Source organism: Scyliorhinus torazame, chromosome 13 (assembly GCF_047496885.1).
Source record: "Scyliorhinus torazame isolate Kashiwa2021f chromosome 13, sScyTor2.1, whole genome shotgun sequence".
In the NCBI taxonomy this organism is placed as follows: domain Eukaryota; kingdom Metazoa; phylum Chordata; class Chondrichthyes; order Carcharhiniformes; family Scyliorhinidae; genus Scyliorhinus; species Scyliorhinus torazame.
In genome coordinates this window covers 218402760-218546938 of record NC_092719.1, presented here as the reverse complement: position 1 = coordinate 218546938, position 144179 = coordinate 218402760, and the positions used below count along the sequence as shown (strand labels likewise).

At 47.0% G+C, this 144179-nt stretch overlaps 1 protein-coding gene across 2 annotated transcripts; it reads right to left on the bottom strand.

The window, feature by feature from the left end:
• Positions 1–28353: 28353 nt before the first annotated feature.
• LOC140388620 (host cell factor 1-like) lies at positions 28354–142756 on the bottom strand. 2 transcript variants are annotated; one of them, XM_072473065.1, is made up of 26 exons: positions 142557–142756; positions 113213–113361; positions 110711–110871; positions 107798–108003; positions 106510–106594; positions 106284–106390; positions 105326–105505; positions 99914–100276; positions 97310–97485; positions 92782–92979; positions 91223–91450; positions 83636–83737; positions 82009–82228; positions 78506–78642; positions 77015–77162; positions 72869–73077; positions 69168–69426; positions 67036–67196; positions 62000–62402; positions 57245–57547; positions 54049–54167; positions 49734–49877; positions 47533–47721; positions 45084–45381; positions 33880–33937; positions 28354–32156 (listed from the first exon to the last, which is right to left on the bottom strand). In XM_072473065.1, exons 1-26 carry the CDS (start codon positions 142714–142716, stop codon positions 32111–32113), a joined length of 4809 nt encoding a protein of 1602 aa, XP_072329166.1. In that variant the 5' UTR covers positions 142717–142756; the 3' UTR covers positions 28354–32110. The 2 variants fall into 2 exon arrangements, with proteins under 2 accessions (XP_072329166.1, XP_072329167.1); XM_072473066.1 differs by lacking the exon at positions 142557–142756 and adding an exon at positions 116478–116598.
• Positions 142757–144179: the final 1423 nt, after the last annotated feature.

The following is a 144179-nucleotide window of genomic DNA, read 5'->3' as shown; positions in this document are numbered from 1 at the left end:
TGGCAACTGAAAGTAACCAACTGTAGATAATCAGGTGTAACCAATCAGGAACAAACAGCTAATTGAAAGAGAGAGAAGTGCAAGGAGGAACTCTGTTGAAATCTGCATGACTATTGATGAAGGGAGCAAGAGAGTCATGTGTGTGCAATCTATGAGTCATTCAACCTTGGGGATACCAGTCACTGATTAATATCATTGGGTCTTGTGATGGGTGTCTGTGCGGCAGGAGGTGAAATAGTTTCCTCAATTCATCTGGAGACAGTTGATTGGCTAATGTTATTGATACCCCATTGCCAGGCTGGAATGACCCTGTGAGGTGGAGGTCAAGGGCATCCCTGCCCTGACAGTGCAGTGTGCAGGTGGAGAAGGGCTATCATTGGTTTGTGACACACGCTGGAACTTATTGATTACTTTTTTTGAAAGCTTCCAGGACGCCTCCAACGGGTGACATATGTATATCTTTGCTGGTATGTTCTGAGGCAGATGCCATGTGACGAGCATGGCACCTCCCCAACCTGCCATGTGCAGGAGACAAAATCCCAAAGGTGGATGCTAAAGCAATGCAGAGGGAGCTTTACTCTGTATCTCACCCCGTGCTGTACCTGTCCTGGGAGTGTTTGATGGGGACAGTGTCGAGGGAGCTTTACTCTGTATCTAATCCCGTGCTGTACCTGTCCTGGGAGTGCTTGATGGGGACAGTGTAGAGGGAGCTTTACTCTGTATCTAACCCCGTGCTGTACCTGTCCTGGGAGTGTTTGATGGGGACAGTGTAGAGGGAGCTTTACTCTGTATCTAACCCCGTGCTGTACCTGTCCTGGGAGTGTTTGACGGGGACAGTGCAGAGGGAGCTTTACTCTGTATCTAACCCCGTGCTGTACCTGTCCTGGGAGTGTTTGACGGGGACAGTGTAGTGGGAGATTTACTCTGTATCTAACCCCGTGCTGTACCTGTCCTGGGAGTGTTTGATGGGGACAGTGTAGAGGGAGCTTTACTCTGTATCTAACCCCGTGCTGTACCTGTCCTGGGAGTGTTTGATGGGGACAGTGCAGAGGGAGCTTTACTCTGTCTCTAACCCCGTGCTGTACCTGTCCTGGGAGTGTTTGATGGGGACAGTGTAGAGGGAGCTTTACTCTGTATCTAACCCTGTGCTGTACCTGTCCTGGGAGTGTTTGATGGGGACAGTGTAGAGGGAGCTTTACTCTGTATCTAACCCCGTGCTGTACCTGCCCTGGGAGTGTTTGATGGGGACAGTGTAGAGGGAGCTTTACTCTGTATCTAACCCCGTGCTGTACCTGTCCTGGGAGTGTTTGACGGGGACAGTGCAGAGGGAGCTTTACTCTGTATCTAACCCCGTGCTGTACCTGTCCTGGGAGTGTTTGACGGGGACAGTGTAGTGGGAGATTTACTCTGTATCTAACCCTGTGCTGTACCTGTCCTGGGAGTGTTTGATGGGGACAGTGCAGAGGGAGCTTTACTCTGTATCTAACCCCGTGCTGTACCTGTCCTGGGAGTGTTTGACGGGGACAGTGTAGTGGGAGATTTACTCCGTATCTAACCCCGTGCTGTACCTGTCCTGGGAGTGTTTGATGGGTCAGTGTAGAGGGAGCTTTACTCTGTATCTAACCCCGTGCTGTACCTGTCCTGGGAGTGTTTGATGGGGACAGTGTTGAGGGAGCTTTACTCTGTATCTAATCCCGTGCTGTACCTGTCCTGGGAGTGTTTATGAATGAAAATGTGCCGCTGGTCTTGAAGAGTGATAGATTTCTCAGAATAATTTAATTGCTTTCTTATTTTGTTACAATGACTGATTGGAAAGTCAGTAAGATGGTGTCTGTGCGGCTGCGGTTAGTGAGATACTCAGACTGTGTTGGGACTCGTACACGGATGTTCCAGGTTCAATCCTGGTTTCTCCTGAATCAGGTGATCTCAGCCAGTGAAATGCAGGAGAATCAGATCGGGGAACCTTGCACCGTGAACCTTTTTGTCATTTAATCTCCTCCACCTTCCATTCTATCACATCCCCACCCACCCCACCCCCCACTTTATTTCTCCAGCTCCGATGAAAGGTCACGCAAACATTAACTTTATTCGCAGACACGTTGAGCATTCTCAGCATTTTCTATTTTTATTTCAGATTTCCATCATCTCCAGTATTGTGCCTCTGAGTCCGTCAGGATTCCTGACGGGGAAAGCCCACAGGCCCGGATCTCACCAGGAAGAAAACGTAACATTTCTCCAGCTCCTTGGACAGCCTCAGGTCCCAAACCCTGAACCGCCAGCGAAGCAATTCGGAAGTTCATTGACTTGTTGCAATGTCGGAAAGGTGACAGCCAATTGCTGCACAGCAAGATCCCACAAGCAGCCATGAAATAACTGTTTTTTTTGGCCAGATTCTGGTGCGAGGAGCTGACGTTGGGTCAGGATGGACCTGCTGTTCTTAGATTTACCGACTATTTGGTTGTCAGACCACATTCCACCAGATGGTTCAGCTTTGTACAACTCGTGAAAATTAAGTAACTTCCTTCTGTGTTCAGGGCATCATTACATCATTATGTTTGCTGCTTCCTCATATTCCCCTGCTTTGGTTCTTTGTAGTTTTCGCTCATCCTGGAGGAGCTTTGCCTCTAACCTGCTGATGCTAACTTTTGGTTGGCTCTTAAATGTTGCCCGTTGTATCTTTGCTGAATTTGCTCTGTTTCTATTTTTTTTTTATTCCCCTGGGATCAGAGTGAAATTCCCCCGGGATCAGAGTGAAGTTTTCCCAGGATCTGAGTGAATTTCCCCCGGGATCAGAGTGAAATTCCCCCGGGTTCTGAGTGAATTTCTCCTGGGATCGGAGTGAAATTCCCCCGGGATCAGAGTGAAGTTTTCCCAGGATCTGAGTGAATTTCCCCCGGGATCAGAGTGAAATTCCCCCGGGTTCTGAGTGAATTTCTCCTGGGATCGGAGTGAAATTCTTGTCAAAACCAGAGAGAAATCTCCCTTGGGATCTGAGTGAAATTCCCCCGGGGTCAGAGTGAAATTCTCCCAGGATGAGAGTGAAATTCCCCCGGCATCAGAGTGAAATTTCCCCGGGATCAGAGTGAATCCCCCCTCCCACCCCACCCCACCCCCCGGGCTCAGTGAGAATTTCCCCCGGGATCAGAGTGAATCCCCACCACCAACCCCACCACACCCCACCCCCCGGGCTCAGTGAGAATTTCCCCCGGGATCAGAGTGAATTCCACCCCCCCCCGGCTCAGTGTGAAATTCCCCCAGGATCAGAGTAAATTCCCCCCCCCCCCCCAACTCCTCCTAGGCTCAAGGTGAAATTCCCCCAGGATCAGAGTGAATCCCCCCACCCCCCAACAGGCACAGGGTGAAATTATTCCCCCCGGCTCAGTGTGAATTTCCCCCCGGCTCAGTGTGAATTTCCCCCGGGATCAGAGTGAATCCCCCCCCCCCCAACAGGCACAGGGTGAAATTATTCCCCCGGGACCAGAGTGAATTTCCCCCGTGGTCAGAGTGAATCCCCCCCGGCTCAGTGTGAATTTCCCCCGGGGTCAGAGTGAATCCCCCCCCGGCTCAGTGTGAATTTCCCCCGGGATCAGAGTGAAATTCCCCCGTGGTCAGAGTGAATCCCCCCCCGGCTCAGTGTGAATTTCCCCCGGGGTCAGAGTGAATCCCCCCCCGGCTCAGTGTGAATTTCCCCCGGGATCAGAGTGAAATTCCCCCGGGATCAGAGTGAATCCCCCCCCCCCCCCCCGGCTCAGTGTGAATTTCCTCCGGGGTCAGAGTGAATCCCCCCCCGGCTCTGTGTGAATTTCCCCCGGGGTCAGAGTGAATCCCCCCCCGGCTCAGTGTGAATTTCCCCCGGGATCAGAGTGAATCCCCCCCCGGCTCAGTGTGAATTTCCCCCGGGGTCAGAGTGAATCCCCCCCCGGCTCAGTGTGAATTTCCCCCGGGATCAGAGTGAATCCCCCCCCGGCTCAGTGTGAATTTCCCCCGGGATCAGAGTGAAATTCCCCCGGGATCAGAGTGAATCCCCCCCCCCGCAGGCACAGGGTGAAATTCCCCCGGGATCAGAGTGAAATTCCCCCGGGATCAGAGTGAAATCCCCCCCCCACCCTCCCCCAGCCACAGAGTGAAATTCCCCTGGGATCAGAGTGAAATTCCCCCGGGATCTGAGTGAAATTCCCCTAGGATCAGAGTTAGTCCCCCCCCGCCCCCCAGGCTCATGGTGAAATTCCCCCGGGATCAGAGTGAAATTCCCCCGGGATCAGAGTGAAATTTCCCCGGATCTGAGTGGAAATTCCCCTAGGATCAGAGTGAATCCCACCCCCCCTCCCCCCAGGCTCATGGTGAAATTCCCCTGAGATCAGAGTGAAATTCCCCTGGGATCCGGGTGAAATTCCCCCGGGTTCTGAGTGAATTCCCCCCCCCCCCCCCGCTCAAGTTGAAATTCCCCCGGGATCAGGGGCGAGATTCTCCGACCCCCCGCCGGGTCGGAGAATCGCCATGGGCTCGCGCGAATCCCGCCCCCGCCGGTTGCCGAATTCTCCACCACCGGATATTCGGCGGGGGCGGGAATCGCGCTGCGCCGGTTGGCGGGCCCCCCTCCGTGATTCTCCGGCCCGGATGGGCCGAAGTCCCGCCGCCAAAATGCCTGTCCCGCTGGCGTAGATTAAACCACCTACCTTACCGGAGGGACAAGGCGGCGTGGGCGGGCTCCGGGTCCTGGGGGGGGCACGGGGCGATCTGGCCCCGGGGGGTGCCCCCACGGTGGCCTGGCCCGCGATCGGGGCCCACCGATCCGCGGGCGAGCCTGTGCCGTGGGGGCACTCTTTCCCTTCCGCCTTTGCCACAATCTCCACCATGGCGGAGGCGGAAGAGCGAATTTGCTCTGTTTCTAAACCTTTGCTCTCGAGTCGCCAGGTATCTTTATGAAACCGCCACGAGGTTCAAGTTCAAGTACTGATCAATAACTCAACACACCAATTAGTAAGATTCAAATCAAAACACATTTATTATTCACAGTAAACCACTACTCATGCATAAACTCTACTTTCTAGACTATTCTCTATCACTAAAAGGCCTATACTTAGCTTCGTAACTGGCCCACCAGGTCAGGGGAACAAATGGCCTTTCGTTCGATTCTGAGCCTGCAGGATTCAAAAGCTGGTATGGACTGGTAGCTAGGAGCGCCTATCTCGTAGCATGCGTTGACTGGAGACTTACTTGGTTGATGCGGCAGCTTTGGCAGGTCACTGTCAAGGGTTATTTCGAGCTGCTGGAGACCCTGCCAAGAAGGACGAATTGAACTTGGGGACTCTATTTTATAGTCCCCAGGGGCTTCCCGCCCCTTTGGGCGGACCCCGTACCTGGTTCCAAATGATTGGACTGCCTTCCGATCACTTGGATCGATTTCTCCAATACTGGAGTTGTTCCCTGATCACTGGGCGGTCCCTGAGTGTCCGTTGGCCTTCCTTTGTCTTGGCTCCTGCTGGCGCCGAGGAGTCTGGCTTGGCCTTATTCACCTTTAAATGTTTCCATTGTACCCGGGGATCGCTCATTAGTATGCAGATGGCTGTGAGTTTCAGTGCTGTCTGGGCTTCTGCAAGTTCTAATACACAGGAGACTTTGTACTTGCTAGTTTTTCCTGGCTTGGCTGAATTTCCCTGTAGTCTTTGCGGATCTCCATTTTAAGTCGGGAAGTGGCCAACCCAGGTGGCTACACTGCTAACCTCTGGTTTCATTAAGGGTGCGGTGTTTATAGAGCCTCCTCGACCCCTTTGTTGCTTAATTGCCCATCACCATTTGAATGAGATGTGTCAGGGTCCTTCCTGCCAATTCCCTTATTTCCCCACTGTTTATTTTTGTTATCATTTTTTATCCATGGATGCTTAATGGAAAAGTATCTTTAAGCCAAGCAGCAGAGAGAATTAGGAATTCAAAAGTTACAACAGACAACACTCTGCTAACTTTGAACAGTAAATCTCAAAACTTTTCGGCACCCAAGAGATGGGGTGGGACCTGGTTTGATTGATTGTCTGGTAGCCAATGAATTGGCCAAAAGGCTGTATTCTGCCCGGAAACAGACGGCCTCCGTCTGCGCTGCAAGAATTCTTAATCTCAGGATGTCCCAACGTTCTCCAGAGTGTAGTAAGAAATTCACCAATATGGAAATGCTTTGTAAAAACTGAGCTCTATAAATCTAGGACACACTAATGGGCTGCAAACGATGATGAAGCTTCACTCCACCTACCCAATCTGTGCACACCGTATTTCATCCCTAAGCTGTACCGAGCTGTGCAATCTGCAATACGCACCCTGGATAAGACAGAGAAAAATCAGGCACGTACTTCCTCCTGAGGGGAAGGGTTGTGAGCCCCATCGGGTGAGGACAGATCAGGCTCCGCTGTCTAATACTGACTGACTGGACTTACCTTACAACCGCTCGTCTCCACCCTCCATTCATTTAAACTCTGCCACTCACACCTGTTAGACATTTTAGTTGCTATGATATGAAGAGTCTAAAGTTCTGTTCCTTTTTCACAAACACACATTTATTTCCTTCCAACAGCCTTTGCACAAAACTCTCACTACACATCACCTGACAGAGGCCACCTGAAGCCCTTTTACATCAGTGTCAATTAATGAATACGTAACATAAATGAGACAACTAATTGCAATGTCTCTTAACCCATTACTTAACAGTCTCCCCTTCCTTGGAGAAAGAAAAAAATTAGGTGAAAACAAAATTTCAAGAAACTCAAAAACACACACATGATTTCCCCCTATTTTTGTTTTGTTTGCACGAGAAAGAAAAAACGAAAACAGTCACAGAAACAAGCGCCCTTCATAAACAATATCCAAAAGTTTCTGTGAACTCGCCCCTCTTTTCGTAAAACAGTCTGACAGTTTATAGCTCCTGTCGACCCATTTAATGTTTGTTATTTCCCCTCTGTCCAAAATCTGCTTCAAACTTGCGATGTCTATCCGTAACCTCTTTTCATTGACACTTTTTGTAGAGTGCACATTTTCCCACAGGGATTTATTGTCAATGTGACAGTCAATAGGTATATTACCCAAATCCCCTAATCCCAAAATTTCTGTCAATATCATACTTATATAAAAGGCCATATCCACCGCCTCTACAAGCCTTAACGTCTCAGCAGCCAAAGTGCTTTTTTCCATTCTCCTTATTTTCTTTGTTTCCCACACAAGCGGGCAACATTTACCATTGTTCCCCAAAAGGAAAATTATAAAACCTCCTGCGCTTGAAACCCCATCACATAAATTTGCGTAGGACGCATCACTATAAACTATGAGTTTCAAGTGCCTAAGGTCACCTAAAACCGGGAACTTCAAAACACACTCCTGCATTTTTAGTTTGGCCAACGCTTTATTTGCTCTTATTATGTCTTCCACTTTGGGATCATTCATTTTTGTACTCAACTCTAAGACATCAAAACTCACGTCCGGTCTAATCTGTCTCCCGAGCCAGTTCAGTTGCCCAATTAAACTTCGCAGTTGCTCTTTTTCTATCTTTGAAACCATTGCGTCTTTTTATGAAACTCGGCCACGACTAATTCCGATTGGGCTGATGCTTTCCAAATAAGATTGCTGACGTAAAGTTGCCCCTAACTTAGTCTGTCCAATTTCCAGTCCAATATATTTAAATGCACCGGAAGCCTGACTTCCAACCCTGAATTCTTTCCTCAAACCAGAGATTACAATAGCTTCAAAATCACTAGTCCCACCCCACAAAAAATCATCGACATGCATCATAAAAATGCCAGAAAGATTTCCTTTATAGTGCCAGTAAAACATTGCAGGATCTGCTTTCAACTGGCAACAGCGTAACTTTAACAAAACTGACCTTACCGAAAAATACCAGACTCTAGATGCATCATTTAATCCATATACACATTTGTTCAACTTCCAGAGTACCCCTTCTGTGTTAGCTGCTTCTTTAGGAGGACGGAGAAAAATATCTCTCTGGAGCTGATGCCCCTGCAAAAGGGCAGCTTTTATATCTATAGATTTGCATTCCCATGCCTTTGAGGCTAATAGAGCCAAGAAGATCTTTAAAATAACCTTTCCTGGTGTAGGTGAATCTACCCTTAAATCCTGATCTTCTAAGTTTCCTTCAAATCCCCTTGCCACAAGCCTGGCCTTTGCCTTATAAGTTCCATCCGGAAGAACCTTTTCCATGCAAATCCATCTGTGGGATAGAGCTCTTTGTCCCCTCTCCGATACTTCCGTGTATATCCCAAATTCACTCCAACTATGCAATTCTTGCTGTTTAGCTTCTTTGATAACTTTTTCATCTAATTTATTTGAAGCCACCAAAATCTCACGAGCATGTGGGCTTCTACTCCTATTAGTATTCGTAGTCTTACTCATGTTCCGAGATCTTGATAAACTACGTCCCCTCTCCCACCTGGTATCTTGTTCTGTACTCCTACTGCTTGATCTTTCCCTTCTGCTGTGGGATGTCCTTTCAATAGTTCTCGACCTTTTCCTGCGGACCTGTTCACTATCCGATGTACTATCTGAAATGGCATTGCGTTTCTGTGCCCTCCATTTTTGAACTTCGTTTTCCCAATCCATTGTCTTGACTCCTTCCCCTGAATGCTGTACATTCAATCAATGTTTATACTTTCCAGTGGCCTTCCCTTCTCTTCTAATAACAGTTGCATCCTTCCATTGACTAGACCCTTCAGGCAAGTATGTCACTTTTGTACCAACTTTTGGCAGTTGCCCTTTTGGAAAAATGGCCTGTTCTAATTCATCAGAAGTGTTGTGTTCCTCCACAGAAACCCTGTCTATATCAGTTAATTGGTCCTCATAGTTCTATAACACATGCGTACCAGATGACTCTGGTTCCTCGTCATGTCTGTCTGCTCTGTCTAAATTTGAAAATTTGTAATCTGTACCCATTATCCTTGATGAATGTACCCTAACAGTTTGATTACCATATAATTGTTTTGCCATCTAAGCCTATGATCTTCCCTGGGCCTTTCCATTCATTAGAATGGTCTCTCTTATAGTATACCATGCCTCCTTGCTGAAAAACGGCATCTGATGGCCGTACGTTATGTCTTCATAGAATTTACAGTGCAGAAGGAGGCCATTCGGCCCATCGAGTCTGCACCGGCTCTTGGAAAGAGCACCCCACCCAAGGTCGACACCTCCACCCTATCCCCATAACCCAGTAACCCCACCCAACACTAAGGGTAATTTTGGACACTAAGGGCAATTTATCATGCCCAATCCACCTAACCTGCACATCTTTGGACTGTGGGAGGAACCCGGAGGAAACCCACGCACACACGGGGAGGATGTGCAGACTCCGCACAGACAGTGACCCAAGCCGGAATCGAACCTGGGACCCTGGAGCTGTGAAGCAATTGTGCTATCCACAATGCTACCGTGCTGCCGGTAAAGCTCTGCGAATTCTTTCAGAGACTTCTGCTTCCAAAAAAGCTTTTCTACTGCTATGTAATGCATTTAAATGTTCAGCAAAACCAGAGATAATTGTAGTCCCCTCCCAAGCTGAAGGCTGGTCATCCAAAATGGACGGAATTTTAGGATTTCTACCAAACACTAATTGATAAGGACTATAGTCCCCAACCATCTGCAATGAATTCTTTGCATGTACTGCCCATGGTAAAGTTGAATTTAGCCTGCAATTTGGTCGATCTGCCAAAATCTTCCGCAGCATGTCATCGATGACAGCATGATTTCTTTCACAGACACCATTACTAAATGGGCTTTCTGCAGCCGTATTCATAACTCTGATATTCACATTTTCACACATATCCCTAAACTCATCATTAGCAAATTCTCCCCCATTGTCCGTAAGGAATTTTGCCGGTGGACCCATTCCTGTCCCTATCCATTTTTCCACGATTTGATCCAGAATTACTCTCTTTTCTTTACTTCGTACAATCGTTGATTGACTAAATCTGGTTGCTAAATCTACAAAATGCAAAATAAATATATTATTTGCTTTATCCCAGATCTTAAGGTCCATGGCCACAATGTTGTTAAAATCCCTGGCCAAAGGTAGGGTTACTATCGATCGTGCTGGTGTCCTTCTGTACTTCCTACAAACTTCACAGCGGTCACTAACCTGTTCTATCAGTTTAGTTTGGTCGTCATCCCATACCCCTGCATCCTTTAATACATTTTTCAGCCTCCGAGGAGACGGATGTGCAAATTGCCCATGCAGTTTTAATACCACAAGCTTTTTTATCAGCTAAAGTCCCATTTTCAACTGTCATTAACACATCCTTAACCACTCAACTTGAAATATTATTTGTCAGTAATGTCAGTAATTTACAATAGTGTCCCGACTGCGTAAATTGTAAGTCCACCGTCTTTCTAAAAACTGTTGCCTTATCCTGTTCCATATCCAGTTTCATGTGTGCTTTCTTCATCGATGGTCTGCTCAGAAGCAAAGGTATCTCACTTGATACAACATCCGTGCTAATGAAATGATTCACTCCGGCAATATTGCAAGGGATCACCACTCTTTTCAGCGACTTCAGAGTATTATCATCCCCAAACCTGAAACTTGTGGAACTTTCAAATTCCTTAACCTTGTTACGATTTTCAGCATTCAAAGAGTCCAGGTAACATTTTAACCAGTCAATTCCACACACAGTAGATGTGCAGCCACTGTCCAATACAGCACAGTTGAAGGATTCTGCAACCAACATCCTCATTACCGGCGTAAAACTGCTTGTCAATAGGACAATGCCTTCTTTCTGGTCACTATCTTTTTCCTCTTCTGACTCTTCCGTGTCATGTGTCGCTTCAAACACTCTATCATAACGAGTTGGACAGTTGAAAGCATAATGGTATTGAGAGTCACATCGAAAACATCGATTTATCATGCCCCGTGCATTTCTGGGGTTCATCTTCCTATTGTAGGTTCTAACTGGGTTTCTGTCTTCATAATTTCCTTGTCTCGGTCTCCTTCTATAGTCTTGAACCCTGTTCGTAGCCATACGATTTCACCATCCTGTTAGTAGTGTATCTTCCATATTCTGCCTTATTGCAGGCTGACCTATTTGGGTCATCAGAGCCATCGGAATCGAATGTTTCCCCAGAAACTTTTGGAAAGCTTTTGTCATCTGTTCGAATAAGGTATCCTTATCAGTAAACTGAACTCCTGTCAAAACCAGGAGCCTATCCATGTTGCTCACTCTAGCACAGTCAATTAATTTAAAGGCCAACATAGACTGTGGAAATTCCAGGTTGTGTTTCTGCAGCCTTTTATATAGTCTGCCAAATTCCATTATATAGTCTTCCATGGAGATATCCTCCATTTTCCAGAATTTATCATAATCTGACCATGCTTCATATGCACTTAACAAGTCATCTTTCTTATAAATCTTATCCATATAATGTAATAAAGTCTCCAGACCTTCTTCAGAGGCTAACTCTTCCAATTCCAGCTCAGAAAGCACTTTGTTTCGGATTTTACTGCCATATGGTAGAGAAAGAGCCAATGCCATACCTTGTTTTCTCTTTCCCAAAGCAGTTACCTTAGTCCACATAACTACTGCACTTCTCCATTGGTCGTACGATTCCCTTTCAGAAAATAAGGGAGGATAGTCATATCCAGCCATCTTTATCCTCGGTTCAGCCATATATCCCTTTCTTTTTTTCTTTTCTTGATCTGGAAAGTTGTATCTTTCAACCTTCACATTTACACAGCAACCATCCTCTGCTACCAATTGTTAGACGTTTTAGTTGCTGTGACATGAAGAGTCTAAAGTTCTGTTTTTCACCAACACACATTTATTTCCTTCCAACAGCCTTTGCACAAAACTCTAACTACACATCACCTGACACAGGCCACCTGAAGCCCCTTTACATATGCTGGCCGGTGAAGTCCTTTCGGCCCCGGCTGGCGGGGCGCCAAAGGCCTTCCACACCAGCCGGTGGAGCGGAAACCACTCCGGCGCGGGCTTAGCCCCTCACGGTGAGGGCTTGGCCCCTAAAAGTGCGGAGAAATCCGCACCTTTGGGGCGGCCCGATGCCGGAGTGGTTCCCGCCAGTCCGTCCCACCGGGACCCCCCGCCCCGCCGGGTAGGGGAGAATCCCGGCCCATTTCTCTGCAAAGCTCGGTATGTGCAGTAGCTTAACAGGGCCAACTTGATCCCGGCCAGCACAGGGATTGTCGGGTAGCTGCAGAGAAAAGGGAACATTGCGTACAGCCCTCCCGGGTAGCGATGCTCCTTAAATTCAAAAACAAAGAAAATACGCAAGAACCCCAGTTCTAACTGGAAGTTGCATGTATTCCACTCAGCACAACTTAATGCCAGTCTCAAGCCCAGTGTGGAACATATAGCATTCCAGACATTTGTCCAGAGAGGACCGGCAACAACATGTTCGGATTATGATCATCGCCTCCAGCAAAACAGAGGAAAAAGAGCTCAAGCTACCAGAAGTAAACTAGAGGCGAACAAAAGATCAGGTTCCATATTTCCCTGGCGCAATGCCAAGCACCCAGAAATGAGGAACAGGACAAGTTGCTCATTGAACTAAGAAAGCGTCCCACTCCCCCCACCCCCAATAACCCCACAGGGGGGGGTGCAACAGGATGTGAACCAAAATACAGGAATCAGCTCAGCCCCAGGCCCCGGTGCAGTGAAGAAGCGATACCTAACCTCTCAGGACACCCCGAGGAAGCGACTGCAAGAAGGGACATCCCAGGCTCTGGGATTCCAGCCTAGCACCTCCCAACATACAGGAATCAGTAACCCCCAGGACCTCCAGTACACGCCGACACCCACATCCCAGCCGGCCCAGTACCACTCCGCCCACACCCAGGGCACAGCCTCCATTTTTACTGAAGAAAAAGAATGGTCCTGCCAGCCCCAGCCCCAGAGACCCCATCACCGAACAGAAGAAGAATCATCGAAACATCCAACAATTGGGAACCCGGGGGCGGGGCAAAGGGGGCCGAAGGAAGAATGCTCAAACTAATCTAAAAATATCACCCACCACCCCGACCCCAGCACCATCCCCCCCAGCACCCTGCCCCCCCCCAGCACCCTCCCCCCAGCACCCTCCCCCAGCACCCTTCCCCCAGCACCCTCCCCCAGCACCCTCTCCCCCAGCACCCTCTCCTCAGCACCCTCTCCCCCAGCACCCTCCCCCCCAGCACCCCCACCCAGCAGCCTCTCCCCCAGCACCCTCCCCCCCAGCACCCTCCCCCCCAGCACCCTCCCCCCCAGCACCCTCTCCCCCAGCACCCTCACCCAGCAGCCTCTCCCAGCACCCTGTCCCCCAGCACCCTCCCCCCAGCACCCTCCCCCCAGCACCCTCCCCCCAGCACCCTCCCCCCCAGCACCCTCCCCCCCAGCACCCTCTCCCCCAGCACCCTGTCCCCCAGCACCCTGTCCCCCAGCACCCTCACCTCAGCACCCTCACCCAGCAGCCTCTCCCAGCACCCTCTCCCCCAGCACCCTCACCCAGCACCCTCTCCCAGTACCCTCTCCCCCAGCACCCTCCCCCCCAGCACCCTCACCCAGCACCCTCTCCCAGCACCCTCTCCCCCAGCACCCTCCCCCCAGCACCCTCCCCCCAGCACCCTCTCCCCCAGCACCCTCACCCAGCAGCCTCTCCCAGCACCCTACCCCCAGCACCCTCTCCCCCAGCACCCTCTCCCCCAGCACCCTCCCCCCAGCACCCTCCCCCCCAGCACCCTCCCCCCAGCACCCTCCCCCCCAGCACCCTCTCCCCCAGCACCCTCTCCCCCAGCACCTTCTCCCCCAGCACCCTGTCCCCCAGCACCCTGTCCCCCAGCACCCTCACCTCAGCACCCTCACCCAGCAGCCTCTCCCAGCACCCTCTCCCCCAGCACCCTCTCCCCCAGCACCCTCACCCAGCACCCTCTCCCAGCACCCTCTCCCCCAGCACCCTCCCCCCCAGCACCCTCCCCCCCAGCACCCTCTCCCAGCACCCTCTCCCCCAGCACCCTCTCCCCCAGCACCCTCCCCCCCAGCACCCTCCCCCCCAGCACCCTCCCCCCCAGCACCCTCCCTCCAGCACCCTCTCCCCCAGCACCCTCACCCAGCAGCCTCTCCCAGCACCCTACCCCCAGCACCCTCTCCCCCAGCACCCTCCCCCCAGCACCCTCCCCCCCAGCACCCTCCCCCCCAGCACCCTCCCCCCAGCACCCTCCCCCCCAGCACCCTCCCCCCCAGCACCCTCCCCCCCAGCACCCTCACCCAGCAGCCTCTCCCAGCACCCTACCCCCAGCACCCTCTCCCCCAGCACCCTCTCCCCCAGCACCCTGTCCCCCAGCACCCTGTCCCCCAGCACCCTGTCCCCCAGCACCCTCTCCCCCAGCACCCTGTCCCCCAGCACCCTGTCCCCCAGCACCCTCCCCGCCAGCACCACCTCCCCGCCAGCACCACCTCCCCCAGCACAGCCCCCCCACGCCTTGCCCTGTCCCAACCTCCCGAACCTCTCAGGATAGACAACACGCCATACAGCAGGATGTGTAACCTCTCGAAGACAGGCCTTTATCAGGGAAAATGCTGTTCCAAATGCGAGAACTCTCTCCTGCGCCTCCACCATTCTCCCAAGGATATCTCGCAAATCTTCATAGTGAGCCCTGAACACGTGCACCAGAGAGCTGAGATCTTCAACCAGAACAACATTCTCAATGGTGGCCATCATCTGGGCAAACACAACTCCAAGGCAAAAGCCCAATGTCACCGCAAGCTGGGCCCCGGCCCACTCCCACCGGCACGGTCAAACAAGGATTTTCTGGCAATTTATCTCGGCTCCTCTTCGCCAAACACCATTCAGGATCCTCCAGTAACATAGAGCAAGATGTGTATCCCAGAAAAAGACAAATGTGAGATGTGCATCAGGATAGAATAAAGGATTAGAGCCAAGCCAGAACTGGCGAAAATGCAGCCACCCCCACATCACGGGATTTGGGTGTCGTTGACTCGGCCAGCATTTGTTGCCATCTCTAATTGAAATGAAATGAATGAAAATCGCTTATTGTCACAAGTAGGCTTCAATGAAGTTACTGTGAAAAGCCCCTAGTCGCCACATTCCGGTGCCTGTTCGGGGAGGCTGGTACGGGAATTGAACCGCGCTGCTGGCTTGCCTTGGTCTGCTTTCAAAGCCAGCGATTTAGCCCAGCCCTTGAGGAGGCGGTGGTGAGATACCTTCTTGAACCGCTGCAGTCCATATGGTGTGGGTACACCCACAGTGCTGTTAGGCAGGGGGTTCCAGGAATTTGACCCAGCGACGGTGAAGAAATGGCGATATATTTCCAAGTCAGGATGGTGAGTGATTTATGGATGCCGCAGTGTGGTGCAGTGGCTAGCACTGCTGCCTCATGGTGCCAAGGACCTCGGTTCGATCCCAGCCCTGGATCACGGTCTGTGTGGAGTTTGCACATTCTCCCCATGTCTGCATGGGTCTCACCCCCACAACACAGGGTACGTGGATTGGCCGCGCTAAATCAGGGATGCACAGTGGTTAGCACTGTTGCTTCAGAGTAGCAGGGTCCCAGGTTCGATTCCCGGCTGGGTCACTGTCTGTGTGGAGTCTGCACGTTCTCCCCGTGTCTGCGTGGGTTTCCTCCGGGTGCTCCGGTTTCCTCCCACAAGTCCCGAAAGACGTGGGGCGGGATTCTCCGCAGCCCCGTGCCAGAATCGCGTTCGGCGCAGGGGCAGAGAATCCACTTTCATGCCGAAATCAGGCCCGGCGCTGGCCCAGTGATTCTCCGGGACCCGAGAATCGGCGTGATCGCGGAGTATGCCGCGCGGCTGGGGGCCCATTGACAGAGGCCCGCCCAACAATCGATCCTCCGCTCCCGACCGGCCGAGTTCCCGACGGCGTGGAACTCACCACCTATTGCCGGCCGTGAATACAGGAATCAGCCCAACCCCAGCCCCCAATGCAGTGAAGAGGCAATACCCAACCCTGGTGGGGGATGGGGGGAATCGGACACCGGGGGGGGGGGTGGGGGCCTTATAGGCGGCCGGTGAATGCTTGTGCACGGTTAGATGCTCGGGTGCGCGGCAAGGGGTGGGGGGTGTTCTAATTTTTGCATCTGGTCCTGCGGTCCGAGTCCACCATGGAGCTCGGCACAGCCACTGGAGGCCGCCGCCATGCTCATGCACGGACTCCAAACCGGAAGCGTGGGGCCCGTATCCGCAGCGAAAACTGCGAGATTTACTCTGGGTCCCTGCGAGCCCCCTGCAGGGCTGAGAATTAGCTGCACTTTTTTACAGGAATCTCTGGTGTAAACTCCAGCATTATTTTTTTTGAAAATATATTTATTCAGATTTTGCAACAAATTTTCAACAAACCCCCCCCCCCCCCAAGAAAAAGAAACAAAAACACAACAAGCAGAAATTATACATAGGATTTCCCCCACATACAATAACCCCCCATATAACGGTAGAAAACACAAATAGGGAAAAAACCCCACCTTAACCCAAACGCCACCCCAAAAGAAACCCCCCTCCCCGCCCCTGGGCTGCTGCTGCTGCTGACCTCCTCCTAACGCTCCGCGAGATAGTCTAGGGACGGTTGCCACCGCCTGAGGAACCCTTGCACAGACCCTCGCTAGGCAAACTTTATCCTCTCCAGCTTGATGAACCCTGCCATGTCATTGATCCAAGCTTCCACACTCGGGGGCTTCGCATCTTTCCACAGTAACAAAATCCTCCGCCAGGCTACCAGGGACGCAAAGGCCAGAATACCGGCCTCTTTCGCCTCCTGCACTCCCGGCTCATCCGATACCCCAAATAATGCTAATCCCCCAGCTCGGCTTGACCCGGGCGTTCACCACCTTGGACATAGTCCTCGCAAAACCCCTCCAAAACCCATCCACTGCCGGGCACGACCAGAACATATGGGCGTGATTTGCTGGGCTCCCCGAGCACCTCCCACATCTGTCCTCCACCCCAAAGAACCTACTCAGCCTCACCCCTGTCATATGCTCTCTGTGAATAACTTTAAACTGTATTAGGCTGAGCCTGACGCAAGAGGCGGAAGAATTAACCCTACTCAGGGCATCAGCCCACAGACCCTCATCTATCTCCTCCCGAAGCTCCTCCTCCCACTTGCCCTTTAACTCCTCCACCGAGGCCTCCTCCTCTTCCTGCAGCCTGCCCTCAGGCTCGTGCCCATACAGGACGCCATCTCTAACCTCTTCCACGCCGCCCCCTCTCCCTCCATTACCCACTTACAGATCATCGCCACATTGGCTGCCCAATAATAGCCACATAGATTCGGCAGTGTCAGCCCCCCCTGTACCTGCTACGCTCCAGAAACACTCTCTTCACCCTCAGGGTCTTATTCGCACACACAAATCCCATGATGCTCCTGCTTACCCGTTTGAAAAAGGCCTTGGGGGATCAAAATGGGAAGGCACTGGAACACAAAGAGAAACCTCGGAAGGACCGCCATTTTGATCGACTGTACCCTACCCGCTAGTGAGAGTGGCAGCATATCCCATCTTTTAAAATCCTCCTCCATCTGCTCCACCAACCGCGTCAAATTGAGCTTGTGCAGGGCCCCCAACTCCTAACTACCTGGATCCCCAGGTACCGAAAGCTCCTTTCCGCCCTCTTCAGCGGTAACTCGTCTATCCCCCTTCCCTGGTCCCCTGAATGCACCACAAAGAGCTCACTCTTCCCTACGTTGAGTTTATACCCCAAAGTCCCCAAACTCCCTAAGGATCCGCATGACCTCCGCCATCCCCTCCACTGGGTCTGCAACATACATCAACAGGTCGTCGGCATACAACGACACCCGGTGTTCCTCCTCCACCCCCCCCCGCCCCCCCCCCCCCCCCTGAACACCAATCCCCTCCATTTCCTGGACTCCCTCAGTGCCATGGCCAGCGGCTCAATTGCCAGTGCAAACAACAAGGGGGAGAAGGGACACCCCTGCCTCGTACCCCGGTACAGCCAAAAGTACTCCGACCTCCGCCGGTGCGTAGCCACACTCGCCACTGGGGCTCTATATAGCAGCCTGACCCACCTGATGAACCCCTCCCCGAACCCAAACCTCAGCAACACTTCCCAAAGATACTCCCACTCCACCCAATCAAAGGCCTTCTCCGCGTCCATAGCTGCCACTACCTCCACTTCCCCCTCTACCGAGGGCATCATAATCACATTGAGGTGCCTCCACACATTAGTATTCAGCTGCCTACCCTTCACAAATTCCGTCTGGTCCTCATCAATCACCCCCGGGACACAGTCCTCAATTCTCGTAGCCAGCGCCTTCGCCAGCAACTTAGGAGCGAGGGCAGCACAGTGGCGCAGTGGTTAGCCTGCTGCCTCACGGCGCCGAGGTTCCAGGTTCGATCCCGGTCCTGGGTCACTGTCCGTGTGAAGTTTGCACATTCTCCCCGTGTTTGCGTGGGTTTCGCCCCCACAACCCAAAGATGTGCAGGGGTAGGTGGATTGGCTGTGTTAAATTGCCTCTTAATTGGAAAAAAATGAATTGGGCACTCTAAATTTTAAAAAAATCTTTGAGGAGCGAGATCGGTCTATACGACCCACATTGCAATGGATCCTTGTCCCGCTTCAAAATAAAAGAAATCAGTGCCCTGGGCATTGTCGTGGGCAAGGTCCCCTCCTCCCGCGCCTCATTAAAAGTCCTCACTAGCAACAGGCCCAGCAGGTCCACGTATTTCCTGTAAAATTCAACCGGGAACCCACCCGGCCGCGGGGCCTTCCCCACCTGCATGCTCCCCAATCCTTTAACCAGCTAGAACGGTCCAGTGCTGGGTCCAGCACCGTGTTGAAGTCCCCCCCCCCGCATTATCAAGCTTCCTACCTCCAGATCCGGAATCCGACCCAGCATGCATTTCATAAATCCGGCATCATCCCAATTCGGGGCATATACGTTCACCAGTACCACCCGCACCCCCTGCAGCCTACCGCTCACCATCACGTATCGACATCCATTATCCGCCACAATATTCAGCGCCTCGAACGACACCCGCTTCCCCACCAGTATTGCAACCCCTCTGTTCTTCGCATCCAGCCCCGAATGAAAGACCTGCCCTACCCATCCCTTTCTCAGCCTAACCTGATCTGCCACCTTCAGGTGTGTCTCCCGGAGCATAACCACGTCTGCCTTCAGTCCCTTTAAGTGTGTGAACACCCAGGCCCTCTTGACCGGCCCGTTCAGGCCCCTCACATTCCAAGTTATCAGCCGGATCAGAGGGTTACTCCCCCCCTCCCCCCTGCTGACTAGCCATCCCCTTTTCTAGGCCAGCCACGTGCCCTCGCCTCCCGCACCGTCCAGTCCCCCATGCAGCGGATCCCTGCCCTGACTACCTCTCCTACTTCCAGCTCCCCTTTGGCCAATGCAGCAGCCATCCAGTCCCCCCCCCCCCCACCCGCGCTAGATCCTCATCTCGCCATTTTGCTCCCCCCATGACACTCCCGTAAGTCAGCTGACTCCTGCTGACCCCGGCCTCTCCCGCCATTCCATCGACCCCCCAGTGTGAGAATCCCCCCACCACTTGGCAATCAGTGTGCGCTCCTCTCCAGCACCGCCCTTCCCCCCCCGGCCCCGCCCCCATCCTTCCCTAACGCGGGAAAAAAAACGCGCTTTCCATCTGAGCCGGCCCCGCCCCCTCTGGCGCAGCTCCTTGTTTGCGGCCCTACCCCAACTCCCCATCCCCGGGCCTCCACCCCCCCTGTTCCTCCGTGGGGCCCCGCCCCTCCAACACCGACGCACACACTCTCCCATACCCCCCACATCAAATCCATTCACCCATCCCCACCCAGCACCCAAACAAAAAGAACATCCCAAATGCAGTAAACACCGTAAACACCCCCCGCGACAAACCCTCAGTTCAAGTCCAACTTTTCAGACTGGTTAAAGTTCCACATCTCATCAGGCGTCCCAAAATAGTGGTGCCGATCTTGGAAGGTGACCCACAATCGCGCTGGCTGCAGCATCCCGAACTTCACCCCCCCTTCCGATGGCGAACCGCCTTAGCCCGTTTGAAACCAGCCCTCTTCTTAGCCACCTCCGCACTCCAGTCCTGGTAGATTCGGATCTCCGTGTTCTCCCACCTTTTTTGGCCCATCTCAGGACGCACTTTCTGTCCATAAAGCGGTGGAACCTCACCACTACAGCCCTTGGTGGCTCGTTGGCTTTGGGTCTCCTTGCCAGGACCCGATATGCCCCACCCAGCTCCAGGGGCCTTGGGAAAGCTCCCGCGCCCATCAGCGAATTGAGCAGCGTGCCCACATATGCCCCGGCATCGGGCCCCTCCACTCCTTCAGGGAGACCCAGAATCCGAAGATTCTTCCTCCTCGACCTATTCTCCAGGTCCTCAAATTTTTCCTGCCACCTCTTGTGCAGCACCTCCACCTTCACCGCCAGGCCCAAGATCTCGTTCTCGTTCTCTGAGGCTTTTTGCCACACCACCCGGATCGCCGCCCCTTGGGCCTTCTGGGTCTCCACAAGGTTCTCAATCGACGCCTTCATTGGTGCCAGCATTTCTGCCTTCAGCTCCACAAAGCAGCGTTTGAGAAACTCCTGTGACCACTGCGCCCACGCTGCTTGGTCTCCACCCGCCGCTATCTTGCTTCTCCTCCCTCGCACTTTCCGCTGCACCAAAATCACTTCCTTAACCGCTCCACTCCTGGTCCAATCCATAGTGCCGGGGGAACCTTGTTGTCACCTTCCCACACTGGGAGCCGTCGAACAATTGCCGTTGGGGCCCCTCTAAAGAGCCCAAAAGTCCGTTCCTGGCGGGAGCTGCCGAACGTGCAACCTACCTCGGCATAGCCGCAACCGGAAGTCCAGCAAAACTCCAGCATTTTTACATCGACATGGGGACATAGTCCCATTTAGGAAGAATCCAGCCCGTGCTGTTAGGTGAATTGGACATTCTGAATACTCCCTCCGTGTACCTGAACAGGCGCCGAGAGTGTGGCGACCAGAGGCTTTTCACAGTAACTTCATTGCAGTGTTAATGTAAGCCTACTTGTGAGAATAAATTATTTTATTAAGAAAAAAAAGATGGGGAGTCATTTGAAGGGGATCCTCCAGGTGGTGGTGTTTCCAGATATCTGGGAACGGTCGCAGGAGTTGGTGAGTTGCTGCAGTGCGTCTTGTAGATGGTGCACACACAGCTGCCACTGTTTGTCGGTGGTGGAGGGAGTGAATGTTTGTGGATGGGGTGTGAATCAAGCGGGCTGCTTTGTCCTGGATGGTGTTGAGCTTCTTGAGTGTTATTGGAGCTGCGCTTATCCAGGCAAGTCGAGAGTATTCCATTACACTGACGAGTACATTGGCGAGACCATGCAGAAGCTGCGACAACGAATGAACGGACATTGCACGACAATCACCAGGCAGGAATGTTCCCTTCCAGTCGGGGAACACTTCAGCAGTCAAGGGCATTCAGCCTCTGATCTCCGGGTAAGCGTTCTCCAAGGCGGCCTTCAGGACGCGCGACAACGCAGAATCGCCGAGCAGAAACTTATAGCCAAGTTCCGCACGCGTGAGTGCGGCCTCAACCGGGACCTGGGATTCATGTCACATTACATTCATCCCCCACCATCTGGCCTGCGAAATCCTACCAACTGTCCTGGCTTGAGACAATTCACACCTCTTTAACCTGGGGTTACCCCATCTCTGGATCTGTAAAGATTTAATCACCTGCTAATGGTCGCATTCCAAGCATTGTCTGGCATCTTTGAATCTGTCTATATATATGTTTCTGGAACAGACCTCTTCATTCACCTGAGGAAGGAGAGGCGCTCCGAAAGCTAGTGTTTGAAACAACCTGTTGGACTTTAACCTGGTGTTGTAAGGCTTCTTACTGTGCTCACCCCAGTCCAACGCCAGCATCTCCACATCATCGTAGATGGTGGGCAGGCTTTGGAGAGTCGGGAGTAGAGTTACTCACCGCAGACTAAGTTTCTGGTCAATGGTGACCTGCAGAATGATGTTTTTTTTTAAAAAACATTTTTTATTGAGAAAAATTTCCATCAGTAAATTTCCACTGTAAAACCGCAACACATAACAAATACAAATCCAAACTTATCCACCCTCTCAGCACCCCCGCCCAAAAACAAACCAGAACCACCACCCCAACCCTTGGCGGTGACGGGCTCTCTGCAGGATGATGTTGCTGAGGGTTTAGCACGATAATGATAGTCAATATTAATTAAGAGGTGGTTAGATTCCCTCTTATTGGCGAAGATCCTTGCTCAGCCTTTGTGCATTGCAAATTTGGCTAACCGCTTGTAACCCCGAGTGCGAGAGCTATTTTTAAAAAATAATAATTTTTATTAAGGTTTTCATAAAATATCAGTAACAAAATGAAAAAGGAACCCAACAGGGTTAAGTACAAAACACAGTCCAAAAAAGCAACCCTCCATACCCCCCTCCCCCCTGAACATAAATAATAAATTAACACCTCGACTTAACACAAAGCAAACACAGCAAATATATACACCCCCTCAGTGTAAATAAACAAAACAAAAATAAAGTAACCCCCCCCCCCCCCCCCCCCCGAGTTGCTGCTGCCATTGACAAATGTCTACCGTTCTGCCAGGAAGTCTAAGAACGGTTGCCACCGCCTAAAAACCCGTGTACCGACCCTCTCAAGGTGAATTTCACCCTCTCCAACTTAATAAATCCGGCCATATCGTTGACGAGAGCTATTTTAACCAACATTTAATCCATTAGCTCAAGGATTCTTTACCTTTCTGCTTCTGATGTTCCTGCCAGTGTTATAAAAATTTTACGTAGCCAGTGTGTGACAAGAATTTTTTCAGTATAAAAACAAGTTCTACAATTAGACAGACATGCTTCTTATTTTTCTGTTACTTACTTAATGTGTCAAGGTTGATTGCACAATCCTGGAACTTTCTAACAGCACCGTGGGTGTACCTACACCACATGGACTGCAGTGGCTCAAAAAGGCAGCTCACCACCACCGTCTCAGTTAATTAGGGATGGGCAATATATGCTGGCCCAGTCAGCAATGCCCATATTCCGTGAAGGAATTGAAAATCTCCGGTGGGGTATTGAAGGAGCCCCACATTGGGAGAGATCGGAAACTAGAAGTGAGAAATGAATGATGTGTAATCAGATTGAAGGACTTCCTTACAATGCACAATGGAGCACGCTGGTGTTAGAGATGTTGCTCCTTCCAGATTCTAAGTTTGGTGGACAGCACATGGGGTCTAATTAATGAAAGGCAGCATAATGCACTAGCTGTGAGACATTCTTTCAGCAATGTGAAAACATTCATTTAAAAAAATAAATTTAGAGTACCCAATTCATTTTTTCCAATTAAGGGGCAATTTAGCGTGGCCAATCCACCTACTCTGCACACCTTTGGGTGGTGGGGGCGAAACCCACGCAGTCATGGGGAGAATGTGCAAACTCCACACGGACAGTGACCCAGAGCCGGGATCGAAACTGGGACCTCGGCGCCGTGAGGCAGCAGGGCTAACCACTGCACCACCTTGCTGCCCGTGTGAAAATATTCATGATATGTTTGATACTTATTACTGTTTTGATTAAGCACACTTACACAAATCATTTAAAATCCACTTAACCCTTTAATCAATATCTGGAAATGACCTAGTCAGAGGCGAGCTGACCATAGGGTGTGAGCTGGCTGAATAATTCCTCAAAACCCATCCCTGGCACCCACTGGGGAGAGTGCATGTAAAACAGAATCTGTCCTCTGGTGACATTATTACTGAGGGATATTTATTATTTACAGACCGCTGATCCTTATTGATGCTTCTCCCCGAATGTATTCCCTATTGGCTTAGTCCTGGTATATACCTCTCCCTGCATTGGATCACCCTGTTCCATCATGTCAGACAGTGATGCCCTTCCCACCCCAGCCCAAAACAACCGCACAAATGTGAGATTTCGGCAATAATAATAATAATCGTTTATTGTCACAAGTAGGCTTCAATGAAGTTACTGTGAAAAGCCCCTAGTCGCCACATTCCGGCGCCTGTTCGGGGAGGCTGGTACGGGAATTGAACCCGCGCTGCTGGCCTTGTTCTGCATTACAAGGCAGCTGTTTAGCCCACTGTGCTAGACCAGCTCCTTTTAATTATTGGTCAGGACAATTATTGGTCAGGAAAGCAGCAGATCCTTGAAACCCCTTGGGGACCCTAGGCAGTTGATCACGTTGTTATTTGTGAGATCCTGCTCTAAGCATAATGACTGCACCATTTATTCACCTCGGCTGCAGAAAAATATTTTTCACTGTACATCGGTTCATGTGACAATAAATCAAATCAACTCTCAGTGAACTGGGAAGTAACCGATTGATAAATAGATGAATAAATGCAGCTCTTTACTTTGAACGGGAGTGAAGTTTTCACACTTGTGATGAAACTATCCAGCTTTATAGACATGGGTAGAGTTCTTGGTTGTGTGCCAGAAATAACTGAGGGGGTTGGCATAACTGTACGAAACAGGAACTGAAATTCTCATCCCACTTTGCTTTGAAACACTTTACTCAAGTATTGCTTAAGTTTTTCATAATATTCATGCCACACAGGTGCCAGGCAATGACCATCCCCCAACAACAGAAAAACTAACTATTGCCCCATAACATTCAATGACATTACCATCGCCGAATTCCCCATTATCAACATCCTGGGGATTACCATTGACCAGAAACTGAACTGGACCAGCCGTATGTCAGATACCATGAACTCAACATGACAGAAAGCCGAGGAGAATGAAAAGAGGGGTGAAATCAAAAAGGAAATGAGGAAAGCAAAGGGAGAGCAAGGAAGAATATTGAGCAGCACATTCAAGGAGAACCCAAAGATGTTTTATCAATACATTAAGTGTAAGAAGATAAGGAACCCATAAAAGAGCAAAAAGGTAACCTGTGTGTGGAGGTGGAAAATGTAGAATGGTTCTTAATGAATATTTTGGTCCGTCTTTGTAAAAGAGTGGGAATTGCATAGATTGTAATTAAGGGGGAGAAGTGTGAAATATTGGGTGTGATAAGCATAGGGAGAGAGGAAGTGTTATGGGGATTAACATCCTTAAAAGTGAATAAATAACCAGGGCCAGATGAAATGTACCTCAGGCGAGTAAAAGAAGCCATGGACGAAATTCTGAAAAAAAAGATATGCTGTCAAAAGCTCTTGCACTCTCAGGGCAGCTTGCAAGAAACATTAACAGCAAAAGGGAACCACAATTTATACGGAATGAAGAGTGCGGACCTGTTGGCAAGTGGACTCTGATTGATAGAGGCATTGTCATGGAGAATGCATCGGAGAACAATTAACTGCCAAACTTTTGTCCAAATTTAAACCAGGCAGGTCAACTCGGATTGGTCATGGTATTGCCGTTCTGCAGAAGGATCATTTAGATCCGAAACATTAATAGTGTTTCTCTCTCCACAGATGCTGCCAGACCTGCTGAGTTTATCCAGCATTTTCATTTGTTGCAAAGCACTTTGGGATGTCCAGAAATCGTGAAATAAGACCAGAATTAGGCCATTCGGCCCATCGAGTCTGCTCTGCCATTCAATCATGGCTGATATATTTTTCATCTCCATAACCCCGGATCCCCTTATTAATCAATAACCTATCTATCTCGGACTTGAAGACACGCAGTGATTTGGCTTCCACAGATTCACCACCCTCTGGCTGAAGAAATTCCTTCTCATCTCGGTTTTACAGAATCTGAGATGGTGTCATCTGGTTCTAGTTTTTCTTACTAGTGGAAACATCCTCTCCACATCCACTCTATCCAGGCCTTGCAGTATCCTGTAAGTTTCAATAAGATCCCCCCTCATCCTTCTAAACTCCGAGTACAGACCCAGAGTCCTCAACCGTTCCTCAACGACAAGCTCTTCATTCCAGGGATCATTCTTGTGAACCTCCTCTGGACCCTTTCCAGGGCCAGCACATCCTTCCTTAGATACGGGGCCCAAAACTGCTCACAATACTCTAAATGAGGTGTCCAGAGCCTTATACAGCCTCAGAAGTACACCCATGTCTTGTATTCCAGCCCTCTCAACATGAATGCTAACATTGCATTTGCCTTCTTCACTGCCGACTGAACCTGCACATTAACCTGAAGAGAATCTTGAACAAGGACTCTCAAGTCCCTTTGTGCTTCTGATTTCCTAAACCTTTCCCCATTTAGAAAGGTCTATGCCTCCTTTCAAAGTGCATAACCTCACACTTTTCCACATTGTATTCCATCTGCCACTTCTTTGCCCACTCTCCCACCCTGTCCAAGTCCTCTGCAGCTCCCCTGCTTCCTCATCTGTTCCTCTGCATATCTTTGTATTCGAGTTGTTCGACTTGTCAAGAAACAGCCTGATATAATCATACTCATGTAATCATACTGTCCAATGTTTCAGATACCGTTACCATCCTTGGATACGTCCTGTACCACCGGCAGGGCAGACCAAGCAGAGTTGGAAGCACAGCAAGCCCCGAAAGACGTGCTTGTTAGGTAAATTGGACATTCTGAATTCTCAACCAGCTCTAGTCGACACTGATGCAGACAGGGCTGTGTATGACACTTCGCTTCCTGAAATCAATGACCAGCTCCTTAGTTTTGCTGACCGTGAGGTATTGTTGTCGGTGCACCATGCCACTCGGTTCTATCTTCCTCCTGTACGGACTCATCGTTGTTTTGAGTCCAGCCCACTACGGTCGTGTCATCAGCAAACTTGTAGATGGAGTTGGAGCTGAATTTTGCCACGCAGTCGTGTGCGTGTATAGGGAGTAAAGTAGGGGGCTAAGTACGCAGCCTTGTGGGGCCCGGGTATTGAGGACTATTGTGGAGGATGTAAGAACTAGTAGCAGGAGTAGGCAATTCAGCTCGAGCCTGCTCCACCATTCAATATAATCATGGCTGATCTCCCCTTGGCCTCAACTCCACTTTCCTGCCCATTCTCCATAAGCCTTCAACCCATTTCCAATTTAAAAATCTGTCTATCTCCTCCTCAAATGTACTCAATGTCCTGGCCTCCACTGTACTCTGGGGTAGTGAATTTCACAGTTTCACAACCCTTTGAGGAGTAATTTTTTCTCATCTGAGTTTTAAATCTGCTCAATAAAGAAAACGTCAGGTTAGCATCCTAGTCTCATGCATATCATCTCTGGAGAATGCAGTTTATTCCTAGTGTTCAATCCCATCCCCCTCTGAATATATGGCGTAAATTCAATTACTTGGTCAATCAGTATGCATGAGTTTAGAACATTATTTCCTATAATTTGTCTTTGCCTTGTGCAACCTGTTTCTTGCACGGTTTGGTGCCTTTAAGATTTCAACAGATACGCTTGTGCATAATGCATTCCAGATTGCTGTTTGCAGCGTAGAAGGATCATTTATCTAGACTCAGCCTCGGTGAACTGATCAGCTGTGCGAGGCATCACCACAACCCAGCCCGAGATCTCTTCTCTCGCACACGTTGAAATGGTTCAAGTAATGTACAAGTTCCTCTGGTTGAATTATCTGTTAACCAGAGCCCATTCAACTACTGTCCACCCGGTCACAATGACATCCCCATGCCCAACAACCCTGCATTCCTCCCAATTCTGGCCTCCTGCACATCCTCAATTTTAATTGTTTCACCCTATTGCTGGCCATGTCTTCAGACCCTGTGCTAGCCCTAAGCTCTGGAATTTTTTCTCTGTAACACAGCTGCCATGTATGCTGCACCAAAGCCTACTTCTTCGATCAAGCTTTCAGCCACAAAGTCACTGAATTGTTGCAGTGCAAAACCTGTCCTGGTATCTCATGTATTGTGGTGTTAATTTTGTCCGATTTACATTCCTGCAAAGTACCTTGGGGCGGATTACATGGTAGCACAGTGGTTAGCACTGTTGCTTCACAGCGCCAGGGTCCCAGGTTCGATTTTGGTTTGGGTCACTGTCTGCGCGGAGTCTGCACATTCTCCCCGCGTCTGCTTGGGTTTCCTCCGGGTGCTCCGGTTTCCCCGACAAGTCCCGAAAGACGTGCTGTTAGGTGAATTGGACATTCTGAATTCTCCCTGTGTACCTGAACAGGCGCCGGAATTTGGCGACTAGGGAATTTTCACAGTAACTTCATTGCAGTGTTAATGTAAGACTACTTGTGACATAATAAAGATTATGTTAAAGGCACTATATAAATGCAAGTAGTTGCTGCTGAAGTGAACTTTTGACCTGACCGTCTACACAGCTTTAGCCATCTCAAGGTACATTTCACCAGATGGCCATTTGGGAAACAGCTTTGGGGATACGAGGGGGAATAAAAGGGGGAGGAAAACTAGACAACGGAAAATAAAAATGCAAGAAAAAGCAAGAGAATTAAGTTTAACATTTCAGGGAAACCATGTTTATTCCAAAAAGGTTTTATTCAAAAAAAGCACAAAAAAAGGTAGCAAAATGATTTATAATTTGACTTTTCTACAATGGACAATGTTTTTTTGTGTTTTCCTTTAAATCCCAAAAAATATAAATTCATTACAACTGGTGAAAGCAGCAGAGAAGTACATATAAATGTTACCAACTTCACAGCATGGGGAAACAGCTACATACAGAAGTCAGGGTGGGAGAAAGAGGGAAATATCTTCTTCTGGAGAGCAAATTCTAAACTACCCGTATTTCCCACCACCTCTCTCCCGCCCAGTTTAAACATGTAAAAACTATACAAAACCCTTTTCTTTAAAAAAAAAAAGAACACATTAACACACTTCCTATCTGAGCTGTACACAATATTACAAAATGACTCGGGCCAAACTTGGGCCTTTTTTTTGCATCATTTAAAGACATACCCTGTACAGAGAGAATAGCTGTCCTCAGATAACTAAAACCCTTCCAATTTCACCACTGGCCTGCCTGTCCAAAGAAAGCTTAAGCAAAAAGGCTTCTGGTGTATGACATGGGAGATGTCCTTTGAACTTGAGACAGCTAAGGAGAAGTGATCCAGGAAGGAATGAAAAAAATAAAGTTTATATACAGATTGCTAAGTTATGAAATCCAGATAGATACATCGCGTATATATATATCTCTTTGTGGAAAAAGGGATTAAAAGAAAGTGGGAGAGAACATCAGTATTTTTCCTTCTCCCAGATCTCCGAATAACTATATATATTTAAAAAGACACAGACTACCAATTATAGTACTCAGAAAAAAATCTTTGTGCGCTGACAAATAAAATCAGGGCGATTATGCTGTTTGCATTCGGGATGTTGCTCGAAACATCTGGCTGAACAAAACAAGCGTGGCTTACGAGAGACTGAGACTAGGATTATAATGCTCCCTCGACCCATACACCTGCAGTAACACAGAGGTTTCTGACAGGCTGAGTTCTGTTGCAGGAGTTTAATTTGACAAAAAGGTAAAAATGATTTTGCCCCATGACAAATATTTGCTTCCAGAACAGATGGGTCATATTTTCACAGGGAACAAGCGTAGATTTTTTGTATTAAATTCACAAATATAAGTGTATGTATTTTAAAAATGCTGTTTCGACCAGAAGTCAAATTTATCTTATGAATAAATTGCAAGATGCCCAGGATGGTACAGAGTAACAAATGGTATGTGACATTTTCATACTCTGAAAAGTCATCTGGTTCAAATCATAAATATTGTTCTTCCAATATGTGGGCCCATAGAACACAAGGCATTGGGGGAATTATGGGGCGGGAATGAGTACAAGTCGGTCACTGTATAATACTGGGGTACAGTACTGGTGTGCACAGGCTCATCAATGCAGGTGGCAACAACTTGAGGGGATAAAGACCATCACACAAATGTACTAGCACATTAATGCAGAACATATTTTGGTATATGATGGTACCAAAACGACAAAGAAATCCTAAGGAAAACAGTGCAAGGCATTAATAAAGGAAGAATCGGTGCACCTAATACTTAAAATGATTTATGAAAAATAAATAGTCGTCAGTGCCCCGGACCTCAGTAAGGAGTGTAGAGCCGAAGTGCATACAAGGTTCAGCACATTTGGCTGTTGAAAGTTGGAGAAGAAAATTAGCTTTAAAAGAACCCCCCCCGCATAATTCCCCCAATGCCTCACTGACATGTCCTCAGATATCAGCAGCCACCAGCGGCTATTTTCACCCGGGTCTAGATGATGAGGATTGGTAGGCTACGCTATCAAGGCATCATAGTAGAATCCAAAGTAATTCCTACCCAACCCAGCATACCACTCTCCAGGAGTTTTGTTGGGTGATCACCAAGGCCAGGTGAGGTTCTTCAGAGACACTGACTTATAGTTGCGCAATCTCTCCTACCTACTAGTGCCAAGTAAATTTCACTCACCTCATCAGAGGATGGTCCGTTGAACACAACCTACTGTCTTCTTGCCTGACTCAGTGCTGCACAGGCTGTGCAATGACTCATCCATCTATAGACTCTGGGAACTTTCCTAGCTATTGCCCCACCCAACTTTGTGCATGCTACACATTCAAACTAAAAGAGGTTTCTGAAGCAGGCACGTGATCATGGAGCGGTGCGCTTGGACCACAGCCCTACCTGTCAAAAAGGTTGGCCATTAATCAGACATGGAAACACCCACACAGCCCTGCTATAGAGTGACTTAGCCACACACCGATCTAGCTGTGGTACTGATCCAGTTGCAATCCACTTTTTTTTGTTGCACGGTTGAACTGAAAAGCAGAGAAGTTGCTTCTCTCTGTTTGGGGAGATTCCCACCCCACTCAATCTTCTCCCTTTCACAACGCAATCCAGTTGGAGCAGGGGCGGGGGCAGGGCAGAAACTCAATATCCTGATAAAGAGGGGTAGTTCTAGTCACATACACAAACACATGCTATTCCTGTCTGTGGAACTTTGGGATGGGGGAAATTATTCTATTTATAATCATATTTAGAGTTATAAATTGTTGCCTCCTCTCACGCTAATTGTGCACTCACCCCCCAGACACACAGGACAGACAAGAAACCTTTGTTGGGGGGGGGGGGGGAAATCAGATTTGCTACCACTCCTACTGCATTTGGGCAAATCTTCAAGGGGCTTGTTTCTAGTTCCGATCAATTACATCTCGCGAGTTTATGCAGACCAATACAACCCAGCAGCTGATCACACAAGTAGTTATCATCCCACCACTCAATATACAGCTACACAGCTGTCTCAGACACGTAAAAGTACAGGTTAGAAATTTGGATTCAAAGCTGTTTTGCGTCCTCCCCCATTCCCAGTCTAATAGAAAACCTGGACTCATTCTAAAACATGGATCACCGTTCCTGACCAGCAGCAAACACTGCAGTTTTTCTTTTGTGCAAACCTGTGACAAAATGGCACAATATTAGTGTACACGAAGCCTGTGCTGAGGCAGTGTCAAACTGTAACACTTTATATTCACAATTCCCTCCAATAAGAATCATAATAGGATAGTACACACTGAAACGTTACAGGTGAAGATGTTTGTACAGAAAAAAGTTTTCGTTGACCATTTAAGGGTATTAATACACCCAATTAATTACATGTGGAGGTTTTGAAGTGGGGAAGTAGAGAGAGGGAGAGAGAGAGAACAATGAGACAACCTAGTTCCTCAGAGAAGGAAAAAAAGCTGGTTAAACCTTCAATCAAGTTCATTGTAAGGAGGTTATTTGCAGTTCCAAGTGATGAATCCTTATTAAAGGCTGTAACATGGTTGATAGCACAGGCTCTGCACGCTGGTCTCACGATTTGCAGGTTTCCAAAGCGAAGAGTTTGCATCAGTTGTGTGATATGCAGAAAGAAACAAGTGCTGCTTCGAAAACAGCTGCTAGAGGAGGGAGGAGAAAAAACTAGAGAGGAAAGATTTTAAAATTTACCTACTCTGATGAGACATATCAGTAAATGTGTTTTGGCGATTTGGATCATTTGGCAGGTAAATGCACTTCAATACATCAGGGTGCCTTTCCTTCAAATAATACCACCAGTTCACTGCAGGTACTTTCAAATGAAATTCTTGTCTTCTTCAATGGACAGCAATAAAAGTAGGGACTTTGTTCTCTGAAGCAAAATCCTGCTGCTGGGCGGTGTGCCGATATACCAAGTAGATTCTGCATCTAGTTGAGTTCTTAGTTATTTAAAATAAAAAGGCGAAAGTTCACAACGCACGTGGGATTTAGGATGCATCTCCCTTAGACTTCTTGTTCACACTTACTAGCTTGCTGTTTCCGTAAAGAGAGAGAGAGAGAGAGAGAGATTACAAAATGAACATTACATTTGTGCCCCCTAATAAACAGCAGCAAATGAGCTACTGGGTGAGGTTAAATCCCTCATACGACAGGTCAGAATAAAGACACTTGGGTCCATTTGAACTTTTTCTTTCCAGAGTAACATCCAACAAATCTCCGCATGGCATCAGCTCTTCATCTCCTCGATCAACATAAATGAAAATGAAATGAATGAAAATCGCTTATTGTCACAAGTCGGCTTCAAATGAAGTTACTGTGAAAAGCCCCTAGTCGCCACATTCCAGCGCCTGTTCGGGGAGGCTGGTACGGGAATTGAACCGTGCTGCTGGCCTGCCTTGGTCTGCTTTAAAAACCAGCGATTTAGCTCACTGTGCTAAACCTATTCTGGTTTCTGCAAATTTTTAAAAAATAAATGCAGAGCACCAAATTTTTTTTCCCATTAAGGGGCAATGTAGCATGGCCGATCCACTTAGCCTGCACATCTTTGGGTTGTGGGGGAGAGACCCACGCAGACAAGGGGAGAATGTGCAAATTCTTCATGGACAGTGACCCGGGGCCGGGTTCAAACCTGGGTTCTCAGCGCCGTGAGTAAGCAGTGCGAACCACTGATGGTTTCTGCAATTGTTGCTGATAACCGGCTGGCAAGATTGATTTGAAGCAAGTATGTGCTGCCAAGCTGCACAGATCACAAATCTTCCTGGTCTAGGCCAAGTTAGCTGATCTCAGGCATGGCAGCAGTACAGGCATTACGACCCACCATGGTGGGGAAAGAGGCAAAATAAATACCCCACCATTGACCACTCCCTTTTAAAAAATAAATTTAGAGTACCCAATTCATTTTTCCAATTAAGGGGCAATTTAGCATGGCCAAGCCACCTATCCTGCACATCTTTGGGTTGTGTTGGCGAAACCCACACAAACACGGGGAGAATGTGCAAACTCCACACAAACAGTGACCCAGAACCGGGATCGAACCTGGGACCTCGGCGCCGTGAGGCAGCAGGGCTATCCCACTGCGCCACTGTGCTGCCCTACCATTGTCCACTCCTGATGTGGCTATGCAGGATCAGGCTTGACTGGGATTTGTTCCACAGCTAATTAGCCTGTTGATACCCAGCGCCATGAATCAGAGAAAGAACAATTTAAGTGACAGAATTAAACCAGCATTTATTCTTTCAAGTAGGAAGCTGGAATGTTGCAAGGAGTTAGTATGTTATCCTTGGTAACTGAGCCTGGATTTGATTCCAGCCCCAAACAGGAGTAGGATGTATTAGTTCATTGAGCCATTTTGTTAGTTCAGGCAGGTGCAAGACGGGGTTAGATACAGAATAAAGTTCCTCTATACTGTCCCCATCAAACACTCCCAGGACAGGTACAGCACGTTGTTAGATACAGAGTAAAGCTCCCTCTAACTGTCCCCATCAAACACTCCCAGGACAGGTACAGCATGGGGTTAGATACAGAGTAAAGCTCCCTCTCGTGTCTCAATTTCCATTAGCCCCATCCTAAGAACACTATGTATATATTCTATATATTTTCTCAACGCCCATTGCTTTTAAATGATCTGCCAACACCGCACGCGACTGATTCAATGGCATGTGGGCAAATATATTCTCAGTTCATTGTGCGAGGAGACATGAAATGAGCCTTAATTCAGTTCTTAATGGAAGGTGCTCCCTCAACACAAAATACTTACTCATCGTTGGATGCAACAGAACGCTTGGTTGCAGGCCTTGCCCCATCCTTGCTGGCATCTAGAAAATAAAATAGAAACTTGTTAGAACTAATTTTTCCCAATACTCATCTCCCCAAGCTAACTTTAGGTGCCAGCTCAGTAGGCAGCTCGGACACCCTATTGAGAAAAGTGTGGGTAAAATTACACTAGAGGTTTAAGGACAGAATCCAGGCTGACACTCAGTGGTACACCGAGGAGTGCTACATTGGTGGCGGGACCGGTACCATCTCTTAGATGAGAGGTTATACCAAGGTCTTGTCTGTCCTCTTGCGTGGATGCAAAATATCCACTGCATTATTTTCAAGAGTGGTGGAGGAATTCTTAGCAGTGTCCGAGACAATATCTATTCCTCAATAACCATCAGTAAAACAGATTGCCTGGTTATTTTCTCATCTCTGCACAAGAATAGGCTGCCATGTTTCCTCCATTACAACAACAGTATTTGCTGTAAAACTCTTTTCGATGGTTTGAGGTTGCGATCCAAATGTGATTGTGTGTTTTACCAGCCAACTCAATAAGATGCCTCCTGGGAGGCGCAGTGGTTAGCACTGCTGGCTCACGCGCCGAGGTCCCAGGATCGATCACGGCTCTGGGTCACTGTCCGCGTGGAGTTTGCACATTCTCCCCGTGTTTGCGTGGGTTTCGCCCCCACAACCCAAAAGATGTGCAGGGTCGGTGGATTGGTCACGCTAAATTGCCTCTTAATTGGAAAAATGGATTGGGTACCCTTCAATTTAAAAAGAAAATAAGATGCCTCCTTTGGTAATCAGTGAGGAACAGGGGACATTAGCCATGCATTCAAATTGCAGGAGATCCTAAAACCAGCTGTCAGACTGTAAATAAAACGTATCTCTCTGTCATCCTCCTCCTGGAGAACTGTCACAGGGAGAATAACTTCAAACACACACAAATATTTGATATTGGACAAAAGAGGCAATGAAATCCTCAAAAAACTCGACAGCCTGATACAAGACGAGATAGGGAATTAGAGCCCGCAAAATTAGCTTTATACATTTAAAGTATCAAAGTTGGACAATTAAGATTCGCAGAGTATCTTTTTAAAAATAAATTTAGAGTATCTAATTTTTTTTTTTCCCAATTGGGCAATTTAGTGTGGCCAATCCATCTAATCTGCACATCTCTACGTTGTGGGGTGAAACCCACACAGACACGGGGAGAATGTGCAAACTCCACACGGACAGTGACCCAGGGCCGGGATTCAAGCCCGGGTCCTCAGCGCCGTAGTCCCAGTGCTAACGACTGCCGCCCTGAGAGTCGCAGAGTATCTGATCTAAATTTGAAAATTAATGAGACAGATAAAATGCACTTCTCTCAATAAACCAGAGATCCACACAATGGTATCAGCATCAGAAAATCTTGTGAAAATTCAGACTGAGTTATAGAGAAAAGAAACAAAAAAGTGAAATGCATGGAACACAGCAGTGACAGAATAACGGTTCCAGTGTGGACACTTTCTCATTTCTAACGAAGATTCTGATCAAAAAACAATTTATATTTCTCCAGTAATCAAACAGCCCAAGGTACTTGCTTCACTGAGGTTTTAGAAAACCAGATTTGACAAGTCACGCAAGAACACAACCAAATGCTTAGTTAAAGGACATCATCATCCTAACTTCAAAATATATATCGCCGTTCCTTCATTGTTGGTGGGTCAAAATCCTGGAACATTCTCCCGAGCAGCACTGTGGGTGTACCTACACCACATGGACTGCAGCGATTCAAAAAGCTAGCTCCACCATCTTCTCAAGGGAAATTAGAAATGGTCAATAAATGCTGGCCTAGCCAGTTAGCACAGTGGTTAGCACTGTTGCTTCACAGGGTCCCATGTTCGATTCCCGGCTTGGGTCACTGTCTGTGTGGAGTCTGCACGTTCCACCTGTGTCTGCGTGGGTTTCCTCCGTGTGCTCCGGTTTCCTCCCACAAGTCCCGAAAGACATGCTTGTTAGGTAATTTGGCCATTCTGAATTCTCCCTTTGTACCCGAACAGGCGCCGGAGTGTGGCGACTAGGGGCTTTTCACAGTAACTTCATTGCCGTGTAAATGTAAGCCTACTTGTGACAATAAAGATTTGTTATATTATTACATCCTGTAAAAATGAATTAAAAAAGGTAGGTTTTAAGGAGTGTCTTAAAAAATGGAGAATGTGGTGGAGGGGTTTAAAGAAGGAATTACAAAGCTTAGAGCCCAGGCAGCTGAAGACATTGAAAACATGGCCACCAACTCTGGAGGGACAAAAAACATGGTGCTCAAAAGACCAGAGTTAGAGAAGTGTGGATGTCTCTGAGGGATGTGGGGCTGGAGGAAATGATAAAGATAAGGAGGGGCAAGGCAAGGAGAGGATTTATAATCAAGGATGAGAATTCTTTAAAAAGCCAAAGGGGGGGGGGGCGCGACAGTGCAGTGGGTTACCACTGCTGCCTCATGGCGACGAGGACCTGGCTCAGATCCTGGCCCCGGCTCACTGTCCATGTGGAGTTTGCACATTCTCCCTGTGACTGCGTGGGTCTCAACCCCACAACACAAAATGATGTGCAGGGTAGGTGGATTGGCCACGCTAAATTGTACCTTAATTGGAAAAACAATAATTGGGTACTCTAAAATGCTCATCTTGGGGTAAAATATGACAATGGAAGAGGGGTGGAGTTGGTGGCTAAGGGGCAGAGTTTGCGACAGGGAAAAAAGATAATGGCTTCAGTCATCCCAATACTCATTTGATGAATTTTTTGCTCATTCAGTACTGGATGTCTCACAAGCAGACTGACAATTTAGGGGCTGAAAGGGAGTCGGTGGGAGGTGAATCTGCTGTCAACATACACGTGGAAACTGTCACTGTTCTTTGGATTATGTCACCGAAGAGCATGTAGATGAGAAATAGGAGGGGTCCAATAATAGATCCTTGGGGGGGAGGGGGGCAGCAAGGTAACGATGTGGAAGCAGAAAGAGAAGCCATTACAGTTGCAGCTGGTTCTCTGACTATGAATAGATAACTAATGGAGCTGGGTGAGTGTAGTCCCACTCAGGCAGTGGAGAGGTGATGGTGTGCCCAACTGTGTCAAAGGCCGTAAACAGTTAAAGGAGGACAAAGAGGGATAATTTGCCTTTGCGACAGTCATGTAGGATGTCATCCGTGAAACTGATGAGAGCTACTTTGGTGGGGCAGAAACCTGAACAGAAGGAGTTCCAGGAAAGATGGGAACAGATTTGAGGGAGGCACGCACACCTTCAAAGACTTTGGAGGAAGTAAGGGAGGTTGGAGATGGAGGAGTAGTTTGAAAGGACAGAGGGACCGAGAGTTGTTTTTTGAGAAGCGTGGTGACTGCAAATTTGAAGAGAAGGACAGACGCCGAGGAGAGAACGCTGTTAATATTGGCTAACATAGGAGTCAGGAAGGGAAATTGGGTGGTCAGGGGTTTAATGGGATTAGGGTCGAGAGAACAGGAGATCAGTCACATGGACAAGATGAAATCAGAGGGGCCAGGAGGGAAGATAGAGAGAAAATTGAAACCTGGCTTCTCTGTAGATGTACTGACAGACCTGTGTCACAGAGCCAGTATTCTGTACAAATAGTTAGAATGATAAATGTACGTTTCCCATTTAACCCAAAATAAATTACTCTAACACGAAGGGAGTTTGAATTAAACACAGAACCAAATGACATGGTTTTCAGCTGCCTCAGAGTCACCAAGATAATAAAGGGTGAAGAATGACAATTCAACTGGACCCCAACACAAATCAATATTTTCTGAAGGGAGGAGGGGAAAATAAAACAAGAGGCCATTCTGCCCCTCGAGCCGGTTCCATTAATACTAGATGATCTTTATCCCAATTCCACTTGCCTATTCGTTCCCCATATCTCTGGATTCCCTTATCCAGAAAAACTCCATCTATCTTAAACTTGAGTGAGAATATCCACGATTTGAAAACAGCGCGGGAGCTGAGTGAGCCGGGACTCTGAAAACAGCGCGGGAGGTGAGTGAGCCGGGACTCTGAAAACAGCGCGGGAGCTGAGTGAGCCGGGACAGTGAAAACAGTGCGAGAGCTGAGTGAGCCGGGACATTGAAAACAGCGCGGGAGCTGAGTGAGCCGGGATTCTGAAAACAGCGCGGGAGGTGAGTGAGCTGGGACAGTGAAAACAGCGCGAGCGATGAGTGAGCCGGGACAGTGAAAACAGCGCGAGAGGAGAGAGAGCTGGGACAGTGAAAACAGCACGGGAGGCGAGTGAGTCGGGACAGTGAAAACAGCGCGAGCGATGAGTGAGCCGGGACAGTGAAAACAGCGTGAGAGGAGAGAGAGCCGGGACAGTGAAAACAGCACGGGAGGCGAGTGAGCCGGGACAGTGAAAACAGCGCGGGAGCTGAGTGAGCTGGGACTCTGAAAACAGCGCGGGAGGTGAGTGAGCCGGGACTCTGAAAACAGCACGGGAGGTGAGTGAGCCGGGACTCTGAAAACAGCACGGGAGGTGAGTGAGCCGGGACACTGAAAACAGCGCGGGAGCTGAGTGAGCCGGGACTCTGAAAACAGCGCGAGAGGTGAGTGAGCCGGGACTCTGAAAACAGCGCGGGAGCTGAGTGAGCCGGTACTCTGAAAACAGCGCGGGAGGTGAGTGAGCCGGGACTCTGAAAACAGCGCAGGAGCTGAGTGAGCCGGGACTTTTAAACAGCGCGGGAGGTGAGTGAGCCGGGACATTGAAAACAGCGCGGGAGGCGAGTGAGCCGGGACTCTGAAAACAGCGTGAGAGGTGAGTGAGCCGGGACAGTGAAAACAGCGTGGGAGCTGAGTGAGCCGGGACAGTGAAAACAGTGCGAGAGCTGAGTGAGCCGGGACATTGAAAACAGCGCGGGAGCTGAGTGAGCCGGGACAGTGAAAACAGTGCGAGAGCTGAGTGAGCCGGGACATTGAAAACAGCGCGGGAGCTGAGTGAGCCGGGATTCTGAAAACAGCGCGGGAGGTGAGTGAGCCGGGACAGTGAAAACAGCGCGAGCGATGAGTGAGCCGGGACAGTGAAAACAGCGCGAGAGGAGAGAGAGCTGGGACAGTGAAAACAGCACGGGAGGAGAGTGAGCCGGGACAGTGAAAACAACGCGAGCGATGAGTGACCCGGGACAGTGAAAACAGCGTAAGAGGAGAGAGAGCCGGGACAGTGAAAACAGCACGGGAGGCGAGTGAGCCGGGACAGTGAAAACAGCGCGGGAGCTGAGTGAGCTGGGACTCTGAAAACAGCGCGGGAGGTGAGTGAGCCGGGACTCTGAAAACAGCACGGGAGGTGAGTGAGCCGGGACACTGAAAACAGCGCGGGAGCTGAGTGAGCCGGGACTCTGAAAACAGCGCGGGAGCTGAGTGAGCCGGGACTCTGAAAACAGCGCGAGAGGTGAGTGAGCCAGGACTCTGAAAACAGCGCGGGAGCTGAGTGAGCCGGTACTCTGAAAACAGCGCGGGAGGTGAGTGAGCCGGGACTCTGAAAACAGCGCAGGAGCTGAGTGAGCCGGGACTTTGAAAACAGCGCGGGAGGTGAGTGAGCCGGGACATTGAAAACAGCGCGGGAGGTGAGTGAGCCGGGACTCTGAAAACAGCGCGGGAGGTGAGTGAGCCGGGACAGTGAAAACAGCGCGGGAGGTGAGTGAGCCGGGACTCTGAAAACAGCGCGGGAGCTGAGTGAGCCGGGACAGTGAAAACAGCGCGGGAGCTGAGTGAGCCGGGACTTTGAAAACAGCGCGGGAGGTGAGTGAGCCGGGACATTGAAAACAGCGCGGGAGGTGAGTGAGCCGGGACTCTGAAAACAGCGCGGGAGGTGAGTGAGCCGGGACTCTGAAAACAGCGCGGGAGCTGAGTGAGCCGGGACAGTGAAAACAGCGCGAGAGGTGAGTGAGCCGGGACAGTGAAAACAGCGCGGGAGCTGAGTGAGCCGGGACTCTGAAAACAGCGCGGGAGGTGAGTGAGCCGGGACAGTGAAAACAGCGCGGGAGGTGAGTGAGCCGGGACAGTGAAAACAGCGTGGGAGATGAGTGAGCCGGGACTCTGAAAACAGCGCGGGAGCTGAGTGAGCCGGGACAGTGAAAACAGCGCGGGAGCTGAGTGAGCCGGGACTCTGAAAACAGCGCGGAAACAGCGCGGGAGGTGAGTGAGCCGGGACAGTGAAAACAGCGCGAGAGGTGAGTGAGCCGGGACAGTGAAAACAGCGTGGGAGATGAGTGAGCCGGGACTCTGAAAACAGCGCGGGAGCTGAGTGAGCCGGGACAGTGAAAACAGCGCGGGAGCTGAGTGAGCCGGGACTCTGAAAACAGCGCGGAAACAGCGCGGGAGGTGAGTGAGCCGGGACAGTGAAAACAGCGCGAGAGGTGAGTGAGCCGGGACAGTGAAAACAGCGCGGGAGCTGAGTGAGCTGGGACTCTGAAAACAGCGCGGGAGCCGAGTGAGCCGGGACAGTGAAAACAGCGCGGGTGATTTAAAAAGCGCGGGAGCTGCGAGTTGGAGCGGAGATTTTAAAAGATCGCGGCCTAGTTTCGGGAGCCGTTCGGAGGAGGAGGAGCAGTCTCTGTCAGGGAGAGAACCTGAGAACATCTAAGACACTCCGAGGGTAAGAAGGTAAGTAAGTGATTTTTACTCATTTTTACTTTTATACCTTTTTCAAATTGTGTGTCGGGGGGGAAACTGAAGTGACATCACAGAAAAGCTGTGGCCTTAGTGGCTGGTTGGGAATCTACACTAAATTAAAAAAATTAAACATTGGTAACTAATTAAACATAATTACTTAATTATAATTTAGAGGGATATCTAAGCCAGAGATCGGAGAGTACTATATTTAGCTTTCGCATTTCTATTAGAAATCTAGTGCTAGGAAACAGATAGTTAACAGTAACTTTGAAAATTAAAAAAATATATATATTAAATTTTAATTTTAATTAATTGACGCAATGTCAGTTAGAGGGGTGCAGTGCTCTGACTGTGAGATGTGGCAGGTCCGGGAGGCTTCCAGCGTCCCGGATGGCTTCATCTGCAGAAAGTGCACCCAACTGGAGCTCCTCGCAGACCGCATGGTTCGGTTGGAGCAGCAATTGGATGCACTTAGGAGCATGCAGGTGGCGGAAAGCGTCATAGATCGCAGTTATGTAAATGTAGTCACACCCAAGGTGCAGGCAGAGAAATGGGTGACCACCAGAAAGTGCAGGAATCCCCTGTGGTTGTCCCCCTCTCGAACAGGTATACCCCTTTGGATACTGTCGGGGGGGATAGCCTATCAGGGGAAAACAGCAGCAGCTAGAGCAGTGGCACCACGGCTGGCTCTGATATTCAGAAGGGAGCGTCAAAGCGCAGAAGAGTAATAGTAATAGGGGACTCTATAGTCAGGGGCACAGATAGGCGCTTCTGTGGACGTGAAAGAGACTCCAGGATGGTATGTTGTCTCCCTGGTGCCAGTGTCCAGGATATCTCCGAACGGGTAGAGGGCATCCTGAAAGGGGAGGGCAAACAGGCAGAGGTCGTTGTACATATTGGTACCAACGACATAGGCAGGAAGGGGCATGAGGTCCTGCAGCAGGAGTTCAGGGAGTTAGGCAGAAAGTTAAAAGACAGGACCTCGAGGATTGTAATCTCGGGATTACTCCCTGTGCCACGTGCCAGTGAGGCTAGAAATAGGAAGATAGAGCAGCTGAACACGTGGCTAAACAGCTGGTGTAGGAGGGAGGGTTTCCGTTATCTGGACCACTGGGAGCTCTTCCGGGGCAGGTGTGACCTATATAAGGACGGGTTGCATCTAAACCGGAGAGGCATAAATATCCTGGCCGCGAGGTTTGCTAGTGTCACACGGGAGGGTTTAAACTAGTATGGCAGGGGGGTGGGCACGGGAGCAATAGGTCAGAAGGTGAGAGCATTGAAGGAGAACTAGGGAATAGGAACAGTGGGGCTCTGAGGCAGAGCAGACAGGGAGAAGTTGATGAACACAGCGGGTCTGGTGGCCTGAAGTGCATATGTTTTAATGTAAGAAGTATTACGGGTAAGGCAGATGAACTTAGAGCTTGGATTAGTACTTGGAACTATGATGCTGTTGCCATTACAGAGACCTGGTTGAGGGAAGGGCAGGATTGGCAGCTAAGCGTTCCAGGATTTAGATGTTTCAGGCGGGATAGAGGGGGATGTAAAAGGGGAGGCGGAGTTGCGCTACTGGTTCGGGAGAATATCACAGCTGTACTACGAGAGGACACCTCCGAGGGCAGTGAGGCTATATGGGTAGAGATCAGGAATAAGAAGGGTGCAGTCACAATGTTGGGGGTTTACTACAGGCCTCCCAACAGCCAGCGGGAGATAGAGGAGCAGATAGGTAGACAGATTTTGGAAAAGAGTAAAAACAACAGGGTTGTGGTGATGGGAGACTTCAACTTCCCCAATATTGACTGGGACTCACTTAGTGCCAGGGGCTTAAACAGGGCGGAGTTTGTAAGGAGCATTCAGGATTGCTTCTTAAAACAATATGTAGACAGTCCAACTAGGGAAGGGACGGTACTGGACCTGGTATTGGGGAATGAGCCCGGCCAGGTGGTAGATGTTTCAGTAGGGGAACATTTCGGTAACAGTGACCACAATTCAGTAAGTTTTAAAGTACTGGTGGACAAGGATAAGAGTGGTCCTAGGATAAATGTGCTAAATTGGGGGAAGGCTAATTATAACAATATTAGGTGGGAACTGAAGAACATAGATTGGGGGCGGATGTTTGAGGGCAAATCAACATCTGACATGTGGGAGGTTTTCAAGTGGCAGTTGAAAGGAATTCAGGACCGGCATGTTCCTGTGAGGAAGAAGGATAAATACGGCAATTTTCGGGAACCTTGGATAACGAGAGATATTGTAGGCCTCGTCAAAAAGAAAAAGGAGGCATTTGTCAGGGCTAAAAGGCTGGGAACAGACGAAGCCTGCGTGGAATATAAGGAAAGTAGGAAGGAACTTAAGCAAGGAGTCAGGAGGGCTAGAAGGGGTCACGAAAAGTCATTGGCAAATAGGGTCAAGGAAAATCCCAAGGCTTTTTACACGTACATAAAAAGCAAGAAGGTAGCCAGGGAAAGGGTTGGCCCACTGAAGGATAGGCAAGGGAATCTATGTGTGGAGCCAGAGGAAATGGGCGAGGTACTAAATGAATACTTTGCATCAGTATTCACCAAAGAGAAGAAATTGGTAGATGTTGAGTCTGGAGAAGGGTGTGTAGATAGCCTGGGTCACATTGAGATCCAAAAAGACGAGGAGTTGGGTGTCTTAAAAAATATTAAGGTAGATAAGTCCCCAGGGCCTGATGGGATCTACCCCAGAATACTGAAGGAGGCTGGAGAGGAAATTGCTGAGGCCTTGACAGAAATCTTTGGATCCTCACTGTCTTCAGGGGATGTCCCGGAGGACTGGAGAATAGCCAATGTTGTTCCTCTGTTTAAGAAGGGTAGCAAGGATAATCCCGGGACCTACAGGCCGGTGAGCCTTACTTCAGTGGTAGGGAAATTACTGGAGAGAATTCTTCGAGACAGGATCTACTCCCATTTGGAAGCAAATGGACGTATTAGTGAGAGGCAGCACGGTTTTGTGAAGGGAAAGTCGTGTCTCACTAACTTGATAGAGTTTTTCTCGAGGAGGTCACTAAGATGATTGATGCAGGTAGGGCAGTGGATGTTGTCTATATGGACTTCAGTAAGGCCTTTGACAAGGTCCCTCATGGTAGACTAGTACTGCACTGTAAATTCTATGAATCTATGAAAAGGTGAAGTCACACGGGATCAGGGGTGAGCTGGCAAGGTGGATACAGAACTGGCTAGGTCATAGAAGGCAGAGAGTAGCAATGGAAGGATGCTTTTCTAATTGGAGGGCTGTGACCAGTGGTGTTCCACAGGGATCAGTGCTGGGACCTTTGCTCTTTGTAGTATATATAAATGATTTGGAGGAAAATGTAACTGGTCTGATTACTAAGTTTGCAGACGACACAAAGGTTGGTGGAATTGCGGATAGCGATGAGGACTGTCAGAGGATACAGCAGGATTTAGATTGTTTGGAGACTTGGGCGGAGAGATGGCAGATGGAGTTTAATCCGGACAAATGAGAGGTAATGCATTTTGGAAGGTCTAATGCAGGTAGGGAATATACAGTGAATGGGAGAACCCTCAAGAGTATTGAAAGTCAAAGAGATCTAGGATTACAGGTCCACAGGTCATTGAAAGGGGCAACACAGGTGGAGAAGGTAGTCAAGAAGGCATACGGCATGCTTGCCTTCATTGGCCAGGGCATTGAGTATAAGAATTGGCAAGTCATGTTGCAGCTGTATAGAACCTTAGTTAGGCCACACTTGGAGTATCGTGTTCAATTCTGGTCGCCACACTACCAGAAGGATGTGGAGGCTTTAGAGAGGGTGCAGAAGAGATTTACCAGAATGTTGCCTGGTATGGAGGGCATTAGCTATGAGGAGCGGTTGAATAAACTCAGTTTGTTCTCACTGGAACGAAGGAGGTTGAGGGGAGACCTGATAGAGGTCTACAAAATTATGAGGGGCATAGACAGAGTGGATAGTCAGAGGCTTTTCCCCAGGGTAGAGGGCTCAATTACTAGGGGGCATAGGTTTAAGGTGAGAGGGGCAAGGTTTAGAGTAGATGTACGAGGCAAGTTTTTTTACGCAGAGGGTAGTGTGTGCCTGGAACTCGCTACCGGAGGAGTTGGTGGAAGCAGGGACGATAGTGACATTTAAGGGGCATCTTGACAAATACATGAATAGGATGGGAATAGAGGGATACGGACCCAGGAAGTGTAGAAGATTGTAGCTTAGTCGGGCAGCATGGTCGGCACGGGCTTGGAGGGCCGAAGGGCCTGTTCCTGTGCTGTACATTTCTTTGTTCTTTGTTTGTTCTTTGGCCTGGGCCCTGAACTCTGGAATCTTTCCTAAACCTCTTCTCAAGATATGTATGAGAACTTATCTCTTTTGAGTAACTTTTTGGTCACCTGTCCTATTATCATGGGCGTGTCCTGACATCGAATACTACTCAAGGGTGCTCCCGTTAAGTGCCTTGAAACAGTTTCCTATTTTTAAAGTAAAATGCAAGATGTTGCTATAATCGCAGAGTCTTTCATGTTTATACAGATCCTTCCTCATTCCAGGTACAAGAAAATGAACCATCCCAGCTCACCTTGTAACCACCTGACCTGGGTGGCAGGCCCGTAGCCCTTCTCATTCTTGGCTGCTATCCTGAAGATTATAGCAGGTTTTGTGGTTGTATCAATGTGTGCATTTGCTAGGTTGGATGAAGACACCAGGCAGCTGGGAACAGGCCCACAGTAAACACGGACAAAGAGCAGATGGGATGTCCCTGCAGGTTTGGGATCTGTTGCCTGTGACCCTGGAAGTGCCAAATATACGGAGTATTCAATTATGCTTCCAGAAGTGACAGCAGGAGGCTCCCAGGAGAGTTGTGCACCTTCAGCAACCTGCAAAATAAAACATATCCAAATTTCTCAATCCCATTCGATTAAATTCTGAAACATTTTCTAAACCGTCCAATACAACACAAAACACCGCAGTATAATCTGGTTACAAGGATCGATTTGGCTCAGAGTCTAAAGGCTCCTTTTATCAACTATCAGTACGCCTGATCCACCATATCCACAATACCGTTAACCAATGATTTAAAACAGTCATTAATAACAGTTCAATCTCTCACTGACTGCTAAGAATGCGACTGCTGTCACACTCATGGTGCAAGCAGTGATCAAAGGAAGTCAGTGGCGTCACTTCATCTCGGGAGTCAGATCCTTTAAATTTATTCATTTATTGGATGAAAGCGTTGCTGACGAGACCAACATTTATTGTCCATCCCTAATTGCCCTCAGGGAGGGGATGGCGAGCTGCCTTGACAACTGAGGGGCTTAAATGTCTTGAACAAGGTCTAACAATGGATAACCACATTGTTGTGGGGGGTCAGGAGTCACAGATAGGGCAAACTGGATCAATAATCCCAGTGCAATATCGATACAGTTTACGGTCGTGGAGTCTATCAGATGGGTCATTAAGTCTAGACTTTGTCTTCCATTGAGGTGGCACTATTCAAGATTAGAGGATTTCTTTCAGTCACTGCCCCTATCCATGCACCCTCCCCAAATAGTTAAACTGGTCATTTATTTTTGTATTGCTAGTGGAAACTTATAGAATTTACAGTGCAGGAGGCTATTTGGCCCATCGAGTCTGCACCGGCCCTTGGAAAGAGCACCTTACTGAAGCCCACACCTCCACCCGATCCCTGTAACCCCATCTAACCTTTGGACACTAAGGGGCAATTTAGCCCTAATCTGCACATTTTGGACTCCCACACACACGGGAGAAAGTGCAAACTCCACACAGTCAACCAAGACCGGAATGGAACCCGGGTTCCTGGAGCTGTGAAGCAGCAGTGCTAACCGCTGTGCCACCGTGTGCTGCCCCTTATTCTGTATCAATTGGTTGTTGCATTTATGTAGTTATTAATTGCAGGCCAAGTAAAAAATGCTTTAGAATGCCCAGAACGTGAAGGATGATATGTAAAATGCAGTTCCTTTTTCTTTTAGTCGATCAAATGTTTGAAGTATCAGCTTCTTCTGGTTTCAAACTGTTCACTGGATCACATAATCTTAACAAAACTGAATAGATGATAGGGGGCCTGAAAATAATAACTCTTTTGTAAAGCAGGGAGTACAGCTTATATTCGGTTTATTGACTGTTCTTGATCAAATCACTCCTGGTTTATCAAATGCTCAGCAGCAACAGGATCATGGTCTTGTTTGAGCATATCTTACAAGAAACAAACACGGTATTAGTAGATATCAGTCAGATGGTAGCTGCAACATGGCTGGATGCCTCTGGGTGCGATTGGGGGGGGGGGGAGAAGCAGTCGAGGGAGAAATCAGTCAGGGCTCCAGTTTATGACCCATCATCCTTTGCTAAAATGCACACATCAACATCACAGGTGGACAAGATTGAATACTGGTGCAATTTCTTCTGCAGTCAAACAGCCCACTGAGAAATAGCTACAGGATTATATGTCCCAATGGGCCAGTATCATAGGAACAGGAGGAGGCCATTCAGTTCTTCAAACCCGTTTCACCATTCAATTAAATCAAGACTGACATGGATCTCAACTCCATCTACTGCTCTAGATTCTGTAATCCTTAACGCCTTATCTAACAAATGTTATCAACTGTAGTTAAGATGGAAGCATTTTGGGGAGGATACAGATGATGAAAGGGTAAAAGGCCAGACCAGGGTTAGCATCAGTAGTGTTTGCTAACAGCAACAGAAATAGGGTGATAGTACGTCAGAAAACAGATGAAAGTAAAGAGATATAGAATTCAGCTACAGATGTACATCGGCAAAATCTCAGGAATCTGAAAGACCGAGGTCTGAGGGTACCTGCGCCCTACAGTGAAGTTCCCCCTCTGGAAAGACCTCTAGCATGGCTGGTAACTCAAAAGAACAAACAGAAGTAGCATCCGAGAGAAACCAAGTGCTAGGCCACTAAAACAGACAACAAGGAGTTATTCAAAGACCATTCCAGTTAGAGGTTGAGGTTTACATACACAAATTGGTTTAAAATGATCGTCATTCACCTTGCTGATCTTGATGGCAGATGGTGCACCTGGGAATCCAGGCATGCAGGTTTTGAAGGCGGATATTTCACTAAATGGACCCCGCCCGCAAGCGTTAATACCGGCCACTCGAAATTTATAGGCAGTGCCCGACTGCAGTTTGACAGTCTTCAAATTGCTGTGATCTGGGATGTTATCTCCACTTCCATCCTGTGGGAAAATATCACACTGGTAGAATCTAAATTGATTTCACTTTCCCTTACAAAGGTTCAATACACACAAATCACTGCTCATAAAAGATCCTGAGTTACAGCACAAAATAGGCCATTCAGCCTAACTGGTCTCTGCTAGTATTGAAGCTCCAAGTGAGCCTCCACATTAACACTACCAGCATATTCTCCTGTTCCTTTCTCTCCTTCAGCTTGTTTCCCCCGAAGTTTCTATGCAATTTGCCTCAACTATTCATTGCATCATGTTCCACTTTCCAACCACAATGAGCAAAAGAGCGTTACTTGAATTTCTTAGTGAGAATCTCATATTTATGATGTTTAGTTTTGGATCTGTAGGTGTCTTTGCTACTCCGTGCCAAGGGCAGAATGTTGGCCAGAATGTCTCAATTCTTCAGTAAGTGCCAAATGAATTATTTATTCCACCCAAGCAGGGAGGTAAATCCATGTTATGCTGTACATTCACCCCTGGTAAAGCAGCATTCCCTCAATACCGCACTGAAGTAGTCAGCCTAGAGTAAATGCTCAAGTTTGCAGCAGGGATCAAACCCATCATTTTCTGACATGAGAAGCAAGAGGGTTTTCAACTCACTTGTGGCTGTTAAGTTCTTTATGTGACACACCCTAAATAAATAAAAAGCTCTCCTTTAAAATGCCATGAAGCAGAAGAATTCACTGCCTGATTAATAATATATGCAAAATATTGCACTTCTGAACCACTGCTTCAATAACCATTAGGATGGAGAATGAATAGAATTCCCCCACCTATCACATTTAATCAGCTACAACAAAGGAATATAGGGTGCAAAAACATCACAAATGTCTTTTTGGATGATACTAGAACTAACAGGCTGTACTCATCAGCAAAGGCTGAACAGGCTAGGGTTTGTTTCTCAAGACGTATGACTGAAGGAGTGACCTAATAGAAGTCTTTAAAGCCTGAAGTGGTTTGATAGGGATTATGGTGTGTGTGAGTGTGAGTGTGAGTGTGAGTGTGTGTGTGAGTGTGAGTGTGTGTGTGAGTGTGTGTGTGTGAGTGTGTGTGTGTGAGTGTGTGTGTGTGTGTGTGAGAGAGTGTGTGAGAGTGTGTGTGTGTGTGTATGTGAGAGAGTGTGTGAGAGAGTGTGTGTGTTGGAACATAAATACTGACATAGACCAGTTCAGCCAAGTGGCCTGTTTCTGTGCTGTAAAACTCAACATAGTACGGAGCAATGACATTACTCAAAGGGAGGTTTGTTCATTATATAATAGGAAGCAAAACAATGGCATTGATTAGGTTGTGGAAGAACTGTATTTTTTTCCTAAAAAGTTGGCTGAAATTCAATAAGCTAGAGTAACTGGGCATCGCCTCCAAAAATCAATAAAACTACTTATTTCAGTACAATATGCAACACATTCATCTGAAAATTGCTTATTGTCACAAGTAGGCATCAAATGAAGTTACTGTGAAAAGCCCCAAGTCGCCACATTCCGGTGCCTGTTCGGGGAGGCTGGTACAGGAATTGAACCCACACTGCTGGCCTTGTTCTGCTTTACAAGCCAGCTATTTGGCCCACTGTGCTAAACCAGCCCCTATCCGTCCTTGTCCCAGATAGCTGAGAGCGGATATATGCCCATGTGATGCTGTGTAGTACAGAGTTGGAGAGAACAGGCGGGTTGCAACTTTCATTCCTCATGGGTCGGAGTAAATTGGGACACTGCCAAGCCGAGAGCTCCGAATCCCATCCAGTTTCTCCTCCCACCCACAATAGGGCAGTCCTGCTCACGCACTATGTCAGAGCTCACAAATGCCAAACTGCCACTCAGTCGCGGTGCTGGGGAGCAGAATAGGTAATGGAGGGACGCTGGTGCCCGTTGAAACATATCCCTTGCACAGTCTGTGCCTTTGGGAAACCAGCAAGGGGTACAAAACGTACTGAAATATTTTACAGTTCAGAGAGAGGGCTGACTGTATTTAATACAAGGTTGTGGTCAGTAGTTACACACGCATCTTACCTCTTCTCCTTGGGAGCCCTCTGCAGGCAGGAAATAGGACAGCACCACTGTGCTAGTAGTTTTAAACACACCAACGTCATACCATTGATTGGGTTCCTTCCTGGCTGCTGGCTTCGGCTGGGTATGAGTAGATGCATCATGTTTCTGAGGAATCATATTGAAAACATTGGTTACCGGAAAAAGTTCTTGGCTTTAGATTTCCATGGAAGAGTTAGAGAATAAAATAGAGCAAACCAGCAGTGATCAGAAAGAAAATTCTGCAGATTAATTCAAAAATGTTTCCAATTAAGGGGCAATTTAGCATGGCCAATCCACCTTCCCTGCACATCTTTGGGTTGTGGGGGTGAGACTCACGCAGACACGGGGAGAATGTGCAAACTTCACACTGATTGAACCCGGGTCCTCGGCGCCGTGAGGCAGCAATGTGCCACCGTGCCACCCCCTCTGCAGATTCATTCTTTTTTTTAAATAAATAAACATTTTATTGAGGTATTTTTGGTATTGTAACAACAACAAAATAAACAATGTACATGAAACTATAAACATAGTGCAAAAGCCGTCTCCCTTCCTTACAGGTCCCACCTTTATTAACCCCCTACTCTAAGCTAAGCTAACCCACCCCTTCTGCTGACGATTAATTTTCCGCGAAGAAGTTGACGAACGGTTGCCACCTCCGGGCGAACCCTAACATTGACCCTCTCAAGGCAAACTTGATTTTCTCCAAACAGAGAAAGCTAGTCATGTCCGATAGACATCGGGGGCTTTGAGTCCCTCCAAGCTAATAGTATCCGGGCTACCAGGGAAGCAAAGGCTAGAGCGTCTGCCTCTTTCTCCTCCTGGATCTGCAGATTAATTCTGACAAGGGGTGTACATTCGAAATGTTGACCGTATACAGGTACAATACTCAAAATCTGGCTGTCTGAAAACTAGAATTGACTGAAAACTGGACATTTTCTCTGCGGAAACCTGGGCTCCCAGAACAAAAATCGCCGGGGGCTGGCGTAAATCCTGCACCCGCCGTGTCCCAAAGTCGCCACCACCAGAGATTTGGCGGGGGCAGGAATCGTGCCGCGCCGGTCAGCAGGCCCACCCCCGCCGATTCTCCGGCCTGCGATGGGCCAAAGTTCTGCTGCTGGAATGCCTGTCCCACCAGCGTGGATTAAACCACCTTTTGAACGGCGGGACAAGGCGGCGCCAGCTGGCTCCAGGGTCCTTGGGGGGGGGGGGGGGCGCGCAGGCCGATCTGGCCCTGGGGGGTGCCCCCCCACCCCACCGGTGGCCTGGCCCGCCCACCGATCCGCAGGCGGGCCTGTGCCGTGGGGGCACTCTTTTTCTTCCGCCTTCGCCATAGTCTTCACTATGGCAGAGGCGGAAGAGACCCCCTTCCCTGCGCATGCGCGGGGATGACGTCAGCAGCCGCTAACGCTCCTGCGCATGCGTGGAACCACGTCGCCCGCCGAAGACCTTTCGGCCCCGGCTGGCGTGGCGCCAAAGGCCTTTCCCGCCAGCCGGTGGAGCAGAAACCGCTCCGGCGCGGGCCTAGCTCCTCAAGGGGAGGGCTTGGCCCCTAAAGGTGCGGAGACGTCCGCACTTTTGGGGCGGCCCGACGCCGGAGTGGTTCCTGCCACTCCATCACGTCGGTACCCCCCGCCCCACCGGGTAGGGGAGAATCCCGCCCAAGGTAAGTGGAAGAATGAAGATGGCATTTATCAGGCCAATCCCAGACGACAGAATGAGCTAAAGTTGTTCACAGACAGGTCCTGTGTAATTGTAACATTGAAAGCTGTTGAGGCCAAAACATTGCAAGTTTTCAAGAAGGAATTAGATATAGTTCTTAGGATCAAAAGAAATGGTGGGGTTTGGTTTTGGATATCAGCCATGATCATAACGAATGAGGGAAGCAGGCACGAATGGCTGAATGACCTTCTCTTGCTTCTATTTTCTATGCTTTAGGATTGGTTTCCTGCACCTCCCTATTCTCTGACACAAAGCTGCCTGCTCCACTGATGGGATAGAGTTAGCGATCCTCTCTGCTCTTCTGATTGCAACATCCCCAGCCACAGGGGAGCGGACCAGTAATCAGTGGTTTCTCTCTTTCCCCATGAAGCCTGCATGAAGGAGTTGGTCTGCAATTCAAAATCCAGAAAAACCAAAAATCCGGCAAATCCAGCATGGTGTTCAGTCAGGAAAGTGCAGGAATTTGGACAAAGAACTTGCAATTTTAAGGATGCTGGTAGATCTGCTGTCCATTTCCAGAAATTTCTGTTTTAAAAAGATACGAGGGTCACAAGTAAAAGTTGCAAGTTTATCTCCTATGGCAACAATTTGAATATGTTTTGCACTTAAAAAATTGTTTTTAGTGTACCCAATTCTTTTTTTCCAATTAAGGGGCAATTTAGCGTGGCCAATCCACCTACCCTGCACATCTTTGGGTTGTGAGGGTGAAACCCACGCAGACGCGGGGCGAATGCCCGTCCACACGGACAGTGACCCAAAGCCGGGATTCGAACCCGGGTCCTCAGCGCTGTCGTCCCAGTGCTAACCACTGCACCTTTTATTTTGCACTTTTAACTCTAAACAATACCATACGGCCGTATATATCTTCTCTGGAGTTTTCTGAACAATGCACACTGTACTTTCTGGACTCCATACTACGATTATACCAGCCAGGATGTTACCTGCGCACTCCATCGTATTACCTAGTCACGTTTCATTTGTTTTATTGATCTATTCCAGGTAACTTTCCAGGTAAGAACAATACAAAGACATTTGAGTCACTCTCGGGTAACTTGGTAGTGGTTGCCTTGGGATACAATTCTATTCCAATTGCTGTCAAAGCTCAGACAGGCAGAAACATTATATTGTATTCTATCTTATGCTCTGTGGTTTCTGGCACAGAGATCAAACCTGGGCAGAATATTTCAATTGTGATCGTGACTGTCAATATGTGGTCAGCCCTCAGTTCTCTAAATTCTGTTTTGCGAAATAAAAGTTGGGATGAATTTCGAGCCTCACCATACAGAGGTGCTACTCGAATGGTGAAATAAACTATCTATTGCCATAAATCATCCTTAGTGTATTAGCCACACAGTATCTTTAACAAGTGAAATTATGCGCCCATTTATTTAGGAAAATATGCCAACATTATCTCCAGTAACATGACATAAAGGAAGATATAGAGCTGGCTCAGTATGTCATAGTGTGGCTGAGGGACAGCGTTGTAAATCAGTCACCAGAACTGCTTGTTCTTTGAGTGGTCAAAGGACTTGATCCACTGGAGCAGGTGAACAGTCAGGATTCTAGTTTACCCAGAGGACGGGTTAAAAACAAAATCTCCTTGTCCAAAGCAGAAATTACGTACTGTTCCACACACAATGACTGCTGCAATTCAATAGCAATTCTTTGTGTGAACCACTTCAGGCTGCATCCGGTTTAAAATCTCTCCATCAATCAACATCACTGGTCAATCAATCCTAGGGGGCTGTGGGATCTTGCTATGCACACACGGACGTCCAGATCTGCCTTTAAGTTACTCAGTCTATTTCAAAGTATTTTGTAGCACGTTAAGTGTTTATCATTTGTTTGGGGGGTGAGGGAGAACAAGGGGAAAGGAATTTGATAAGCTACTACTTAACAGCAAGTCTTAATTAAATCACATTGATACAAACAGCCCAACCTCAAATTTATTCTAGTTTTAAAATCTCTCCATCAATCAACATCACTGGTCAGTGGATCCTAGTAGAGTCAGCGTGGATCTTGCAATGCACACATGGACTTCCACATCTGCCTTTTTGTACCCAACTTCAAGGAAATCTTTTCAAACTCATTTTTCTCTTTTGTACAATACTAGTTTTAGGTAGACTTTGGATTTTTCATTTACATGGCAGCTTTTCTGCAAGGAGCAAATTTACTCTGCTGCAGCTCATCTACGTTGCATTCCATGCAATACCAATAGGCCACTGATTAGGAGGATTTCAGTATAACGTGGAATTTGAGTTGGCTTTCTATTGCAGACCCCACAGGTATTGGATGGAGACTGAAGTACCATTTGAAGGAGATGTTCATCCCATCAATCTGTTCTTGGTCTGAGAGTCTATGTCCCAGAGACAAAGAGCCAATCTCTTATTCAGGATTCCTAACAACATTAATGGCGTGAAGTTCTGAGATGTTTTCAATGTATTAAGGCACTACATTATTTGTGAAAATAATTCTGCTTTCATTTGCTCATCTTGAAATGTCCAAGATTGCTGTAAAAAACAACCAATAATTGACAAGCGAGGCAACAAAATCAAACTGCCTGCCCTTACAGACTTACCGATACAGGGAGGCCAATTCCATTGGCCACTTGGGCTAAAGCAGTGGCTGCCTGCAGTTTCATTGGGCTAGAGGTTTGGTTAGTTGATGATGTCAAGAGGGAAGTGTATGGTGCCAAACCTGTTATAAAAGAAAAGAAATGGTCAGTTTTGCCTTGAAATTTCCCTCACATACAGTTTGTAATTCCAATCCCCTACATTTGGGTGTCCTTTTAGCATTCTCGCGCTACAATCGAATGGAAATTCAGCTCCGATTTCAAGAAAACATTTGTTTCTCATGGAGTCTGCATACATTATGCTAACTTGTCACATTTCTACCAAGTGGAGTAAGTTGAAGACAGGAGCGGAGGAGTAAGTCAAGCACTGGTAATTAGGCGATGTCCGAGCTATAAACTGGAGAGGAGGGCGGGGAATAAATAAGTTACCTTCAGGAAAAGGATCACAGCAGCCAAGGAGGGTTGGACAGTGGTCCTCTCTGGGGACTGCCATTAGCATTCTTTCCCCTTGGTTTCTGTGGTCATTAGCACCCGGTTTCCCTGAGTTTCTGTGGCTATGACTCATCTTTCATTCTCACTCCACAGTATAAATATTTCCCACTTTCTCTGTCTGTTAGCTTTGACAAAGAGTCATCGGACTCGAAACGTTCGCTCTTTTCTCTCCCCACAGATGCTGCTAGACCTGCTGAGATTTTCCAGCATTTTCTCTTTCGTTTCAGATTCAGATGTTACTGGACATCCGCAGTAATTTGCTTTTATCCAGTGCATATCACCTTTGAGAACGAAAATTCCCACCTCGCACATATAGGCTGCATGGTGGGCAATAGCAACAAAGGGCGGTATCTATTGGTCACGTTGCGCCAGAAAAATAGCAAGGCACGGCGCAACACGACCGGTAGATGCCGTGAAATCCCACTTCCGGGATCTACCCGACTTGCCATGTCTCACGAGATCTAATGTGATCTTGTGAGACGTTGCAATGTGAATCCGGCCCATTTTGGGACGGATTGCTTTTTGGCAAAACTGCATATTAGAGAGACAGCTAGTCTCATTCTAATATATGTTCCCGAGATCTAACAAAGGCGTGGGACCAAACTCCCTCGCCTTGGAGACCTTGGGCGAGTGCTCGTTCAGTACTGGTCTCCTACAAACTGGGACCAGATAGAACGGCACTCGTGGAGGTCTCCCAGGTGACTGGAGGCTTCCAGATGCATGCCACCTGGCACTGCTAGTGCCACATAGGCACCCTGGCAGTGCCACCTTGGTGCCAGCCTGGCACTACCAGTGGCAGGGGCACTGCCAGAGTGCCAGGCTGGCAATTTTTGCACGCCGCGATTGAGTCAGGTCATGTCCAGTGCAGGTGTGGGGGGTGGGGAACCTCCTTATGGTGAGTTGGGGCTTGGAAGGGGGGGTCCAGGGGTAACATCAGGGGCTCAAGAGATCGGGGAAAATGGTGTCCTGATCTCTTGCTGTTCTCAGAGTTCCGGTGAGCCAAGCTCCTCAGTGTAGGAAATGGGCCAAGTCCGGCTTCGTCAGGCGGTTCCCCGCTGAGGCCCCCGATCTATCCGGATGGGCACGAGATAGCGAGCAGTTTCTCGGTGCTCCGAGTGCCTGGAAACACCTGGTTAATCTTGTGTGCTACAGGACTCTGTCCCCTTTCAGGTAGACTGTGCCCAAATTGCTTGTTTTACTCAGTACTGGATACTCCTAGGGGTTGCTAATCCAAAATGCTGACAACCTCATGGACTCGTGCTGTGTTTTTAACATGTGTCACAGGTCACGTGCAGCAGCTCCGTCTCCATATTCGGTGTCAGCTGTAAAGTTAATAACGGATTCGGAGGTCTCAAAAACAGTTCTCTAGTTCAATGCCTGTGTTAGCTGATGGGGGCAGCGAGAAGAAATTAATGTCAGGCGAACTTTGGGGAAACTGCAATGCTTTTTACACCCACCCTTGACCACCAGCGGATCACAACCTGCTCTAATGGGAAGAGGATACAAGACTTGATGAATCTCTCTAACAAGTACAATCTGTTTTGTTGTCTGTGGGATATTATTGGTATAGAAAGGCTTTTTCATTGCACTCCAAAAACTAAAAGCACTTTTGAGGCATTTCAACAATCATATTGGGAAAATGTAAGAATTTAATTTAGTGTACCTTGGAAATAATGCAACTCTGGTGCAGCATAAAAGGTTTTTATTTATTTATTGTACTGATGCACATACGAGTCACCCTTGTATTTTGACTAAACTACAGGTTAAAATATCTGTAGTCAGTAATGTGTATGCAGTCAATATCTCACTTGTTGTTTCTTGCAAAAGAAAATGTGGTACTTATCTGTGAGTTAATACACTACTTTGGAATGCACGGCTATCCAATCAATGGGCGTTTCCTATCCACTGCTGTTAATGCTGCAGTATCAGATACTGGACTAACAATCGAAAAGTCGCAAGGTCACATTGCACCATGGCATTTTGTGAAACTGCATTGCCAGCTGACACTGGGTGGAAAGAAGTGACCGTGGAAGCTACTAGATTGTTATAATAACCCAACTAGTTCACCGGTGTGCAGCTGGGAAGCTGCCATCTCTGCCTAGTCTGGCCGATATTGGACTCCTGATTCACATTACGTGGCCAGATCAAAGCTCTAGCAAGCCATTTGGTGAAACAACAGCTACAAAATGTCACTGTGCCTTTCTTGTGAAGGTGCACTGCCATCACTCACATCCTCTAAACAACTGGTTTAAACAATTGGCATTCATCACGATAAAATGTCCCAAGGCATAGCACAGAAGTCAAAAACTCGCAGAATTTGACAACTGAGCTATGTGAGGAGGTATTAGAACAGATCACCAAAAGCTTGGTCAAAGAGGTTTAAACAAGTATATTAAAGGTAGAGAGGGAGTTGGCGTCACAAGTGAATTTCATCACTTAGATTCTAAATGATTCAAGGCATGGCCATCAACGGTGAAGCAATGAAAGAAATCGGGGACTCTGAAAAGACAAGGGTTGTTGGGTTGGGGGAGATTTCAAAGTTGGATGAAGGTGGGAGGCCATGAAGGGATTTGAAAAGATGAACAAGAATTTTAAAACTGGACTAGAGCCAATGAAATCAGTGAACACAGTTGGCAAGTTAAAATACAAACAGCAGAGCTTTGGAAGAAAATTAGAAGAGGAAGAACTAAAGCTATTTAGCCATACATACCTGCGGTCTTCTGAATAGGCACCTGGACATTTGTGACCGTACTGGGCATTTCCTGTGGTCCATTGGTCTCAGAGGTAGAATCATTGAGACTATCTGCTGGCGCTAGAGCCTCTGCTGGCCGGGAGGGCTGGTTGTTCTCTGCAGCTTGTTGCTGGCGTGCTCTTTCTATGTCTTGCTGCGCAAGTTCAGCCAACGGTACGATAGACTGCAGGGACACCAGTGTCTGCAGTGCCTGTTGCGACAGCTGTGCTGGCTGCAATGTTGCTAAATCTACTGACGAGGTATCCATGGCCTCTTCTCTTGCTGCAATTTACAGAGAGAAAAAATGGTTTAAAGCTACTGCAGTGTTAACAGTTATTAGCTCGAAGATTTTTCAACAGAAGGACAAAGATCAGCTTTTTTTTAAATTTAAAAAAGGCTGTAGATTGTATGTTAGTATAATGGTTTGGTACATTTGTGTAATACATGGGCATCATGGTGGCACAGTGATTAGCACCGTTGCCTCACAGCTCCAGGGTCCCGGGTTCGATTCCCGGTTTGGGTCACTGTCTGTGTGGAGCCTGCACGTTCTCCCCGTGTCTGCGGGGGTTTCCTCCGGGTGCTCCGGTTTCCTCCCACAAGTCCCGAAAGGGGTGCTCGTCAGGTTAATTGGACATTCTGTGGTGCAGTCGGTAACACTGCTGCCTCACGGCACCAAGGTCCCAGGTTCGATCCTGGCTCTGGGTCACTGTCCGTGTGGAGTTTGCACATTCTCCCAGTGTTTGCGTGGGTTTCGCCCCCACAACTCAAAGATGTGCAGGGTAGGTGGATTGGCCATGCTAAATTGCCCCTTAATTGGAAAAAAAAAGAATTTGGTACTCTAAATTTATTTTTGAAATTTTTTTTAAAATTGGACATTCTGAATTCTCCCTCAGTGTACCCGAACAGCTGCCGGAATGTGGCGACTAGGGGCTTTTCAAAGTAACTTTATTGCAGTGTTAATGTAAGCCCACTTGTGATAATAATAAAGATTATTATTAATGATTAAGCACTATACTGGTCACCTAGAGCAATGTTTTTCAAACTTTTTTTCCAGGGACCCATTTTTACCAACCGGCCAACCTTCACGACCCACGCCGGTCGACCTTCACGATCCACGCCGGTTGACCTGCGCGACCCACCATTTTCTCTTACGTTGTTTGTTGCTGACAAAAAAGGAGGAAATGGTTTTGGGACCCTTCGGCCCAATGGTCCCTTTGGCCCCCCGAACTTCGACAGAAAAAGGCTGCGACCGTATAAAAAAAAAAAAAAAAATGCGGTCGCATTGCGCATGCATGCCCGATCATCGGTGCGCATGCGCATAGTGCGGCCAAATTTTTTAAAATATGTTTGTGGTCATTTTGAAGGCCGCTTGCAGCCGGCATAGTTAAAAGCTGGCTGCTGTGGCTGTTGCGCGTGGATTTGAGCGTCGTGACGGACGGGCTCTGTAGCCATCTGGGGTGGCCACTCCCGATTACAAAATGGACACCCGCAAAGAATGCAGGGAAAATTGGACAATGCTAAGAAACAAGCAGGTGCGAGCTCTGTCTGTTGATTAGAACCTTAAACTCTCAGACAGGACAGAAACTACCAAACGATTTACATACTAATGAGCCATCTCCAGAACAAAAGGGAAACATTTAGATAAACAATGTTAGGACAGACTCCCCGGCGCCAGAAGAAGCTAAGACAAAGCAGACTGACAGTCACCAGGACACGCCCAGCGATCAGGGAACCACCCCTCTATTGGAGGAAAATCAATACAACTGATTAAGAAAGACCCAATTAGTTGAGGCCAAGTTCAAGGCCCGCCCAAAAGAGCGCAAAGCCCTTTGCAGTATAAGAGGTATCACCCAAGGGAGAATCTTCCACCTTTGGCTTTGGCTCTCACTGAAGAGAGAGACCTGCCTAGCAGCTGCATCAGACCAAGTAAGTCCCAAGTCAACGCACGCTACGAGATAAGACGCTCCTAGTTGCTACCCTGTAACCAGCTCAACCCAGCAGCCTCAGAACCGAGCAACGGCCATTATTCCTCTGACTGAGTGGGCCCCCAAAGCTAAGTATAGGCTTTAGTAATAGTGGTAGTTTAGTTTGTAGAGTTTATGCACGAGTAGATTTGACCGTGTGTAAATAAATGAGCATTGCTTTTGAATTTACTAACTGGTGTATCGAGTCATTGATCAGTATTCGGTTCTGAACCTTGTGGCGGTGTCGAAAGATACCTGGCGACTCTTGAGCAAACGTGATTAAATAGAGCCAAATTAAGAACCAACCAAAAGTTAGCAACAGCTCTGCGACCCTCCTGACACCCACCCGCGGGTCGCGCCCCTGAGTTTGACAATGCCTGACCTAGAGGCCTTATGACTGATCCAGGCACCCACCACAAAAGCTAGAGAATTTAAATTCACCTGTTAATTAAATCGGTAATAAAAAGCTAGTATTAGTAATGGTGACAATTAAATTAAAAATCCATGTGGTTCATTAATGTGCATTCAGGTAGGAAATCTGTTGTCCTCACCCAGTCTGGCCTGTATGCAACTCCAAACCTACATCAATTTAGCTGACTCTGAAATGGCCTAACAAGCCACTCAGCTGTATTCAAAAGGGAGGTTCACTATCAGCTACAAAGAGATTTAGGGACGGGGCAAAACCACATGGACAGTGACCCGGGGGCTGGGATCGAACCGGATCCTCAGCGCTGTGAGGCAGCAGTGCTAACCACTGTGCCACCCAATAGCGACAAGTTAATGTTTCAGGTGCTCACCCTTCATAAGAACAAACAAAGGGGTCACCACCACACTTCCCTATTCTGCAATGCAGAATTGGAGACTTGGAAGGATAGAGGATACCTGCAATGACCAGCTACAGGGCTCCTGCCTCTCCCTACAGCTGGTGTCACTTGCAAGAGTACAGCACAAATGTGGAGCTGAGCAAAGAGTTCATACTTTATTGTGGCGGAGACAAAAGTGTGTTCTCACACTGGGCGCGATTCTCCGACCCCCACCGGGTCGGAGAATTGCCGGGGGGTGGCGTGAATCCCGCCCCTGCCGTGTCCCGAATTCTCCGCCACCAGAGATTCGGCGGGGGCGGGAATCGCACCGTGCCGGTCGGCGGAAATCGCGCCAGTCAGCGGGCTCACCCCCGGCGATTCTCCGGTCCGCGATGGGTACCCCCACGGTGGCCTGGCCCGCGATCGGGGCCCACCGATCCGCGGGAGGGCCTGTGCCGTGGGGGCACTCTTTTCCTTCCGCCTTCGCCATGGTCTTCACCATGGCGGAGGCGGAAGAGACCACCTCCACTGCGCATGCGCGGGGATGCCGTGAGCGGCCGCTGACGCTCCCGCGCATGCGTCGCACGGCAAAGTCATTTCCGCGCCGGCTGGCGGGACGCCAAAGGCCTTTCCCGCCAGCCGGCGGGGTGCCAAAGGCCTTTCCCGCCAGCTGGCGGGGTGCCAAAGGCCTTTCCCGCCAGCCGGCGGGGCGGAAATCACTCCGGCGCGGGCCTAGCCCCTCAAGGTGAGGGCTTGGCCCCTCAAGATGCGGAGAATTCCGCACCTTTGGGGCGGCGCGATGCCGGACTGATTTGCGCAGTTTTTGGCGCCGGTCGGCGGACATCGCGCCGATTGAGGAGAATCCCGCCCCCTATCTCACAATATTCAGACGGTGAAAGGTGCATTGCTGTAGCTTAGCACCACTAACCTCATCCTGCTTGCCTGAAGCAGTGACAGGTCTCAGAGAATGAATACTGTTCAGTGGGATTTGCGCTTGCTGAAGCATGCATCATCTGCAGAGTCTGTTTGAAATCTGATTAAGAACAAACATAATTATATATTTTTTTCTGCCGTTTGCCAATTTGGGTCTCATCTTTCCCTTTCTGGTGCACAGTTCCATGGGCAGCATGTGCTCTCCGTAACCTTGTTTAAGTGGACACACTTCACATGGTCCAAAGTAACAAAATTGGGCTCAAACCCCAGCTGGAGTTTTGGGCACCACAGCACCAAATGACATGCTGGCTGCGGTGAGGGTGCAGTGCAGAGTCATCAGAATTTATAGCAGGTTAAAGGGCTAAATTACAAAGACAGATTTGCAGGGGGTCGAAAATGTTAAAGTAGTAACTATATTAGTTACAGAGAAACTATTTCCTCTGGTGGATAATTATTCTTAAAGGAGCTAGACTTTTTAAAGAGGGATATCATGTAGCATGTTCACACAAAGAGTAGTGGAAACCTGGAACGTTCCCCCCCCACTGATCCCCTAAAAGGCTGTGAACATTGTGGGTCTAGTTTTCACCACAAAGATCAATAGATGAACTGGAAAAAAGTCATATTGGACTCGAAACATTAACGGTTTCGCCCTCCACAGATGCTGCCAGACCTGAGACTTTCCAGCATTTATATTTGTATTTCAGATTTCCAGCATTTGACAGCTGCTTGTTGGGCAAGGGTATCAAGGGGAAGAGGGGGATAATGGGAGTAAACGGGAGATAATGTAGAAATGAGTCATGATCTAATTGAATGGTGCAGAGAGTACTGAAGAACCGTAATGGCCTCCCATTTTTATGCTGATCGGCTATTGAACTGTCAAGGCAATCACAATCCTGCCCAACCCTGTGTATTTACTTAGTCCCCAAAACATCCATGCAATATTTTTGCCTCTAGTTTAGATTGCAGTCGCTTTTAACCATGTGCCGCACTTACTACCCTTGCAGTTGGGAACCCAAACCTGCACATACACCTACCTGCAGTTGCAGCCCCTTTAGATACCAGAGACACCTGTGCCGCTGTTGCCGTCCTAGCTGCATCGAGCGCTGCCGACCTTGCTGCCTCTTCAGCGGCAGCCGCCACAGCCAACTCCTCGGGGGACAGACCCAATTCAGCGAGGGTCTCGGGTCGGCTGTCAGCCAGCAGCTCTCGAGGAGGGAGGAGCTGGTCTTGCTGCAGGCTGACAGTAGGTTGAGGTTGCAACACCTGTGCCAAGGGGGCCACTGTTGTTCCTCTGTTTGTGCTGCTGGAGACCCGAACTGCCAATGTGGTAGGGACACCTGAAGAGCTGGTAGGCAGACTCTGTCCAGCAGTCTGCCCCAATACAGGCACAGAACCTTGCTCAACATTATTAGACTGTGCTTCAGTTGATAAAGCCGCCTGCAGGGAGAGAAAAATAGTATATCAGCTCAATGATTTGTCCTTAATCACTATATAGGATACACATGACATGGATGTAATTTACATTATAATTAAGTTAGGATGCCAGCTTGTGGCAGCCCCAATAGCTGGACAGAACAATTACTGATCTGAGTCACCTGAGGAATTAACCCAAAATCTCAAGCGTCTATTCTCTTGCTCTCTATTAACGTTAGTCAGAAATTCAAGCAAGGATTTACACAGCTCAGGCATCCTCATCATGGAGAAGAGCAATATGGCATAAATCAACTTTATCGTGCAAACCCCCTCACCCCCAGTCTAAAAAGAGTCTCTAAGCCAAGGAAGTACAGCGTTTGTTCAACATAGTAAGAAGTCTTACAGCACCAGATTAAAGTCCAACAGGATTGTTTTGAATCACTAGCTTTCGGAGGACTGCTCCTTCCTCAGGTGAAGCAGTGGAACAGTGCTCCGAAAGCTAGTGATTCGAAACAAACCAGTTGGGCTTTAACCTGATGTTGTAAGACTTCTTACTGTGCTCACCCCAGTCCAGCGCGGCAGGAAACAAAGTACTGTACACACCCCTATCAGCATCAACGGGGCCGAGGTGGAGATGGTTAGCAGTTTCAAATTCCTAGGAGTGCACATCTCCAAAAATCTGTCCTGGTCCGCCCACGTCGACGCTACCACCAAGAAAGCACAACAGCGCCTATACTTCCTCAGGAAACTAAGGAAATTCGGCATGTCCACATTGACTCTTACCAACTTTTACAGATGCACCATAGAAAGCATCCTATCAGGCTGCATCACAGCCTGGTATGGCAACTGCTCGGCCCAGGACCGCAAGAAGAGAGTCGTGAACACCGCCCAGTCCATCACACGAACCTGCCTCCCATCCATTGACTCCATCTACACCTCCCGCTGCCTGGGGAAAGCGGGCAGTATAATCAAAGATCCCTCCCACCTGGCTTACTCACTCTTCCAACTTCTTCCATCGGGCAGGATACAGAAGTCTGGGTACAAGCACGAACAGACTCAAAAACAGCTTCTTCCCCACTGTCACCAGACTCCTAAATGACCCTCTTATGGACTGATTTCATTAACACTACACCCTGTATGCTTCATCCGATGCCAGTGCTTATGTAGTTACATTGTACATGTTGTGTTGCCCTATTATGTATTTTCTTTTCTTCCCATGTATTTAATGATCTGTTGAGCTGCTCGCAGAAAAATACTTTTCACTGTACCTCGGTACACGTGACAATAAACAAATCCAATCCAATCCATCTCCACATCATTGTTCAACATGGAGTACAGAAACTCTCCTTGTGGGACACGACTCACTTACCAAATATAGATGCAACAAAAAAAGAAAGGCTTAGGGACCCCACAAGTGGGGAAAACTAGGCAGTCTACAAAATACAGCACCACTTAACTTCCCACTGCTGCTCTAACAAGGACAACTAAGATTATACGGCTCAAACACAGAAAAACAAATACTGGACAATCTCAGTAGGTCTGACAGTATCTGTAGAGAGAGAACAGAGCTAATGTTGCCAGTCTGGATGACTTTTTGTCAAAGTTAGAGAGAACTGGAAAAAGCATCAGATTTATACTGCTGGGGGTGGGGTGGCAGGGGTGGGGTGGCAGGGGCAGGATGGAGGGCTAGCATTGGGGCAATTTGACAAAGATGTTGTGGACAAAATGACAAAGGGAACGTAAATGGTGATCAAGGTAGGAAGGGTGCTGAGTGGCACATTATGTGATCAGAATGTGTTAATGGCAGAATAGCAGTGTGCCAAAGGACAACTTGGACCGGGGGGACAAATGGCTCAAGGAACAATGGTGAGGGAAACTCGTGAAGGTAGAGGAGAGAGTTCACTGTTTGAAGTTGTTGAACTAAGTCCAGAAGACTGTAACGTGCCTCCATGACAGTCATGGTCAGTGCAGGCTTCGAGGGCCGGAGGGCCTGTTCCTGTGCTGTAATTTTCTTTGTTCTTTGCACTCCATCCCCATTCCACAATCCCTATCCGTACATTGACGACTGTTTCGGTGTCGTTTCAGGTTCCCGACTGGACCTGGAAAAATGTATTCATTTTGCTTCCAATTTCCACCCCTCAATCACCTTCACGTGGGCCGTCTTGGACACTTCCCTTCCTCGATCTCTGGCAGACTGCCCACTAGCATCCATTACAAGCCCACTGACTCCCAAAGCTACCATGACTATTGCTCTTCACACTCCAAATCCTGGAAGGGTCCCATCCCATTCTCCCGGTTCCTTTGCCTCTGTCGCATATGCTCCGATGATGACACTTTCCAACATGATGCTGCTGACCCGACTTCATTCTTCCTTAATCGTGGTTTCCCACCCACTGTGGTTGACAGGGCTCTCAACCGTGTCCAAAGATGTTCAGGTTAGGTGGGGTGATAGGAATAGGGTGGGGGAGTGGGCCTTGGTAATGTGCTCTTTCAGAGGGTTGGTGCAGGCTCGATGGGCCAAATGGCCTCCTTCTGCTCTAAGTATTCTATGGTTCTAAAGGAATTAAGAGCATGCCCAAACAATCAGCATGAAATACAAAGAGCCCGTCCACAATGCCATAAAACGGATTAAACAGCGCACGACTTGTGCTATTTAACAAAGGAGTCCGCATCTCCCAGTTTGCCAAAAGGTAATCTTTTTCCCCCCCGAATGTCACTCGAAGACGAGCTGGATAGACCATCCCGAACTGGACTCCATTCTTGTGTAGGATGCATTTCACTCCATTAAAAGTGGCTCTTTTTTTAAAGCTGGATCCACACTCTCCTGGTACAGCCTTTCCCCTTGTGACCATGATGCTCCATTGCCCATCGAAGAACCTGCTCGTTTTCTTTAAAACTGTGGAATCCTGCGATCACCATACCAAGCGGATCTCCAGGTCGAGGCTTAGGTCAAGGTCTATGCACCAGAGCAAAGTCTGATGCAGCTGCCAAGAGCTGTGCACGAATCCAAACAGCCCATACGCAACAGGTCATTTCAAGCAATATGAATGATCATCTGGTATACCAAAATAAAACATATAAATGAGGGGCAACACGGTGGCACAGTGGTTAGCACTGCTGCCTCACAGCACCGAGGACCCAGGTTTGATCCCAGCTCTGGGTCACTGTCCGTGTGGAGTTTGCACATTCTCCCCGTGTCTGCGTGAGTCTGACCCCCCCAAACAAGGATGTGCAGGGTAGGTCGATTGGCCACGCTAAATTGCCTCTTAAGAAAAATAGAAACATATGAGGTGATTGACAACAAGAAAATGACAATGATGTGCACAATGAGATGAAGAGCAGTGAACACATGCTTTACACATCAATCGCATGGAAAACATAGATGCCCCTTTCTCACTCACTCTTTTCCTGTTTAAATATCTGTATAAACTCTTGCTATCTGAAACTTTAACTCCTTTTCTCTCTCCACGGATGCTGTTAGACCTGCTGAGCAGTTCCAGCACTTAGTTTTTAAATACGCCATAAATTTGAGCTCATCCAAAATGTATGTTATTACATACCACATCAGACTCATCGTGTTCACTGATGGTACGCAGGTACCTAGTCTCTTAACTTCAGATTTAAAAAGCTTGCCTTCAAGTTCATCATCTCATTCCTTTAAACTCTGTAGTCTACTCCAGCCCTACATTCTGTCCTCTTATGTATTCCCAACTTCGTTTTACCCCGCCATTGATGCCCATGTCTTCGGCTATCTAGACCCAATGTTCTGGGATTCCTTTTCATACCCCTCTGCCTTCCTTTCCTATTCCAAGATCTCCCTGACTAAACTTTCACCTCAGAAGCTGTTTTGGTCTGATTACACTTCTGTGGAGCATCTGGGATCATTTCTCTATGTTGTAAATGTAAGTTATTCCAGTTGTTTTATTATGTCAATAAATGCAGTGTCGGTCTCTGCACAGCAAGATTCCAGAAAATGGAATGAAAGAAATTACACTTTGATCAGCTTTTATGGTGCTGTTGGTAGAAGCAGGAATATAGATTAAGGCAACGAGACATGCCACGCTGTTTGAATGGTACCACGGAACTTTACCCACACTTGGTTTTAATGCCTGAAGGATGGCTCCTCCAACAATGTAGCATCCCAATGAACAACTTTTCAGTGACAGTCTAGCTTTTGGACCAGAGGAAACTATTTGGAATCTTCACATTATCCAATAGCATCTAATTAGTGCATTGGCACACATCTGGGTTCACGCCCGGTAGCACAGTGGTTAGCACAGTTGCTTCACAGCTCCAGGGTCCCAAGTTCTATTCCCGGCTTGGGTCAGTCTGTGCTGAGTCTGCACATTCTCCCCGTGTCTGCGCGGGTTTCCTCCGGGTGCTCCAGTTTCCTCCAACAGTCCAAAGATGTGCAGGTTAGGTGGATTGGCCATGATAAATTGCCCTTAGTGTCCAAAATTGCCCTTAGTGTTGGGTGGGGTTACTGGGTTATGGGGATAGGGTGGAGGTGTTGACCTTGGGTAGGGTGCTCTTTCCAAGAGCCGGTGCAGACTCGATGGGCCGAATGGCCTCCTTCTGCACTGTAAATTCTATGCTAATATGAAGCCCACCTTCCTGCACCAGTGTTATATCCCTATGTATCTCTTCCTTGTCCTACCTGCGTGGAGGGTCCAGGTGCAGGTGTGGACTGTGTTACCATGGTAACCGCCCCACTCTGAGCTGTCGATGCCGTGGTTGCAGTGTTTGTTGTTCCTGCTGTTGCTGTTTCACCGTGCACACTTTCAGGGATACCTTGCGTATTCAAAGCAGGTGGCTGGACTGTAGAGATGGAGGGCGAGAGAAAAAAAATTGCACAAGACAACAGATTTCATTAGTCTTTGCCTGTGATAAATTCATCTCCACAGTTAAAACAAAAGACGTTTAATGACATAACATCTTTCACAACCTCAGGACATCCCATGGCACGTTACAGCCAATTTGTACACAACAATCTATATAAATGGCAAGCAGGGACAGAGTGTAACATAACAAAATTTGCCGATTATACTAAAATAGGTTGGAAAGTAGGCAGTGAAGAGGAGATTCAGATTTTACAGACGGATATAGATAACCTAGGAGATCGGGCCAAAATTTGGCAGATGGAGTTTAATGTGGATAAGTGTGAGATTCATTTTGGACAAAAACAATTGTCAGTCATAGACTGTTTTTTTTTTGACAGTGCAGAAGGAGGCCATTCAGCCCATTGAGTCTGCACTGGCTCTCTTAGAAAGAGCACTCAACCCAAGCCCACACGTCCACCCTACCCCATTACCCAGTAACCCCACCTATCCCCATTACCCAGTAACCCCACCCAACACTAAGGGCAATTTTGGACACCAAGGACAATTTAGCATGGCCAATCCACTTAACCCGCACATCTTTGGACAGTGGGAGGAAACCGGAGCACCCGGAGGAAACCCACGCACACACGGGGAGGATGTGCAGACTCCGCACAGACAGTTACCGAAGCCGGGAATCGAACCTGGGACCCTGGAGCTGTGAAGCAATTGTGCTAACCACAATGCTACCGTGCTGCCCCTTTATTATCCAAATTATCTAAATGGAAAGCAGATTCAAAATGCGTCTGGGCAGAGAGATCTGGGTGTCTTTGTTCATGAATCGCAGAAAGTCAGTATAAAAGGTACAAAATATAATTAAAAAGGCAAATGGAATGTTAGCGTTTATTGCAAAAGGTCTGTAGAGAAGTGTTGTTGCAATTGTATAGGGTGTTGGTGAGACCACATCTGGAGTATTGAGTCCAGTTTTGGCCTCCTTACTTGAGGAAGGATGTGGTGGCGTTGGAGGCAGTTCAGAGGAGGGTCACCAGATTGATTCCGGGGATGAAAGGATTGACATACCAGGTGAGGTGTACAAAATAATAAAAGGGATTGATAAAGTAAATGTAGACCAAATGGTCCCCCTTGTGGGGCAATCTAGAACAAGAGGTCACAGATATAGGTTGGGAGGCGGTAGGTTTAGAACTGAGATGAGGAGGAACTACTTCTCACAGAGGGTGCTGAATTTGTGGAACTCGCTGCCCCATAGTGCGGTGGAGTCCGAATCATTAAATGGCTTCAAGAGGGAGATAGATATATTTCTGATTAAAAAAACAGGTTAAAGGGATATGGGGAACAGGCAGGAAGGTGGATTTGAGACCAGGGAGAGATCATCCATAATCTGATTGAATGGAGGAGCAAAATCAAAGGGTTGAATTGCCGACTTCTGCTCCTAATTCTTATGTTCCTGTGTAACAAGGTCCCACAAGCAGCAATGTGATAATGACCAGAATAATCTGCTTTTGTTATGTTGATTGAGGGTTAAATATTGACCAGACACCAAAGAGAACTTTGCCTGCTCTGAAATACTGCCATGGACTCTTTTACATTCACCTGAGAGAGCAGATGAGGCCTCATTCGAAAGATAGTACCTCCAGCAGTGAAGCACTCCCCAAGCACTGGGAACGTCAGTCTAGAATTGTGCAGTCAGGCCCATAATCTTAGTCAGAGGCAAGACTGAGCCACAGCTGCAATCTGATATTACTCAGTTACGTTCCAAGTAGTTAACTCATTTGTCAGTTACGCAAATTCACAACAAATCATTAAAAACTGACATACAATGAAATGAGCATTTGGGGGAGGCTCCTTGAGCCTCTTGCACCTTTCACGTGTGTTACAAAGTGGTTACAAAGAGGTGATTGAAAAAAAAGAGAACAAACTATTCCCAACGTTCTCATCCCTGCTGTACACTTGCCTTGGTTTGCCGTAATGTTTGCTGTGGTGGTTGTAGATGTGTTGGTGGTGTTGGTTTCTGACGTCTCGTGGGGAGGATTTGAACACCTGACTGGCATTTCTACAAACTCAAGTTTGTGGGTCTGAGTTTCTGAATTTGCGGTAGTGACTCGAGGTGCAGCAACCAAAGTTGCTCCTGAATTTACGAGCTGTTGTGCTTGCTGCGTCACCATGCCACTGGGGGAGGCGACGATTGTAACCCGGTTTGGCTCAGACACAGGCTGAAATGAATTCACAGACATAGATAAGAGATTCAAAAAGGAGAGACCATGCCAACCGTTCATTGTTCCTCACCCATTTTAAACTATTAATGGAAGGTGCATAGCGACATAGTAAAAGCAATGGCATCAAAAAGCGGATGCTTTGTTTTGGGGTATTTTGACAGATCAGCATGATGGATCAGTTAAGTAATAATAATAATCTTTATTAGTGTCACAAGTAGGCTTACATTAACACTGCAATGAAGTTACTGTGAAAATCCCCTAGACGCCACACTCCAGCACCTGTTCGGGTACACGGAGACAGAATTCAGAATGTCCAATTCACCTAACAAGCACGTCTTTCAGTACTTGTGGGAGGAAACTGGAGCACCCGGAGGAAACCCACGCAGACACGGGGAGAACTTGCAGACTCCGCACAAACAGTGACCCAAGCTGGGAATCGAACCCGGGTCCCTGGTGCTGTGAAACAACAGTGCTAACCACTGTGCTACCATGCCACCCAATACAAACACAATACAAACTAAAATATAAACACACTGTCTGAACAGAGCTATCTTAGTCAGGGAGGAGGATGTGATAGCTGGCCATGAATGAGCCTTTCCAAAACCAGTTTCCGTTATTTGGAGGTCCAGGTTGCCCTTAATTGGACCTCACTTCATAAATTAAAATTTTTTTTTAAAGAGTGCCCAATTATTTTTTTTCCCAATTAAGGGGCAATTTAGTGTGGCCAATCCACCTAACCTGCACATCTTTGGGTTATGGGGGTGAAACCCATGCAGATACTGGGAGAATGTGCAAACTCCATACGGACAGTGACCCAGTTCCAGAATTCGAACCCGGGTCCTCAACGCCGTACTCCCAGTGCGAACCACTGTACCACCTTGCTGCCCTCTCACTTCATAAATTAAACTCCTCAAGCCTGATCAATGATGTCAGAGTGGATCTACAGAGGTGGAACAACCTCCCTCTTTCTCTGGCGGGTAGGATCAAACCATTAAATTAATGCATCTCCTCGGTTTTTCTTTTTTTTTCAATGCATCCCTATTTTATTGGCCAAATCCTTTATGAAGGTTAACAACTTGATTTCTACTTTCATTTGTGCGGGTAAGAGTCTCAGAAACCGCAGTGTTCTGCCCCAGAGAGACCTGTGGACGGGAGGCTTGGATCTCCCAAACCTTCTGTTTTACTATTGGGCTGCTAACACCCAAATATTTTGGTAGTGCCCCGACTCGATTTCGGGCAAACCGGATGCTCGCTTGTGCACTACCTCTATTCTGCTTGCCATAATTACTGCACCACTGCCCTTCTCTCCTGCAAGAATTTCCTCAAATCCAGTGGTGGTCCCTCAGGATTTGGAAACAGTTTCGGAAGCACTTTAAGCTTTTTCCTCTATCTTCTTTAGCCCCTATTTGTAATAATCGCTTCTTCTTGTCTTCTGGTTTTGACCCGTCATTTCATCTTGGAAGGCAAAGGGATCATAACATATAGATCCCTAAAATGTGGTTATGGGGAGATTTGTCAGTTTTAGAGAGCTGGCTGACGGTTGACAATTCTAGCCTCTTCTGTTAATTTCAGATTTGTGACTTTTCCTGTGACGGTTTTCCTTCCTTTCATTTGGCCCCGCCCTCCTCCTTGTTGAAGTAGGTTTTATTCTTGGCTCAACCTGGCGAGGGGTGTGTTTTGGACTAATACGAGTATAATCTCATAGAATTTACAGTGCAGAAGGAGGCCATTCGGCCCATTGAGTCTGCACCGGCCCTTGCAAAGAGCACCCTACCTAAGCCCACACCTCCACCCTATCCCTGTAACCCAGTAATCCCACCCAACCTTTTTGGATACTAACGGCAATTTAGCATGGCCAATCCCCCTAACCTGCACATCCTTGGACTGTGGGAGGAAACCGGAGCATCCAGAGGAAACCCATGCAGACACGGGAGAACATGCAGACTCCGCACAGACAGTGACCCAAACCGGGAATCGAACCTGCGGCCTTGTAGCTGTGAAGCAACTGTGCCGCCCCACTCGTCAGATCCTGCCTCATTGGATGGGATGAGGGCGAGATGGGAGGGGGAGCAGCTGGTTCCTGTGCTTACCGATTAGGCTCGGAGGGAAGCCACCTACAGGGTCAACTTCAGGTCCTCTAGTGCCCGGTTGAGTTTAATGCAGTTCCAAGTATTGCACAGGATGCGCTTAACCAGGGCAAGGATGATGTTTTTTTTCCCTAAACGTGGAGGACAAGTGTGATTGTTGTTTGTTTGCCCCAGTTAACCACACACACATATTTTGGTCTTGCCCCAAACTTGCCAGTTTTTGGTTTCATTTGTTGGACACTATAGCGGAGAACTTCGGGTGGTCCTAGAGCCATGTCCAAGGCTAGCCATATTTGGGGTCTTAGACTCACCGGCGTTTCAATCTGGGGTAGGGGTGGATGTTGTCACCTTTGCCTCACTGATAGCCTGGAGGCAAATATTGCTTAGTTGGAGGTCTCCAATCCCATCCAGCGCTTGACATTCCTGCACTTATAAAAAATTAAATATACCATCATGGGGTCGGTGGGGAAGTTCTACCTTAGGTGGCAACCATTTACTTCCTTTAAGGATCTAGACACCATCGGCGTTTAGGGGGTTAGTCATAGTGTTTAGGTCTTAGTTTGTGTTTGTGAGTGAGGATTTATTGGTAACTTTTTGACATTGCACTCTTACATCTTTGTCGCTTGATTGTTTGTAATTATTGCTAGTGTTATATAAAACTTCAATAAATATACTTTAAAAAATATATATACTGCTGGCACTGCAATCTTAAAACAGAATTCAAATTAAAACATTTTCATAAATGCAGCTGGTGTGCCTCATCTGTTCTGGTGTAACTTCACACATTCCAGTGACTGCAGGAGTACTGCATCAACCCCTGGTGTAATCACCACTCATCTCAGCACATCAAATACCAAAGTTCTCTCTGCCAGGTCTTGAGCTACTTCCATCTACCTTAGGGGTACCAAAATTGTGGGTTGTGAGCCTCGGGGGAGGGGGGTGCTTTTGGGGATGGCTATTAGATTTGGACTGAGTTTTGACTGGCGCTAGGATCCTTAAAACATTCCTTTATTTTCTGTCAGTGAATGTGGCTTAACTATTTGCTTGCGAAGGCCCAACTGCTGCTATAACCACAGCCTGCAAGAAGGGAGGTATTTCACATTTTTAAGAGCAGACCCAGCAGTTTTAACCGCCCCACCTCTCCCTCAACAACTCCAAACCCTTCCCCTCCCAACTAATTTCCTCTCTGGGGTCACACAGGAAAAAGTTTGCCAAGCGTTGATTTACCTTGCTAAAGTCACAACATTCCCACTGAAATGGATCAAGAACAATTTTCAAGGTTTGGGGGTTTCCATAATTTCAGGGATGCAAAGTGTTGTGGGTATACGGTTCTGTTTCAATTGAGTTCCTACCTGAATGGTGATGATGGGAGCTGTGGAAGTGGTTCCAGTTACAGCAGTAAGTTTCTGAGTGGTGTTGGGGGATGCACTGATTATCTGGCCAGTCAGGTTGGCGATGGTACCAAGGGTGGCAATGGGCGTGTTGGGCGCGTGTGAAACCGTGGACACTCCTGTAAGTGTGGTGCCCATCGTGCCTGCTATCGTCCCCAATGTACTTGCACCTAATAAAACAGGTTTTTTTAAAAATCAAAACGTCAAAGAGACATTGAACGACAGTTTACAATCAATTCCAAACTCCAAAGCCAAAAATTATATTGAACCATGAACCAAACTGTCAGTTTTTCCAGCATTTCCTGTTTTGTGTCAGTGACTTTTATTGCTTCATGAGGAAATTTGTAGACTCGTTTAAATTTTAATTTTTAGGAAAGCTCACCCGTTTGTATTTATATTGTCTATTCTTTGCCCATCAGGCTTGACACCTGAAGAAGTTCCAAGAACAGGCAAGAACACCTTTCTGGAGGCTTGCTACAAGGGCAATATAGTGATCATGAGCACAAAGTCTTGCTACTTTTTCTCCAATCTCTAGTCCATGTATTTTAGAGTCAATTATAGTTAACATACTGGCTGTGATTGGGTAACTCAGTAGAAAATGGCGAAACAAAAGCAAGATCTTCCTGATCTCTATGGGATAATGCAGTACCGGCTGCAGTACTTGTCCCATCTTGGCAGGTATCCTGATAACTTAGTCCATACTGTCCTCAAAAACGATGTTTCCCATGTGAGCAAGATTCTCATCATCCACAACCTCCTCCTAGATGAGGCTTTTAGCCTCTCCTTACCCCTCTGCTCAAAAAAACCCTGGACAAAGAACAAAGAAATGTACAGCACAGGAACAGGCCCTTCGGCCCTCCAAGCCCGTGCCGACCATACTGCCCGACTAAACTACAATCTTCTACACTTCCTGGGTCCGTATCCTTCTATTCCCATCCTATTCATATATTTGTCAAGATGCCCCTTAAATGTCCCTATCGTCCCTGCTTCCACTACCTCCTCCGGTAGCGAGTTCCAGGCACCCACTACCCTCTGCGTAAAAAACTTGCCTCGTACATCTACTCTAAACCTTGCCCCTCTCACCTTAAACCTATGCCCCCTAGTAATTGACCCCTCTACCCTGGGGAAAAGCCTCTGACTATCCACTCTGTCTATGCCCCTCATAATTTTGTATACCTCTATCAGGTCGCCCCTCAACCTCCTTCGTTCCAGTGAGAACAAACCGAGTTTATTCAATCGCTCCTCATAGCTTATGCCCTCCATACCAGGCAACATTCTGGTAAATCTCTTCTGCACCCTCTCTAAAGCCTCCACATCCTTCTGGTAGTGTGGCGACCAGAATTGAACACTATACTCCAAGTGTGGCCTAACTAAGGTTCTATACAGCTGCAACATGACTTGCCAATTCTTATACTCAATGCCCCGGCCAATGAAGGCAAGCATGCCGTATGCCTTCTTGACTACCTTCTCCACCTGTGTTGCCGCTTTCAATGACCTGTGGGCCTGTACTCCTAGATCTCTTTGACTTTCAATACTCTTGAGGGTTCTACCATTCACTGTATATTCCCTACCTGCATTAGCCCTTCCAAAATGTATTACCTCACATTTGTCCGGATTAAACTCCATCTGCCATCTCTCCGCCCAAGTCTCCAGACAATCTAAATCCTGCTGTATCCTCAGACAGTCCTCATCGCTATCCGCAATTCCACCAACCTTTGTGTCGTCTGCAAACTTACTAATCAGACCAGTTACATTTTCCTCCAAATCATTTATATATACTACAAACAGCAAAGGTCCCAACACTGATCCCTGTGGAACACCACTGGTCACAGCCCTCCAATTAGAAAAGCATCCCTCCATTGCTACTCTCTGCCTTCTATGGCCTAGCCAGTTCTGTATCCACCTTGCCAGTTCACCCCTGATCCCGTGTGACTTCACCTTTTGTACTAGTCTACCATGAGGGACCTTGTCAAAGGCCTTACTGAAGTCCATATAGACAACATCTACTGCCCTACCTGCATCAATCATCTTAGTGACCTCCTCGAAAAACTCTATCAAGTTAGTGAGACACGACCTCCCCTTCACAAAACCGTGCTGCCTCTCACTAATACGTCCATTTGCTTCCAAATGGGAGTAGATCCTGTCTCGAAGAATTCTCTCCAGTAATTTCCCTACCACTGAAGGAAGGCTCACCGGCCTGTAGTTCCCGGGATTATCCTTGCTACCCTTCTTAAACAGAGGAACAACATTGGCTATTCTCCAGTCCTCCGGGACATCCCCTGAAGACAGCAAGGATCCAAAGATTTCTGTCAAGGCCTCAGCAATTTCCTCTCCAGCCTCCTTCAGTATTCTGGGGTAGATCCCATCAGGCCCTGGGGACTTATCTACCTTAATATTTTTTAAGACACCCAACACCTCGTCTTTTTGGATCACAATGTGACCCAGGCTATCTACACCCCCTTCTCCAGACTCAACATCTACCAATTCCTTCTCTTTGGTGAATACTGATGCAAAGTATTCATTTAGTACCTCGCCCATTTCCTCTGGCTCCGCACATAGATTCCCTTGCCTATCCTTCAGTGGGCCAACCCTTTCCCTGGCTACCCTCTTGCTTTTTATGTACGTGTAAAAAGCCTCAAAGGGACCTCAAACCTCCCTTTCCTCTCCAAAGTCCTTCGATGTATTGTCATCTCCCAAATCCATTTCCAGCTTTTGCAGGAACACCTTGTTCGAATTCCCCCAATCAGATTTCCTCCCCTGCCACAGAAGTGAAAAAGCTCTTGTCAAAGTCACAAAGAACATTGTATGTCACTGTGACAAAGATAAATATTCCCTTCTCATCCCTCTCCACCCATTTGACATGCTTGACCATACCATCTCCTCCAATACTTCACCAGCTGGGTAGGACTTCTGTCATGCGGTTCCAGTCTCATCTATCCAATCATAGTCTGAGAATAACTTGCAATGGCTTTTCTTTCTACTCCTGCTCTGTTATTCTGATATCACCTCAGGATCTATCCTTGGTCACCGCCTATTTCTCATCTACATGCTACCCCTTTGCAAAATCACCCGAAGGCACGGTGCTAGTTTTCACACGAATGCTGATGACACCCAGCTCCTCTCCCCTACACCATCATTTGTCTCCCCAACCACAGCAAGATCAAGTTTTCCACAAGATCCACCATTAATCTTCTCCCATTCCAACATATTATCCCATAATCACATCGCTTCAGTTCAATGTTTATCAGCACGCAATGCCTCAATTTACTCAGAATGTGAGTGAACATGCTGTCATATCCTAGTGACATACACCATGCCCACACCTTTTGCCACTCCCTTTCAGAACACTTCCTGTTCTTTTCAAAGTGTTAGGACCGACTTCCTCAAGGTCCCAAAAGCCATTCTTTCAGTTTCGCCATGATACCTTATCTATTCTTATCCTCCTCACCCTCTGTGGTTTATCACTCTACAAACCTTCACTGTCATTCCTCTGTATTACTGTCATTACTTGGTTCCACATCTTTCCACCTCAATGTAGCGAGCACAACTTAATCGATGACGTCCCAGCCAAATTACTATGAAAACAGTCTGCTTTCACCTCTGCAACATTGTCTGATGATACTCTCAGTCAGCTCTCAACTTTTCTTCAATAATCTCTGCTATCCTCCTTAATCCCACACTGTAAATTTAACCATCCCACTTAATTGCCATTTTCACTAATTATTAATTCATAATCCATTAATTCAGACATAATTCCTTCGACAGCCTCACTCCTCCCTCATTTGCAATCTCCTCCAGTCCTAAATACCAGTGCACATTCTTATTCCCCAACTCTAGCTTTTCCTCAGTTCTTCCTAACCCTTAGCTGGCTGGGCCCTACTTTACAACGCTCTCCTTAAACCCTTTTGCCCTGCCCCTCACTATATTTTAAAAGGTTCAAAACGTATCTCTTTGACTATGACTGTGCTCAATTTCCCCAATTCTTGACCCATCACTGCTTGAAATGTTTTAGAACATTTTATAACATTTAGGAAAGATTACATACACAAGTCGATGGTGTCAGTAGCTAGTTTAACAAAAACTATCCACATGTGGCATAGTTGGTACCTGTGGTCCCTTTTACTACCAAAGTTGTAAGTGCTGGTTTGGTGGCAGAGACGGTCACTGGGGTGATCAGCCTGACTCCACTAACTGGTGTCCCCGAGATTGTTCGCAGGATTGTGCCAGGCTGTCCTGCAGCACCTTTCAGCAATACCTGGCGAGGGAGTGGGGTGGTGGGGAAGAGAACAAAGGTATTTTAAGAAGTTAGGCTTAATTATGTAAGCAGACAGGAGCAAATACAATGCAAATCAGTTTCCATGCTCAAAATAGTTATAACAATTAAGGTGAACCTCTTTCTGATTCTTAAACCTATTCACCAACAGTGTTAGCAGTTTTGTAATGGAGCAGGTTCCCTGAAGCCAGCCAGAGTTAATACCCCCAGGGAAGAAAGTGAGACATTTTCCTTCCACATGCACGGTCTCTGTTGGACTTGTAAAGAATAAAGCACTTAACAGTTGGCTGTCAAGGGGTGAACAACATCAGAAACAACTTCTAACCTTCTGTATGATAGATACTTAAAGATTCAGGAAAATTTCCAACCCATGTATCTCCTTCCAACATCTCCACTGCCCAACAGTGTTGTTTCCCAGTGCTCAGGACTTTGCTTCTCTCCCCCTCCCACATCAAGTTTCTTTAGATTCTTAATAAGTATTTCTCCAGATGCCCTGCAGTAATTAGACTATTCCTCTACCTCGGCAAAGTTCTACCCTACAGCCTTCCTTCTACAATTGGGCTTCTTGACAAAAGAGTATTGTGCACGGCATATTTAAATGTGTCAGACCCAACAGGTTACTTGTGATTGTTATCAATTATACTTTCTCTTTTGAGGGATGGAGGAAAGGAAGGAAATTTAAATCAAAACAAAAAAGATTACATAAAACATAAGAACTAGGAACAGGAGTAGGCCATCTGGCCCCTCGAGCCTGCACCGCCATTTAATGAGATCATGGCTGATCTTTGTGGACTCAGCTCCTCTCCGGCCCGTACACCATATCCCCGAATCCCTTTATACTTTAGAAAGGTATCTATCTTTTTCTTAAAAACGTTTAAAGAAGGAGCCTCAACTGCTTCACTGGGCAAGGAATTCCAGAGATTCACAACCCTTTGGGTGAAGACGTTCCTCCTACACTCCGTCCTAAATCTACTTCCCCTTATTTTGACGCTATGCCCCCTAGTTCTGCTTTCCCCGACCAGTGGAAACAACCTGCCCGCATCTATCCTATCTATTCCCTTCATAATTTTATATGTCTCAATAAGATCCCCCCGCATCCTTCCAAAGTCCAATGAGTACAGTCCCAGTCTACTCAACCTCTCGTCATAATCTAATCCCCTCAACTCTGGGATCAACCTAGTGAATCTCCTCTGCACTCCCTCCAGTGCCAATATGTCCTTTCTCAGGTAAGGAGACAAACTGAACACAATACTCCAGATGCGGCCTCACCAACACCCTATACAATTGCAGCATAAGATTGACAACACTGTGTATCCTGTACTAACCTGGGTGAGTCCCTGTTGCCCTGTCTGCAGTTTAGGCACAGCAGTGATGAATTTTGTTGGTGTTCCTGTTCCTGAAGTCATTACTTTTGTAGTGATGATGGTAATTGGGGATTTCATACCAGGACTTCCTGTGACACCTGAAATGGCAGACAAAGAAGCCATGGTGAAACTCAAGTCACTCACCCCATTCAGAGATGAATTTCTATTACATTACATGACAATTAGATTGGTCTAGCTCAACTGGTCGATGAACAGATAGAACTGAATTTCTATAGCACCTTGCACAGCTTCAGCATGTCCCAAAGTGCTTCAGAGCCAATAAATTACTTTGAAGCGCAGTCACTTGTTGCAGTGTAGGGAATACGGTAGCCAATTTGCACACAGCAAAAGCCCACAAAATACAAAGTGGTAATGTCAAGATAATTTATCCGAACACCTATTGCCAGCAAAACACTGAACAAGCCCAGTGATGGTAGCGACCCTGAGAACTTGGAACCAGATGAGGCAACACTTTGGTTAGACTGAAATGTCCATCTTGGCCCCCATATGCTGCAACCATAGGTGTGCACCAGCCAAACTCAATACCACCTTCAAGGAGGTGGAGACAGTACCGGGGGGGGGGGGGCACTGACAGTTAGGGACTTTTACACAGGTGACAGACTTGTGACCTTAAGAGGAGCTGACGGAAGGATTGGACCTACCAAACAGGAATGAGCTCCGACATCTACAGATCAAATACTTTCTCTGCAAAGAGATGACTACATACCCACTAGCCTCGAGAAGCACAATGCGAGAGGAGACACTGGACGCGGACAGCCTGGAGTGGGACACTGTGGGAACCTATACGGACGTCTTTTAGAAAGGCAACACTCCCCACTGGACGAAACTCGGGAAAAATGGGAGGAAGTGCTAGGGACAGAAATTGGGTGGGGGCTCTGGAGCGGAGCAGTGTGTAGGGTCAACTCTACCTCCTCCTGCTCAAGGCTCAGCCTAATGCAGCTCAAAGTGGTGCACAGAGCGCACCTGACCAGAACCCGAATGAGCAAGTTCTTCCCGAAGGTGGAGGACAAATGTAAACTGTGCTCGGGAGGCCCGCTAACCACACCCACATGTTCTGAGCATGCCCCAGACTTGTCGGGTTCTGGACAGCCTTCTTCGAGGCAATGTCCAAGGTTGTGGGGGTGACCGCAGAGTCGTGCCTAAAAATGGTAGTCTTCGGGGTATCGGACCAGCCAGAACTACACACGGGGAAAAGGGCTGCGCCTTAGCTTCTCTAATTGCCCGCCGGAGAATCCTGCTTGGCTGGCGATCAGCAGCACCACCCACAGCTGCAGACTGGCTGGCAGACCTGTCGGAATTTAGATCAAGTTCACAATCCGAAGGTCAGAGGGTGGCTTCCACAAAGTGTGGAGGCCATTCACCAACTTGTCCCAGGACCTATTCGGGGAGGGGGAATGCACGGAAGTCAACGGGACAACAGGTGGCAGATCGGAAAGGGGGGGGGGGGGGGGGGGGGGGGGAAGAGAAGAAAGAGAGAGAGAGAGCGCGCGAGAGAGAGACAGAGACTACCAGGGAAAAGAAGAAGGAGCCCAAAAGACAACCGACACAGAGGCCAGAGAGCCTAGAACAAGAACACAGGAGTAGGGACCCCCAAGGGAAGGCCGAAAACAGGATTTGGGGGTGGGAGGGGGAGAGAAGGGACAAGAGGCCCAACAACAAAGAGAGGGGGGTGGAGGAAAGAGGCACCGCCCACGTGTAAATAACAAAGAACTAACCATTGTACAGTGAAGGGCCCGGGAAAAGGAAACAACGAGGGAAGGGGGTCGGGGAGGAGAGACCATCACAAAAAGAAATTGTACACTGTAATCCGCACAGTTACCCTTACAGCATGTATAGTATATAAATGTGTAAAAGCATCAATCAAAACATTTTTTTAAAAAAAAAAAGCGAAAATCCCCGAGAAACACCCTCAACTGGCTCTTCCTACAGTCCTTAAAAGCAACGATCAAAACAAGGCTGCTGTCGATCTAAACATTTTCTTCCTGCTCCCATTTCCCATCTGGTACCACAGCAAAGAAGGTGAAACCGTTTCTGCACAAAACTGACAACACCCTTGCGAAGGAGTTACTCATGCTGTGGCTCGGTGTCACAGGTTAGCAGTGAACCTTATACTCCACCGAAGCTACTATCACTCAGGTGTGGGCACTGGGAGGCAGCACGAGGCGGCAGCCCAACTACCTGCACCTGAGCCCTGCCTCTCCTACTCTCAGGGGCTGCTCCATACTGTTTTTCACTTGGGTATAGGTAAAAACATTTACAATAAAATACCAAGTTAGTGTAGATTAGCACAATCTACCTTTCAAATTAAAGAAATCCCATTTAAAAATCTCTCCTACAGGATGCAACTGAAACGAACAGTCTAGCTGGACCGGGTGCACCAAAAAGTGGGATAATGCTCAACATCAAGGTATTTTCAAACTCCGCTCACTCGCTCACCTTGTACCAACTGTGGAAAAGAACTGGCACCATCATGGGAAACTTGCTGCTTAGCTTGTTCCTACCTCACAGTTAAAGGAGGGGTGTGACAAAGAGTAGCATTGAGATAAAAAATGTAAATTGAAGCAAAAATACTGGACTGAAAATTAAATAATGCACATTATCTATGTAGTACACCATATTATATAGAATCTGTAGCACAGAAAACAGCCAATCAGCCCAACAGGTCACCAGTGCTTATGCTCCAGACATATCCCCCTTCCACCACACTAGCATATCCTCCTATTCCTTTCTCCCTCGTGTGCTTATTTAATTCCCCCCCTTCAATGTATCCATGCTAATCACCTCATTTCTCCATATGGTAGTGAGTTCCATTTTCTTAACCATTCACTGGGTAAAGAAGTTTCTCTTCCCTCTTGGATTTATTGGTGACTATATCTTATATTTATGTTGTTGACAGGCCTCCATACCCAGACTGTGGACCCTTTCACCCATCTCCAGTATTTTGGTCTCTCACCTGCTCTTGATGTTTCCACTGAGAACTGTTGGCGTAACATCAGCATTATTTTGAAGGCCACGGTGAGTCACCTGTCAGTCTTCTCTTTTCTACAGAAGAGCCCCCCAACTTGTTCAGTCTTTCCCGATAGTTAAGCCCACACATATGGAGCGTGTGTCTCCATATTTCTGTGATATGGATACTGCAACCGATTACAGTACTCCAAATGTATTCAAACCAAGGTTCTATATAGGTTTGAACATATATTTATTGCTTTTCAATTCTATTCCTCTGGAAAGAAACCCCATGCTTCAGTGCATTTCTATGGCCTCATTAACCTACATTTCTACATTTAATGATTTGGGAATCTCTATCCCTAACTCACTTTGCTTCTGTACCCCTACTCGGACACTTATTTTTCAAAAAAATAAGTAGCCTCTTTACTCCTCCTGTCAAAATGCACCATCCCACACTTGTCTTTATTAAAACACATCATTACCCTGGACTGTACCTGTTGTTCCTGGCTGCGAAATAAGTGCAGACATGGGGATTGTTTTGAGAATGGTGGTTGCTGGTTTTGAAGTGGCAGGTGACACGTTACCGAGACTGACGAATGTCTGCTTAAGGCCCATATTCCCTGCCTGGGAGGTGGTGATGATGGTGGCAGGCTTCCCGTCTGCTGAAGTGACGAGCTTCAAAATGGTAGCTCCTGGGGGCAGCTGACCTTTGGTCTGATGTGTTCAAAATAATAAAAAGCTGTCAGCTCTACTACAGGAGAATGAATCCAACAGTACAAAATAGGTTGTAGTCTGGGCAAACATACATCTTATGAAAGCTAGACAGTGTGTGCGTGACAAGGAAGTATTTTTTAAATGAAATGATGAACACAAACGGCAGAGTTGAAAGAACAGCAATAACAATAAAACTACAGATTTTTGCCGTTAGCCAAAACATCTTATAATTTCAATTAAAAATGAAGTTGCGAGTTATTCATGCTTCATAAACATTTTACATGATACATAATTTGAGAATAACCCGAATAGGTCTATGACAGAATATTTGAAGGCTGGGATTGCATGCCCCACTTACAATAAGCAACCGGAGTTAAAAGGAGATGCAGTTTTCAGCACTAAAATGGCTCAGTGTTAGTACTGCTGTACGGGAAGATAACACAAGCCACCCTATACCAGAGGTTTCCACACTGGCTCTATAAGCAGCTTGAAAAATAGCAGCTAACATTTTGAGCCACCTAGTCAGGAGAAGCTGTGGGACCAGGACTGTGTTGGTCACTCCTTTTGTTCCAAAAACTAAAAAAGGATGTTAACATTGGGGCAGGGAGATGTGGACTGATGGTTTCACATTAGCATGGTTCCCAATAGAACATACAGTGCAGAAGGAGGCAATTCGGCCCATCGAGTCTGCACCGACCCACTTAAGCCCTCATTTCCACCCTACCCCCGTAACCCAATAACCCCATCTAACCTCTTTGGACACTAATGTTCCTCACCTGCAGATTGTGGCTGTGTGCTGCCCAATCACAGATACTGGGAGCAGTCCACAGACTAGCAGCTTATCAAAATGGGCACGGATGTTAAAATGTTCTCTCATTTCCATTCAATACCCAAGCTTTTCAAGGCAAGAATATAAAATGTAAACCAAACTTACAAGGTTTGCAACTGGAACTAAATCTCTTGGAATTAAGCAGAGTTTCTTTCAGAAATGAACAGAATCTTTCACATCCAATTAATCCATTAACATCTGTGTAAATCTCAAGTGGGGGGAAATGGGGAAGGTTGGAGGGCATGGGAACACATGGCTCCCAAGATATCCAAGCTAATGGAAAAGGCACAGTATACTGGACAGAAAGACCGTTCAAACATTAGAGTTGTGGGTTGAAATTATTCAAGTCAGTTCTCATGGGGACATACAAATCTGCTTGCTTTAGTGCACCTTCACTGCATTGTACCCATATGAAATTGATGGCAAGGAAAAGGCCAACTGGTCGATTAAGCCCTTTGCTTCTTTCGCACAAACCCACTCTATCAACAATTGCAGACTCTCTTTCCAGTGAAGTAATTCAAAAAAAGCTAAATGCTTAACCTGCAATACAAACCACTCATGCAGTGTAATTTGCCAACCTGGAAAATCTGTGTGAGTGGCCCAGTGGAGCCTGGGCCAGAGATGGTGGCCTGTTGCCCCGGTTTAGCTTGCAGGGTTAGCATTTTCCCCAGGTTGGAAATCTAGGATGAGAAGAGTATAAATTGCAAGAAAGGTAAAAACACTGGGAAAATCATTGCACACTAAACGACAACACAAACACCAAAGCTCATCATCAAAGTTTTCATACTTCTGTTACTTTCTTTCATAATTACCAAAGCAAACTACTTCTGTACCCCCCCCCCTCCCCCCCAATTGATAAGCTAAAAAAGTAATTCTGTCTTGGCTCATTACGCATTTTGAGCATAATGCAGCAACTTAATTCTAGAGCTATTGTGGTGGTGTAGGTTAAATCACACATACCACACTACCAGATCAAGAGTGACAACATTAGCACCTCTACCACCTCGACAGAGACAAATTAACTCAGCTGAATCTGGGAGTCAAAAACCGGGGACTGGGGACCTTCTTGGTTAATTGCTCGGTAGCCACACAATTTTTGCTTCCCTATTTCTTTTAAATAATGGGAAATCTGTCCACGGGTATAGAGCAACATATAAAGTTAAATATGATTCAGATCAATCCCATGTTTACTATTTTTTCACAGTTTTTTTATGAGGCTGTTTAAAAAGTTACAGCCAGAGTAAGCAGTCACGATTTAAAACATAGGAAATAGGAGTAGGCTATTTTGCCCCTTGACCCTACTCCGCCATTCAACTAGATAATGGCCAAATTATCTTCCCAATCCCATTATCACACATCTCCCTTGATATTTAACATCTGGAAATCATCAATCACTGGCTTGAACATACTCAATGACCGAGCCTCCACAGTCCTCCGGGGCAGAGAATTCCAAAGATTTATCGCCCTCAGTGAAGAAATTCCTTTTCATCTCAGTCCCAAATAGAACAAAGATAGAACATAGAACATAGAACAATACAGCGCAGTACAGGCCCTTCGGCCCACGATGTTGCACCGAAACAAAAGCCATCTAACCTACACTATGCCATTATCATCCATATGTTTATCCAATAAACTTTTAAATGCCCTCAATGTTGGCGAGTTCACTACTGTAGCAGGTAGGGCATTCCACGGCCTCACTACTCTTTGCGTAAAGAACCTACCTCTGACCTCTGTCCTATATCTATTACCCCTCAGTTTAAAGTTATGTCCCCTCGTGCCAGCCATATCCATCCGCGGGAGAAGGCTCTCACTGTCCACCCTATCCAACCCCCTGATCATTTTGTATGCCTCTATTAAGTCTCCTCTTAACCTTCTTCTCTCCAACGAAAACAACCTCAAGTCCGTCAGCCTTTCCTCATAAGATTTTCCCTCCATACCAGGCAACATCCTGGTAAATCTCCTCTGCACCCGCTCCAAAGCCTCCACGTCCTTCCTATAATGCGGTGACCAGAACTGTACGCAATACTCCAAATGCGGCCGGACCAGAGTTCTGTACAGCTGCAACATGACCTCCCGACTCCGGAACTCAATCCCTCTACCAATAAAGGCCAACACTCCATAGGCCTTCTTCACAACCCTATCAACCTGGGTGGCAACTTTCAGGGATCTATGTACATGGACACCTAGATCCCTCTGCTCAGCCACACTTTCAAGAACTTTACCATTAGCCAAATATTCCGCATTCCTGTTATTCCTTCCAAAGTGAATCACCTCACACTTCTCTACATTAAACTCCATTTGCCACCTCTCAGCCCAGCTCTGCAGCTTATCTATATCCCTCTGTAACCTGCTACATCCTTCCACACTATCGACAACACCACCGACTTTAGTATCGTCTGCAAATTTACTCACCCACCCTTCTGCGCCTTCCTCTAGGTCATTGATAAAAATGACAAACAGCAACGGCCCCAGAACAGATCCTTGTGGTACTCCACTTGTGACTGTACTCCATTCTGAACATTTCCCATCAACCACCACCCTCTGTCTTCTTTCAGCTAGCCAATTTCTGATCCACATCTCTAAATCACCCTCAATCCCCAGCCTCCGTATTTTTTGCAATAGCCTACCGTGGGGAACCTTATCAAACGCTTTGCTGAAATCCATATACACCACATCAACTGCTCTACCCTCGTCTACCTGTTCAGTCACCTTCTCAAAGAACTCAATAAGGTTTGTGAGGCATGACCTACCCTTCACAAAGCCATGCTGACTATCCCTGATCATATTATTCCTATCTAGATGATTATAAATCTTGTCCCTTATAATCCCCTCCAAGACTTTACCCACTACAGACGTGAGGCTCACCGGTCTATAGTTGCCGGGGTTGTCTCTGCTCCCCTTTTTGAACAAAGGGACCACATTTGCTGTCCTCCAGTCCTCTGGCACTATTCCTGTAGCCAATGATGACATAAAAATCAAAGCCAAAGAAGATGCTGGAAAAACTCAGCAGGTCTAGTAGCATCTGTAGAGAGAGAAACGGAGTTAACAATTTGAATCTGTATGACTTCTTCAGAGCTCTAAAGTCATACAAACTCAAAACTTTAACTCTTCTCTCCACAGGTACTGCCAGGCCTGCTTTTTCAGCAGTTTCTGTTTTTGTTCCAGGTTTCCAGCATCCACAATATTTTTCTTTTATTTCAGTCCCAAATGGCCGACCTCTTAGTCGGAGGCTGTGTCCCCTGGTTCAAGATGTTCCCAGCCAGGGTAAATATCCTTCTAACTTGTCAATTCCCAAGAATTTCACACAGGTGTTGAATGTGGAAACACATATACAGATCTTCAATGAGATTATCTCTATTTCTTCTGAGCTCTCGGGAATACAGGCCCAGTCGCCTCAATCTCTCTTCAAAGGACAATCCAGAAGGATCAGTCTGGTGAATCTTTGTTGCACTCACTCAATGGCAGTGGTTCCCAAATGTTTTTGATGTACCCTCATATTTTGCATACAGGCGGTTTCATTTTTTAACTACCCCTCTAATGCCACATTTTGTAAATCATTATATTTACACATTACAGATAAACATTTGTCTATAATAATAATTTTTACTTAACACTCACCATTGCTCTTCCTAAACTCCCTCCCTGACTCACTTGTGCACTCAACAGTCCCTCTCTCCAAATCCCCCTCCCCTCACTCACTCAGTAGCCCTCTTCCCAAACTCCGTACCCTCATTAATTCCTTTGTACCTCGTGAGATGGTCCCACTAAGGTGATGGCCTCAACCAGGCAGGCTGTGTTTGCCCAGCAGTCTGTTGACCTGTGGGTCAAACAGCTGCCTCTTCCACTCAGGCTTTTGGCCAGCAGCTGCTGCTCTTGAACGACTGCCGCATCAGTGCTCAGGCCCACGCACCACCAGTCACCTTCCCCATGCTTGCTGCTTCTCCAGTGGCAGGTTGTTTCTCCCATGTGCTTGCTGCTATTAGGCTCAACTGCATCGCACGAGTAACGTTATTAGCAGCAAGTGGGGAAGAGAAACAACCTGTGATTGGATGAGCAGCAAACAGCGGGAAGATGAGTGGAAACAGGAGAGTCTGAGTACCAGAGACAATTGCGTTTGGCAACCCCTGGACTCCATCAATCAGCTATTTCACAATTATGAGAAAAGTACGCTTTAGGGAACCCCTTAGAGACATCTGCCATGCTCCAAATGGTATGCTTACCCTACTTTGGGAACAACTGCTCTATGGTAGCTGTTCCGAAGGAGCAGTGCTCCGAAAGCTAGTGATTCGAAACAAACCTGTTGAACTTTAACCTGGTGTTGCAAAACTTCTTACTTATAAGAAATATTCTGTCTTTTTGTTTATTCAACCAAGTGAAGAATTTCACATTGTTTTCCACATTATATTCCACCTGCCATGTTCTTGCCCACTCACTTAGCCTGTCTAAATCCCCATGAAACCTCTTTGCATCCTCCTCACAACTCACATTCCCATCTAGTTTTGTATCAGCAACAAAATTGGAAATATTGCATTCAGTCCCCAAATCTAAATCATTGATATAGATTGTGAATACCTGGGATGCCAAGAACTGATCCTTGCCGTACTCCACATGCCACAGCCTGCCAACCTGAGAATAACCCGTTTATTCCTACTCTGTTTTCTGTCCAGCAATCCATGCCTGTATATTACCCCCAATACCATGCGCTCTAATTTTGTTTATTAAACTTGCGAGCCAAGGGAATAATTTACAATCACTGTTCTTTTATTAAAAAATATTTTTATTCAAAGCATTTCAAAACTTTTACAAAACACCCATTTAAACCAGAAAATAACCACAGTACAGTAAAAACCCCAACCTCCCCCACTGACGTGTACCATTCCTTAAAGAAGGCCGTGAACAGCCTCCATCTCGAAAATAACCCCTCCTCTAATCCTCTCATGGCAAATTTAATTTTCTCCAAATGAAGGAATTCTGCCAGGTCACTCACCCACTCCGCCACTTTAGGCAGCTCCGGATCCTGCCACCCTAACAAGATCCGCCTCCGGGGCTATCAGGGAGGCAATGGCCAACATAATGGCCTCTCTCCCCACCTGCACTCCTGGATCCTTCAACACCCCGAATATCACCACCCACGGGCTTGGAACCACCCTCACCCCAGAACCACCGACATGACTTCCAGAACTCCTCCAATTTTGGGCACGCCCAGAACATATGGGTGAGATTGGCCAGGCACCTCAAGCACTGTCTGTATCTATCTTCCAACCCTGGAAAAAAACCGACTCATTCAGGTCACTGTCATGTGCGCTCTGTGCACTACGTTAAACTGAATGAGGCTTATGGAGAGGTTGAATTTACCCCATGCAGGGACTCACTCCATAACCCCTGCCTCAAAGACCCCAGTTCCTCTCCCCACTTTTGCTTTACATCCGCCACGGATGACCACTTTCTTTCCATTAGTTCCTCGTATATGTTTGAGATCCTGCTCTCGCCTACCTTGTCCTCAGACAGAGTTATTTTGATGCTAGTGGGTTGGCAACCTCGGACAGGTAGCCAACGCTTTTCCAGCAAAGGCCTATTCTGCAGATAACAAAACCAGTTATCCTTCAGCTACTGGAACTCCTCCTCAAACTCTCCCAACTCTGCAAATCTACCCTCCACAAGCAAGTCCCTAAAGCACTCTATCCCTGCCCACTCCAAAGTCCTAACATAGTGTCCAGCCCTGCCTTGACAAACCTGTGATTGTCACAGATTGGCGCCTTGTTGCCTGCTGATTCCACATTTGCTCTACATATGTACTTACGGCCTCCCCAATCTGCTCACAAATCCCCATATCAGCCAATAACCCCACATCCAGCCTGCAATGAGGCCACTGACAGCCCCCCTTCTCTATACACAAGTCCACAAGATGCAACGCATGGTGACACCACAATTGCCGAGTACTCCGTCCCAACCACCCCTGCCAACTACAGAAAAAAAAATTCCTTCGCCCTCGACCTACCAAACCACCAAGAATCCACAGCCCCCATCTGTTCCATAAATCCCAACAGTTCTTTTTTCATCGCTGACACACTCAAGGACTTGGGATACTGCCAATCCATCCTAGCTTCAAGAACCGTATTGAAATCTCACCCCTCTCCCCATAATCAACCTGTCCGTGTCCAAGTGCGGAACCTTCGCCAGCACCCTTTTCATAAAATCTGTATCAATCCAATTGGCGGCATAGACATTCATCAACACCACAGGCACGTCCTCCAACCCTACCAGCCCCATTGATCTTGATAAGACATACCCACTTTTCAATGGACTCCTCCCACCCCACTCCCCCCACATCCCAGGTCCCCTCAAGGTGGCCTCCGCCATCCCCCTAACTAACTGCACCACAATAATTCCTTAAATGTCGCAACTCACCCCTCCCCCAACCCCACCCCCATCCCAAACACAAAGACAAAAGCCTCCTCCCCCCCCACCAAGCCCTAACAAAGAAAACTAACACCACCTAACCCTCCTTCCGCCACAACTCTTCCCCCCACCCGAGGCAACTGACCGCAGGTGAACCAACCAAAATCCAATGTCCTCAAACGTTCCCCAATGCATGGCCCCTCAATTTGCCTTCTCCGGCATATCGAAATAGTGCTCCTGTCCCCCATGCGTGACCCACAGACGACCTGGGTACAGCACCCCATACCACACCTGGGGCGAAATTCTCCCCAAACGACGCGATGTCCGCCGACTGGCACCCAAAACGGCGCCAATCAGATGGGCATCGCGCCGCCCCAAAGGTGCGGAATGCTCCGCATCTTTGGGGGCCGAGCCCCGACATTGAGGGGCTAGGTCGGCGCCGGAGGGATTTCCGCCCCGCCAGCTGGCGGAAACGGCCCTTGTTGCCCCGCCAGCTGGCGCGGAAATGACATGTCGGGGCGGCGCATGCGCGGGAGCGTAAGCGGCTGCTGACAGTTTCCCGCGCATGCGCAGTGGGGAGAGTCTCTTCCGCCTCCGCCATGGTGGAGACCGTTGCGGAGGCGGAAGGGAAAGAGTGCCCCCGTGGCACAGGCCCGCCCGCGGCTCGGTGGGCCCCGATCGCGGGCCAGGCCACCGTGGGGGCACCCCCCGGGGTCAGATCGCCCCGCGCCCCCCCCCCCCCCCCACAAGACCCCGGAGCCCGCCCACGCCGCCTTGTCCCGCCGGTAAATAGGTACTCTAATTTACGCCGGCGGGACAGGCAATTTCTCGGCGGGACTTTGGCCCATCCGGGCCGGAAAATCGAACGGGGGGGGCCCGCCAACCGGCGCGGCCCGATTCCCGCTGGGGGGGTCGGAGAATGACGCCCCATGTTCCTGTAGGGGGCCGTTCTGACCCTGTGCGGGTAGATACGAACCGTTTGGCCTTCCCAGGTACACTCCCATATCTCCTTCGCCCATTTCAAAATCTTCTCCTTATCTTCGCCTTATGCAAGTACTGATGCAGCCACATGATGATCGCTCTTGGCAGCTCTCCTGCTTTCGGCCTCCTCTGCAGTGACCTGCGTACCAAATCCACTTCAGGAGGGCAGTCAAAGACCCCCTTCCCACCAACTGTTCGAACATTATGGCCACATACTTTGTGGCCTGCGTTCCCTCTATCCCTTCAGGCAGTCCCATGATTCTCAGATGCTGCCTCCTCAATCGATTTTCCAGGTCACCGACCTTCTTCCTCAACTTTCTTTGACCCTTTGCCATCAATTCAGCCTCCAACGAGGCTAAACGATCCTCATGGTCAGCCACCACCACTTCCTGGATCGACGCATTCTGCGCCTCCAGCTCCTGCTCCACTCGCCCCAGGGCAGTCCGATCGTCTCTGCCACCTTGGCCAGATCCTCTGAGGCCGCCTTCCTTTACTGCTTGAACCCAGCCCCCAGGAATTCCACCAACTACTCTGGTGACCATTGTGCGGGCACCTGCGCCACAGGTCCCTCCGCCATCTTCTCTCCTGATGCGCTATCCGATTCCTCTTTGTCTGAATGTTGCCCCTTATTTGTCGCATTCCTTGTTCGGTGACTCTTCAATATTACCCATATTGAAGATTAAGAATATCATAATCTAACAATAACATTGACACTAAACACAGGCTCATTAGTTATGTAGGTGCTTAAAACAAACAGGAACACAATCGAATGTTGACATCCTTACCAGTGTGCTTCCTCCCGCCATGGAGATAGGGCTCTTAACCAGTGTAATTGTTTTTGTGACCCCTCCCACCACAGTAGTCACTACCTGTGCCTGCTGGGCCACAGTGACTGTCCCTGATTTGTGCACCGTGATGATGGGTCTAGCCGAAGTAGTGGAAGCGGCAGAATGACTGGGGGTCACTAACTGGGCAGCAGCGGTCTTCAACATTGATGTTGCCGGTGTGTTGACCTGGAAAGCAGAGGCAAATTCACACTGAGATAAGTAGGTGAAAGGCATTCCAGGAATAAAGACATCCCATTCCATCATTGTTTGGAATAAACAGTAATATGAAGGCTTCAAGCTCATAAGGTCTTCAAAACCATACAGCGACCACACCACCTCTTCCAGTCCTAAAATTCCCCCCATAAAATTTAAAAATAACACTAAGTAACACAAATGTATAGATCTTAAAGTTGATACATGTTGCAGAGGTCTGTGGATGTTAACATTCATATTACTCATTTCACTCTCTGAATTGTGACATATACCAAGCCACAACATTGATAGAGCTGCACAAAATTGTTGGGGGTGGAAAGGGGCTAGAAATATGCCAGGCTAATGCAACACAGCTAATCTTTAAAATAACAGCAAATGGAGAAAAGGTAGGGATTGGGTAGGTGGGTGAGAAAACTGCTAGTTCAAGCATTCTACATCGGTGGGTCAAGACTTTGTTCACGTGACATCCTTTCTCGGAGTTGGAAAAACGCATGATTCAAACTCCACTGTGCAGTCAGTGCCAGGGTAGAGACCAGTATCTCTGCTTTTAAATTTATTTTAAAATTCATTTTCAGGATGTGGGCATCACTGGCAAGTTCAGCATTTACTGCCCTTCCCAAACTGTTCTGAATTGCTACCATTTGTGCAGTGTTCTGGGTTAACATCCAGCAGGATACTCAGTGGGCGATCCCTTCTTGTGTAGGGTTTGTGGGAGCCAATAAACCCTTCCCTCCTCATAAGGTTAACCGATAGGGTTGGTTTAGCTCAGTGGGCTAGACAGCTGGTTTGTGATGCAGAACAAGGCCAGCAGCGCGGATTCAATCCCCGTACCAGCCGAGAATTCTGAATTCTCCCTCTGTGTACCCGAACAGGCGCCGGATTGTGCCGACTAGGGGCTTTCCACAGTAACTTCATTGAAAAATGAAAATGAAAATCTCTTGTCACAAGTAGGCTTCAAATGAAGTTACTGTGAACAGCCCCTAGTCGCCACATTCCGGCGCCTGTTCGGGGAGGCTAGTACGGGAATTGAACCGCGCTGCTGGCCTGCCTTGGTCTACGTTCAAAGCCAGCGATTTAGCCCAGTGTGCTAAAGCAGCCCCATTGCAGTGTTAATGTAAGCCTACTTGTGACAATAAAGGTTATTTATTTATTATTGGCCAGTATAAAGATAGTTATGGTCATGAAAGGTGCGTCGATATTCACTGTTAATCAGCCTGAGAATCCTATTTCATCCAGTCTCCAAAGGTAGAGTGAGCAGGTATGAAAATTGTTATTTACAATGGTTTCTAAAAGAAGCGACTTACCATGACCGACGGAGTGGCTACCTTCACAGCGGTTGCCAGTGTACTGGCTCCAGGAGCAACTGCCACTGTTTTCACCATGGTTGTGCTGGGGTGAAGTCCGATTGAGGTAACTGCTGTGCTGGAAGGAATCTTCTGAGTAGCAGCAGCTGCTGCAGCCAAAGCCGCCATTCCACTCATCTGTGGACTAGAAGTAAGTGGCTGGGAGGGAGAAAAAAGTTACAAAAATAAACAAAGGCACAAATAGAATGTAACATCAACCTCCAACACAATACCAAACTTCTCCATCTCTCTTAACACATTTCACAAACACATTTGTCAATGGTCAGGAGAGCCAACACCATCCAGATCAAGCTTGCAAAGAAGAAAACAACTTATTAGAGGGTCCTCCACTGGAGGTCATGGAAGCATTTTCTAATTTTCATTTTTTCCCCCCTTTCTCCAAAGGGTGGTGTCTAAGCAGTCCAGAGGGAAAACAGAAATTCACAACAGGATGTTCATGAGCCTCTCGGTCTATCAATGATCTCAGAAAATCGAGAAGAGAAAAGTAATTCAATTTGGTAGGACGAATGAGAACAGGCAATATAATTAAATGGTGCAATGTTAAACGGGATTCAGGAACAGAGACCTGGGAGTATACGTACACAAGTCTTTGAAATGAACAGAACATGACGACAAGCTTATTAAAATTTATGAGATAATTGAATTTATAGTTAGATGCACAGAATACAAAAGCAAGGAAGCTATGCTATACCTTTACGAACAACGGTTAGGGCCCCATTGGAGTATTGTGGCTATCTCTTCCTAACGTTTTGCGATTCACGTACCAGTACTCTGTACCTCACGATTCTGCAATCTCTCCCCACTTAAATAGTATATTGCTTTTCTGTTCTTCTGGCCAAAACGGACCCATTCACATTTTCCCACATACTCCATCTGCCAAATATTTGCCCAGTTATAACCTATGTTCCACTTTGCAGACTCCTTATGCCCTCTTCACAACCTTCATTCCTACCTATCTTTGCATCTTCAGCAATTTTAGCAACCGTACACTCCGTTTTTATGTTGATCATTGATAGAGATGCAAATAGTTGAGGCCCCAGTACTAATCCCTGCAGCACTCCATTTGTTAGAACTTACCAACCTGAAAATTACCCATTTATCCCGTCCTCTCTGCTAACCAACCCTCTATCCATGCTATAAAAACACAAAAGTGCCAGAAAAACTCAACAGGTCTGGCAGCATCTGTGGCGAAAGAAAGAGAGAGTTAATGTTGAGTCCAATCTGACTCCTTCAGAACCCACTATCCAGGCTTGTTACCCCCTACACCATGAGCTAATTTTATCTTTGATGTGGCACCTTATCAAATGCATTTGAAAATCCACATACACATCTACAGGTTCCCCTTTATCCACTTTGCTTATTACTTCCTCAACTCCAATTAGCCAAACGCTATTTTCCTTTTCCAAAACCATGATACCCTGCCTGACTGTTTTAAGATTTTCTTAAATGTTCTGCTCCCTAATAATAGATTTTAGCGATTTTATGATCCATGTTAGGCTAACTGGCCTGTAGATTCCTGCTTTGTGTTTGCCTCCTTTCTTGAATAGAGAAGTTTCATTTACAATTTTATCAATATGATGGGACCGTTCCAATTTTGAAAAAAATACACCCAATGCATCTATCTCAGCAGCCACTCAAGACCTTAGGATGTAGGCCACCAGGTCCTGGGGACCTGGCAGTCTTTAGTTCTCATAGGTTTTTCAATACCTTTGCATTGATAATTGCAATTACTTTATGCTCCTCTCTGCCTTTCAGCTCTTGATGCAATGTTCTAGTGTCTTCTACAGTGAAGGCAGACACAAAATATCTGTTCAATGCTTCTGCCATTTTCTTATTTCCCTTATTAATTTCCAAAACTCTAGAGTACCGATGCTCATCTAGTTATTATTTTCCTTTTTAAATACTTGTGCAAAATGTTGGTATCTGTTTTTATATTTCGTGCTAGCTTTACCTTGTATGCTAACCTCTTTCTCATTTTTATTTCTGGACACCAAACTTCAGGAAGAATGTCAAGGCCCTGGAGAGGATGAAGAGATTTACAGGAATGGCAAAGGTAAAGTCCCAGATGACCACAGGTTGCTTTCCCCTTTTGAGGGGGAGGGCTGACTGGTGGTGATTTAACCGGAGGTTCACCACACCTCAGGCGAGGGGCAAGGCTGTGAAGGTGGCCCATCATACTCAGCCGGTGTGGGAATGGTAACATGGTTGAAAGACTTCAGTTTCATAGAAACTATAGAAACTGGGGCGAGTACATAGGAAAAAACATTTTCTGTACAGGAAGTTATTCAATCATATTTGTGCCAGCCAAGAAATTTAACCAGCTTAATTCCACCTTCTAGCTCTTTGTCCAGAGTTCTGCTGATTACGGTACTTCAAGTGCATTTCCAATTCCCCCCCCCCCCCCAAAAATGTGTAAAACCTGATTAAACGCAGTGCCCCTACCGAACCGTACAACTTCGGAGCAGGAGGAGGCCCATCCAATCTGCTCCACCATTCAGTATCAGGGCTGATCGGATTGTGGTCTCAATGCCACTTTTCTGTCTGCCTCCCAAAACCCTTGACTATCATAAATATGTCTAACTCAGTCTTGAATAAATGTCCAGCCTGCACTGCTGAAGGAACATGGGACACTCCTTGTTACCTCCTCAAATAATTCAAACAAGTTCAGAACAGAAGTAATGGGGAGATTTGATTGTGGTGTTCAAAGTCAATAATGATTTTAATAGTTAAGAGTAAATCAGGAAAAACTTCCAGTGGTTCAGTTACAGGGGCACAGATTTAAGATATTTGTCCAAAGACCAGAGACGATATGAAAAAAATATTTTTAAAAAACCATTATGAATTCAGTATTTAAATTGTTAGTGGAAGCAGCTCAACAACTTTCAAAAGGGAATTGGATAAATATTTGAAGAGGAGGAATGTGTAGGTCTATGGAGAAAGAGCAGGGGAGTGGGACTAATTGGTAGCTTTCAATGAACAGCCACAGGCACAACAGGGTGTCAGCAGGTCACCTGGCTTACGAAACCATCACAGCTAAGCCCAATACGATTATGGCCTGACATTCACACTCATATTTCCAATAACAGCTGATCTTAGCTACTGTTCCCATTTTCTTGGACAGCAAGGTCGGAGAATAGCTCCACTAGAGCCGCTGGGAGAGGAGGTGGTGTAAGATGGAGCTTGGAGGAGTGGGGAATCCCTACAGGGCAGAATGAGGCCCATCGAGTCAGCACTGTCCCTCCAAAAGAGCTATCTACCTAGGCCCACTCCCCCACCCTATCCATGTAACCCCTTAACCTAACCTACACATCTTTGGACACAAAGGGGAAATTTAGCATGGCCAATCTACCTAACCTGCACATCTTTGGATTGTGGGAGAGAACCGAAGCACCTGGAGGAAACCCACACAGACACAGGGAGAACCTGCAAACTCCAAACAGAGTTAGCCAAGTTCTGAATCAAACTCAAGTCCCTGACTCTGTAAGGCAGCAGTGCTAGCCACTGTGCCACCCTTCACCTCTTCAGTCTATCAGCTCTTTTTTCACTGTGTTCCTGGGCCATAAGAATCTTTTCCTCCTTGATAACATTCCATGCCTCACCCCACTGTTATTCTGCTGCATCCATTTAGACCTCCACTGGACCCACCTTTTATTTCTTTACTTGTCCCATGACCACCCTCTTCTGCCTTGCACTGTCATCCCCTTCCCTTTGCCATATAATCTCTCTTGCCTTCCCGCCTACACAGAATTTCCTCTTGGTTCTTTCCCCTCAACCCCTGCTAATTTTCCCCATGTCTCTCCACTTGCTTAAAATCAAACATCTTCCAGCTCTGACGAAAGGTCAACTACCTGGAACAATAGTTTTATTTTTTCCTCCGGAGATGCTGCAAGAACACAGGGAAACAACAAAGGGGAAATTCTGTGACAGGCTGGAAGGCAAGAGATTAGCACCTGTCATTTGAACAGAATGGATGAAACTAGGGACTTTCGCAACCCAAGTGTTTTACATACACTAACTGGGTTATTGAAGTGGCCACAAATATTTTTCTGGTGCAACATTCTTAAATAACCACCAGTGCACTTTGCCTTAAATCACATGCTTTATGGGGCTGGTTTAGCACACTGGGCTAAATCGCTGGCTTTTAAAGCAGACCAAGGCAGGCCAGCAGCACGGTTCAATTCCCGTACCAGTCTCCCCGAACAGGCGCCGGAATGTGGCGACTAGGGGCTTTTCACAGTAACTTCATTGAAGCCTACTTGTGACAATAAGCGATTTTCATTTCATTTCATTTTCATTCATTTCATTTCATTGTTCATACAGAGGCACCTGAAATGAACATCCTAAATAATTTAAGTTGCAACAGTCTGAGGAATTTGACCAACGATTACACAGAATTTTAAGGGTTTTAAACCACAATGAAATAATGCACCTGCAAAACTGCATAAACCACAACATGTGTAAAACTTACGGTCCCTGCTGTGGTCTGCGCTGGCATCACCATGCGAACACCTGGTGGAAGAGCTGCCATGGTAATGGGTGTTTTGTTCAGAGGTGCAGCTTGCCGTTGCACGGTAATGAGGGGTGTGGCTGAAGCTGCTGTCGCAACCACCGGCTGTCCTGTCGCGGCTCTGATCATCGGTGAGCCTATAATGAGAGATCAGTTAAACATCAGCTCAAAGAAACTAGTGAGCCTCAAAAGAGAAGGACTTGCAGTTTTACACTGATAGCATCCCAAAGTATTTTTTGGAACTGTTGCAATTTAGTAAACATGGTGAGCAATTTGCAAACAGCAGGCTCCAGCAAACCGCAATGTGGTTGCGTTAATGTTGGCTGAGATATAAATATTGAGAACTCCCCTGCTCCTCTTGGGATTTTGCTTGTGGGATCTTTTATATTAACCTATGACCGAAGACAGGGGCTAACTTGAAGTTCTGGCCTACACTGCTCAACAACACAGCTGAAGTTGCATTTACCCCAAGCCGACGAGGGGCTGGAGGGGTACATAAACAACTTTCTTTTTTGCACATTAGTGACAATGACCAGGAAACTCATTTTCTCTGGAGGGTGATGAAGATCATGAATGATTTCAATATGAAACTGGATGAGCACTTGTGGGAAACAAACACACAGGGACAGAGCAGGGAAATGGGATTGACTATTACCCTTCTGAGACCCAGTATAGATTTGATGAGCTAAATAGCCTCCTTTCGTGCTGATATGACTCTAAACTCTCCTCTTAAAATACAGATGATGTGGAGATGCCGGCGTTGGACTGGGGTGAGCACAGTACGAAGTCTTACGACACCAGGTTAAAGTCCAACAGGTTTGTTTCGATGTCACTAGCTTTCGGAGCGCTGCTCCTTCCTCAGGTGAATGAAGAGGGAATGAAAATACAGAGAGTACATTAACCAGAACACGTTGGAATGGGGCATCACGCCATGTGCCTAATTTGTCAAGATTCCTTCTTCCTTAACCGTCAGCTTGAAAAATCAAATTGTTAGAAGTGTGTCATGATAGGGAGATATTAGGAACTTGGTCCAGAAATGGGGTCCAAGATGTAGCAGGCAAAATCTCGTTATTGGGAATACACAGGGTGCCCCTGTTCAGCCAGGATGATCATCATTCAGGACAACCTTATTTGACCAGAGAGAGAGAAAGCTTAAGAGAGAAAGCACGCGTGCGCGCTAGAGAGAGTGTTCGTACAGTTACAGGGGAAGGCTGTGGAAATCAACCAGAGAGGTCATGAAAGTTGGCTTTTTAAAAGGGTTCTGAATAAATGTAAGCGGCATGTTTAATTAATAATAATAATAATAATAATAATAAGCTTTTTACTGTCGCAAGTATGAAGTTGCTGTGAAAAGCCCCTCGCCGCCACATTCTGGCGCCTGTTCCGGTAAGCTGGTACGGGAATTGAACCCGCGCTGCTGGCCTGGTTCTGCATCACAAACCAGCTGTCTAGCCTACTGAGCTAAACCAGCCCTAAAAGTGCTATTTAATGGAAACTAGTGTGTTAAGGTTAAGAAACTGCATGTAATCTGTGTTAGAGCTGAAGTAAAAGTTTATTGTTTCCTTTTCTTTTGTTTTAATAAAGTTTGTTTATAAAATATCCAAGCCCTATTTCTTATATTAACACTCCTGGAACGAATCGATCTTTCCGCTCAGTCTTAAAACTTAAAGAACTAAATGGCATCTGGTCCAGTCTCTTAGCCACTGTTGAGAGTTGACCAGGCGTCTATAACAAGCGCAAGAGCAACATTAACTATGGCAATGATGGGGCCAACATTCCATCTCCATTTAAAGATAGAGAAAGGAAAGCAAAACAGTGGCAATTAGACAATGGTGAGTTAGAGTCAAATTAGATACAGAAAGGGCAGCACGGTGGTGCAATGGTAGCACTGCAGTCTCACGGCGCCGAGGTCCCAGGTTCGATCCCGGCTCTGGGTCACTGTCCATGTGGAGTTTGCACATTCTCCCCATGTTTGCGCGGGTTTTGCCCCACAACCCAAAGATGTGCAGGGTAGGTGGATTGAACATGCTAAATTGCCCCTTAATTGGAGAAAATAAATTGGGTACTCTAAATTTATAATTTTTTAAAAATTAGATACAGAAAAAGTACGAAAGCAGAGAAAGAAAGATTGGATTGAGAGAAAAAGTGAAAAGACAGAAAGGAAAAAAGAAAAGAAAAGTTTTGTTTCTAAACTTCTAGAAACAATTTACAACTTGCACGAGTCTCCACAGTTCCAATTTGGTTTTTTTCTGGTTGGAACATAAATCATTGAAACGATCCTTATGCCATTAATTGCCAGCCCAAACTTTCTGCGGAAAGTTAATTTGTTTTAACAGCACAAATGCAGCCATTTCTTGAAATTAATGGAGGAGGTTGATGGCGAGATGTCATTCTCACAAGGTTAACTTTGATTTGCAGTTCACAACGTGCACCCTCTTTGCCACAAATTGCTGTTACTTACACACCAATAATGGTACGCGCATTAAACTCGCCATTATTTTGTCAGCATAAAGAAAGCTCCATCAGTAATTTTTCTACCAAATGAAGTCAAAGGCAGTAGCTTACCTGGCCCACGTGGAGAAGCTACAGCAGCAGGAATCCTGACTACGGTTGGTGATGTTGCGGCAGTGGTTAGGGATGCAGCCTGTGCTCCCAGAGCAGCGGTTGTCTGTGTAACAAAGCGGATTCCTGGCTGTACCGGAGCAGGTGACATTGGTGCTGTTGCCGCAGGAGCAGGACTGCTGGATGGCCGGATGCCCGAAATGGCAGAACTTGACAAAGGGGTCACGGCGGCAGTGGCTGTTGGGACATCGTACTTCTGAAGCTGAAGCAAGTAGCTGTCGGCAGTGGGTATCGATCCCCAACTGACCTCGAGGGAGTTGGTACTCGCTCGAACGAGCTGGACTTTGCCAGGAGCAAGAGGCTTTTCTATTGAGAGAAAGGTGACAGGAAATTTAGTTTACATAGAAGCAGATAATAATAATCGCTTATTGTCACAAGTAGACTTCAATGAAGTTACTCTGAAAAGCCCCTAGTCGCCACATTCCGGCGCCTGTTCGGGGAAGCCGGTACGGGAATTGAACCCGCGCTGCTGGCCTTGTTCTGCATTACAAGTCAGCTGTTTAGCCCACTGTGCAAAATCAGCCTCTATAAAACAGAACAGGTCGAGGGTGTGGATCTGTGGTAAAGATAAAGGGGCCATTTGGTCCATCCAGCTCACCAGTCTACCCAGCAGAGCACTTGGCACCAGAGTTTGTTTTCTCACCATCTTGCTTGGTATTACTCAATCCAGAAACACGCTCCGACATTGGACTTGGCACCGTTTACCCCTACTCTCCTTGTTCTACAATTACAGTTTTCTTTCTTAGCATAATGCCGTACACTTACACAAGGAGAATGTTTGTCCATCCTGTGCGCGTATCAGCTTTCAAAGCACTATCTAATTAGTGCCAGCCGCCCTACCCTTTCCCAGATATACACATTATTTTCAGATATTTAACCATTATTCTTTTAAAAGGCATGATGGATTTCTTTGAACCACTCTCTCTGGTAGGGTCTTTTATTTACGAACACCCCAATAGAGCATCTCCTAACATCGCTTTGTTCTTTTTGTGATATTTTCCAATATATTCTCTGCCCAGTGGAAACAGCTCCCCCGCAACCACATTTACCCCATCAAAACACTTTATAAGTTTGAACATTTTTCAGTTATCCACAGAAAGGGAAGATTACAGTTTGTGACATGAATCAAAAGCCCTTCATCCCTGTTATTCACATAGCAAATACAATTTCACGGCCCTGACATAAGGATGCAGGAAATAAGGAGGAGACCATTCAGCCCTTCGAGCCTGTTCCGTCATTCAATGAGATCACAGCTGATCATTTACTTCAACACCATTCTCCGCACTACCCTGTATCCCATGATGTAAAAAAAAAAAATGTGGAAATCTATTGATCTCAGCGTCGGACATACTCAATGGCTGAGCTTCCAAATCCCTTTGGGGTAGAGAATTTCTCCTCATTTCAGTGCTAATTGTCCTGTCCCTTATTCTGAGACTGTGTCCCCTGGTTCTCGACCTAGGGGACTAACGGAAACACCCTTCCCTCGTCTACCCTATTGAACCCTGTAAGAAGTTTGATTATTTGAATGAGATCAACTCATTTTTCTAAATTGCAGAGAAGAAAGATCCAGTCTATTCAATCATTCCACAATGGACAACCTCTCCATCCCAGTAAATTAATTTAGTGAACCTGTATTGCACTCCTTTTATGGAATCTTTCTGTCAGTGAGGAGCCCACAACTGTGCACAATACCCCAGGTGCGGTCTCACCAAGACTCTGTACAATAGCAGTGAGACTTTGTTACTTCTGTACTCAAATCCAAATCTTTACTTCTGTACTCAAATCCACTTGTAACTAGGGCCAACACACAATTTGTCTTCTTAATTGCTTGCTGTACCTGCATGTTAGCTTTCAATGACTCGAGAACAAGGTCACTCAAGTCCCTTTGAATTCAACATTGCCCAGCTTCTCACTATTTAAGAAATACTCTGTCTTTCTGTTCTTCCGACCAAAGTGAAAACCTCACATCTCTCCACATTATATCCTGCCAAATGTTTGCCCACTAGTTCCAGCTCCCCAAGTCCCCTTGAATTGCCTTTGCAGCCTCCTCACAACTTCCACCTAGTTTTGTGTCATCTGCAAACTTGGAAATATTACTTTTAATCCCACAACCAAATCATTGATACAGGTTGTGCCCCTCCCCCACCCTTATCTATTCTGCTGGTTACCTCCTCAAAAAATATGATTTTCCTTTCATATATCCATGCTGCCTCTGCCCAATCCTACCACTATTTTCCAAGCGTCCTGTTATCACATGCTTTATTTTAGATTTTTCCACGATAGATGTCAAGCTAACAGGTCTGTAGTTCCCAGTTTCCTGTCTCCCTCCTTAATTAACTGTGAGGTTACATTTTCCAGTTTCCGATCTATAGGGACCATTCCATGGCCTACAGAATTAATCTGCCACAACAATCCCAAGTGTAGACCCCTCCAACTTTCTCCAGTTCTGGTGCCATAATCCCATGAATTGAAACCCATTTCTCCCACACCAATTTTTGAGCCACGCATTCATCTAATTTTATTTACCCAAGCAATTTGCACATGACTCGGATAATAATCCAGAGATTCTTACCTTTGAGGTTCTAAACGTCTGAGAACACGCACCAACAGATTCAGAACAGCTTCTTCCCCTCTGTTACTGGACTCCTGAATGGCCCTCTTATAGACTGAACTGATCTCTCTACGCATCTTCTCCACAATTGTAGCACCATATTCCGAACGTATCACCCGATGTCTGTGTCTATGTATTTACATCGTGCATTTATCGTATATCCTACGCTTTTCGTGTGTGGAGCGATCTGCCTGGACTGTTCGCAGAACAATACTTTTCAGTGTACCTCGGTGTACCAACAAATCTAAATCTAATCTACTTTTTAATTTAGTGCCTAGCTCATAATACTCTCTATGCAGAACCCTTTTCTTAGTCTTACCTATGTAGTTGGCACCTACAAGAACCACGACCATTGGATCTTCCTCCTGCCATTTCAAGTACCTCTCCAGCCCTGAGCAGATATCCCGAACCCTGGCATCGGGCAGGTAACTCAGCCATCTGGAATCATGCTCACGACAGTAGAGAACACTATCTATCCACCTTACTATGCTGTCTCTTATCACCCCAGTAAGAAGTTTTACAACACCAGGTTAAAGTCCAACAGGTTTGTTTTGATGTCACTAGCTTTCGGAGTGCTGCTCCTTCCTCAGGTGAATGAAGAGGTATGAGGAAGGAGCAGCGCTCCGAAAGCTAGTGACATCGAAACCAACCTGTTGGACTTTAACCTGGTGTTGTAAAACTTCTTACTGTGCTCACCCCAGTCCAACGCCGGCATCTCCACATCATGGCTACCATCTTATCACCCCCACATTCCTCTTCGCTCTCCCACTTGAATGGTATCCTTCACTATGGTCAGTCCCCTCATCCACCTTGAAGTCCTTCTTCTCATTCACACAAGTAGCAAGCACCTCATAGCTCTTGGACAAAGTCAGGGCTGAGGCTCCTTCATCACGACATGCTGGTTCCCTTTAAGTGCCTGACTCGCAGTCACACCCTCCTGACCCTGGCCACTGACCGACTCTCACCTAAGGGAGTGCTTGCCTCCTCGCGGTAACTCTCTTATTCTCCGATGCCCCACAATGACCGCAACTCAGTCTCCAGCTCAGCAATTTGTTGCCTAAGTTGCAAACACTTTCTGTGGATATGGTTGTCCGGGATTGCAGTGCATTCTACAGATTCCTTGCTGTAATCACAGCAACCACAAGTCCTGCCATTTCTGTCTAACCTTCATTTTTAAAAATTAGTCAATCAGTTAATAATTTACACAGTCAAAGTAATAGAAAACTGCATTCAGACAGCTTGGAGACAAGGAAGGAAACTCACTAACCATTGGAGGCTGAAAAAAAAAAATCAGAAAAAGGAGTGCCTCTTTTCCCTTCTGGACTGAATTCCCATCTGAACCAAATGGCTAACTCTTCATTCAATCAATGTCTTACTCACACGTGGGAAGTGGTGGTGCGTTGGTATTGTCACTGTGCTAGTAATCCTGAGACTCGGGGTAATCTTCTGTGGACCTAAGTTCGAATCCCACCATGGCACATGGTGAAATTTGAATTCAATAAAATAATCTAGAATTAAAAGTCTAATAATCAACCCATTTGTTGATTGTCGTGAAAAACTCACCTGGTTCACTAATGTCCTTTAGGGAAGGAAATCTGCCGGCTTTACCTGGTCTGGCCTACATGAGACTCCAGATCCAATGTTGTGGAATTTATTCTAAAGAATAAAGGGATTCGGGGATATGGTGTACGGGCTGGAGAGTGGAGCTGAGTCCACAAAGATCAGCCATGATCTCATTAAATGGCGGAGCAGGCTCGAGGGGCCAGATGGCCTACTCCTGTTCCTAGTTCTTATGTTCTTATGGTTACTCTTAAATGCCCTTTGAAATGGCCTAGAAAGTCACTCAGCTCAAGAGAAATTCAGGATGGACAAGAAATGATGGCCTTTTTTGTTTGCAGGTTTAAAATCTTTGCTTTTCTAGAACCTCTGATTACTCGTGCAAAGCTCATCTTTCTGCTACTGCAATTAACATCTATTGAGAGCAGCTACTTTCAGCTGACTGAAAGATAATTTCAGCCACCTCCATGTTTAATTAGGCTATTCAACCAACAATGTTTGAAAGTAATCTAAATTTAAAAGTTTACCCAAAATTTCCACCTGAACCAAATTCCTCACTCAATCTACGTCTCACTCACACTTAGATTTGTCACGTGTACAGTGAAAAGTATTGTTCTGCGTACAGTCTAGGCAGATCGTTCCATACATGAAAAACATAGGACATACGATAAATACACAATGTAAATACATGGACACAGTTCGACAACAGTAGAAAAGATGTGTAGAGACCCAGGCGTGTCTGCATGCCCCTTTCTAACAGCTTTATTAAAGTAAGATGTCCAAAACGGGGTAATATAACAATGGTGAACCAATAGTTCATAAAGTTTAAGCACTACATCATTACATTTGTAAAGAAAAGAACTTGCAATCAATTAGTTCCTTTCACAGCCTCAGGACATCCCAAGAGAGTTCACAGCCATCAAAGTACTAAGTCAAGCCACTGTCGCAATGGAACAGTCAAATTGCAACGCAGCAAAGTCCCACAATCGGCAAAGTAATAGTGACCAGATAATCTACTTTAGCACCATTGCTTGAGGAATAAATATTGGCAAGCACATTTCGACTTATACTCTCAATTTATGAAACCTGCAACGTCTAAAATACCGTCTCAATCTTTTCGTTACACACCTCAAGTTTCTCTAACATATTGTGCTGTATATACAACTGGTTCTCTAAAATGCACTTACCTGTTTCAAGATACCACAAGTCCTTACAACAGACTTGATTGTTCCAAGCTTTTCTGTAGCCATCTCGGCCACTCCATACGTAGAGGCGTGTACTTATGGAGACTGAACAGTGACCAGCTCTAGCACGAGGAATGCTGTCCTCAAACGATTCAGTAGAAATCTGAGTCCAAGTCATTGTTTCTAGTTCAACAAAGAAATTACAGATTCATAAGCCATTGTTGGTACAGCAAAAGAAAATCCTGCATACCAATGCTATGTTGGCCAAATACTTATCAAAAGGAAGGGAACAGGAGTCATCCAATAAAAGAGAGAAATATGGTTTAAAAAAGAGTTTCTCCCAACCTTAAGAAACCAGCCCATTACATTTCCACAATAATGCTACAGATGAAAAATTAAAGCCGTACGAGATTGCTTATAATGACAGTAATCTTGTTTGATAAGAACAAGTTTAATTATCTATATACCAGCACGGTAGCACAAGTGGATAGCACTGTGGCTTCACAGGGCCAGGGTCCCAGGTTCAATTCCCCGCTGGGACACTGTCTGTGCGGAGCCTGCACGTTCTCCCCGCATCTGCGTGGGTTTCCCCCGGGTGCTCCAGTTTCCTCCCACAGTCCAAAGACGTGCAGGTTAGGCGGATTGGCGATGCTAAATTGCCCTTAGTGTCCAAAAAAGGTTAGGAGGGGTTATTGGATTAGGGTGGAAGTGAGGGCTTAAGTGGGTCGGTGCAGACTCGATGGGCCGAATGGCCTTCTTCTGCACTGTATGTTCTATGTACCATTTGACTCATTCACTCCAGACTTGCAAGAGCAAATCTGCTTGAAATCATTCCAAAGAATCCACTATGCAGAATTTTCACTTGTGATTATGCGAAATATCCACTGAAGAGATCCCATTATTAAAACAGCACAGGGATAATATAGTGCAAAATGGAATAGTTCAAAGCAACACATCATACCCAGATCTAGACACGCCAGCGTATTTGTGCATTTCCACTCTTTCTCATGTGTGGGAGCTTTGACATCTTCCAGCACAAGGGGGACCCAGCCGCCAAAAACATACATTCTGGGAGGGGGGGGAAAAAAATACAATAAAATGAAGTGTATTGCTGGATGAGAGCACAATTGGTACAAATAGTCAACATTTCAGTGCAATTTCTCTTAAGAATTCAAATAGATTCTCACTTGCTCCCAATCATTGTGGCTGAATGTAGGCTTCGGGGCAGAGGTGGAACTCCGGCAACTTCTGGTTTGTTCCACGTTAAAGTCGCTGCGTTATATGGAAATAATTAAATTATATCAAAATAATTAATTTAAAGATATCCTAATACGGCAAGTTGAAAATGTTACTTCTTGTGGCCGATGGATTGGTAACCAGGGGCACAAATTAATAATAATTGGCGAAAGAATCAGAGGGAAGACAAGGAGAATGTTTGAACATAAACACAGCTACTCACAATCTGGAGGACACTACCCGGCAGGGTGGTGGAAGCAAATTCAAGAGTAACTTTCAACGGAAATAGGATTAAATACTTGGAAGAGGAAAAGATTTGGGGGAGGGGGGCAAGGGAAAAGAGCAGATGCCGAAGAGGGATTAGGTAGCCTTTACAAAAGTTTAGCGCAGGAACGGTGGGCCAAATGGCCTTGTTCTGTGCTTTATCATTGTGATTGAAGCATCCTTCCAGTTTTGACAATCCAAAATCTTGCTGTGTGTGTGTGTGTGTGAGAGATCTAAAGAGGGGCTGGGGAGTGGGGAACAAAATTCTACCGCAAGAGATCAAAAAGGTCTGAAGTATGACCATTTTGCCCACGCGGAGTTATCCATTCTTAGCCAAGGCAGCAGTGCTGGTGCTATGATCAGCCTGCATGTCACTACTAGTGAGATTTGCTGGAAATTAATTTGTATAATTGGTGGGTCAGGCTTTAGCTGCAACATTTTGCTGGCCCCGCCTCCACACAATCCAATAACTGAAGATAACAAGTCTCCAAGCACAAGGAATAATGAAAGGCAAAAAAATCAAATGGATATAACTATAACGGAGGAACATAAATCATGCTTTCCAGCCCTTCCATGAATAACTGCATCCTGCATAAAACAGCACACTTTAACCTCCTGCATCTCTAATGGTGCCTTCATGTTAGGAGAATGCAGCAGATGGCAAACAGGTGCAGTTCCTACCACAGAGCGGTCTTCTAAATATAAATGATCCACCCTTCATTATTCCAATCCGAGTCTCACAAGCCATCATCAGGGCTCTGCTTAAAGTTAAAAGCAGAAATTTAGCTTCACGCACTTGTGACAATGGGAATCATGGGTCTCCAATTTCAACAGGTCACCACGAGAAGGGCACCAGGTACAATTAACCAGAAAGCAGCATGCAGCGGTCAAATGTATCTGCTTGGTTACTGGATCTCTAAATATTAATGGCCCTAAAACAAACTCGTTGCCACTACAGAAATAAAATACACCTACCAATATCCAACATCCATAGGTCTCCAAGTCGGCAGCCACTCATTCCACCATAGATAACGAGCTTTGCTTTCTTGTCCTTGCTGCGATACACGACTGCAGTGTGGGACTCTCTGGGTGGTGGAGGGCTTCCGTAGGTAACTGGAATATCCCATCCTGCAACTCCTGACCCTTGCTTCAGCTCCAATATATACAAGTCATTTAAGTACCTTTCAGAAAACAAAGTATTTTTTGCATGAAAACCAGAATGTGTGTGTATAGATTTTTACTGTTCAATTCTGTAGATACTGAACAGGGTAATGTAATAGCTTATGGCAAGGATCTGCAACCCACTGGTCACCGGTTCAAATTCTAACATGCCAAATTCAATGAAGCTGATAATTTCAGGACTGACACTAGGAGTGAAAAATGATCATGCAAGTTGTCACTTTGTCTTAAAAACACAACTATCATTAATGGTGTTCAGGAAAGAGAATGAACAATTCTTACTGTCTTTACAAGTGACTCCAAACTCACAATACAAAGTCTTACAACACCAGGTTAAAGTCCAACAGGTTTGTTTCGATGTCACTAGCTTTCCAAACTCACAATAGCAGAGGAACAAGATTAAATCACAGCTAATTGAAATGAAATGAAAATAATTGGCACTATGAACTCCATTAACCTGCTTTTCCTTATCTCGTGACACCCTAATCTGAAAAATGTTTGATCTTGGTCTTGGAAAATTTCAATTGATCCACAGGCTTTTGGGGGAAGCGTCAGATTTGTACTAATAATAATATTTTATTAGTGTCACACGTAGGTTTACATTAACACTGCAATGAAGTTTCTTGAAAATCCCCCAGTCGCCACACTCCAGCGCCTGTTCGGATACACAAAGGGAGAATTCAGAATGTCCAATTCACCCAACAAGCACGTCCTTCGAGACTTGCGGGAGGAAACCGGAGTACCCGGAAGAAACCCAAGCAGACATGGGTGGAACGTGCAGACTGCGGAGTGACTCAAGCCGGGATTTGAACCCGGGTCCCTGGCATTGCGAAGCAACTGTGCTACCGTGCCGCCCTACTCTTTGTGAAAAAGTGTTTTCTTAATGGCTTTAAGTTTAGCATTCCGCACCCCGCACAAAGTTTAATTCACCAATCCATGTGTATGAGGTACAGGTTTAACATTTTGCCCTTGTTTTGGCTTTGCCCTAAAGTTTTTCTGTATCTACCCATCGCTTTTAAAAATGATTTTTACATGAATCAGTCGAAGGTGACTTAGTTAGTGGAGAATAAGAACTTTAAAAGACTCGCTCATAAACATCTGAATATAATGTAAATCTTTAAACAACTTGTGCTAATTTCACAATATATGCACAATTTGAGGCACTTTTACACAGGACATTGAGTCAAAGGATCAGTATATGCGGGTCTCACCAACTTGTCAAGATAATTTACGGGATGTGAGCATTGCTGGTCACGTCACCATTTATTTCACATCCCTAGTTGACCTTCAGAAGGTGATGGTGAGCTGCCTTCTTGGACCACTGCAGTCGCTGAGGTGTAGGTACACCCACAGTGTTGTTAGGGAGGGAGTTCCAGAATTTTGTCCCAGTGAAGGAATGGTGATATATTTCCAAGTCAGGGTGGTGAGTGACTTGGAGTGGAACCTCCAGGTGGTGGGGTTCCCAGGTATCTGCTACTCTTGTCCTCTAGAGCCGAGGGTTTGGAAGGTGCTGCCTAGGGAACCGTGGCTGGTTCCTGCAGTGCATCTTGTAGATGGTATACACAGCTGCCATTGATCTTCAGCGATGCAGGGATTGAATGTTTGTGGAAGCGGCAGCAATCACGCGGGCTTTGTCCTGGATGGTGTTGAGCTTCTTGAGTGTTGTTGGGGGGTGGGGGAGGAGAGGCAAGTTACTCTGTAGGATTCCTAGCCTTTGACCTGCTCTGGTAGCTGCAGTATTAATATGGCTAGTAGGTCGACACGGCGGCGCAGTGGTTTGCACTGCTGCCTCACAGCACCGAGGACCCGGGTTTGATCCCGGCCCCGAGTCACTGTCCATATGGAGTTTGCACGTTCTCCCAGTGTCTGCGTGGGTCTCCCCCCACAACACAAAGATGTGTAGGGTAGGTGGATTGGCCACGCTAAATTGCCCCCTAATTGGAAAAAGTAAAAATAAAATATGGCTGGTCCAGCTCAGATTCAGCGACGGTAGTGCCATTGAATGTCAAGGGACGACGGTTAGATCCTCTCATGTAGGAGATTGTCATTGACTGGCACTTAAGTGACAAGTTACATTTGTGCCACACGTCAGCCCAAGGCTTGATATTGTCCTGGTCTTGCAGCATTTGGACATGGACTGCTTAATTACCCGAGGAGTCGTGAATGGTGTTGAACATTTTGCAGTCATTCGCAAACATCCCCACTTCTGACCTTATGATGGTTGCTGAAGATGGTTGGGCCTCGGGCACTATCCCGAGGAACTCCTGCTGTGATGTCCTGGTACTGAGATGATTGACCTCCAACCACCATAACCATTTCTTTGTGCCAGGTATGACTCCAACCAGCAGAGAGTCCCCCCCAAATCCCATTGACTCCAGTTTTGCTAAGGCTCCTTGATGCCATACTCTTGTCAAATGCTGCCTTGATGTCACGGGCAGATAGTGCAACGCCCAGTTTAAGCTGCTGATAGCAATAAGGCAATACCAGCTGGGTATTTTACTTCTCATTTGCACCCTGCATAAAGTGTGAATTGTCCTGATCGATGTGTATAAGGCCTAAGTTTAAGAAATATCATTGACTTGCTTTTAGGCAGTGCATGACCACACCCCTCCATCATGTGTTCTTCAGATTTGTAGGACAACTCTTGGTGGTCTCACACAGCCAACAGAAACAGGAGGAGGAGAGATAATAATCACCCAGTTTTCTTACCGTGGAATATTGTTTTTTGGATCTTCACTGTCGTTGGCCAATCCCCCAAATAAATAACATTTATTGTCAATTACAGAAAAGCAATGCCCAAGACGGGCACATGGTGCAGGGCCATTTTTGGGGGCTTTTGCCTTCAACTTCTTCCATTCCCATCTGCTAGCCTGGGAAACAAGAACAGCAGTATTAATGACTGGTGATTTCTGTCCTGGATAATCACCCAATCTATCAGTGTCAATTACACATCCCCAGGGCTAGTTGATCTTGCATGCAACTCCAGACCCACACCAATATGATTTCCCCTTAACTCCCTCTGCAATGGTCTAACTGCCTTCTGCAATGGCCTAGCAAGCCACTCAGTTGTACATAATCAGTAGCACTGTGGATGGTGCAAAGAAGGTTTACCGGACCGACTCATGGGATGACAGGGCTGATCTCGGAGAGATTGAGTTGATTATGATGTATTCGCTGGAGTTTAGAAAAATGAGGGGGTGAATCTCCTAGAAACCAAAATAAATTTAGAGTACCCAATTCATTTTTTCTAATTAAGGGCAATTTAGCGTGGCCAATCCACCTACCCTGCACATCTTTGGGTTGTGGGGGCAAAACCCACGCAAACACGGGGAGAATGTGCAAACTCCACACGGACAGTCACCCAGAGCCGGGATCGAACTTGGGACCTCGGCGCCGTAAGACAGCAGTGCTAACCACTGCACCATCGTGCTACCCTTCAACCTATTAAATTCTAACAGGACTAGACAGGGTTGGTACAAGAAGGATGTTCCCGAATGGGGAACATCTGGGGGAATCCAGAACCGAAGGCCACAGTCTAAGGATATGGGGTATACCACTTAGGAATGGAATGAGAAGAAATTTCTTCTCCCAGAGAGTGGTAAGATTGTGGAATTTGCTGCCACAGAAAGTAATTGAAGCCAAAACATTGTATGAATGAAATGAAAATCGCTTATTGTCACATGTAGGCTTCAAATGAAGTTACTGTGAAAAGCCCCTAGTCGCCACATTCCAGCCATGATCATAATGAATTTCGGAGCAGTCTCGAAGGACCGAATGGCCCACTCCTGCTCCTATTGTCTATATTTCTGTGAAACAAAGGAAATGTCCCTAAATCCCCTGAAAAAAAATCAATTTCAAAATTCTATGTACCAGTACTAAATAGACTGCAACTGTTCAAGAAGGGCACCGTTAGGGCAATTACCAATAGGCAGCAAATGTTGACCTAGCCAGCAATGTAATGTCCCTAGGGAATTATTCTGCTAGTGATGGTTTCACAACAACTCACAAATAAAAAAAAACTAGTTTATGGCTAAACATCAATAGGGTTAAAATAAACACGGCATCAGAAAGTAATTGGGAAGAGGCCAGAATCTTTTCTTTCCTCTTTAAATTGCTGCTTTAGTAAACAGAAGGCGAGATTGACCCAGGCAGGCCTGTTTTGATCAGAACACGAATGCTCTGAAAACTCCAGGTGATCATGATTTTATTTGGAAAACATTTCCCAGAACTGGAGAATTTGGATAAATGTTCCAAACACATGACGGGAATTTCTGGCGCAAGAGCCTCAGTGGGAAACAAGCAAATAAAAACAGCTGTCAGATTGTCGAGGAAAAGTGCAGTAAACTTTGAAAAATATTTCACTGAAGTTGTGAACTCATCACACCGGTGCCAACACAACAATGATCAACCTCCCAAAATGTTTTGCAACATGCATCACTCAAGAACCTCAGCAATCAGGCCCAACCTCTCGTGTGGTAACTAAGGTTAGGTGGACAGCAGCAGGGGAAGGGAAAACATTTGGGTCTCAATGTGTCCTGAGCTGTATGTGGGGAGGGGCAAATACTAGGAAAAAACAAAGGTGTAAGATCAGTCAATGTTGAAACTATACGGGCAGCATGGTGAGGCAGTGGTTAGCACTGCAGTCTCACGGCGCCGAGGTCCCAGGTTTGATCCCGGCTCTGGGTCACTGTCCGTGTGGAGTTTGCACATTCTCCCCGTGTCTACGTGGGTCTCGCCCCCACAACTCAAAGATATGCAGGGTAGGTGGATTGGCCATGCTAAATTGCCCCTTAATTGGAAAAAATGAATTGGGTACTCTAAATTTATAGAAAAAAAAAATATTGAAACTATGCGCTTCCTCTCAAGTGACCCATGGCAGAGATGCATTCAAGTGCTTTTCTGCATTGGAGGTCTTTGGGTATGCACACATTCAAGCTCCAACTTCTGTTGGCTCCCCGAAGGAAAACTGAGATATTGCTGCAGAAAGCTTTAAAAAAAAAAATCATAGGCATTAGCAAAACATAGCCCTTAAAAACAATGTCCTTTTTTAAAAAAAAAATAGTGTAGGTCATTCAGCCCATCAAGTCTGAACCGACCCACTGAAAGAGCACAGCACCCAAGCCCACTCTCCCATCCAATCCCCGTAACCTGTTATTTTATACCAACTCCTCAGTACTTTGTTGCAAAAGAACTTTACTGGCAACACCTTACCTGTAGCTCATACAGCTCATTGCTATACTTTCCGTACTCCACCATGCCACCGAAGACCAACAGTCGAGTCCCATCACATACGAATCCATAGGCCGCACAGCCCGCAGGAATGTCCCCCCTCACTGCTGGGATGAACCACTGATTGGTCGCTGATGGCAGGCAAAAAGACAGAAAATGTAATTCCCCCATTGTGTCCCAAAACTAATGTACTAAATAACCTAGTTACTTGCACTTCTATTGCACTTTATCACAACAAAAAGATAAAGGTCTTGCAATTATAGAGGGCCTTTCACAGCTACCGGACTTCTGAGAGCATTTTACAACCAATGAGGTACTGTTTATGAAGTGTAGTTACTGTTGTACGGTGGGCAACATGGCAGCCAATAGGCACACATCAAATTCCTCCTACCAACAGAATGTGATACTGACCAGATAACCTGTTTTGTTGATTAAGGGATATTATATTTTAGCCAGGACACCAGGCTCTTCTTCAGAATAGTGCCATGGGATCTTTTACATACGGCCAAGCAAGCAGATAGGGTTTAACCTCCCATGCAAAAGATGACTCCTCAGGAAACGTAGCACTCCCAGTTCTGATTTTTGTACTCAAGCCCTGGAGTGGTACTTATAGCAATAATTTTATTGTCACAAGTAGGCTTACATTAACACTGCAATGAAGTTAGTGAAAACCCCCTAGTCGCCACACTCTGGCGCCTGTTCGGGTACACAGAGGGAGAATTCAGAATGTCCAAATTACCTAACAGCACGCCTTCCGGGACTTGAGAGAAAACTGGAGCAGCCGGAAGAAACCCACGCAGACACGGGGAGAACGTGCAGACTCCGCACAGACAGTGATCCATGCCGGGAATTGAACCTGGCACCCTGGCGCTGTGAAGCAACAGCGTTAACCACTGTGCTACATGCCGCCAACACGGGCTGGGGAACCCGAAACCTTGCGCCTCACTGACAAGAATTTGCCGGGCCGCAGCTGGCACAAAAACATCAATTTTTTTTTTTTAAAACAGCAAATTAATTTTGGAATGCAACATGTCAACAAAGAGGTAGAGACGGAGATATGATGGTAATTCTGCATCTCTCCCATGTAAAAGCAAATATGATGTTTACACAAACTAAGAATGAATCTGACAACTCCACCATGAAACAGAATGTTTGGTGGCATGGAAATTTTAGGAACAATGTCAGAAGCCTTAGCTAAAAATAAATGAATTTGAAGAAATCTTTCTTAGAAAGTGGCGAAGAAAATGTTCCAGCCGATGTAGCTGAGACTGAAAGATTTGTCACTTGATGTGGGGAGAAAAGGTTACACAGAAAACCAGAGGACACAGGATGGGACTCAAGGCTATAACAGGTTGCAAAGATAGATTGTATGCATTTAGGAGACAAGTAGGAAGGAGTGGGAGAATGTTTTTTAAATCATCTTTATCAGTGTCACAAGTAGGCTTACATTAACACTGCAATGACTTACTGTGAAAATCCCCTAGTTACCACACTCCGGCGCCTGCTCGGGTACACAGAGGGAGACCTCAGAATGTCCAATTCACCTAACAAGCACGTCTTTCGGGACTTGCGGGAGGAAACCGGAGCACCCGGAGGAAACCCACGCAGACACGGGGAGAATGTGCAGACTCCGCACAGACAGTGATCGAAGCCGGGAATCGAACCTAGGACCCAGGAGTTGTGAAGCAACAGTGCTAGCCACTGTGTTGCCGTGCCACCACGAGAATTGACTCTCCAGTGAGACTTGGTGAGAGTCAGAGTATAAACACTAAAATTCCAGATATGCTAGGTTGGGTGACTGTCAATCGGCAAAGTCAAATTTAGAGATGAAGAGGCATAGTTAAATATTTTTGCATTTCCCGAAACCTTTTGTTTTCATCTGTGATTAACTTCCAAGATATAGAAAAAAGATACTTTGAGGTGAGATCTCACACACATCTGAAAAAAATATAAAAGACCTCAAGATCCTTATCCTACTGCCTGTATTGTAAAAGTGACCAGGTTTCAGCTGGCATCACAAATGGAGTCACAGGCTATGCATCTTTTCAGCACATCGCATGTTAAAAATTAATTTTGATGAGCAAAGTTCAACATTTTACTATATTCTGCTGTGTTTTAGTCCCAAAAACATCTACAGGCAGCACAAGAACGGTTTTGTTGCTGTGGAATGGAAGTTCAAGATGCAGATTTCAAAATCTTTTCAAATAAATCTGCGATGCAATAATCATTTTATTGTTATTTCAAACTGTCATGGGAGAAGTTTGTTTGCATATTTAAAATAAATTATATTAGGGTTTGATTCTGATCATGGGTGGCTGTGTGTGGAGCTTGCATATTCTCCCCGTGTCTGCGTGGGTTTGCTCCCACAGTCCAAAGATGTGCAGCTTAGGCAGATTGGCCATGTTCGGTGGATAGGGCGGGGGGAGTGGGCCATGGTAGAGTGCTCTTTCGGAGGGTCGGTGCCGACTCGGGGGTCGAATAGGTTCCTTTTGCACTGTCAGGATTCTATGGGTTACACAAGGGAGCACGAAACAGAACGTGAGCGTGAAAAAAAAACTATCTTACAGAATTCGACAGGCACATGGACAGTAGTAAATTGAAGGGGTGTGGGTTAGGTTGATCTTAGATTAGGATAAATGGTTGGCACAACATCGTGGGCTGAAGGGCCTGTACTGTTCTATGTTCTAATTCTCCTTCTCCATAAACTGCTCCATCTGTACAACAGCACGTAATTGTAGAACATGTTTAACATAGTGTAATATCCTAAGAAGCATCAAACAAAATTTGGCACTGAGTATTGCTGGAAAAAAAGGCATTTTGTCAAATCTTTTTAGTCTTGCACTCATCAGGACAATCACAAGAATATAAATCCAAGGGAAATAAAAAAGTTATACTGTACAAAAAGAGCATGCCGATTGGTTGGCAAATGGACTCCGACTGGTAGAGGAATTGCCATGGAGAATGCAGCAGTTGATGGTGACTGACAATTAACTGACAAGTATTGTTTGAAATTTAAACCAGGCAGCTTGACTCTGATTGCGCAAGGCATTGCCCTGAAGAATTAACCAGCAAATGGCTGTCCTTTTTTTTTTTTAATAGCTGAAACAGATGCAGTGTGTGCACATATTCTCACTGTCCATATTCATCCAAACATGAGGAGCACAGAATTACACCAAATATCTCAATATACCCATCCAGCTGGAAAAAAAAATCAGAAAAACTTCAAATCGATCAAACCAACACCCACTTTTCCCAGTTTTTATTCTCCTGTGACATCCCCTTCAATTACACATGCTAGCAAGTGGCAAACAGCAGATACTCGTGGCGCAGTTAGAGATCTCATTCATTATTTCTTGGAAAAGACCCTTCTGTAAAAACCAAGAACAGTGGCATTAGTAGGAATAAACTTCGAAAAGAACACTTAACCTCCTTATAAGAAATGCAGGAAATAAAAAACCATTGGGCACCAGGTTCGTCATTAATTTTCACTGCTTCTGATGGCACTCCCAAAAGTTTGAGACAGGAGCCTTGGCTTTGACTGGTGCAAACACTGTTAATGTTGGAATAATGGTGATCTGAATAATGTTTCAAATCAAAAATACAGAGATTTTTAAACACAGGAACAGGAATATGCAGACCGATGCGTTGGTGAAATTAGGTCACATTGACCAAAGAATAATCAATTCTTTGCCAATATCATAGATCCGCATAAGCCACATTATGGACTGATCTGATCTCTTCACACATCATCGTCTCTACTGAGTAGTACTACACTCCTGTATGCTTCACCCGGTGCCTATGCCTATGTATTTACATTGTGTATTTTATGTTGTTCTATTATGTATTTTCTTCTCATGTACGAAATGATCTATCGGAGCTGTACGCAGAACAATACTTTCACTGTACCTCGATACACGCGACAATAAACAAATCCAATCCAATCAACTGCAAGAAAACATTAAAACCACAAAAAGGTGAAGATGGCTAGCACGGTGGCTTCACAGCGCCAGGGTCCCAGGTTTGATTCCCCCGCTGGGTCACTGTCTGTGCGGAGTCTGCACGTTCTCTCAGTGTCTGCGTGGGTTTCCTCCGGGTGCTCCGGTTTCCTCCCACGGTCCAAAGACGTGCAGGTTAGATGGATTGGCCATGATAAACTGCCCTCAAGTGACCAAAAATGTTAGGGGGGGTTATTGGGATAGGGTGGAAGTGAGGGCTTAAGTGGGTAGGTACAGACTTAATGGGCCGAATGGTCTCCTTCTGCACTGTATGTTCTATGGGAAAATAGAAGTATAAGTTGCAATATGTAAATGCATGTTCAAATATAGCTTGCATAGAATGTATCTTTTGATAAAATACATAGGAATTTCTAGATAAAGCACAACCAAGTTTAATCCAGATTCACCTTCTACCTCCTCGGCAGTTGGGTCACACCATGATAATGGAGTTAGCGGCTAAATTATTGCAATAGTGCATTCAGGGTTTCAAGCTTATTCCATCGTCATTGTACAAAAAGCAGAATAAAAAGGAAACTCTCTCACCATGGTTCTTTTGACATTTTAAAAAACAAAACAAAATCCGTTCATGTTTTCTTTTGAAAAGACAGGATTGAGTATAGCTACTAAGGTCAGGCATGAGCTGAAACTGGGAATATCCTTTAGCAATCTTTACAAGCTGTCTATCTTGGTTCAGCAGTCCTGGAGGCTGAAAGGATCTGCCCAAGAATCTGCCAAATAAATAAAGCACTAAATTATAAAGTGTGGGCACCATTCTATCCACACCAGGGCAGCCATTTATTCACACTGGGGTCAGCAGACTGAATGTATTATTCTTCACGAGCGGCTGTGCACACAGAAAACAGGAAAGGAGTGTCAGTTTAGATTGCATGCTCAAGTCTAGTAAGGTTCAAGCTCACAATATTCTGACACTAAGGCAACAATGATACAGCTTAAATAACAATTGCTCAATTAGTCATTTGAGAATGAACTTGAGTATTGCTGCAAAATATAAATTTTTCGTCGTGCACTTGACGAGACATTCAGAAGAATACCAATGGCAGAGGAATCAACAACTTTGTACTGTACAAGGAGACAGTTGATTGGTTGGTCGAGGTGTTGCAACAGACAATCCACCAGTTAATGGTGACTGACAGTTAACTGCCATTGTTTGAAAACTTAAATCAGGCAGCTCGACTTGATTAGTCAATGCATTGCCCTGTGGATTGAACCTGTAAATGGCTGTCAGTTATTCTGTTTAGTTGAAACTGGCGTAATGTGTGTACATGTTCTTTCTATCTGCAAAAAAAAAAAAAGAACAGGGCCTTCTTTGTGTATATGCAGCTTCAGTACAAGCCACACTGCAAGCCCAATTGATAATCTTAAATTGGTTGTCAGCGTATCTTTTATCACACTTAGGATTATTTAGCAAATGTCCAATCGCAGGATCACATCTAATGTTTTGAATTTTGCAAGCACGAGCTGGTTGGATACGGTCTGTACCTTGTCTGTTGTGAGGGGCAGAAGGAAAGGACATGCTGTTTGATACAATCTGCCAGTCTTTGGGATGTATGGCCTACATACCTAGCATCACACTGGCACTGAAGTTCATATACCATATTGTTTATGTACGTGATAGAAAGTCTTTTCAGCTCGATGGCAGCATCTGGTTAGTGGTGAATACCACTCGTGTTGCGACTGTATAGTAGCAGCGTGAAGCAGCTAGTTTCATCTGCTGCTCACATCTTTGAGATACCTTGGCATTCCAGGCTAGTCTGAGGTAGGTTGAGTACTTTCAAGGCCAGAAATGACCGGTATAGGCCTGTTCATTTAGCACTGTATGTCACGTAAACTCATGACCTGTCACCATTATCCTGCAGGATTCTTTGATGCACCCCATTTCAGCATCAAGCTTACATGGTGAGCAAATGGCCCTATTTACAAGGTTGCCAATAAGGCCCATGTGGAATTAGAAGTATCCCAACTCGTGTATCGACCAGTGAAGGCAGGTTTGCGATAAACCGTGGTAGTGAACCCACTGGAGGATTTCTTGACGAGTACGTCAGGTGACTGCTCCATTTCAAAAAAGGTGAATTTGAGCGGAGGATGGTGTTATGTTCTGCGTTGTGGCTGTGCACACAGAGCATCTAGTTCTTTGACTAGTAAGATAGTTTATTAATAAAATGAACATGTGGATAAATAACAAACAAACTATAATACAAATCGTAACGAATAAGTGAATTCTCCTGGAACTACATCTAATGAGACTGTCCTCTGGTACAACTTACTACCTACGGCCCAATCTGTGGAGTCACATGGTGGATCACAGTCCCCACCTGCTGATCGGAGGTCGTACATCCAATTCTATATTGCTATGCATATGCACATCACCACATCCCCCTTCCTTTTGAAATGTGAATATTTAACAAATATAACTGTGCTTTACAAAACATGATATGCTTAATAATTTCAAATATGCCACATATACAAATTTAATGGCGCTTTGCAAAACATGATATGCATAACAATTTCAAACGTGTCCCTTGTACATAGTAAATTACACATTCAGTCTTTCAGCTTAACAACATCTTCTTGTTGGTCTCCTGAACCTTGACCGAACACGTGATCTTGTTTCATCTTTCGAAACACCGGTTTTCTGGCTGGTCTTTGTGTCACCAACCTTTTCAGCCTTTTGAAGCGATGCTTCCTACTCTGTGTGTTCTTGTATATGGACCTTATTGCCGATTGTAAAGCACAGTTATTTGTTAAACATTCACATTTCCAAAGGAAAGGGGATGTGGTGATATGCATCTGCACATCACCACAGATGGAGCCCATTAAAGTCATGCAAGGACATTATTACATACTGGTACAGATTTAAACACAGCAAACATTTCGTTCAGAAATATGCAGGAGGTAGGTTAGGTTTCATTCCACTGAAGACATGTTCCTCATGGAACCCAGCAAAGATGCTTGCGAGAGCTGGGTCTAGAGAGGTGGCAACACCAGCTAAATGAGTATACATGGTGCCAACAAAACTGAACTCAATTGAGAGTGTTGCTGAGTACATAAGTGGATCGAATACTGATTCACGTGGTGGGTTTAAATTGCCATGATAAAGTGCTGCAACACACACATATTCTTTTTGTGGAACATTTCAGCATGAATTGGCCAAATCCTTGCTCCAAGTAGTTTTGAGCAAATCTTCCAGATATACGATGAAGGATACCTTCACATTTGCTGAAGACCATATGAGACTCTGTCCGAGTGGGGTTTGCTCTCCCCGTGTCAGCGTGGGTCTTACCCCCACAACCCAAAGGTGACCAGAGTAGGTGGATTGGCCTCGCTAAATTGCCCCTGAATTGGAACAATGTAAAGACCATATGGGACTTGCAGATTGATAGCAATGATGGGTCCACGTGCTCATTTGACATTGTTAGCCAATTCACCAATTTTCTACTTAAGGAAGCCATAGATATGAACACCTCCTACTCCTTGCATATTTCCAATATGCGGATGATACATTTGCTATATTTAGGTCTGTAGCACAAACAGGATGCTTTCTATGGTGCATCTGTAAAAATTGGTAATAGTCAATGTGGATATGCCAAATTTCCTGAGTTTCCGGAGGACGTATAGGCACTGTTGTGCTTTCTTGGACTTAGCGTCGACATAGGTGGACCAGGACAGATTGTTGGTGATGTGCACACAGAAGAATTTGAAGCCGTCAACCATCCCCACCTTGGCACCATTGATGCAGACATGGGCGTGTATGATACTTTGCTTCCTGGTCAATGACCAGCTCCTTAGTTTTACTGAGTGAGGGAGAGATTGTTGTCATTACACCACGCCACTAGATTATCTATCTCCCTCCTGTACTCGGACTCATCATTGTTTGAGATCCGACCCACTACAGTCATGTCATCAGCAAACTTGAGGCTGGAGTTGGAGCCAAATTTTGCCACACAGCCGAGTCTGCATAGGGAGTATAGTAGGGGGCTAATTACGTAGGCTTGTGGGGCCCTGGTATTGAGAACTATTGTGGAGGAGGTGTTGTTGTTTATCCTTACTGATTGTGGTCTATGGGTCAGGAAGTCAAGGATCCAGTTGCAGACAGAGGAGCCAAGTCCTAGGTTTTGGAGTTTTGATATGAGTTTGACTGGGATTATGGTGTTGAAGGCAGAGCTGTAGTCAATGAATAGGAGTCTGATGTAGGAGTCCTTGATGCTCAGATGCTCCAGGGATGAGTGTAGGGCCAGGGAGATGGCGTCTGCTGTGGACTGGTTATGGCGGTATGTGAATTGCAGTGGATCAAGGCATTCTGGGAGTATGGAGCTGATGTATTTCATGACCAACCTCTCAAAAACACATCATAATGATAGATGGCAAGGTCACAGAATGGTAGTCGTTGAGGCGCGTTGTCTGGTTCTTCTTCAGCAGCGGTATGACGGTGACCTGCTTGAAGCAGGTGGGAACCTCGGAAGGTGAAGATGTCCACAAACACAGATTCCAGTTGGTCTGCACAGGATTTGAGTGCACGACCAGGACCCCTTGCTTTCCGAGGGTTCTCTTTCAAGATGGTCTATCGACTTTGGAGGCTGTGATGGCAGGTATGGGTGAGTCCAAGGCTGTTGGAGCAGTTGACAACGGTTTGTCGGGTTCCTGCTCGAAACGAGCATAGAGAGAATGTTGAGTTCATCGGGGAGGGATGCGCTGTTGTCGGATATTCTACTCTGCTTTGTAGCCTGTTTTGTTTAAGCCTTGCCACAACTGACGAAGAGTCCACGTTGTTAGTCTGTGACTCTAGCTTAGTCTGGTACTGTCTCTTGGTGTCCCCGATGGCTTTGCGGGTTGCGGGTTGGGGACCGCACGTACTACCTTCTTTGGCATGCAGTCTTCTACACAGTTACTGATGAAGTCTGTGACGGTGGTGGCATACTCGTTTAGGTTGGCTGCTGAGTTCTTGAATGTGGACCAGTCCACTGACTCCCAAGCAATTGTGTAGGAGCTCTTCCGTTGCCTCAGATCAGCATTGCACGACCTTCTTAACCATTCTCCTGCTTAGGTTTTAGCTTCTATGATGGGAGAAGGAACACGATCTTGTGGTCCGATTTTCTGAAGTGCAGTCAGGAGATTGATCGGGAATGTTGTGTAGCAGTGGTCAATGATGAATAATTTGGCAGTTTCATGGTCAACAATACTGATATTAGCGTCTTATTTTGGAGGAAGATGGTGATATAGTGCTAATGTTCAGAGGTCCATGCTAATGATCTGGGAACAAGGGTTCAAATCCCACCATGGCAGCTGGTGGAATTTTGATTTCAATTAATAAATCTGGGATTTAAAAAAAAAGTTATTCACAGTAATGGTGACCATGAAGACCCATCTGGTTCACTCATGTCCTTTAGGAAAGGAAGTCTGTCATCCTTACCCAGTCTTGCCTACGTGACCCCAGACCAACAAGTCAATGGGGTTGACTTTTAAAACGGCCTCAAATAGTCCATCAGGCTATTCAAGAACAATTAGGGATAGGCAAAAAAGCTGGCCTTGCCAGCAACACCCTCGCCCCCTGAAACAATAAAGAAAATTTGTTAATTAGTTTTAATTCACTAACTACCACAGTCAAATTTGAATCCCCTATCCCTAGAGCATTAATCCACGTCTCCCAAGAACACAAGAAATAGCAGCAGAATTTGGCCCTTTGAGCCTGCTCCGACATTCAATACGATCATAGCTCATCTTGGGCTTCAACTCCACTTCCCCACTGCTCCCCTTTTCCCTGGATGCCCCAAGAGGCCAAAAATCAGCCTATCCCAACATTAAACAATTCAATAATAAAGCACCCACCCTCTGGGGTAGAGGATTCCAAAGATTCACAACCCGTGAAGAGATTTCCCCTCAACTCAGTCCTAAATGATTGGCCCCTGTTCAAGATTTTCTTGCAAAAGAAATACTCGAATAAGTAGGTAGAATTCATATGTATGAAATGAAAATCACTTATTGTCACCAGTAGGCTTCAAATGAAGTTACGGTGAACAGCCCCTAGTCGCCACATTTCGGCGCCTGTTCGGGGAGGCTGATACGGGAATTGAACCGTGCTGCTGGCCTGCCTTGGTCTGCTTTCAAAGTCAGCAATTTAGCCCTGTGCTAAACAGCCCCTGCTATTTAGGATGCTATATTTAACATGTACATGGGCAGCACTAGCTAACAGCTTTGGTTCCAACAGATGTTAAACAGATGTCACCTGTGCCACACAAAGTAACACCAGGGCCTTTCAAGTTCTCTTTAACAATAAGGAAAAAGAAAAAAGAAAAAGCTCAAGTCATTTTCAAAAGGAACTTCAAAAACTTTCATAATGGTATTGTTTCTCCCAATTATTCAGGAGACAATCCAAGAACGTATCTCAGCAAATTAAAAAAAGACTTAAAAAAAACTAAAATTAGGGGATCAGGTGATGTGAGCGCAGGAACGGCTGCATTTTCGCAAACTCCAGCTCTGCTCAACTTTCAATCTTTATTTTATCATTGTGCGCATCTCGTGTCTTTTTTCGGTTTACACATCTTTTACCATGTACTGAGATTTATTGATCAATGTGTCAACACTTTTCACTCGAGACATTATGCTTTAATCTTCATTGATACGTGGCGGCTGGACAGAGTTTGGGTGAGGCAGCTGCCTTTGAGAGGTTTTTCCGCCCTGACGATACGGTACACACCGATGAATGATAGCTGCTTGTGTTAAAGGTGATCCGTCTAATAGTCTTGGCTCTGCGGTGCAGGACGGTAAAACCCAATTTCAAGAGTTGCAAGACATCTTTATGGAGGCGATAGTGGAGCAGAGAACACGGTCTCTGGTGGAAGCATTCCTCCACATGGTTGAGTCCCTATCACAGGGCCTGTCACCCATCCTGGGGTGGGGGGCTAGGTAGTTGATTGCTCGGTCATGTCGGCATGTTGGAAGTAATGAGGTTCATGTTCTGATCATTGGAATCCTTGGAAGACCCTGGAGAGTGCTCTCCATTTCAGATCCTGCTTTATCATAGACGCAACAGTGGAGTGCTCTTTATCCTGATGGTTGCCCTGGGCCTCAGTTGTTATCCTGGACTTTACTCCCTGATAATCGTGTTGTTGTCTGTTAATGTTATCAATCTATCATTTTGCAGGTAATAAATATTTTGGGCGGGATGTCCTGCGCTGTTGGTTATTCTGACTCGATAACGTTTATCACGTTAAGCTGAATTTTATTTCAGGATTTATGCACAATCTATTCATTCAAATTTTATCCTTGGAGGGTGAGCAGAGACGGAGCTTTGGGGGGTGGCGGGGTTGGATGGTTCTGTCCTCGCTGCGCTCAAGGAAGGCCACCCACCCCCATCCCAGGGGCTTGTTTAGCACAGGGCTAAATCGCTGGCTTTTAAAGCAGGCCAGCAGCACGGTTCAATTCCCGTATCAGCCTCCCCGAACAGGCGCCGGAATGTGGAGACTAGGGGCTTTTCACAGTAACTTCATTGAAGCCTACTTGTGACAATAAGCGATTTTCATTCATTTCATCCCATAGTCAGTTATTTTATTTTTGGCTGTGCCTTTTTCCCCCTTTGGGAGGAGTCGGTCATTTCTCCTGATGTGGGTTTCCTTTTAGATTGTTCTCTTAATCGTGGCTGAGGGGTGTTAGATGGCGAACCTTGGTGTCATGGACTCTCAGATACAGTTCTATGTTGGTTTTTGATGGCCTAATTCTCCTTTTTTTTAATGCTCCTGATTGTGGGGGACCCCAGCGTTCTGGGGTGGTGGTATCAGTCCTCCCTCCCAGGGAGCTCCTCAGTTTGTTGGGGGTTGCTCGGACAGCCCTCCCACCCTGGAGTGGGTTTTCCCCATTTGATGACTGGGATCAATTTATTTGGATTTTGCGCTCACGATATCCTGCTGTCCTCTTGAGGGCAGCACTGGTGCTGGTAGTCTGGTAATCTGTTGTGTCCTTTGATCTGGGGCTGGTGGAGTGTAGAATTTCGGAGTCTTGCTTTCTTTTTACTTCTATGGGAGACCCTAGGCTTTGGATGTGCCCGGTTTCTTTGTTTTTGCCATCTTGAATGGGTAGGTGACTGCCTGACCTGACTGGATCTGGAGAAAAGTTTAAATTTAGGTTCAAATTACACTGCAGCACTGGGGTTTTGGGGGTATTGTTTTCTTCTGTCATTTTGTTTTGTAGCTATGGGTGAGATGTAGGTCCATAATGTTGCCTGTATCCTGTTTGGGTGCAGACAGGTCATTTATCCATGGAAGGAAGATGTTGGATATTTTGTCACTGATTCATCCGGAGTTTTGTTCCCAATTATGAGATTCCTATTGTTTTGCGTGGTACATTGATACCGACAACGGTCTTTCTACTTTTGTTTGTTTGAGGTGCATTTTTGTAAAAAAAAAAATAAAAATGGAAAATCCCAACAAATAGACATTTTAAAAAGTTGGAGTTGAACAGGAAAGATATTAAGAACATATTTAAGAACATGACCATATATCTGGTTCACGGTATGGATAATAAAAATCATTCTGACAATTAAATAATAGTGAATAAGCACACATCTAAGAGGAGTTAGTCAAAGAGACAACACCCATCTCTGAGAAACAATTATGTAATCTGGTTTTCTCAGGTATAACTGTCCCAGTTTATTTCAGAAAAGCAGGAATGGAGACTAGGGGCTTTTCACAGTAACTTCATACTTGTGACGATAAAAGGTTATTATTATTGTTGTAGAATGGTACTGCAGTTTCTCCGGTTGTCGAGGAGTCGGATATCGTAAACAACTTTTGTATCCAACTGCCCAACAACTGATTCACTCGGGAATTCAGGTAAAACATTACTTTGAATACTGCTGGGGATTCTTTTTTAAAAATAAATTTAGAGTACCCAAATATTTCTTTTTCCAATAAAGGGGCAATTTAGCGTGGCCAATCCACCTAACCTGCACATCTTTGGGTTGTGGGGGCGAAATCCACGCAGACACACGAAGAATGTGCAAACTCCACACATACAGTGACCTGGGGCCGGGATGGAATCGGGGTCCTCAGTGCTATAGGCAGCAGTGCTAACCACTGCGCTGCCTCTGATGGGTATTTTTACACTGATATGAGCGGTGGCATTGTATTTTTATATTTTTTACTGCATTAGAATTAAGATTATGTTTTTTTTAATCTTTTTATAGCCATTAATGTTGCAATGTACTGATCCACTTTAAAGTGTATTTTTTTTAATAATCATTTTATTGAGGTATTTATGGTTTTACAACAACAACAAAATAAACAATGTACATGAATTTATAAACAATGCAAAAGCCGTTTTCCACCCTTACAGGTCCCACCTTTACTAACCCCCTACTCTTAAGCTAATCTAACCTCCCCCCCCCTCCCCGCTGATGGTTAATTTTCCGCAAAGAAGTTGACGAACGGCTGCCACCTCCGGGCGAACCCTAGCATTGATCCTCAAGGCGAACTTGATTTTCTCCAGACAGAGAAAGCTAGCCATGTCAGTTAACCAGGCCGTCGTCGGGTGTTTTGGGTCCCACCAAGCTAATAGAATCCCGTCTCCAGGGAAGCAAAGGCTAGAACGTCTGCCTCTTTCTCCTCCTGGATTACCGGATCTTCCGACACACCGAAAATCGCCACCTCTGGACTCAGTGCCACCCTTGTTTTTAACACCTTGGACATGACCTCCGCAAACCCATGCCTGATTCCCCTAAGCTTCGGGCATGCGCAGAACATATGGACATGGTTGACCCTCCCCCGTACACCTTGCGCACCTATCTTCTACCCCAAAGAACCTGCTCATCCGGGCCACTGTCATGTGGGCCCGGTGCACGACCTTAAATTGTATCAGACTAAGCCTGGCACATGTTGTGGACGCGTTGACTCTACTCAACGCGTCCGCCAAGAGACTATCCTCTATCTCTCCTCCTAAATCGTCTTCCCACTTGCGTAGCAACTCCTCGGTCTGCGTCTTCTCTGACCCCATGAGTTACTTGTAAATGTCAGAAACCCTCCCTTCGCCCACCCACATTCTGGAAACATTCCTGTCCTGTATCCCCCTTGGTGGTAGGAGCGGGAAGGTTGAGACCTGCCTGCGTAGGAAGTCCCGCACCTGCAGGTACCTAAATTCATTTCCCCTCGCCAATCCAAATTTCTCCTTCAGCTCCCTCAGGCTAGAAAAGCTCCCCTCCATAAACATATCCCCCATCCTCGCAATCCCTGCTCTCTGCAGTCTCTGAAACCCCCCATCCATCCTTCCCGGGGCGAACCGGTGATTATTACAGACTGGAGACCACACCAATGCTCCCTCCGCCCCCACATGCCTCCCTCCTCCATTGCCCCCAGACCCTCAGGGCCGCCACCACCACAGGGCTGGTGGAGTACCATGCCAGCGGAAACGGCAGAGGCGCCGTTACAAAAGCCCCCAAACTGGTGCCCTTGCATGAAGCCGCCTCAAAATGCTCCCACACCGACCGTCCCTCCACCACCCACTTCTTGATCATGGCTATATTCGCCACCCAATAATAATTGCTAAAGTTCGGCAGCGCCAGCCCGCCCTCCCCCCAGCTCCGCTCAAGCATCCCCTCTTTTACTCGCAGGGTCTTACCCGCCCATACAAAGCCAGTGATGACCTTATTGACCCGTTTAAAAAATGACCGTGGAATAAAGATAGGAAGACACTGAAAAACAAACAGGAATCTCGGGAGGACCGTCATTTTCACCCTCTGCACCCTCCCAGCTAGTGACAACAAAGCACGTCCCACCTCCGAAAATCATCCTTTATTTGGTCTACTAATCGGGCCAAATTTAACTTGTGTAGCCGTTCCCATTCCACCTGGATACCTAGGTACTGAAAGCTGCCCCTTACCACCCTAAACGGCAGCCCCAATATCCCAGAGAACGTTTTATAAAACTCCACTGGGTACCCGTCCGGCCCCGGGGCTTTACCCGACTGCATGGCCTTCAGACCCTCTGCTCTCTCTTCCAACCCGATTAAGGCCCCCAGCCCTTCTACCAACCCCCTGTCCACCTTCGGGAAATTCAGCCCCACTAAAAAGTGCCTCATCCCCTCCGGCCCCGCTGGGGGTTCCAACCCATACAGCCAACTGTAAAACTCCTTGAACGCCTTATTCACCCCTGCTGAGTCTCTAACCAGGTTCCCGCCCCTGTCCTTTACTTTCCCTATCTCCTTGGCTGCATCCCTCTTTCTGAGCTGCTGCACAAGCATTCTGCTGGCCTTCTCCCCATGCTCATAGATCGCCCCCCTAGCCTTCCTCAGCTGCTCTACTGCCCTCCCTGTAGTAAACAAGCCGAACTCTGCCTGTAGCCTCCGTCGTTCCCTTAAAAGCCCTGCCTCTGAGGTCTCCGCAAATCTCCTGTCCTGCCATATCTCCTTTATCAGTCGGTCCGTCTCAGCTCGGTTTGCCGTCTCCCTATGGTCCAGTACCAAGATCAGCTCCCCTCTAGCCACTGCCTTCAATGCCTCCCAGACCACTGCCGCCGAAACTTCACCCGTGTCGTTGACTTCCAGGTAGTTCTGAATAAATTTCCTCAGCCGCCCGCACACCTCTTTGTCAGCTAAAAGCCCCAAGTCCAGCCTCCGGTGCGGGCGCTGGCTACTAGAGGGGTTGCGATCCTGATTAATAAATCCTGCTAACCTGTAGGTCAACCCAGTACGGGGCATGATCTGAGATTGTGATCGCCGAATAAGTCATATCCACTACCCCCGTCAGTAGAGCCCTATTCAAAATTAAAAAATCAATCCGGGAGTACACTTTATGCACATGTGAGTAGAAGAACTCCTTCACTCTCGGCTGCCCAAATCTCCATGGGTCCACCCCCACCCCCCCAACCACCATCTGCTCCATAAGCCCCTTGGCTATTGCTGGCACCCTGAGCCCGACTGGTCTAACCCAGGGTCAACAACTGTATTAAAGTCCCCTCCCATGACCAACCTGTGCGAATCCAGGTCTGGGATCTTCCCCAGCATCCGCTTTATAAATTCCACATCATCCCAATTTGGCGCGTACACATTTACTAGTACCACCTGCAACCCCTCCAGTTTCCCACTGACCATAATGTACCGGCCTCCCACATCCACAACTATTCTTCCCACCTCAAATACCACTCGCTTATTAATCAGGATTGCGACCCTCTAGTCTTTGAGTCCAGCCCCGAGTGAAAAACCTGTCCAACCCATCCCTTCCTTAATCTGATTTGACCAGTTACTCTAAGGTGCGCCTCCTGTAGCATTACCACGTCCGCCTTCAGTCCTCTCAAATGCTCGAACACGCGTGTCCTCTTAAACGGTCTATTTAGCCCTCTCACATTCCATGTGATCAGCCTAGTTGGGGGGCTCATCGCCCCCCCCCCCCCCCCCCCCCCCTCGCCGATCAGCCATCACCTTTCTTGGGCCAGTCATGACTGGCCCAAGAAAGGTGATGGCTGATCAGCGAGGAGGAGGGGGGTGGGCGATGAGCCCCCCAACTAGGCTGATCACAGTCCCAGGGAATTACTGCAGGAGTTCCTCCGGGTAGTGACCCAATATCAACATCCCAGGGGATTAATATCAATCAAAAACTCAACAGGACAAACAGATTAAAAAACGGACTACAAAAACAGACCAAAGGCAGCAAATCCTGCAGCGTATAACTCACCTGCTTACCCCCTAAAGCGTGTCCACGTTCTACAAGTCAGTGTAAGAATAAGAGATAGGAGCAGGACAACGGTGCATCGAGTCTGCTCTGGCATTCGATAAGACCATGGCTGATCTGATTGTGTTTCAACCTCCTGCCTACCCCACCCCCAATAACATTTGACTCCCTTATCAAAAATTTCTCTCGCTCAGCCTTGAATATATTCAATGACCCTACCGCCACAACTTCCTGGGGAAGAGAATTCCAAAGAGGAAGACCTTCTGAAAGAAGAAATTCCTCCGTATCTCCATCTTAAATTTTTTTTTTTTTCTTTCAATTTTTTCTTTCAAACAGATCTGTAACATTTACAGAGAAAAAAGGCCATATACAAAAGCCTTAACATATTGAAAACGCAGTGGGAAAGAATAAACATATTAATAAGGCACTTCCCCTAGCAGCTCCGTTTGCCCATGTCCCACGTGTTCAACTAAGCGAATGTGGCTCTAACCCCCCCCCGGGTGCTGCTGCTGTTGGTTTCCTACGCTGTTCCCTGCAAGCGACTTTCTCCCCCGGGGGATCCCTGATCACCCCCCCCCCCTCCTCCCTTGCCCACTTAAGTCTTCTCTGCTCTCCTTCCTGGCTACCCCCCACCCGACCCCCCCTCCCCGCCCCCCGAGGCTTGGCCTGCCAGGTCCGCCCTGCGCTTGGCCCTAGCCCGCCCCTTCTCCTACTCTCCCTGGTGCCCCCTGACCTACGCTAGCTACGCTGACCCCTGCCCTTGGTGCCTGACTGTCTCCCGCCCAAGTGCTCGGGCCCTCCCCCCACACACCAAGGACCCATTAACCTGATTGTATCTCCCCGTGCCTTTTCAAGTCCCTTAACCAGTCCCTAGCCCATCCCCCCATCAGTGGCCCCGATCTCCCGCCAAAAGATACCAAGTGCAGGGCCCCCCTTGCAGGGCCCCTCTCTCTCTCCCCCCCCCCCCCCCCCCCGCCCCTCATTGCAATCTCCCAAAATCACCCTAAGCAGTGCACCCTCCAGCCCCCGCTCTCTGTCCAGGCTGAAAACAATCTTAGATTAAACATTACAGAACAGGATACTTTAACGGACCGCCGCCACACAACAGCTCTGTGACCCAGAGTCCTTTAGTTCAAGTCCAGCTTCTTTTAATAAAAGTCCAGTCCTAGTCAGAGCAAGTTAGGCTAGCAGGCCGCCGCCACTGTAGAGCACTGAAAAAACTAAGTGCCCGTTAGTTCAAGTCCAGCTTCTTCTCTTTAATGAAGGCCCCAACCTGTTCTGGTGTCTCGAAGTAGTGATGGAGTTCCTCAAACGTAACCCAAAGCTTCGCAGGATACAGCATTCTAAACCTCACCTGCTTTTTGTAGAGGGCTGCCTTTACCTTGATGAATCCTGCACGCCTCTTGGCCAGCTCCGTTCCCAAGTCCTGGTAGATGCGCACCTTGCAGTTCTCCCATCTGCTGCTCCTTTCCGCCTTGGTCTATCGCAGCACACGATCCCAGTCAGCAAGCCGGTGAAAGTGAACCACCAAGGCCCTCGGTTGGTTGCCCGTCCTGGGCTTCCTTGTGGGGGCTCTATGCGCCCCATCCAACTCCAGGGGTCTAGGGAAGGCCTCCGGTCCCATCAGCGCCCCGGGCATACCCGTCACGTATGCACCTGCATCCGATCCCTCACAGCCCTCGGGGAGGCCCACGATCCTCAGCTTCTGCCTCCTGGCTCTATTACCCAGCTCTTCAAGCTGTTCCTGCATCCTCCTCTGGCGGGAGTTCAGCCCCTCCACCTCGTGCTCCAGCTCCGTTACCGTGTCCGCCTGGGTGGAGAGCTTCACCTCGACCTCCCTTAGCGCCTTCTCTTGGACCGCCTGCACCTCGACCATTCGGTCCATCACAGCCCTCATCGGGTCCAACGTGTCCCTCTTCAGTTCGGTGAAGCAGTTCCTAAAAAACTCCATCTGCTGCTCTCTTGGCCAGTGAGCCTCCGCTCCCTGGTCCCTGCCGTCCGCCATGCTTCGCCTCCCGGTCTGGGATCCCCGCTGCTCCTGCTTTGACTTTTGCCGCTCCACTCGACCACTTCTGGTCCAACTGTCCATACCCCAGGGGGAAAACCTCTTCCCTTCGTCTCCTCCACCGATTCAGGTCCCGAAAAAATCCTGTGAAACAGGTCCGTTTGCCCATCGCGGGCGGGAGCGATCCAACCTGCGACCTGCTTCCTCGAGGGCGCCACCGGAAGTCCTCATCTCCACCTTAAATTGGAGACACCTTATTTTAAACTGTGACCCTTGGTTGTAGATTCCCCCAAAAGAGGGAAAATCCTCTTAGCACCTACCCTGTCAACCTTACCTCATATTATGTTTCAATAAGATCACCTCTCAATCTCCAATGACATCTAACCAATACCCTGTACAGTTGTAGCAAAACTTCCCTATTTAAAAAAAATATATTATCCCCTTTCAAATCAAGGCCAATCTTCACCATCCTGACTTGGAAATATATTGTCGTTCTTTCATTGTCGCTGGGTCAAAATCCTGAACTTCCCTCCATAACAGCACTGTGGGTTTATCTAAACCACATGGACTGCCGCAGTTCAAGAAGGTGCCTAGTTATCATCTTTGCAAGGAAAATTAGGAATGGGCATTAAATGCTAGCCTAGTCAGTAAAGGAATTAAAAAATTATATTGTACTCCTAAAGTGCAGTTTTCTTCGGTTTACCAGAGCGTGGAAGATTTGCATTCTTGGGCTTTGGGATTTTACAAGTGCACACACATGCCCTTCCTTGTCAGGACATCATTTGAGATTGGCAGGCTAATTAGTCCAGAAAACATTTTTTAAAAATGAGGTGCAAGCCTGACCCAAAATGTTAACATATTGAATTACATAAATACCTTGTACAGATTGGCCCTGAAAAACAAAACAATTTGCGGTTAAGGTGCTGCACCTCGAATCTGTCACCTTGCTGTGAAAAAGCAGTTAATCAGGCGTCATAGATTTAAAACCAGTGGCATAGGATCTAGAGGAGACAGGAGATTTTTTATTTAAATTTAGAGCTACGACGATCTGAATGCTCTATTTGGAAAAGAGTCGACGCTGATTTCATAACGAATTTTAAATGGGAGCTAGACAGGTACCAAATGATGTGGGGAAGCCAGGGTCAAGGACAATAAGCATGACTGCTCTTTCAAAAGAGCCAGCACAGACAAGGTAGGTCAAATGGCCTCCTGTGTTGCAAGCTTCTCTAATTTGTATGTCAGTACAGTGACCATTTCGCTGATTCAATGGGGTTTGATAATATTTTCATCTCTGATTACCACCAGGACAAGGGAACACCATTGCATCAGTTCAAACAAATGATTCACTTCGGTCTGACGTCAAGAAATTCTTCCCGAAAGTGCCTGTGGGGTAAAATCTCTTGAATCAATCGGATGCTGCAAGAGGATTGACAGAAAGACTACGTGTTAAAAGCTTGATGGGATTTCATTTTTGGATGAGTTGTGATCCCTCAACTGAAAGCACCAACACTTACAACGGCACGGGCATCATTCACCCAAGTATGTCAACAGAGACTGCAGCAAAAATTACCCTCACTCCTTCACCTATACAACCCCTCCCCAGCCACCAGCGCAAGATAGTGAATACAAATCCTATTACAGCAATTTCTGAACCTGAATTCACTAAATCCGTGACTCAGCACCAGACAAGCAGGGTTGCTCCAAAACCCCCAAGCTTTTTACCGATAATGCTTGGGTGAAGAAACCTGCCATTCCGATTCAGTCAGGCCTCTTAAGTGACACATATACATGACTGGCTAACACTGCCCTTCGAAGTGCCCCTGCAAATTAGGGCTGGGCAATAAATGCATCGTGGACCTTATCCAGAGTACAAATAATTTACACACCCAATTCCCTGGGTGAGGAGAGAGAAGAACATCCTTCCTCAGATAAGGACACCAAAACTACTCCAGGTGTGGCCTCACCAATGCCCTATACAATTGCAGTAAAACATCTCTTGCTATGGAGGGAGTGCAGTGAAGGTTTATCAGGCTGATTCATGGGATGGCAGGACTGTCACATGAGGAGAGACTAAATCGGTGAGGATTATATTCACTGGAGTTTAGAAGGGTGAGAGGGGATCTCAAAGAAACTTACAAAATTCTAACCAAGGACGGGGTAGATTCAGAAAGAATGTTTCCGATGGTCAGAGAGTCCAGAACTAGGGGTCATAGTTTGAGGATAAGTGGGTAAACATTTTAGAACTGAGGTGAGGAGAAATTTCTTCACCCAGAGAGAAAGTAGTTGAGGCCAAAACGTTGCGTAATTGCAAGAAGGACAGATATAGGTCTTGGGGCTCAAGAGATATGGGGGTGAGGGGGAGGCGGGATCAGGGTTTGAACTTGATGATCAGCCATGATCATAATGAATGTGGAGCAGGCTCGAAGGGTCGAATGGCCTCCTCCTGCTTCTATTTTCTATGTTTCTATATTGGCCTTCTTAATTGCTTGCTGTACCTGCATGTTTGTTTTCAGTGACACAAGGACACAAATACCGTTGAAGTTCAGCCTCTCACCATTTAAGAAATGCTCTGCCTCTTTGTTCTTCCGACCAAAGTAGATAACCTCATATTTCTCCATATTGTATGCCACCTACCAGATTTTTTGCCTGCTTGTTTCAGCTCTAAGTGCCCTTGAAGCGTCTTTGCATCCTCCTCAACTGAAACCACTCAGTTGTGTCATCTGCAAACTTGGAAATATTACCATTAATCCCCACATTCAAATCATTGATGGACGTGAATAGTTGGGGTCCAAACACTGATCCTTGCCAAACCCCACTAGTCACAGCCAGCCAGCCTGAAAATAGCCTATTTATTCCGACTGTTTTCTGTTCATTAACCAGTTCTCAAAGGCACCAAGGGCCTCTGGGAAGATGTTTCCAGGTAGGTCACAAAAACACCATGCAGCCAGGTAATGCAATCAAAGCATGCAGATGTGTACAGGTAAATCCCATTATGGATGTAGGCCTAGGAATTTATAATCAGTGAAGAGGCATAAAAATACATCTGCAGAACCCTTTGCTCTGAGTTCAGTTTATATTTCCATGAGGTTGTTACTCACAGAAAGTGCAAGAAAAAGAAAAACAAATGAGTGGTCTTCCATACAATGGAACAATGAAGCACCCATTTCCAATTTATGTTAAGCACCCCTGAAAATGTAAATACAGATCCAGAAAACAACTGCATTAAATTCCAAAAGGCATAGTCAACAAAGACACACAAATTACATGTAGCAGCACAGATCGGTGGGAGTGCATTACTGCTGCTCCCATCAGCTTTGCTGCCAGGCAAGTTCACGATCAGTTTCAAAATGTACCATCACCCAGAGTGTTGTGCCATTCCTCCCTTGATCATAGAATCTCACCGCACAGAAGCTGGTCATAGATTATCATAGAATTTACAGTGCAGAAGGAGGCCATTCGGCCCATCGAGTCTGCAGCGGCTCTTGGAAAGAGCACCCTACCCAAGGTCAACACCTCCACCCTATCCCCATAACCCAGTAACCCCACCCAACACTAAGGGCAATTTTGGACACCAAGGGCAATTTACCATGGCCAATCCACCTAACCTGCACATCTTTGGACTGTGGGAGAAAACCGGAGCACCCGGAGGAAACCCACGCACACACGGGGAGTATGTGCAGACTCCGCACAGACAGTGACCCAAGCCGGAATCGAACCTGGGTCCCTGGAGCTGTGAAGCAATTGTGCTATCCACAATGCTACCGTGCTGCCCCATCATGGGTCATTCAACCCATCATGCTGTCTCTGTCAAAGAGCTACCTAACTTGTCTCACTACATTCCAGCTCTTCCATAATGCAGTAAGTATCTCTCCAAGTATTTATGCAATTCCTTTCTGAATGAATCTGCTTCCAACACCATTGCATGGAAATATGTTCTAGATCACAACAATTTGCAGTGTAAATATTTCTTCCCCATATGTTGCCTCTGATTCCCTTGCCAATTCCAGTGGCAGGTGTTGATAACCACAGTTTCTCCTCGGTCAAGACTGTTTTTTTGAAAATCTCGATCAAATCTTTCTTCACCTTTCTCTGCTTTAAAGAGAACAAATCCAGTTTCTCTGGTCTCTCGATGAAACTGAAGTCCCTCACCTCTGATATTCCAACAAGTTGCTTCGACACTCTCTCTAAATCCTTGGTTCCCTTCCAAAAGTGTGATGGCAGAATTGAATACAATACTATAACCGGAGCCGAACCAGTGATTTTGTAAAGGTTGACCTCAACGGACACCTCTGCGGGGTGATCGAAAGGCTCATGACTCTACGGTTCACCCTGGCCCCAGAACAGCATATCACAAGCTTAGATGCAAGGGACGAGACGAGAGGCATTCTACTCCGGCCTCGACCAAACACTGTCCTGCATCTCAGAGACAAGCTGATTCTCCTTGGCTAGGCGACTTCAATGCTAGGTCGGGAAGGGCGCAAACCTTTGGAACTGCATGTTAGACAGGGACGGCATGAGGAAAACAAATGCCAACGGAGTCCTCCTCCGGACAAGATGTTTAGAACATGACCTGGTCATTGCAAACACCCTGTTCCGCCAAAGGGACAAGGAGAAAGCCTCATGGCAACACCCCGCTCCAAGCACTGGCATCTAATAGACTCACAACACCAGGTTAAAGTCCAACAGGTTTGTTTCAACGTCACTAGCTTTTGGAGCGCTGCTATATCTCTTCATTCACCTGAGGAAGGAGCAGCGCTCCGAAAGCTAGTGACATCGAAACAAACCTGTTGGACTTTAACCTGGTGTTGTAAGACTTCTTACTGTGCTCACCCCAGTCCAACGCCGGCATCTCCACATCAGATCTAATAGACTATCATCCGGGCAAGGGACTGCATCATCTGGGCAAGGGACTGCAAAGAAGCCCGCATCACCCACACCATGACCGGAACAGATGATTGCTGGACTGAACACTGATTAATCCGTTCTACCATCCCCATCACTCTGGCCCCAACCCGACACAGGCATAAGAAACTCTGCCACAAGAGATTCAATGCCGCTGGCCTCAAAAGACCCAGAGAAAGAGCTATTCTGCTGGCGCCTCACAGCTAACCTGGTGACAACCAATGAGCCAGAGCTGCAGAACGCCCACACCGCCTGGTCCACCTCAATAGCCACCATAATCAGCACCTTCGAGGAGGCGCTCGGGCTCTCGACCATGAAACACCAAGAGTGGTTCGACGAGAACGATCAGGAGACCCTGGATCTCCTTGACCACACACACCAGGCGTTACGGAACTGGCAGCTCCACCAAAATACACACAGCCACCAAAATACACACAGCATTCCGGGACTGTCCAAGAGTGAGAAGAAACAAGTCTACAGGCAACTGAAGGCCGAGGTGCAACAAAGAACCCCGTGACCCAAAGAACAGATAGTGGGTAGAAAGCGTGGAGACTCAGCAACTTGCTGACAACCACAACGTGCACGGCTTCTTCAGCACAATCAAAACCATTGACTGCCTGAGTGCCCAGGGGCCCACCCCATTGAGAGCCAAAAACGGAGAAGCGCTCAAAGACAGAGAGGCAGTCAACACCCGCTGGAGAGAGCACACAGCCTGCACACAGCCTTCGACACAGTGTCCTGACACCATCCTGCAATACGCTACTCGCCACCATCTCAGCACACCAGTTCGCTGTGAGGTTGAAAAGGCCAAATGACAGCTGAAGAACAACAAGGCCTCTGGTGCAGATGGAATCCCCGCAGTACTAAAATGTTGCAGAGATGTACTCTTAACAAAAATCCACACTTCATCACCGGTGTCTGGAATGAAGAAAGCATGCCGGATGATCCCAGAGATGCCTTAATTTAGATTTATTTTCATGTGTACAGAGGTACAGTGAAAAGTATTGTTCTGCCTATAGTCCAGGCAGATCGTTCCATACATGAAAAACATAGACATATGATAAACACACAATGTAAATACATAGATATCGGGTGAAGCATATGGAGTATCGTGCTACACAGTTGCTTCACAGCTCCGAGGTCCCAGGTTCCATTCTCGGCTTGGGCCACTGTGTGTGGAGTCTGCACGTTCTCCCAGTGTGTGTGTGAGAGTTTCCTCCGGGTGCTCCGGTTTCCTCCCACAGTCCAAAGATGTGGTTAGGTGGATTGGCTATGCTAAATTTCCCTAAAGGTTAGGTGGGGTTACGAGAATAAAGGGCATAGGGTGGAGCTTTTTCCAAGGTGCTCCATAGGGTGCTCTTTCCAAGGGCAGGTGCAGACTCGATGGGCTGAATGGCCTCCTTCTGCACTGTAAATTCTATGATTCCATAAGAGGGTCATTCAGGAGTGACCATCTTCAAGAAAGGAGACAGCTCCAAATGCAGAAATTACAGACTGATTTTCCCTACTTTCCGCCACGGGCAAGATCATCGCAAGAATACTCCTCAACCGCCTCCTCCCAGTGGCTGAAGAGCTCGTACCCGAGTCACAGTGCAGCTTCTGCCCATCAAAGGGCTCAATGGATATGATCTTCAGCACGCGATAAATCTAGGAAAAGTTCAGGGAGCAGTATCAACCTCTGTACATGGCCTTCTTCGATCTTGCAAAGGCCTTCGATTCTGTCAACTGTAAGGGATTGTGGAGAATCCTCCTCAAATTTGGCTGCCCACAGAAATTCATCACCAGCCTCCGCGTGCTCCATGATGACATGCAAACCGTGACCCTCACAAATGGAACCACCACAGACCCAACGTGCGCACAAACTGAAGTCAAACAGGGCTGCATCATCGCACCCAAGCTCTTCTCCATCTTCCTCGCAGCAACAATCCATCCCTAGCTAACATACCGGACAAGCAGAAAACTGTCCAACCTCCAATGCCCTCAGGCCAGAACCAAGACCACCCCAACCTTTTGTCATAGAGCTGCAGTACGCAGACAACGCCTGTGTGCGCACATCCAACGGCCGAGCTACAAACCAGTCAGCACATTCACCAAGGCATATGAGGGAATGGGCCTCAGACTAAACATCCGGAAAACAAAGGTTCTGTGCCAGCCTGTTCCAGCCACACAGAACTGCCCCCCAACCATCAAGATCAACAGTGAGCCCTTGGACGATGTGGATCATTTCCCATACTTCAGAAGCCTCCTCTCGGAGCGAGCAGACATTGACGACGAAATCCAACATCGACTCCCAATGTGCCAGTGCTGCCTTCGGATGTCTGAGGAGCAGAGTTTTCGAAAACCGAGACCTCAAATCCAGCACCAAGCTCATGGTCGACAGAGGAATCATGGTTCCGCCCACCAGTATGCATCAGAAACATGGACAATGTACAGCAGATGCCTCTTTACCCATGCTGCCTCCGCAAAATCCTACAAATCCACTGGCAGGATAGGCGTACCAATGTGCACGTCCTCTCCCAGGCCAAAATCCCCAGTATCGAGCACTGGTTACACTCGACCAGCTGCGATGGGCGACCCCTGCCCGTGTGTCCGACACAAGACTCCCAAAATAAGTGCTCCACTCCGAGCTCTGCAGTGACAAGTGATCACTAGGAGAGCAGAGGAAATGCTGCATGACACACTGAAAGTCTCCCTAAATAAATGCAAAATACTCACCGACACGTGGGAATCAAGGATCGGACTATTCAGTCACCGCAGAACCCACCTTCCCAGAGTGGAAGCAGGTGATCCTCGACACTGAGGGACTGCCCAAGAAGAAAGGTTGACGATAATGTCATTGCTTTTGTACCCTATAGCTCTATTTATAAAGCCAATGTTTTTTCGATGATCTTATCAACTTGTCTTGCCACTTCAAACAATAACTTGAATTTATATAATGCCTTGACATCACAAGGCACCCCACAGAATCAAACAAAAGTTGATACGAGTCACCAAAGGATTTGTGATGTTATTTTTATATATCCATTAGTATGTATGACCAAAAGTTTGTTCAAACAGAAAGGTTTTAAGGAGCATCTTAAAGATCAAGAGAATTCCAGGACGGGCTCTGGTAGGTAACAACACAGATGACAACGGGGGAGCGATTAAAAGCGGGGAGGTGCAAGTGACCAGAATCAGAGATTGCAGATATCTTGCAGGGTACAGAGATGGGTGTGGAGGAGGACAGGAAGAAAAGTGAGTAGTAAGGCCATTTAGGGATTTGAAAACAAGTGCAGGAATTTTAAAAGCCTAGGAGCGATTAAAAGCGGGGAGGTGCAAGTGACCAGAATCAGAGATTGCAGATATCTTGCAGGGTACAGAGATGGGTGTGGAGGAGGACAGGAAGAAAAGTGAAGTAGTAAGGCCATTTAGGGATTTGAAAACAAGTGCAGGAATTTTAAAAGCCTAGGCATTGCCAGGTCAATGTTATCAAGGACAGGGGTAATGGGTGAATGGGCTTAGTACAAGTCCATACATGGGCACGAGAATTTGGAATGTGCTCAAGCTCAAAGATGGGAAGCTGCTATGGAACAGTCAAGCCTCGACCATCTCCAGCAGATGATGAGCCCAGGCAGCGCTAAAAATGGGATGTGACAGAATGGCCAAACTTGGCAATGATCAGAAGATTATTGCTGGATCAAAGATTTCTTTCTCCCCAATTAAGCGACAATTTAGCATAGCCAATCCACCTACCCTGCACATCCTTGGGTTGTGGGGGCGAAACCCACACAAATATGGGGAGAATGTGTAAACTCCACACGGACAGTGACCCAGAGCCGAGATCGAACCTGGGACCTCGGCGCCGTGAGGCAGCAATGCTAACCACTGCGCCACCATGCTGCCTCTTGCTGGGTCAAAGAAAACACAAGATTGCAAACAGTCTGGTTCAACATCAGACAGTGGCCAGGGAGAGGGGCGACTGGAAGGTTGCAAACATACAGGGACCTTAAACCCAGCAAGGGCCAAGTAGAAGAAAACTGGGGCCATAAATACAATTTGCATTTTTTTAACCCTCTTTTCAACAACTTTAGGAGAAATGTAAATGTTCGCATTTTCACTGGAGAACGTAAACGAGTGATGTTTGAAAATTGTGATTTTATGCACCACTGAGAAAATGAACCCCAGATATGACTATTGAATGAGGCAAAAGAATGAAAAAGCATTGAGTACCAAACAAAAAAGACCACAGCCAACTGTAAGAGACTAGTTCTCACATGGGTAGCACAATGGCTAGCACTGTATCTTCACAGCTCCAGGGCCCCAGATTCGATTCCCGGCTTGGGTCCCTGTCTGTGCGGAGTCTGCACGTTCTCCCCATGTCTGCGTGGGTTTCCTCCGGGTGCTCCGGTTTCCTCCCACAAGTCCCGAAAGACGTGCTTGTTCGGAGAATTGGACATTCTGAATTCTCCCTCTGTGTACCCGAAGAGGCGCTGGGAGTGTGGCGACTAGGGGCTTTTCACAGTAACTTCATTGCAGTGCTAATGTCAGAATACTCGTGACGCTAATAAAGATTATTATTACACTGACTGCACCAATCTTAGCCCGAGTCAAGAAACGAAAATATTTCGACAGGCTCTGTGGGCAATGCTGGCAAACGACTGACCAACCCTGGAGCTCACTGGAAACAAAACAAAAATCTAAATCAGAAAATACCGGAACGGTAAATATAAACTTTAATTCGGAGAGGAGGGGAAAATAAATGTCTGGGATGTTCACTCTGCGTCATGTTTATTTTAAATAAAATTTAATAAGTGCAGGCGATTTCTTTTCAGCGCTTCCCCCCAGTGCAGAGGACACGGAATGTGTACATCATTGCAGTGTTAATGCAAGCCTGCTTGTGACAATAAAGATTATATATAAAATAAAAAGCTCCCCGTGGACATGAAGCTGCTGCAGCTCCTTCCCTTGACAACCAGACACAAATGGCGCCCTGTTTGTCCACGAGAGGGAAAGACTAAACGCTGACTGTGGGGGCACCGAGTACCACACACACACACCCAGCACCGAAACAACACGGTGTAACCGAGGGGAATGAAGCCCGGTCGTGGCTGGGGAACGCAGGCAGACACACAACACAAACAGGCAGGGAGAGGAGGAGCCGCTGGGCGCCGCCATGTTGAGATGGCGCCGGGGCCGGGAGCCGGCGGAAACCTCCCCCCCCCCCCGACATTAACAGTAATTTTTAAAAAAAAATCATCGCTAAATCCGACAATTTTCCCGTTTTAAATTTATTGATGAGGGGTTAAACATTGGCTCAACATTCGGGAGATAACTTTTATCTCCGGCTGTTTTTTTTTTAATTACTGAATTTGGGCGGCGGGGGGGGGGGGGGGGGGTGAATTTTATTCTTTCCATTTGTATAAAAGAAAACAGAAAGATTGGGCTGAGAGGATTTGGCGCCAATGGCGCGCACCGGATCGTCCGCCGGCCGGGCCGGCCACTGCGCGCGCGCGGCCGCCATTTTGAGGGGGCGGGGCGGCCGGGCTGGCGGCGCCGACTGACTGAGCCCGGCTCCATCTTGCTTCCTGCTTCTCCTTCCCCTCCAGCCGCCCTGCGTGCGCGCGCGCGCGCGCGCAGTCGCCACTTCCAACCGCGGCCGCTCCTCCCACGTCCGGGAGGGGGAGAAGCCGGCGAGAGGGAGGGTGGGGGAGGCGATGTAAAAAAAAAAAAAAAACCCCAGTCGCGGCGGTGCATTATTAACACTACGGAGTCCACCTGAATTATAAACGTGCAACTCGTCCACGATCCCCTCGTTGCCTCCGCCGAAAACGACCATCAGCTCTTTGATGGAGACGGCTCGGTGGCCGTGGCGAGGCCTGGGCACCGGGCCGCTCGAGTTGGTTACGCGCTTCCATTTGAGTATGGGAGCCGCCATCTTGGCGCCGCTTTCCCAGAAAAGGCGGCGGGTGAAGAAGAACGGAGCCCGTTGTCAGCGCAGGACCCCTCCCCCCATGGCAGGCCCCCGCCCGCCGGGCTGCCCCAACCCCGCGCCTGCACCATCCACCTCCCAGGCAAACATTTCCCTTCAGTTCCTCCCCCCCCACGTTTCGCCTTTTCTCCCCGTGCTTTATTTTTTTTTAGTCTCGTTTTAAGCATCAAACAACCGACGTCCGCTCGCCTTTCACGGGGTCATTTTTTTTTCGGGCAAAGCTCCCGGGCGACGGGAAGAAGGCGGGGCCCGCCGAGGCGGAATGCCTGGATGCCGGGACGGGCCCGAGGGTGGGGGTTGTGGGGAAACAAGTGACGGCTCTTTCACTTTTCACCCTCCACCCGTCAAGAAATGCTCCTTTCAAACTATTCCGGGAGGTAGATGTGTTTTTTTGCGCGGTCCCGGTGCGAAAATTGACAAATATCCACCAACGTCCCCGCCGCAGGCAATATCCGCAGACACCTAACCACTGGGGCCCCGGATGAGCACAGAGAGAGAGACACCAGAATTAAAGTCAGAAATTAAATTAATTTAAACGGAAATAAACCACGGAAGACGGTTTCCTCAAACAGACACTGGGGTGGGGGGTGGGAGACAATCGTCTGATGTAAAGAGGCCAGGAAGTTGGGCACCTATATAGGGGCTTAGCCACAAGAAAGGCCCCACTGTTAACAATTTATTTGGTGAAAATCTCTGATCTTAAAAAAAAGAAAAAGGCGATGTTTGCGCAGCAATTTATCGAATGCAAAACAAATCCTGTCAGCAGGAATTTGTTTTTTTGTTGCAATGAGGCAGATGATTTAGACAGCTCATCATGGGTCCTGTTGAAGCATGAATTGAAGTGTTACTTGTGAATTTCACCAATGGGGGGGGAGTGAAATGAAAATCGCTTATTGCCACAAGTAGGCTTCAAATGAAGTTTCTGTGAAAAGCCCCTAGTCGCCACATTCCGGCGCCTGTTCGGGGAGGCTGTTACAGGAATTGAACCGTGCTGCTGGCCTGCCTTGGTCTGCTTTCAAAGCCAGCAATTTAGCCCTGTGCTAAACAGTGAATATTTAATATTTTTATTGGGCGTATCAGCATATTTCATATCTTCATTTGTTTTATTTTGTTTTATCATATGGAATGCAAAGACTTGCTTGGATGTAGCCGACAAGTCACACTCCCAATGAAGAGGTGTTGGTAAATTCTGAAATCAAAATAAAGTATTCTCTGGCGCCAGTTTTTGGGCGGGGATCACGCCGTTCGGGGGCCGTTGGCAGTGCCCCCCCCCCCCCCCGGAAATTCTCCGGGCCCCGATGGGCCGTGCGGCCTTTGTTTTCTGGCCAGTCCCGCCGGCGTGAATTGGATATGGTCCCACAGGGCGGGACCTGGCTGGTGCGGTCCTCGGGGTGGCGTGGGGGTATCCG

Excerpts from the sequence above, each read along its gene's own strand:
- LOC140388620 (XM_072473065.1), bottom strand. The coding sequence starts at position 142,716 with ATGGCGGCTCCCATACTCAAATGGAAGCGCGTAACCAACTCGAGCGGC. Across the intron at positions 113,362-142,556 it reads GTTGCACGTTTATAATTCAG|CGACCAATCAGTGGTTCATC; the intron begins GTGGACTCCGTA and ends GCCTGCCATCAG. Across the intron at positions 91,451-92,781 it reads TAGCCACTCCGTCGGTCATG|GTCAACACACCGGCAACATC; the intron begins GTAAGTCGCTTC and ends TCTGCTTTCCAG.